This window comes from Lactuca sativa, chromosome 9, assembly GCF_002870075.4.
Source record: "Lactuca sativa cultivar Salinas chromosome 9, Lsat_Salinas_v11, whole genome shotgun sequence".
Taxonomy (NCBI): Eukaryota; Viridiplantae; Streptophyta; class Magnoliopsida; order Asterales; family Asteraceae; genus Lactuca; species Lactuca sativa.
Window position 1 is genome coordinate 1,079,460 of NC_056631.2, and position 144,179 is coordinate 1,223,638.

At 37.0% G+C, this 144,179-nt stretch overlaps 1 protein-coding gene, 1 long non-coding RNA gene and 1 pseudogene across 5 annotated transcripts; 2 read left to right on the top strand and 1 right to left on the bottom strand.

Moving 5' to 3' along the window:
• Positions 1-17,735: 17,735 nt before the first annotated feature.
• On the bottom strand, positions 17,736-20,079 carry LOC111908780 (uncharacterized). The gene has a single exon (XM_023904587.3). The coding sequence runs from the start codon at positions 19,882-19,884 to the stop codon at positions 17,947-17,949; it is 1,938 nt and encodes a 645-aa protein (XP_023760355.1). The 5' UTR covers positions 19,885-20,079; the 3' UTR covers positions 17,736-17,946.
• A 29,505-nt stretch (positions 20,080-49,584) lies between these two features.
• On the top strand, positions 49,585-86,928 carry LOC111908760 (14-3-3 protein 10-like; annotated as a pseudogene).
• A 19,139-nt stretch (positions 86,929-106,067) lies between these two features.
• On the top strand, positions 106,068-109,362 carry LOC122195905 (uncharacterized). Of its 4 annotated transcripts, XR_006186954.2 has the most exons (7): positions 106,076-106,730; positions 106,813-107,474; positions 107,599-107,656; positions 108,579-108,686; positions 108,771-108,865; positions 108,972-109,055; positions 109,145-109,361. It is a non-coding gene; the product is annotated as an uncharacterized LOC122195905 (long non-coding RNA). The 4 variants fall into 4 exon arrangements; XR_006186955.2 differs by having other exon boundaries at positions 106,070-106,730; positions 106,813-106,980; positions 107,348-108,686; positions 109,145-109,362; XR_006186953.2 differs by having other exon boundaries at positions 106,075-106,730; positions 106,813-107,656.
• The last annotated feature ends 34,817 nt before the right edge of the window (positions 109,363-144,179 follow it).

A 144,179-nucleotide genomic window follows, 5' to 3' on the forward strand; every position in this document is an offset into this window, starting at 1 on the left:
GCAATGTCTTCACCTTCAAAGGTTCAAAATACACACCAACTCACACTCTAACACAAAACTAGGGTTTGGAGCGCTTTCTGGGATATGGAGGCAAAGGATAATCAGAGGAAATAAGTTATAAGGGTGTTTATATAGTCGCCAATCCTAAATATTAGGGTTTTCACCTGATGTGAGTACGCCCAGCGTACATGAGTGTACGCCTAACATATTAGGGTGTGCCTACACGCTCAACGTACCCTTATGTACGCTCAACATACTCCTTCCTGACCCAAAGTTGCAACTTTAGCCCTTATACTACTCATGGCCCAACTCAACCAACTCTGGGGACAACAAATGGAAAATAATAAAAAGTGGAGAGATTCGAAATAGACTTGCAAAGTTCGGGATGTTACAACTCTCCCCCACTTGACCTAGACTTCGTCCCTGAAGTCTGCTGTAGCGAATAGATCCGGGTAGTGCTCCCGCATTTCGGACTCTAGCTCCCAAGTCCACTCAGATCCCTTCCGATGCCGCCACTGCACCTTTACCAGAGGTATTTCCTTGTTACGTAGAATCTTTACCTTTCTTTCCAAAATAGTCACTGGCTGCTCCACATAGTTCAGGCGCTCGTCAAAGTACTCAACCATGGCGGTCTTAATAGACCCAAAAAATCTCCGGTAACTGCGCCCAAAACAGAGTAGCAACCTCATCATGCAGGATCTCACGAATCCTGGCATCCAACTAATCCATCCCAATCTGACCAATGACCTCGGGCGGTATTGATCCATCCTGACCACTAGCTCTTGATCCTGATCCCGATTCGGATCTATCCCCAAAGCGTCTCGTAACCACCATACTGAAAATATGCGAAGAAAAATATCAGATAATCCACATAATACTAGGAACCAACTCCCAACTAACCCTAGGGATTATGACTTCCTTGACACACGTATGGGTCCAGTGATTTCAGTAGTACGGACCCATACTACCTTCCACACCTACCCATATTTGACTCAAGTATCATCATAACACCCTGAAATACACATGCATGGTGATCGCTCAACCCTCGCTTCTAGAGAAAGGCTAACTATTTCATAACTGGCCTACCGACCTCATACAACTCACCCATGAAACTTCCACCAACCCTGCAAAACTCGTGTATGCTAACCATACATAACGCTGAACCCTATAGACTTTTGAATACTTGATCCTACCTAAGCCCTTCATCAGACAAGAACCGAAAATAAGGCCAAACCAAACATTCTCAAGCTATAAGATCTTTATTATGTACAACTAGGATGAATACACTAAGTAACTATAGTAAAGATGTCAATTTCATATAAGGAACACCATAGGCTATCAGGCATCATAAATTAGGCAGTTTTACCATGTAATTCCTGAAGATCACTAGCCTTGTACTAACATGATGTTCTAACATATCAAGATATCAAATAACTGTATGGTATTTTGGGGTTTACTTACTGGCTCTGGCTAACAGTACACATCATATCCACTTTACTTATTTTGAAATTCATTTGAAAATCATTTTGAAAATCTTTTCCTTGATTTGAGACTGGATTCACATGAGTGTTCCTCCAATTCACTCAAACCAAGGCTCTAATACCAACTTGTAACAACCATAAAAAATTTTAACAAAAATTTAAACTTTTCAAAACCAATCTGGGTAAATAAAATTATTCACACACCAACATAGTTCACAAATTATTTTCAAAACAATTTCATATCAGAGTTCCCAGAAATCCCAAGTCATAAAATATAAGGATGTGTACGTCACACCTTCGCCTTTCCATGGTTACATGAAGTACTTGAAACAATGATCAATAAATGTAAGCTCAAAGGCTTAGTGAGTTACCCCCAAATTACCAACATATACAACCTAAGAAAAATAATAACAAACAATATGCATAATGAGCCTACATCATGACTGGACCGCCATGCAGGGCCTACAGCCTATCTAGACTGTTCCCGAGCCTTTGACATGATTGGACCACCTCGCAGGGCCTACAACATATTCGGACCACTCGCTTGGCCTTTGACATGACTGGACTGCCTCACAGGGCCTACAACCTATCCGTACCATCGCGAGTATGTTGGCCTAATGCACAAAGCAGTACCGCCTCAACCCAACCACCAGACAAACAATCATGTGCACGTAAATAACATATGCTAGGATATAAATATATCAATCGACCACTCTAATAAATCAATTAGCATAGCAACATCCTATAACCAGGATACCAACATAACATGCCACTAAGCATACCATTAACCTAACTACCAGAGTGCTAATCAATAAGCATAACATGTAATAAACCCAGATACAATCCGAAGGGCTGACATTGGTGCCTTAGACCCTGTTGATATAGTGAGAATAACTCATATAGCAAGTAGTGCATAACTGAAATGAGAGTCTCTAACCGCTACCTCATCGACAACCTTGACGGTCTAAAATGACTAATACTAAATTAATAAGTGGGATCTCAAATTTGCTAAAGGGTCCATATTGTCCATTTCTCTAATTTGGGCCTAAGGCCCTATATCAATCCACCACCCAAAGTCCATATACATAAGCCCATTAATGGCCTAATTTTCCCAAGTGGGCCTAACTTCTTAATTGGGCCTCACCATAGGACCCCTTATCAAAACTGACCCAACTTTAAATATTCAGGGCCCAACAATGCCCAAGTCTAAATAGTTTAAAAGTGGCCCAAACCCGAAGCCCAAATGTCAAAAAAGCCCAACAGAGGACGTACGCGGGGCGTACCCCTCCGGTACGCTCGGCGTACTCCTGCTCTATGTTGACCGCCATCAGGGTGGTTGACCCTGTATGCTGGGCATACATGAATTATGTTGGGCATATGTAGGGTTTCACCAAAAACCTAATAAGTGCTTAATGGATTAAGCATTGTTGGGTGTTAAAGTTGCGTCGTTGGGCTTGTAATAGTTAGTCCATTTTGTATACGGTATTGGGCCTGTCCAGCCATCACATTAATTAGGGTTTAAGTATTAATAGTGCATGCATGCACCATAGGCAGTTAACGTTTTTTTTGCTACTAAAATGGGGGAACCACCTAAAAAAACGACCCAAACGGTTATGTAGCTTCAGGTTCAAAAGGAAAGATCCAATGGTTATTGATGATGAAGAAGATGAAAGTGAAGAAGATCAGCTAAAGCGAAAAACACATGAACACGAGATAAACGAAAGTGCTCGTATTGCGAGAGAAGCCGAGGAAAAGGAAAGACAAGAAAAAGAAGCTCACAATACTTTGGAGAGCAGAAAAATGCTCTTTCCATTGTGGACATTGGAGCGATTGATGCATTAGGCAGTTGAATTTCCTAGTGTTCACTAGTTGGAGCCAATTGTCTCTTTTGACCTAGAAAACACGAAGGATTCTCAGTTCGATATGCCAATAACATGAAGAGCCTTCATTTTTCACTGTTTTGATTCCATTGCCATAGTTCCCTCACCAAACGCAAAAGTGGATAAACCCTTAATTGACTTTTATCTCACTCATGGCAAACCTCAGTATTTTACTTGGAGTGCCCAGAAGCTAAAAATAGTTAAGGTCACATGGCCAATTGCTACAGGAGGCTTTGTAAATGTGAAGTTTAAGGCGACAAGAGGTTCAGAAAATATTATGCATGAGATCATGCTTGCTGATCTGGCCAATCTTAATCCTCATGATTGGATTTTGTTGCTTAACCTAATGATGATTGAAGAGCAAAAATACAAACCCATTCTGGCTCACTTAAAGTGAATGTTGGTTTCATATATATATATATATATATATATATATATATATATATATATATATATATATATATATATATATATATATATATGAAGTGGTGAAGCTTGACATTGAAATAGCTAAAGTTCCGAAGCAAAAGTACACTGTTAATCCGATTGAAAAAGCTAGCGATATGATTATGGTTAAGATTGATACAGTCCACTTGACTATGATGTTTCAGCGTGGGACTGATGTTCCTGGAACTTTCCAAAAGTGCCTCTTCGCTTTACCTGACAAACACTTGTTCTCCACAACCTGCGTAGAACATATTTTGTAGATTGTCAACAAGTGTAGCTTGACTGATGCTGGTGCGAAAAAGAACTTCAATGACATGATTCAGTGGTATATCTTGTTTCTCAGTACTCTTCTCGATGTGATACCCAAACTCTTCAAGACAATTAAGAAGACTCAGCAATGAAGCATCTCTCTCCTCAATTGATGCAAAGGGGGAGATTGTTGGGTGTTAAAGTTGCGTCATTAGGCTTATAATAGTTAGTCCATTTGGTATACGGTATTGGGCCTGTCCAGCCGTCACATTAATTAGGGCTTAAGTATTAATAGTGCATGCATGAACCATAGGCAGTTAACGTTTTTTTGCTGAGATATCTTTTGTAAACCCTAGCACGTCTCTACAGTTGAAATTCTTCATCAAGTTCATCTGAGGCGTGACTTTTAATCATTCAGTATTTGTTTGATCATCTTTGTGTTCTTTACTTACCTGTTTGAATCTAATCTATCATCAAGGATTTTCATCCCAACAAGCACTTAAGCCCAAACTCCAGATCCATTGACCAAATGTGCCATAGAACTATAAAGTCTCGAACTTTATCACTTTGGACGTCTAGAAAGTTCTTAACACATGGTATTAATCCATTAAGACCTTCCTACTTCATGCATGAGACAAATCTAGTTATTGGGACACCATTTTTATCACCTAGGACCTCTTATAAGGTCTAAAAGGACAACTCATTTCGTCCAAATCATAACATGCACCATTTTGGGACTTTTGGGACAAGAATGCTTCTATAAAGCTAAAATGACTAGATGTATATCATATAAGTATAAAGTTCCAAGCTTTTTACCTTTTGGAGCTTCTAGGGTACAACAAAACTTCAGATCTATAGTCTTGTTCTCCTTCTCCAACTACTTTACGCAATGTCTTCACCTTCAAAGGTTAAAAATACAAACCAACTCACACTCACACACAAAACTAGGGTTTGAAACGCTTTCTTGGATATGGAGGCTAAGGATAATCAGAGGAAATGAGCTATAAGGGTGTTTATATAATCGCCAACCCTACATATTAGGGTTTTCACCTGACATGAGTACGCCCAGCGTACTAGGGTGCGCCTAGTACGCTCAACGTACTCCTTCTTGACCCAAAGTTGCAACTTTATCCCTTATACTTCTCATGGCCCAACTCAACCAACTCCAGGGACTACAAATGGAAAATAATAAAAAAGAGGAGAGATTCGAAATAGACCTGAAAAGTTCGGGATGTTACACTTTGTGATGCGACTAAGGGTCCGTGCTCTTTGGATATAGGCAAGTCAGGTACTTGATTGGCAGTTGAAATTGCAGGCAAGGAGTGTATGTTTTGAATCATAAGTCGGTATTGGTTTATGCTCTTTTAAGGGATCATTAATGTTAAGTGGTCATGACTAGGAAATTTCAGATGACTTCAACTAAAATTTAGGATTCTCTTAGGATTTGTTTGATCCTTATATGAAAGATCATCCTGTGTGTTATGCTTTCTAGGGCCAGGGATAGTTGTACCTGGTTGAGTTATTATTTGGTTTCAACACCAGTGGGTGGTAGTTAGAACCCTAAGTGAAGGAAAATTGGGTATTCAGATTGGAGGAGCATCGATCTGTTCAATTTTGTAGTATTGGAAGGATGACTCATAAGGATTTATGGTGCAAGTATGTGGGATCTCGATTCGGGATTTGATTAAGGCAATGACATATAGTAAGTGGCAATCGAATGTATCTGTTAAGAGGTTCATGGGTTGTCTCTCAACATAAATTAGTTGGTAAAGGAGCTCGTATTGTATTAGTGTCTAAGCCCGTAACTATATTTGGTATGTACTTGACCCGGTTGTGCATGGTCATTTTGGGTTGCCTTCACCAAACCAACTTGACAATGTAATTTATGGAGAGAGAGAGAGAGGATATTATGATTTATTAATATATTATAAGATTAATATATTAAAGGGGAAATAATATTATTTAATTAATATTAGTCATAAATTAATTAGGAATTAATTTGGTGGCTAAAAGAGATTAATTAAATAAAGGGGCTTAAACTCTCAAATGTGTGATAGTTAGATTTTGGGCTGGGAAACATAATGGATAAAGGGGAGAACAAAATTATGATGAGAGTCCATCAAAATTTCTTCCATAGGCCCTATTTCAGAAGGTTCCATGGGCTGCTTAGTGATTAAGCTGTTAATTAGGGTTTTGACTGAAACCATAGCAACCTACAGTATAAATAGAACCCCTGGGTTTCAGTTTTCAGTACTTGTTGATCTGGAAACCATAGGGCCGGAATTTAGAGCCTCCTCTCTATCTCATAATATCATTCTTACTTCTTGGTGTTTGTAAGTCATTAGAGGAGTTACACTTATGACTCTAAGCTCAACGAAGAGGAAAGATCAGGCATTCTTGAAGAGGTAATTATCTAGATTTGATATTTTATGTTAATTTTGATTTATGTATGCTAGATCCAGGGTTTCAAATATTGGATGAATTGCATGTTCAATAGAGAAACCTAGATCCAAGTATTAGGGTTTGCATGAGCACACATGAAAGTTCTTATGTGTTAAACTCATCAGTGGTATCAGAGCCTTGATTGGTTTCTGTTGTATATGATGCAATGCTTGTTTGGTTATTGAAAAATTGTTTTTTCTGCCTTCTGTCTGATGAACTTGACGAGTTACATGATGAACTTGACGAGTTTCATGAACTCAACGAGTCCAGGAGCAACTCGACGAGTCGGGACGTCAGGCAGAGGGAAAATTGGGATTTCTTGCTGTTTTGCTGAACGATAATTACCTTCTCTTTTTTTGACTAATAAAATCCAATTTTTATTGTTATTATGAGATTATCCTTACCAAAAAACAAGATAATTACCAATTAGTTAAATAATAAATTCCTTATATGATAAAATTTGATTATTTGAATTAATTAATCAATTATCTTGCATGAAATTGGATTAGGTCAAAATATAGATAATCATTAAATTAATTGTTTAATTTAAATTATTTGATATTTGATCCTATGTGTTTCGAAAAAGTTCAAAACTTGCCCTGAAGTTTTGAAATTTAAATTATTGATTAAAAGTTTAATTTTTGAATAATTTAAATTTCGACCCCTAGAGTTTTACAAGTTTAAAATTCAACCTTATACTTTATTTATTATAAGATATATATATATATATATATATATATATATATATATATATATATATATATATGTATGTATGTATTTATAAGAATAAGCTAGTCTTATCGCTAGTAGGCCTCATTCACGAAGCCAGTCTATATGGGGGGTATAAGGTTGCTGCCTATAAAATAACGCTTAATGGGTGTCCACTCTCACCCACCGCTTCGTTGATTGGTGGAGGGTCGTTAGCCTAACGGATAGGATAGGGCATTTAATTCCTCATGATAAGTATAATGAATATTACAAGTAACTAAATGTTTTTCAAATTCCCAATCTTAGTTACTTTAGGGTAAAATGTGAAAATGATGCTATTCCATGGAATTACACTTTGTACCCTTGTCGAACGTTAGTGGAGCGCGTGTGGTTAAATGGCACACTAATTTGGGGTTGACATTGGTGGAAAAGGGTGGCTCGATGTTTATCATAGATCAATGGAGCATGCGTGGCTGACCGACACATTGATTAGGTGATAGTGACATTGAGTGCACCATGTTGATTCGCATGGTTATTCATACCTTGTTTGTGATCCTTGGTATCCCAGTCACAAACTTGAAGGGCATATCGAGATTTAAACATGCCATTGAAAAGTTCAATGAATCTTAAAGATCTAGGAGTTTTCAAAACATTTAAAACTTAAGCTTTTTTTGTTTTTCATGGTGGAAAATTAGTGAATCGTCATTCACTTACCTTCAAATTATTTGCTTTTAGATTACAACACCCCTTTTCTAAGTTGTAAATAATATTGTTGGATCCTAGCCCTAATTTCTCATTTGGGTGATTAATTAGGGATTCATTCTATTCAAACTTATCCTTTTCTATTTTCAGATGTCTAACGCAAACAACAACAACGCTCCTGCAGCTACTGGTGGATTCTCACTCATGAATTTGTGTGGGAGAGTGATCTTTAATGGCAACAACTTCAACGAGTGGATCCAAAACATTCAAATGATCACTCGCTACGAGGACAAGGAGTATGTCCTCGACGAGAAGCTTGAAAAGATTGATCCAAAAACTGCCACTACTAAAGAGATCGTTGCCTATGAGGCACATGAACGTGATGCTACGAAGGTTCATTGCATCATGCTTGCAACTATGAATGCAGAACTCCAAAAGTACTATGAGGACATGTATCCATTCGAGATGCATCAAGATTTAATGGATAGGTACCACCAAAGCGCGAGGCAAGAGCGCTATGAAATCATCACTAACATGATCACTACTAGGATAGGGAGTGGAGAATCCCTAACCTCACATCTGCAGAAGATGCAGAGGTATGTTGATCGTCTTCTAAAGTTAAATGTTAACTTTGATGAGGATTTGGCTATTGACATCATCCTCTACTCCTTGCCTCCATGCTACAACCAGTTCAGAAAGACCTGAGCTGAAATGCAAGCTTTTCCATTTAGGGACCAATTCTGCCAACAACTTCGAAGCACTATAACTTCTTCATTCTAAATCCGTTTCTGACGAACTTTATATCCACGAAAAGGTGGCATGAAGCCCTACTCTCTTAGCTACACCCCAAGCCTGAAAACCTTTCAAATAAAACTCGAGAGCCATAAAAGACCGAATCGTCAGATTACGCTTATACCCTTGGCCTCCGAAGACACAATCGAACACTTTCAAAAACGGGTGTTACAATCATAAAGACAATCATCTCTACTATAATTAGCTACTAGTGTGCCGACATACCTTCGATCCACTTCTACTAGAAGGTAACTCACCTCAAATGCTGTAAAGTAGTTGAACAGTCTCCGGCTTTGAAATCAACCCAAATCAAGCTCCTATACTTAAAAGATTTCCTTAATTACCCTTTCATACTCATAACCCCCTTAAGGGTTAACTTGGTCCAAGTCCAAGTCCAAGTCCAAGTCAAAGTCAAATTTAACGCTCCGACTTGACTCAACTCGTCGAGTTCACTCATCAACTCGCCGAGTTCCCATAAATCATAGAATCGTGAAATTACGATCCAAATCGTCGAGTTTTGCTTCAACTCGTCGAGTTCCTCCTACTTAATAGAATCAAGACCTTCCAGTACAACTCGTCGAGTCCCCTTGTGGACCCGTTGGGTTCCTTCTATCCTCAGAAATCCAAGAAAACCCTGGCCAACTCACCGAGTCATCTTTTCAACTCGCTAAGTTTACTCAGTAATAAAAAAGGCCGGGGGACCATGATCTTGTTGGGTTTTGAGCATTCTAACACTTCCTAATTGTACATGCAACCCTAATAAACCTTGGATCTATGTTTATCTAAACACATGCAATTTTTTTTCCAAGGTTTATAACTTATCTAGCATGGCATGGGGAACTTTTAAACATAAAAGGAACTAGATGATTTACATACCTTTTGATGAGTGTTGATTCCTTGGAGTTTGAGAAACAAGCACCAATAATGTGAATGCATCAAATGGAAATCACAAATCACCACAAACTTGGAAAAACTTAATGAGTGAGTATACACACTCTAGAAATCGGCCACACCTTGCACACGCACACTAGGGTGCTATTTCATGCAACATAAGCTTGTTTATATAGTGTGCATGGTTAGGGTGAACCCCTAATAACCCATGTCTTTTCCTTTCCAAGGATCCATGGGTTAAAAGCTCCATGGATCATCCATGGACTTCCATATAAGCTTAGCCCATTAACAAATGAGTATTAGCCCACACCATATAAATATAATAGCCCATGATTTAATTAGTCTTCCTTTTAATCACTAAATTAATTCATAATTAATTCAAGATTAAAACTAATTAAATAACATGACTTTATATCAATATATTATAACTTATAATATATTAATAAATCATAAGTATTCAATTCTCATAAAATTATCCATAAATCGTTTGGGTGAAGTGCAACCCAAATGGACCATATCGGGTCGGGTCAAGTATATATCAAATCAGTTATGGAGTTAGACACCTTATCCAATAGACTCTCACTTGGATAAGTCTAATAACTATATTTGCGTATATTACTTCAGGAACCAACCAACAATCGTAGCTCTCGAAAACTCTGTTGAACAATGAAGCGCCATTTTAGATAAGTGATCATATAACCCTCTGTTCTCATGATATCAGCCGGAAAAATACATGGAACAACGTCGTACTTATTGTCCAGTAGTTTGTTTCCCGATTTCCAATTTGTTTGACAAAGAACTTAATTGAACACATCAACTTAGTTCTAACCGGGCTCGGTACATAGGTCAAAAAAAAATCATCGAGGGGCCCAGATATCACTTCTATTTCTAGAAGGAACATATAAACTTCGACTCATATGCTTGTTCTACCACTTGTTGAATTATACACAAAGGCACGTTTTATAACATCAAGTTACTGATGCGTTTACGTGCAATCAATGCACAACCAACTCATAGGTAACAACTCATATCTCTAGGTTTGAAGACTTATATGATATTATCGTCTCACGATCACTCGAGATAAATTCCATGAAGTGATACAAGTGAGCGTGGGTTAATTCCAATACTCATAACTTATGAGCACTCATGAATGTTGTAGCAACCATTGCTATGTCTAAACACATTTAGCCATCTACAAACTCGATTCATGACAGTCTTAATTCATACCTACTTCCAACATATGAACGACTGTGGAGTGTTTAAATAACTTAGTTATTCGAAAGAATAACCTAGCTATTCTGGAAGTCAAAACATGCAAAGTGAAACACAATAATAATCGAATCCAATATGGTCTCAGAACCCTTTTGAATATAAATAGAACCACCTTTTATTTATCACCATATTGATTACACATTATTCATTGTATAATGTTTCAAATAATCAACTTAATACTTGAATAAAACAACAGTTGTCCCATGCTCCTGGCATGCACACTTTGTTTTCTAAACAATAGTTATGCCATACTCCATGTATGCAAACTATGTTTGTCGATGATCCTAAGTTTGTGAAATAGATCGATTGAACATGATTCTAATGATGCTCATTTCACAATCCCAAATCCTTATTGTAAATGTAAGAATTCCTAATTCCTATCATTTACCAAAAAATCTGTTAGATTTTAAACTTATATGCACTGATCCTCTCATAATGATTATGCACAAGGTCACCAAAACCTTGTCATCAATCATTATAGAGGATTCCAAAGGAGATCAACTCTATGGAAACGAAGTCTCATATTCAAAGTACATTTCTTTGAACATCCTTCTTGCAATAAGGTTTTCTAATCTTACACATATTGAATAACTTCCACCTATGGAGACATTTCCATAGTCTCATTTTGACTATCACTTCTAAACAAGAGTTTCCTCTTTTCAGAAAATGTCAATATGGACCTGCTAAAATTAACACTATACTTCCAAATGTCCCTGAGCAACCAATCTTTGGCAAACCTCAGATTGTCCTCGAAAATTGCTTAATCACTTTAGTCATATCCAATTCTAGACTTTTCCCTTCTAGATGCCCTGAGAATTTGGAAAATTTAGAAAGGATGAATATTATAGCACATGAAATCGATCCTATATCCGAAGCATATGGGACACGATTCATGATGTCTCACATAAAGACATGATACTAGACCAGTCTTTTGCTACAATATTTTTTATTTGCTATGTTTTCAAAATTTAACTATGAAGAGGGATGTCGTAATCATAATCGAATTTTGATAACGCAATATATATATATATATATATATATATATATATATATATATCCTTGACTAAAGATGATTAAAATCTCAATCTAAGCTTTTAGAATTGAATTGAAGTATAATTTCCTCTCCCTTAATTATAGCAAAACATTTTTTTAACCCCTGCAACTTCACGAATTGAAACTTTTGTTTTTCTATAATTAACATTGCTAGCTTTCAATAATAATAATCATAGTTATCATGCTCCCACTAACATGATGATTATTAGCATAACACTTATGCTCCCACTAGCTTTGACACGTATTCAGAAATCGGCTGGGCTTCTAAAATTTAGATTCATACACCCTTCCATAGATAGCTCACATGTGTGTCTAAACAATTTCAAGAACTATGAAAAGGGATGCCGTAATCATAGTCTCAATTGTTTAGACCTTTGTCATTTCTCACAAGTCCATGTTAGTGTGCCGGTTAACCACACATGCTCCACTAATGACTTTTGAACATGCAAATAACACAATTGCTATCTACTTAATCTACTTAGTGAAAGCGTTTCCTCACCATCATTCTCATGAATCGGAGAGAAACCTTATGACACTTAGATTTTATGGTGTATGAGTTCCTATCCATGTGAATTTGTCAAAACCATAATCACAAGACAAGGTTAGTGACAAATTCAGCCTTACATGGATTGAACTTGTTAAATCTTTATTTCTTGTAACCTGGTACCACAAGGCTCACCAATGCTTCCAAGCTGTTATGCACACAGTTTAGAACTAACAGAACTCACATGCATAGTCAACTTAATAGGAACAGACACAGAAACAAGAATTATGTCAACTTAATAGGTTGCAAACCTTAAGTCGTGTGCTAGTGATAAAACTCAGGTTTTACTCTTGATTAAATCTTGAAATCCTTTCAGGATCTTTAAGACTCCCACTGTCCTCTTGACATATAAGTTTCCCTAGTCAAGAACCATTCCCCGACATAACAAATATTCAAGGGGTAGTGCGGATTCTTATCAAGACTAACACTTCATACAATTGCTCTTAGTTGGTCTTTATCTCATCCAAGACATCACAACTTACCAATTTCAAATGTACAGGAGTAGAAAACATTTTACACTATATTTGATAAGTGTTTTAAACCTTACTTAATGTCACTCAATGTTACAATCTTGGAGTATGACTCTAAGAGTTGTTTTGGAATGAAGTATGATTCATCTTCTTGATTTTAACCAATCCAAGAATTTATGACTCATCTTCTTAGCCATAAGAATGCACTAAGATGTCCTTAGAGAATCATTTGTGATATGGTATCTTAATCATTAACATGATCATAAAACATGATACTATAGTATTCTCCCATTTTTTCATATTTGAGAAACTTTTATCTTTCTGCCTAATTTGATTCTGTCTCATTCGTTCTGCCACACATTGAAAACTTTCCAATGCTTCAGGATTATACTTAAACTTGTAAGTATAACCATATTTACTAATCTTTAGTAAATCATGACGAATCGATCTTATCAATCTTTGTGGTGGACTTGACCAGTGCACAAGCATGTGTACTCGATCCCTTTAGTCCTATCCTTGTTCACATAAGGAATTAGTCTTAATTTTTTCCAAAGATGAAAATTCTCATCCATCATACAATACAACTTGTATGATTCCAAGTTTCGGTCCAATTGAAACTTGGGTGATGAGAACCTTTCCTCATTTGGTAAATTCAGACACTACCACAAATGAAAGAATCAAATCCACTTTCCAATATTGCTATTACTGGAAACATATAAGCAATAATTTTTCACAAATGCATTGTAAGGATATTTTTAAAATAAATAAAATTAAAACCCCCTTTTTTTATTTTAAAAACTTTGCGGAAAAACTTATCCTTACAATCCATATGAAAACCTTGTTGTTATCTATTCCTAAGTAATATATCATAACTCTCAAGCAACAACTCAAAATTCTGATCACCGAACCATGCGATCGAAACCCATCTTCGCAATCAGAATCAACATATACTTCCTTTAAGCTTCCTATCTTTTCTTTGATTCTTAAAAAACATCAACATGTGACCCATTCACATTATGTAATAAGAATCTCCAAATAGGAATTTAATAGAGTTAGATATTGGACTTTAACTGAAGTAGAGTCAAACTTCTTGACTTGATCAATCTTATGATCTTTCAGGTAAATATGGCAGCTTCGCAATCAGTGTCCCTCCCTTTGGCAATAAAACATATGGACCCTTTGGTAATGGCACATGATACTATCTCAGACTTAGCCTTTCTCTTTACCATTTGGTCAGCCGAGTTGACTATATCTGATCCCTTTCCATTGTGAAGAGAAATCCTTTTCTAGATATCCAATGCTACCATTTTCAATGTCCATTTAAGGTTTGGGAAGTTGATCTTCTAACAAAATTTGCTTTACTAGTGTTCCAAATCATTGCTGATTCCGCAGCACCAAGCAAATAGATAAGATCACTAAGGGTCATGTCATAGTCTGTCTCATAGTAGTCCCAAAGGGACTCACTATGTTACCAAGAAAGTGATTGAACATCCAACTTTCACAAGACTTTGACACCCAACTCTCCTAGCTTGTCAATATGTGACTTTATCTCCAAGATGTGAGTACAAATAGACTATGCTTGTCAATAGGGCTTGAGTGACCTTAAACTTGTGGGTTAGGGAGAATAAATAGAGGAGGTGGAGGAAGAGAAGCATGATATTGAGGGACATCATCTTTAAGAGGAAAGCTTGTTCCAAGAGATTTGGGAAGATCATATTTGTCTGAACCAAACATCTATAATGGGAGATAATCAAGTTAGTTGATTCAAAATCCTTAATATAACACCCAATATGAAATATTAAGGCTAGGACCCAACATAATATTTTATAACTTGGAAGAGGGATGCCGTAATCCAAGCTATAAAATATTTGAAGGTAGGCGAATGACGATTCACCAATTTCCACCATGAAAAACGAAATAATTTATTAGGTTTTATTGGATTTGAAATTCCTAGATTCTTTTGAGATTCATTGAACTTTTCAATGGCATGTTTCAATCTCAATTGTTCCCTTCAAGTTTTGTGACTGGGATGCCGAGGATCACAAAACAAGGTGTGAATAACCATACTAATTCACTTGGTACCCTTAATATTATCACCTAATCAATGTGCTGGTTAACCACACACGCTCCATTGATCTATGAAAAACATTAAGTCACCCTTCGTGATCCTTATTAGTCCAAGTTAGTGTGCCGGTTAACCACACACGCTCCACCAACGACTTGGTAAGGTACAAAGTGTGAATTCCATGGACTAGCACCATGTTCACATTTTTCCTAAAGTAACTAAGATTGGGAACTAAAAAAATATTTAGTTACTTTATAATAATCATTATACTTTTAATGAGAATTTAAAGTCATTGCCCCACTCGTTCGGCTAACGACCCTCCACTGATCAAGGAAGCGGTGGGTAAGAGTGGACACCCATTAAGCTGCCATTTTATAGGCAACAACCTTATACCCCCCTTATAGATCGGCTTCGTGAATGAGGCCTACTAACGGTAGAACGACTTATTCTTATACATATATATAATAATTAACCATTAATGTTATAAATAGTATAAGTGTTGAATTTTAACTATTAAAACTCTAAGGGTTGGAATTAAAGTTTATTAAAGTGTGTGAAACTTTACAAATTCCAAAACTTGAGGGCAAGTTTTGTAACTATTCAAAAAATTTCATTTCATAACTTATGAATTAAAGGTTCATAAAAATGAAGACTCTTCATTTTTATGTAATTTATGTGTTTAAATGTGTGTTTAAAAGAAGTGACCTTTGGATTTCCATAACTTGAGGACAAATTATGGTCTCAATTAAAACACATAAATGATCAAGAATTAATCCTAAACAATTCAGCAAATAATTCCTATCATCTTCAAAATTCATAAGAACATGAACATGATCATCAAAGTTTCAAGGATTATATGAACACATACAAAGCATGAAATTTTGATATAAGCTATTGTAAATGGATTAGAACAACCATTACACCAACTAAAACAAGTTTTCAAGTACCAAAACAGTTTAGGGTAATGTTTCTAGTCCATTTCCAGTAGCAAAAGTCGAAAATCTGCATTCCGAGGCTCCTACTCGTCGAGTGCACGAACCTACTCGGCGAGTAGGATGAGTTTACACATGAACTCGGCGAGTCCCCCCATGGACTCAGCGATTTCATCAGGCAGACAACAAAAAATTCGACTTTTTTCACTATTTTGCATCAAGTATCAAACAAACAAGCCTAGGCTCTGATACCACTGTTGGGTTTTGAGCATTCTAACACTTCCTAAGTGTACATGTAACCCTAATAAACCTTGGATCTATGTTTGTCTAAATACATGCAAAATTTATTTTCCAAGGTTTATAACTTATCTAGCATGGCATGGGGAACTTTTAAACTTAAAAGGAACTAGATGAATTACATACCTTTTGATAAGTGTTGATTCCTTGGAGTTTGAGAGCCAAACACCAATAATGTGAATGCCTCAAATGGAAATCACAAATCACCACAAACTTGGAAAAAATTAATGAGTGAGTATACACACTCTAGAAATCGACCACACATTGCACACACACACTAGGGTGCTATTTCATACAACATAAGCTTGTTTATATAGTGTGCATGGTTAAGGTGAAACCCTAATAGCCCATGTCTTTTCCTTTCCAAGGATCCATGGGTTAAAAGCTCCATGGATCATCCATGGACTTCCATATAAGCTTAGCCCATTAACAAATGAGTATTAGCCCACACCATATAAATATAATAGCCCATGATTTAATTAGTCTTCCTTTTAATCACTAAATTAATTCATAATTAATTCAAGATTAAAACTAATTAAATAACATGACTTTATATCAATATATTATAACTTATAATATATTAATAAATCGTAAGTATACAATTCTCATAAAATTATCTATAAATCGTTTGGGTGAAGTGCAACTCAAATGGACCATGTCGGGTCGGTTCAAGTATATACCAAATAAGTTATGGACTTAGACACCTTATCCAACAGATCCAACTCACCGAGTTAGGTAAACAACTCGTCAAGTTTCCTTAGTCTTAACTCATTCAGTCTCTTCCAAGCGAGTCTAATGTCTCCAAACCATAGATCTGGTCCCCTTGGGCTGAGATACCACGTAAAGTTGCTAAGTTTACGTCCATGCATGGTAAAACCCTAAAACTAAGCTTTATAAGGGACCTAGGGCATGGAGGAGGACCAAGACTTGATAAAGTTGGCAACTTTAAGTCTCAATAGGCCATGAAATGACTAGATCTGAGGTCACAACTTCATAACGTGTTCAACTCCATAAATGACAACAAAACAAGCTACTAAGACCATAAACTTTTCAAAGAAGAGATCTAGCAAATAAACAGTCTAGGTATCGACTTTATACCTCCAAATGGTTGCCAAAACACTAAAGATCCTGGATCTAAAGTTCCTCCCTTCGACCTTGCACCACTAACTTCATACTCCTTCAAGAAAAACACTCTTAAGGCTCACTCACACTCAAAATGGGGAAAGAGGCACGATTAGGGTTTGTTCTAGATTGAGGGGACGATGATGGTGGCCACAATGAAACATTAAGGCCTTAAAATAGGGTTCAAAACCTTGACAATCAGGGTTTCATTTCTGCCAGCCTACTCGTCGAGTTGAGGCCTCTTAACTCGTCGAGTAGGTTTCTTAACCCAACCCGCATCCCAAATAATTCCTACTCGACGAGTTCGAGGGCTCCCAACTCGCCGAGTTCCTCTATAAAAGTGCATAAATTATGATTTTAAATACGTACCAGAAACCAGACACAATAATAATAATAATAATAATAATAATAATAATAATAATAATAAAAAAGAATTAAAAAAATCAAAAAAACACAAAAAAATCAAATCAGCGTAAAATTGGAAAAGAAAAGTACTTGTAGAAACCCTATTACAAATCCGATGCCACCAAACAGATCTAGTTTCCATCGGAATTTTATTTATTGTTTATTGTTGTCTTGTTGAGTCGAGAGTGGTGCGATTAGAAATCACATTTGATCCATAGTGGCTCATCAAATCGACCCAACAACTTATCCCCGGAATTCACCAACTCAGGAACAGGAACATGATGCCACATGGGAGTCCCGTTTTCGTATCCATTCCAAGTGAGCCTCTGCAGGCCACAGTTACCATCCAAATGGGTGACATAAAGGTCTCCGTAAGGCTGGAACTGGTTAGGTAGGGAGACCGGGTCCGACGTGACTCCGCCTATATTGGAGGTGAACAACAACCACTCCCCATCAGCACTAAAGCACACATGGTTTATCCTTTCCCTATCCACCTCTTCAGACCCTTCAGCTCCAGCCACGTAGATCCTACGTGTATTGCTCCCGTCTGGACTCATGATGTATATGCTGAAAGCTTCTGCATTGTCCGGATTGTGTCTGTTGGAAGAAAAAGCAATGAGCTTCCCGTCAGGCGACCAGCTCGGCATTGTGTCAATCCATGGTCCCTCCGTTACCTGTCGGATGCCGCCGTTAAACTTAAATTCTCCTTCCACGGCGTCCATTACATAGAGGTTTTTGTGGCCCGACCGCCCTGATCGGAATACCACACTTTTCCCGTCCGGTGAACACGAAGGAAAAGCGTTGTTGCCTGTCTCCTCCTTCGTCAGAATCTTGATTTCAACTTCAACATCATCTTCTCCTTTTAAATCAAAGGATATCCGTGCAATTTGCACCGTCGATTTCACAGAATCAAATATAGGCCCTATCGACGTGAAGAACACGTTTTTCTCCTTGGGGCTCCATGAGTTGTAGAATGATGCTCGTCCCTTCAACAGACTCCACCTCTTTGATCCATCTGATTTCACAATGTCAACACCTCCATTTGAGTCCAAGTCAGGATTGAAGGCGATCAGATCTCCGGCTGGAGACACTGAAGGGAACGCCCCATTTACCCTCACCATTCCAAGACCCTTAATCGGAGATGAAATCAGGTTTAAGTGTGGAATTATAGACTCACCCTCCCCTGATTCGCCTCTAAACCGGTGATAACCGAGGAACCCCGATTGCGAAGAAACAAATGGGTTGTAGTGATTAATATTAGGATTCAGAAACTTGGTTACAGGATAAAACTTGCCAGATTCCACATCCAAGATTTCGATATGGCGGTAAATATCGCCCTTTCGGCGAGTCGCGACAGCAACTTGTGGTCGGTTATGCATAGCAGCCGGCGTAAAGCAGTGAACACCTGGAGGAGTGACACGTTGAGGAGCAGGAGGTGGAGAAAGATCAAACTTGGAGGGTAAGTCGAGTCTGAAAATGCTCCACCAGCCATCGTGGGCTTGTCGGTGGAAGTAAATCACAGAGTCGCCCGACCATGTAGGCCACCCACCTTGTGAACATACGAGCCAGCGATTTGTGGGGTCTGAAAGACGGAAAACAACGATATCCGTTTCGAGGTGGTGAAATTCGCCGGCCCAAGGGCGAAAACCATAAGAGGCAACGGCGACGAGATCTCCGGATTGAGAAAGGGATGGACTATAGTCGACACATCCGTAAGGAGTCAAGCGAGACAGTGTTTTAGCATCAGCAGCGTCTAATTCTAATCGGAGGGTGTAAAGGGCGGACCAGCTTTTGAAGGGTGCATCAGAGGGTTCGTGAGCGGATATGAAGTAAAGACGTCCGTCTCTAACGATGGGGCGGTCATGGAAGAGACTTATTTCAGGTGCAGAATAGGGTAAGGGGTCTGAATCTAGATAGATTTGGGACGATCCACTTCTCTCGGAAACATAAACCAGGCGGTGTTGTTCATCAGGGCCAGTGAACTGAGCATTGAAATTGACAGAAACACCGTCTGTGAGGCGGTGCTCTGAAAACTCTTGGAGATTAAGTGGCAGTGGAGTGGAGAAAACATCGAACCCATAGTGGGGTCGGCCGACGGTGGTGAAGACGATGGTTCCTTTAGGTATATCCATGTCCTTATATGAATTTCGTATTTTTTATATATAGTAAACAAATGGGGTGGAAGATGAAAGATGATGAGCAGCAGATCAACTATTAGCACAAATACAGATACACATAACATGGCATTACAGCCGCAGGAGAATTCAAATTCCACTTCCCCACCTTTTATATTTTTGTTTTTTTCCTTTCCTTGTTTATTTTCGATGGTCAAAAGCATCCATCTTGCTTTTACATTGATAGCCTTTCCCTCATAATCAAGTTTTTAAGTTCATTGAAAATCGGAACACAAAAATGAATTATTTGAAAATCCGAGTCATTAATATTTGACGGTAAAAGCCTCCTTTGGGTATTTAGAAACTATAAAATTTCACAATATTTGTCTTTGATTCCCAAACAATAAATATTTAAATTTATAAAAAAAATTAGAAACATAATAAAATATTATAATGAAAACGTGCTTTTATCTTTTAAATTTAAAAAAATAATTTAAATAAATAAAAAACTATTGATTTTTAATTTTGAGAATTTTGAAATTAAAAGATAATTTTATTAATGAAATTGATATCAATTGATTAATACACTTATTGTAATTATATCATTAAAATATTATGTGAAATTTAATAAAATAAAAAAACTCATAAAATGACATGTAATTTTTTTTTAAATAATTATAAAATGAAATTTGACAAATTGAATTAGAGTATGACAAATGACAAAAAATGTTCATTTATTAGAGAGGATTGCATATAGATGTGATCACATTTTTTTTTTCAACCGGCCCAAAGAACCGAGTTTAACCAATTAGACTATTCAAAGAAAGCCCATATCGAATTGATCCGACCTAAGGCTATGTTTGGCGGACTAGCTGAAAAGCTAGCTGTTAAATAAAAAGCTAACTGATAGCTGAAAAACTAGCTGATAAAAAATAATGTTTGGTAAAACTAGCTGAAAAGTTAGCTGAAATATATAAAATTACATGAAAGGACATGTAAAAATATGTGTTTCTATAATTAATTAAGGGGCGTATTTGGAAAATTTTAAAAAAGCTCCTAAAAAGCTAGTCTAAGTAGCTTTTCAAAAAACTAGCTTATCAGCTACTTTTTGGCTTACCAAACACAACAACATAAAAAAGCTCGAAAAATAAGCTAGCTTATCAGCTAACTGTGGCGCGCCAAACACAACCTAAGAATTAAAACTTTATAAGAAATGGTCCGTCAAGGCTTTTTTGTGCCCATAATAATCCCCCCTTTTGTTTTTTATGCTTGCCAATTATAATGAATAAATGGATGTTATAATTTTACAAATCAACAAATCTGTTCAATCTCTCGGAAGCCAAAGACTTTCTTAAATTAAATATAGCTTCATTAAAAGTGGGAACATTAACAGCAACTTCTTTAATCTTTTTTAACATATTCCAATTATATGTTTAAAAAACCATACTACGAGGGGCAAGAGTGGAAATTCGGGAAAGACAAATTAGCAGATTATTGGCAAAGGGTAATTTTGGTATTTACTTCTTTGAGTATGTTTCTGGGAAGTTGCTATTTAGTAGTGGGAGGAATAAGATTAATTATCCATTTGTTACTAGCATCTCAAAATATCTAATAATTAGAACTTTGAGTATTTTTCAACTTTAATTATAGACTATCGTTTCCATGATCAATTTCTTATTTGTTTGAATTTACTTTTAGCATTTAAAACAATCCACAAAACAAAGATTTTTAAACAGTTAATACTTAAGTATTCAAAGAAAGGGATAGGTTTAAATATAAATGACATATATGGTGTAAATATATAACTCATTCTGTACCGATTATTTTTAAAGTATTTAACTATATTTTTGGAAACTTAGTCAAATTCTGGATTTTAAGAGATTTCTTATCAAAATTAAATGATTTAATTAGTTAATTTACCAAAATTCCGTTAAAATGATTGGTCAACAACGAGTTATACATTTACACAATACTTAGTGATTTACATTTGATCATAACTCTTCAAAATAAAACATGATATACGATTGCTTTCTGATTCCTTTCTCTTGGTTAATAGAAACATAAAGAGCTAGGCATGTTTGGCAGCGAGCGTTTGAAAGTTTCTTGCTTTTAACAGAAAACTTGATTTAGTATGTGTTTGATATGGAACTTTTGTGAGTGTTTAGGAGCTTCTAACTTTTGACAAAACGCTATAGTTTAAACAAAAAGTTTCGTTTGGCAATACAAAATTCCGTTAAAATGACAACAACGAGTTATACATTTACACAATACTTAGTGATTTACATTTGATCATAACTCTTCAAAATAAACCATGATATAAGATTGCTTTCTGATTCCTTTCTCTTGGTTAATAGAAACATAAAGAGCTAAACGTGTTTGGCAATGAACGTTTGAAAGTTTCTTGCTTTTAACAGAAAACTTGATTTAGGGCGTGTTTGGTATGGAACGTTTGTGAGCGTTTAGGAGCTTCTAACTTTTGACAAAACGCTATAGTTTAAAGAAAAAGTTTCGTTTGGCAATACAAAATTCCGTTAAAATGACAACGAGTTATACATTTACACAATACTTAGTGATTTACATTTGATCATAACTCTTCAAAATAAAACATGATATAAGATTGCTTTCTGATTCCTTTCTCTTGGTTAATAGAAACATAAAGAGCTAAGCATGTTTGGCAGCGAGCATTTGAAAGTTTCTAGCTTTTAACAGAAAACTTAATTTAGGGCGTGTTTGACATGGAACGTTTGTGAGCGTTTATGAGCTTCTAGTTTATGACAAAACACTCTAGTTTAAACAAAAAACTTCGTTTAACAGTATGAGCCTTTAGCTTTTAATAAAATGCTACTGAGCTTTTAAATCAATTTTCAGAATTACCCTTACACTGTGTTCTTGAGTTTAAATCTTAAAGAAAGTGGAGGAAAATGAGGGGAGGGGGAAGAAAGGGAAGAAGATGGAAGGAGAAAAAGAATTAAGTTGTTGCGTTCTACAGTTGCAATGGAATTATTGTCAAATTACATTTTTACCCGTACTTAAATATAGCTGAAGTGTTAATAAAATGAAAAAGGGTAAGATCATGGTATTTTTTGCTTTTCGTTCCCAATTAGCCTAAATATGAGCAGAAAGAGAGATGGTTATTTTCTTCTTCCTTCCGCCTCTCAATCATCTCCTCCCCTTTCATTTCTCTCCTTAAAAAAACTTAAAACATCTCCTTCCCTCTCAATCTCAATCGTCTCCTTTCCTCCCCTTCCCTCTTAAAAAAACTCAAAAACACAGCGTTAATATATATATATATATATATATATATATATATATATATATATATATATATATATATATATATTTATATATATATATATATATATATATTTAGAGAGAGAGAGAGAGGTAAGTTTTTAATTGAGAAAAATAAAAAAGGTTGAGAATGGCAGAATCATTCTAACCAATTCATTTATATTTGCCGCAAAACCCTTCATCGTACCGACAGAAAGAGGAAATGAACACATGTGTGTTTTGAAACAAAACTTGTTTTCTTATACCATGCTAATCATTGCCTTAATATATACAAAAAAACATAGTTTTTTTGTTTCTTTAAATTTTAAATAGTTATTTTTGTCGGAAAACGATTTTAAATATATCAAAATTTATAAATTTTTATTCTTTAAAAATAGACATCTATATTGATATAGTTTTAAAATAAAATAATTTTTTTAATAATTTCAGCTCTCGGTACTCTTAAGTGAATAAAAGTGTATCAGATGTTTATTACTGTACATTCGTTATTCACTTTTTATTAAAATATGATCATTATTTTTTTTTTAACAATTTAAGTATCATTCATATATGAATATAACATGTAATAAACTTTTTTATAGTTGACATCAACTCTGGTCAAATGTTATATTTATATATGAATAAAACATGTGTTAGCTCTCCTCACAAATTATATATTCATATATGAATAACACGTTTATCATAATTTTGTTACACTTCACTTGTTATTCATATATAAATAAGTAGTTTGAATTTTCAAAACACTTCGTCTTTTATTAACATACTACTTATCATATTATCATATATGAATAACAAATGAATTGTAACAGAAATCTGATACATGTTTTATTCATATATGAATATAATATACGACGCGAGTTAATACATGTTTTATTCATATATGAATATAAAATGTGACAAAACATGATGTAAAAAAATATACAATGTAGGTAAGAAAACTTTATTACAGGTTATATATTCATATATGAATGATACTTAAACTGTAAAAAAATAAACATGCGTTATATTTATAAGTGAATAATGAATGTCCTGTAATAAAAATTTGATACACTTTTATTCACTTATGAATAACAAGAGCTGAATCTATAAAAAAATTATTTTATTAAAACTATATCAATATTGATATCTATTCATAGAGAATAAACAATTATGAATTTTGATATATTTAAAATAATTTTTTGATATAAATAGCTTTTTAAAAATAAAAAACACAAAAAAAATTATGTTTTTGTATATATTAAGGTAATGATTAACATGATTTAAGGAAACAAGTTTGGTTTGAACACACACGTGTATCTGTTGCCTATTTTCACCGGTATACCAAGTGCTTTGCGGCAAAATAAATGTGTCTGAGATTGATTCCTCTATTCTCAACATTTTTTTCGCAATTGAACCATCATCTTTCTCTCTCTCTCTCGCTCTCTTTATATATATATATATATATATATATATATATATATATATATATATATATATATATATATATATATATATATATATATATATTAAAATAATCATCATTTTATGTAATTTTACATATTTCAAAAGCTTTCAGTTTTTTTACTAAACTATCATATAACAAATAAAAGTTATAACTTCCAGCTATCAGCTACTTATTACCTGCTACCATCCAACAACTACTTTTGCTAAACACACCCTTAAACAAAAAAACTTCGTTTGAGAGTACGAGCATTTAGCTTTTAGTTTGAATGTAACGTCCTAAAAATACTAGTAAAGCTTTTCATTTTCAAAACACCATAACGATACAACTATTTGTTTCCAAAACCAATTAACATATAAAATATCCTCAAACATCGGAGTGAATCAAATAAATAATGCGAAATAGACTTTAGGGGATGTTGTGTGATAATGTCAGGCCATTTCCTGTGGAACCAGAAGTACCTGAAACATTTGAACCACAAAAGTGTAAGCATAAAGCTTAGTGAGTTCTCCAAAATACCACATAACCATACGGGCCCCGCCCATATAAATAACTAGCCCCGACCAAAGAGTATATCGGGCCCCACCCTAACTCATATAACGGGCCATGCCCAAAAAGTATAACATGCTAGACCGTAACTCATATAACCGAACCTACCCAAAGAGTATAACGAGCCCCGTCCTAACTAATATAGCAGGCATCGCTTAAACATACATGCAAGAGTCACAAAGAAAATCTAGCACTCTACATAGTATAGTGAGAAGACTCACCTCACCAAGACAATCAATAGATAATAGGCTCACACAGTCGACAAATGGATGCCATAGACTTCCAAATGAATCATACATGCTAAACTCTTAGTCTACCTTCTATAACTATCCATTTAACTAAAAATCAACCTAGGTCAAAAGTGAACGGTAAAAGCAAATTTAACTGCCTTCTATGTCATGACCAACCAATGGCCACGTCATGGTTATCCAACTTAATCCTAATCAAACTAAGCTTACCACACCTTGGCAACCTTACTACCATGTCATGGAAAAATCTAGATATAGTCATGAAAACCCCAGTCTCCACGTCATGGCAAGCAAGTGGTCACTCCATGAAAAATGTACAGGGACAACTTAATGAGTTAAGCTCTTAACTCCAACCCTAAGAGCTACAACGCTCAAATTTGAATCTCTACAAGGTCTTGATGGATAAAGTTTCCAACTTTATACATCAGGATGGTCCAAACAACCAAGATCTAGATGTTAAGTCTCAAAGTGACCAAGAATGCATATTTCTCAACTTAATTTATTAAGTCTAAGTCCCCAATACTCAAATGTATACTTGAATTTTGATAAGTCCTCACTTATCCACCACTCGAAATGCAGCACCCGGTTCCATGTTGTTATATTTATCAGTAATTCCATGTTGTTATACTAATCAATCTACTTACGGGGGTGATGTCTAGGCTAGATTTAATGAGGTGTTTAAAGTGGGATTTCCAAACAGTATACCAAATGGACCCTACCTTCAATATGATCTTACCTGCTTGCACCTTACATGAAAAATCTTGATGTAGACATTAAGATTAGTGATGAATCTAGACTATCATTAGTCATCGAGGAATATAAGATTAATACTTAGTGATAATCATCAATAGGTCACATCAAAGGAAAAGAAAAAAATACTAGGCGAAGCACTGCCTAAATTTTGAGTCATCAAATTAACAAGTAAGTGCATAGTTACATTCATCTTACACACACACACACACACACACACACATATATATATATATATATATATGAAGTTTTAAGATAATTAAATGATATAATATAAGATGATTTGTGATTAAGATTTTCTGTGTTAGATGAAATAGTATAAGATGATCTTTATATGATTTCTATCGTATATGTATTTTATATAGTTAAAATATGATTGGTTAGTGAATGGCTATGTGAAATAATAAATGGGAGGCTATGATAATTTAGTAAAGGGCTGTGTGAAATATAAAATGAGAGGCTGAGAGAAGTTAGTAAAGGGTTGTGTGAAATAATAAATGAGAGGATGAGATAAGTTAGTAAAGGGTTAGGTGAAATAATAAGCTATGACCTGCTGTACTATGACCAAAGTACTATCATACTACTGTGTTTACCCAAAGTACTATTGTATTGTTGTGTTTATCCAAAGTACTATCATAATGTTGTGTTGTGCCTAAAGTACTATTGTAATATGGTGCCTAAATATTTAAGGAAGAATAGATGACGACTACTACTAAGAAAGATCCTTTAGGATAGATCCCTTGAGATCATTGTTTAAGGATTAGGAAGTGAGGATAACGGAAATAGGTAATTGGGCTATTTGATTGCTGAAAAATATATAATTAAAGATTATAATATTATGGGATGAAAAACCTAAGTACTCACCAGGTTTCCCAGCATGACCCACTCAGTTTCTTTGTATCATAGGTAGCGGTACGAATGTATATGATGTTTGGATATGATGATAGATTCTTGGAAATGTAGGCCATTAGATGTCGTTAGGCCGGTAATAACTATGTTTATGCGTATGTTTTTTTTTGTACAAGTTATAGTTTTTAATAATCAATGAAAAACATTTCTTCAAAAGTACTTTGTATAGGACAAATTCTAAAATATAAAAAATACTTTGTTTCTAAACTAAGCATAAATGAAAAGGTCTTTTCTGACCATGAAAATGGGAACGTCACAGTTAGTATCATTAGTTTAAGTGAACTAGGAATATTTGAGGATATCTAGACTTAAAATTAGAATCCTAAGCGATTATCGTTAGATATGTGTCTATTATAAGTTAGGTAGTATACCTGAATTGACACAATCACTAGCTTACTTTAGGATAAGATACCTAAATTTCTATAATATGCTAAATCATTTGTATTATACCATGTGTTAACTACCTGGATTGCTATTATTTGAAAGAATGTAAGGTTTGTTTCCGACCTTGATTTAGAAACTTTATGTGTTCAGGATTCTAGAAGTATAAATTAATGTATTAGAACTGACAAATAACTTTTTGGAGTGATAATGAGGATTATGCGTCTAAACATAACTAAAACCTTCCCGATCATAATATACTCGTGATTTTTGTACCCTGAACAATTGTTCCGGTATACAGAGTATCGTGGTGAGGACTTGTAGCAGACTAGGAAATGGTAATAGAAGTCGACAACCTAAACTTGAGCATGTGATTGGTCATGCACCGATCGTCTCACCTGCACCCAAACCCATCACGATGGTAGGAGTTCAAGTATTGATGCAAGGCATGTTAGACCAAAAAATGGATGAGACAAGGAGACTACTTTGGGAGAATAGGGATTAGCCTACTACACCATTTTTGCACCATCAACTCAATGAGGAACAATCCGAAGAGGGAAGCTATAGTAGGACTGTTGACGACACTGAACGACAAAGGGTTAGAACGAATAACCCTGAGGAGGAGATTGAAAGAGATGGATGAAAATATAAGGAATTCAGGGCTTCCAAACGAACAAGTATTTATGGGAGCCCACCACCAGTGGAAGTTATGGAATATATCTATGGAATGGAGATGGTATTTGAAAGATGTGACTACAACAACTACAAAAGACCATCTTAGCGGTTAGACAACTAAATACTTTAGTATTGAGCTGGTGGAAATTGTTGGTTAATTCCATGAAAAATGGAGAAACAAGGAAGATCTCTTGTGAGAACTTCCTTGAGGAGTTAAAGAAGCAATATTACTCTGAACAAGATCTTTTGGAGATCAACAATGAATTCCAAAATTTGAAGAAAGGAAAGGTGAGTGTCAACGAGTATGCTACAACTTTCACTAAGAAGATGATGTTAGTTCCTAACTTGGTTCCTATCAATCTTTCCAAGGTGAATAAGTTTGATATGGGACTACCCACGGATTTTGGTCCAATGTTGAAGTTAGAAAGCACTTTGAAAGCATCCATCTGGATGACTAAGAATGTAGAGACCCATATAAGGTAGAAGGTTCTTGAAAGAGTAGAGACAGGCGAGAAAAGGAAGCTTGAAGGATCTTCAAGATCTGATAAGATCAGTAGATGCTCAAAGTCTGACCCCAACAGAAAAGGTATGGGATAACAATGATGCTAAATGGTGTGAAAATTTTAAAAGGAAGCATTTTGGGAAATGCAAAGAAGAAGTTACATGCTACAAATGTAGAAGACCTCGTCACTATTCTGATGAATGTAGGTACACTGGTAGGGAGTGTTTTGAATGTAGAGAATATGGAACATAATGAAGGAATAGCCAAAGAAGAAAGAAGTTGCAAATCTAAATCTGCCACCAAAACCAAAGGCACAGACAATTCAATTGACCCTGGAGGCAGCAGAAGATGAAGCAAACTAAGAGGATGAAGCTGCCAGGATCTGAAGTAGTCATATAAATAATTTTATATTATGTAGCCTAATGTAAGGGGTATAGAGTGTGAAGAACTTGAATAACATTGTAATTGCTATCAAGAAGTAATACAATCCCTAATTATGTTATACTATTCGATGTGTTAAACTGCTATATGATCTTCTGGTATTGTGACTTGGAGAATTGCGAGGAAATTCTTGGAACGAATATGAGTAGGTGTGAAAGGTAGTAGAGGCCTATACAACCCGAAGCATAGAACTTGCACTTGGATCAGGAAAAGTCACAAGGTTACTAAGACACTAGTAGTTGAGAAATTTTTTTATTTCCGTCATTACCTTTGTTTCGGTGATCACTATGAAGATAAATGTTATTCCGACCCTAGTGGTAATATCAAATCAATTCTAATTCAGATAATTCTGCAAAGTAATTTACTCGGCTAAGAAAACCATGTTCGATATAATACCCAAATTCACTCCAAAAAGATGGAAGGAAAATCGAAGTGATCGACATAATTATCGCAACCTCGTTAAGGCTAAGTAGCTCGTAGCCAGAAATGCTACCTGCTATGATGTGATTATAACACATTAGAATATGAAGGATGGTGTCCTTCATGATAGAGTTTGACTAATAAAGACATGAGTCTAGCCAATTGCATCATGCAATGAAAGTTCATTAGGTTATGACCATTTGACTTGTTACTATAACCAAAGTAAAGACCTTATCTTGGGTTAAGTCCGCTCTAGAAGGAGCAACAGTCTTTGAAAAAGATCGATCTTGTAACTCGAACGTGTTGGGTTTTTATTCAAAAATTATTTTCAAAAACAAGATTTTAGCAATGGAAGAGTTTAGTATATTTGAGCAGTTATAAACTAGTTATAACCAACTATGGATCTTCTTGAAAAGTATGGAAAGAAAACAAGAACCAAAGAAGAAGAAGAGTTTAACAACCTTTGTAGACTTTGGATCCTCTAAGGGGGCTGGAGAATGTGGAACCTTTGTGACAACAACATTAATCCAACTTGATTTAAGATTCTAGTCTTGTAAAAATCTTATAACTCTTAAGCTTAAAGTTCATAACCAAAGTATGAACTTTAAGAGAATATAAATGCAAGTATTCTTCAAGTCTTTAAAGCAAAACTAGAAAGAATAAGCAAGAGGAGAGGGGATATAATTTTTTCTTACTAAAACAACTAGTGAAAATGAAAGCCTTTAAAGCGGTCTTAAACTTGAATCAATATCCACGAGTCCTTAGTGTTGGGTTTTATAGAAAAAAATATATAATGCGGAACACAATTAATAATTAATATGGTACATGCATCCTATAAAAGAACTATGTAATACACCTTGATAGGAACATGCAATGAACAACTAAATTACCTTAACCCTAGTGTAATTCGAAAATTGCAAGGTTAAGATTACATACCTTTTGATTTGTTATTGCAAACAAATCACACCAATCCTTATAGTCATGAAGCTTGGAAAGACTAGCACCAAAGAGATGATGCCTATAATGGTTTTTACCTAAAACCTAGCAACAAGAACACAAGAGGAACGAGGATGGGATAGAACAATTTCGGATATGGGAGAAGTGGAAGAATTCGACGAAAATATGAACCCAAGGGGTCCTATTTATAGCTGATAAAGAATCCTTGGATAACTCTAATTTGAATACAATAATAATAATATCTCAAATATGGTAACTATCCAACTTCTTAATTATCAATAAGGAGCATTCAATAAACCCTAATGCACAAGCCAAAATTGAGCATGCAAGGAGGATTCTAGAATCCATCTCTTGTGCAACTATTGAACAAATACAACCCAGTCCTTGTAATTCTAGTTAATTCTAATTAACCCCAAAATTAATTCCAATTAATTTCTGATGAATTCTAAACTAATAACTACTATTTCTAATTAATATAATAATCATATAATATATTAATAAATCATTTATTTTAATTGCCAATAATATATTATTCATAAAATAAACTAAAAAATTATCCACTCTGTCTCTCTCTCTCTAAATGCAATTCTTCTCAGTTACTTGTTCGGAGGGCAACCCAAAAAGCACTTTGCTTTCATTTCAAGAATATATGCATTTAGTTATTGGCTTAGACACCTTAATCCAACAGTCTAGCACTTGGATACGTCTGTAGCTAAAATTACAAGTATATACCTTGAAGTAAATAACAAAGTGTGATTTCCTCCGCCACTGCCAAACTCTGATTCAAATAAGCCGTTAGCCCTAAGATAAGTGATCAACTATTCATTCGTTCACAAGATATCATATGGACACGATACATGGATCATAATCAATCTCATTGTCTATGATTCTGTTTCTCATTCCCGGTTTGTAAGGACTTTACTAGGCTTCAATTGAACATATAAATTAGTAATGGCTGGGCCCAACACTACAGAGTCAACATCAAATCATCAAGGGGCCTAAATATATCACTTTTCTTATTAGGGAAAAAGGAAAAATAAACTTTGACTACATAATTGTAAAATTCACTCACGAAATCATATATGATATGATGTTTTATAACTAGTTACTAATGTGTTTATGTAATAGTAATACACAACCAATTCAAAAATTACAGCTTATATATCTCTGTTTGAAGAATATAGGATATTAGCGTCTTACAATTACTCGTGACAACATCAATGAAGTAATCTCTAAGCATGGGTCTATCCAACACTTAAAATATCTATTTTCAAAGTACTCATGAATATTGTTACAATTCCAATTGCATTGTATTAACCTCAATCAATAATATACAATCAGTTCATGATAGTTGTGATTCACTAATTACCTCTAAAAGTTTGAATGACTATGAAAGTTTAAATAATTCAAATTACTCAAGAAGTATAAACATGAAAAAAGACACACATGAATAAATAATTGAATAAAGTAGTAGGATACTCATAGATAATTCTCTATTATTCATTAACAAAATGAATTATATTTATTTTGTTACAAGTTTGAAATATCACATAACTACTAAAACTAATATCATCTCTTAAACATATGCTCCTAGCATACTGGTAATATTTGACTATGCTTAAAGCCTTTGTGAAAGGATCTGCAACATTATCCTCGATTGATACTCTCTTCACCAGAAGGTATCTTTCTCTACCTGATGTCGAATATAATAGTACTTTCTATCGATATGCTTGGATCATCCATGATCCTTTGGTTCCTTTGTCAAAGCAACTACACCATCATTATCACAGAAGAGTTCCATTGGTTCCTGAATAGTTGGAAAAACTCCAAGATCTCTGATAAAATTCTTCAACCAATCCACTTGAAGGTTTGTATCGATCAGATACACTTCAAGTATAAAGAACGAAAATTAGAAAAACAATTAACATAAAGTAACTAACACAGAGAGTTCTCCAAATTGTTCTTTGACCAAGAAGGAGTTTTTGTCTTCACCAAGAAGACGGGTTGTCACAAAGGCAATGACACAAATCTGAACTCTCTACATTAGGGTTTACCCTAATGTAGATTATATACTAATCTATACATATGAATCCCATGATTTAAGAGATTGTATCTTATCTATACTAAGAACCGATCTTCAAAGAAAAGATACTAGATATGATATTTATTCTATACTTATCTATATATTTACCTAATATACAAAAGATTACATAGAAAAACTATACTATGTGCTGAAGCTGATAAGCTTGATAAGCTGTGCTGATAATGAAGAAGACGCTGATGTTGACAGAAAGCTTGTACGAGTGTTTGAATCAGCATATCATAAGTTGTGACTTTACAATCTCCCCTATTTGGTGATGTCAAAACTATTCTTTAGTGAATTCTTTAGCTTAAGCTCTCCATATGCTCCCCTTTAGAATATGATTAAAAGTTATAGAAAATTTACAATCTTTAGTTTTTAACGAGTGCCCCCCCCCTGAGAAGGTGAATGACATTAAATTGCAAGCAGTTGAAGCAATATGTATGAGCTATCAACAAACAAATCGTGAAGAGATGAGAGTTTTGATGTCCACGTGTTCATCCGCTTGACTCCCCCTTTGATTGATAACATGTAAGAGTTACTTCATTTGTATCTAGGTTTCCCCAATTTTGAAATCAGCATAAAATAAAACTAGAGGAGAAAACCTTAGAATCGGAGTTGTAGCTTACAATATAGATAGATTGTGAGGTCTCATGATAGTGTGGGCTTAAACTACCATTTATCGACATAGTATTGCAAGATCTTATCAGCATGTGGTTTAATACAATAATTTACTAATTACTTTTATTAGAATATGTGGTGTTTTAACTTAACCATCGGCATAGATTTGTCGAGCTCTCATCAGCGTATCATACATTACGTTGAATCATAAATCTTTAAAGAAGAATTATAAGGGAAATAATGGGTTGGTGTGTGTGTGTGATAGCCTATGGTATATATACTAACCATCGACACAAATTTTCAAACATTCATTAGTGTGTGGTATAATACAGTGAATCGTCAAGTTTTATTAAGAAGAAAAAGGAAGGAATGGATTGTTTCAGACACGCTGAGGTGGAATCAGTGTGGATAATAAACAGTTTTACTCATCAACAAGAAGTGGTTTAAACTTCCATATCATAGAGTAAGTTTCAACCTAGAATCGAAGAATTACTGTTAACTCATAATGGTACCATGTCATACCTCGGACTAGGAGATCATGGACATGAACAACCTTTGTCATTAAAGGAAAAGATAAATAACTCTTATGTTGATGACTGTGAAATCAGTGTAAGCCATTGGGTTATGCTCAATCTTTCAACAAAACATGAGACTTGATGCATACGGCAAGCATGCTTCCAGGGACAGGGCCGGGTAAGATAGTTAAATAAAGAAAACCACCCAATCCTTCTTATCAATTTTTTATTTGGACCAAGAAATCTCACTTATAAATTTTAGATAATATTAGACAGTTAGTGTGAGGGGGTGGCTCAATATTCTCAGTAAATGGTCTCGCTAATGAGAAACTTAGAGAGATCTAGTCACATACAACAACATGCTTGTATGGACGATGATGTGTCAAAAGATGCATACTAGGATTAGAATAGCCTCCATCAGATTCCCTTAGAAAATAATATACAAATACAAACAAAAGAGTTAACCAAAAAAGAAAGTATTCTAAACAATGAAATATGTGCAACTTTTTTAGAAAGGTGATAAAGACTTGTTCCATCAAATCTTTAGAATTAAATGGTTATAAATGCACTTTTATTTTCCGAGATATCTACCTCATGGATTTTGGATATAAAAAAGAGCACAAGAAAAGGTAAGCACATCAATATACAATACAACTCACAATAAGCTATGAGTAATGAAGCCATTCATCATTGAAGCATTAAAGATTGATTCTAAGATTCATACTCGTTAGGAAGGACAGAGGAGTATAGATCAGTCTTTGTAACCAATGAGTTAACTGGATCAAAGCCATGAAACCAATATGACTTCAAGATTAACACGATGGAATTTGTGGTTTTATCGGATTATGAGTAACTAGATGAAAACAAGACTTACTGTATTGATGGTTTCTCCTTACATCCACAATAGTGAGTGAAGGAGAAGGAGGGTATTCGCAAGAATAAAAGGACATCATGCCAATCTTTCTCTCAACATGAGAGCATTGGGATCTTTCAAGAAGGCTCTCGTACTTACAAATTTAAGGTCTGCAATCAATTCATTCAAACTCTTTTCATCCAATGCTTTGGTGAAAATTTCAAATGGGAGATCAGTAGATGAAATTAAAATATCTCAACTTTTCCCTTTTGAATGATGTCCATGATGACCTGATGATGGATATCGATGTACTTGGTCTTGGAATGTTGCACTGGATTCTATATCATCTGAATGGAACTGGTTTTGTCACATCGAATGAGAGTCTTTGAGAAGTTTAGACCATAATCCAAGAGCTAATTTGGAATCCCTAGAATCTGAGCACAACACCTTTTAGTGACTACATATTCAACTTTAGTGGTGGAGCAAGCCACAAATGTTTGCTTTTTGCTGGACTAGCTTACCAATATATTTCCAATCATTTGAGGTTATCCTTAAGTGCTTTTACGATCAATGCCACATCCACCATGATCGAAGTTAGTTTATCCCACCAATTTCAACTCAGAATCATGAGGATACCATAACCCAAGATTGGGTGTATGCTTTAAGTAATGAAAGATTCCTTTCACAACAAGTAGATGAGATTCCTTAACACTTTCTTGATAATGAGCACACAATATAGTAGCAAACATAATGTTAAGGCGACTAGTAGTAAGATAGAGTAGAGAGCCAATCATTCCTTGATACAGAGTTGCATTCACATTAGTCCCATTTGGATAAGCTCCAGTAGATTCTGATGGGGACATTGGAGTCTTAACCGACTTGCAATCAGACAAACCATACTTCTCTAGCATATCTACAATGTATTTAACTTGACAAATAAAAATACAATCAGTTGGTTATTTGATTTGCAATCCCAAAAAGAAAGTTAATTCAACCATCATGGTTATTTCGAACTTCCTTTCCATGATCTCAACAAATTCGGAACTTAGTATCTCATTGGTGGATCCAAAGATGATATCATCAACATACACTTGTTCCAAAATTATGTGAGATCCTGAATGTTTGATAAGCAAGGTGTTGTCAATATTTCTTCGATTGTATCCACTTGTAAGAAGATAGCTTGCCAGCGTGTCATACCAAGATTTAGGTGCCTGATTTAAACTATAGACAACTTTATCAAGATGATACACATGATTTGGAAACTCTTCACTTTCAAACCCTGACGGTTGTCTTAGAAATACTTCTTCTTGAAGATCTCCATGAAAGAATGCAGTCTTGAAGTCCATTTGATAGACTTTGAAGTTCTTAAAGGAACCAAAAGCATGAAACAAGTGAATTGCTTCGAGTCTAGCAACGTAAGAAAATTTTTCACTATAGTCTAACCCTTCCAGCTGACAGAAACCTTGAGCCACAAGTCTGGCTTTGTTTCTAATAACAATCCCATCTTCATCCATTTTGTTCCTACGAACCCAATGAGTGCCAATGATAGTTTTTCCTTGAGGCTTGGGAACAAGATTCCACACACGATGACATTCAAATTCATTCAACTCATCCTGTATAGCCTTGATCCAATTGGCTTCTTTCAAGGCATCATTAACATTCTTTGGTTCGATCATTGAAAAGAAGTTTACAAACATGTAGAAGTTATTGTTGACTCTACAACGAGTGAGAATGAGAATCCCAAAGTTTACATCTCCAATGATTTGAGATTCGGGATGATCTCGAAGAATTCTTCGATTATAACTTTCATTCGTAATACTTTGTGCAGAGTCTTCCTGAATGGATGGTTCAAATTCTTTACAGATAACATGCTGATCTTTAGAGATAGGTTGTGAGCTGATAAATTGATCAACATTTGGAACAACAGGCTCAACAACATTTGGTAAGAAATCAAGAACAGGGTCTGAAGGACTGTAAGTAAGTTCATTACAAATTGATGAAGGATGATCAACTTGATCAAGAATGAACGAGTCTTCATCGAAGGTGACATGAGTTGTTTCCTCAATAGTTTGCCTTGAAGGATTGAATACCGTGAAAGCCTTGGATACACTGAAATAACCAAGAAAACTCCTTCATCAGATTTAGCTTCAAACTTTAAGCATTGAACTCTTTGATTAAGGATGTAACAAACATATCCAAACACATGAAAGTAGGAGATATCTGGCTTTCTTCCCTTTAGTAGCTCATAAGCATTTTTCCCATGATGCTTAACAATAATGGACCAGTTTTGAGTATAACACGTTGTGTTAACAACTTCAGCCCGAAATGACAGTGGAAGAACAACTTCAACAACCATTGTTCTCTCAGCTTCAATGAGATTTCTATTCCTTCTTTCTGCAATATCATTTTTCTAGGGAGTTCTAACACCGAAGAAGTTTTGAGAGATTCTTGAGTTGGAGCAAATGCATTCTAGAGAGAAGTTCCTGAAGTTATTTCCGTGATCACTACATAATTGCCTTACTTTGTGATCATAGATAACTTCCCACTGCTTGATGAGAGTAATGATTTCATCAGCGGCATAGCTCTTCTTTCTTAAAAAGACTACCCATGTAAATCTTGAAAATTCATCCACAATGAATAGAGTTTATTTCTTCCTAGTTCTTGACTTAACAGGATTTGGACCAAAAAGATCCATGTGAAGAAGAGGAAGAGGTTTGATAATGGAAGAGTAGGACTTAGGTTTGAAAGAAGACTTGGTCTTCTTTCCCTTTACACACACCGAGCACAACTTATCCTTGACAAACTACATTTTTGGAACTCCCCTTACAACCTGATTCCTATAGATCTTCGATATGTTCTTAAATTTCAAATGCGATAGTCTCTTGTGCGACAACCATATTAGATGAGACTGAGCACGAGAGATAAAGCAGTGATGAAAAGATTTGTCAGCAAGAAACATATCCAAAACATAAATGTCATTCTGTTTGTTTGCAGTCAGAACAATGACATTCTTTTGATCAATGACCTTTCCTTTTCTTTTGTTATAGAAAGACTTCATATCCAGCGTCATACAGTTGACTGATTGAAATGAGATTATTTTGAAGACCCTTCACATAAGATACATTCTTGAACACTACTAAGTTGCACTTGATAGATCTATAACCCTTTGTAGCTACCTTACCATTATCTCCATATGTAACAATAGAACCATCCTTCTTCATGAAATATTCCAGAAGAGACTTAAATCTAGTCATATGTTTTGAGCATCCATTGTCTAAATACCAAATATGTTTCTTATGTTGAAACTAAAATATACAGTAATCCCTGAAACAAAATAATAAAAAAATACACACAATATACACTGAATCATTTTGCAATGAGTCACTTAAGAGAAAACATTATAACAATCATCAGGGAGACAAATCAACGAGTTTCCCCTTTTTTATCCACTTGTGATTACAAGTCAAGATGTTATCAACGCAAATGGTGTTCTTTTCAAATTTTGATTAAAAAATTATTACCTTTAACAACATATTTTGATTTCTTTTCAACTATTGAACCCAACGAACATTGATAGTTTGAATTAAGAGTTCTTGTTTTAGTTCTGGAACAAGGGATGTCATTAATGTTATGCTCAGTTGATACCTTGTCATGAGACTCATGAATCGTTGAGTTATCAAAAGTAGAGAACCTTGATTGATCTTTAGGTTTAGAATTGTAATGAAGCACTGAGGAAAGATGCTAAGAATTTCGTTTATTGAATGAACTTTACCATTGGAGATAGGAAATTTTAGCAAAATCATAGTGGAAGGAAGAACATACTCACAATGAGGAGGTTGATGAGATGGATGAAGAGCAGATAATCGAATCACACATTTGGTGATACAATTAGAATCAATAGAGCAATGGGTGTCAATTAAAGTTTGATTATTAAAATTGGAGCTCATCAAAATTTATTCTTAAAATCATCTATTAAACAGTCAATTTTATAGAAGGTTTTCTTAGTCTCAACAACTTTGGTTAAGGATGCAACACCTTCTATATCACCTTTATGAAATTTCTCACGTTGATGTGGAATATGAGCATGTATAACTCTTGTGACATTTAAATGAGTGGAGGCTGATGTGTGTAAAACGAACTAGTTTTAATCCTAACAAACTCAAATTTAAACAAACACACGCAAGCAGTGTACCTATCGATAGTAGTTTAGTTCAAGCAAGTAAGGTATCGAACACAGGGAACGGTAACAGCTAAAACTAATACTAATATTATCTAAATAAAACAATTAATAAAAGAGGGGGGGGGTTTCTCTAGTTTTGCAAGACTAGAAACTTAAACAAGAACTTTAGAACTCAAACAAGGACAATTAACAACTTAGAAGAACAAGAAAGGACAACTATCAATGATAAAAGAGACCTCTGTTCAGATTCGATTCACTTATTCCTATGGTTGATTTCATGGAAAGTTCAATGAATTAATATGTCAATGGTTACCGATTCCTAATTTGATTGGGTTCATGTTCATTATTACCAATCCTTTAGTAGACAAGTTAATTCAAACAGTGATCAAGTGATTAAATTAACAAGTTTCGTAGTGTTCAGTTTGTATCAAGCAAGACTTATAACAATAATTAATCAAATTTGTTCAATTCAATCAACTCATGTATGGTTGTTCATATCACATGCTCACACATTGATTTACACATTTTCTAGTTAACCCTAGTTTCATATTCACTATTCCTAGGCATACAATCTTATATTCATAAAACTATATGAATCAAGTAATCAAGAAGATATTCATGCAACTCAATCACTTATTCGTTAACTGAAAACATTTATCATCAATATATAAGGATCTTTAATAAGCTTAACAATATGAATAACCAAATTAATATCAATTCAACCACTCAATCAAACCATGTTCATAAGATTATTTCATCCAAACAGAAGTAAAAAGCTTTTAGCTCATAACTTCAACAAAAACAATCATAAACTCAAAATCTAATGTTATCAACATGATTAAAAACAAAGATTAAGAAAAAAGTGATACTTTAATGTTGAACTCTGCAAACTTGAGTTCCTAGTTGAAAAACGAAAACCAGAACTTCTTAGAACCTTTTTAGCCTCCAAAAATCGACCAAAGCCTCCAGCATAAGTTAGGGTTCGAATGAGAAGTGTTTCTATATATAAATTCTGAAAACAGGGCCAACTCGACGAGTTTTTAAGAATAACTCGTCGAGTTTTTCCGATAATCCGCGTATACAGCGTGTACGGCAAGGCATCTTCGAATTTGGAATATTCTGACCAACTCATCGAGTTTAGGCCCAACTCGTTGAGTTTTTTCGGAATCAACATTTTCTCAAAACACGAAAGACGTCCGAAATTGTGTCTAGTTTTCCGAACATTTTGAATCTCGTCAATCGGAGTTACGGTTCATGAGATATGGCCAAAATACTGACGAGGGGCCAAGCTGTCCAACAACATCCTTCTTTCTTCAAAATTCAAGATCCAAGCTTTCAATCGCCAATTCCACTTCCTTTTCCTTCCGAGCATGTCTTTATTTCTGAAAATGAAATATTTAAGATAATTAAGCACCTTTTTTTCATTAAATGAGATAAAAACAACATAAAGTATTAAGATAATGCATGAATTTTATAACTAAATATGCCCGTATCAGAGGCCCAGTTTTTCAAAATGAGTTGAATATAGTCAACGTGAACATATTTTTCCTTTTTATAGTGAAGAAAATTATTGGTCAGTGAGATTCATGTGTTTTCCTTTTTTAATGCAGAAAGAGATTTTTCAGCAAAAATAAGTTTTTCTTTTAGTTTCTTTAACTCAAAGCTGAGAGAAGATTTTTCTTTATCAGAGACTAATAGATCGAAACATAAGTGATCACCCATATCATCTTTTTCAATGTTTTCAACAGGAGAGTAGTTAACAAGATTTTTTACCTGATACGCTGATGTAGCGTCCCATTCTGTCTTAATGTTTGCAACAGCTTGACAAGGATCAGCGTCAAGAATCCAACGTTGTGAATTGAGGTGTCAACGTGAGGTTCGATGATCTGAGCCATTAGAGACTTGCCTTCATCGTCTGAGGATTTTTATTTTTCAAAGGAAGATGATAGTGTAATCATCATCTCTTGAGTATTTGAACAGTTTTGAACCAAACGATAAACAAAATAAAGGAGAGATTTTCCAATTGAAGTTCTCGCCTTTACATCAAGATTCAACATTCTTTTGTCTTCCTTTTTATATATAGGCACATATTTCCCTTTCAGCTTACTTCCTGATGAATCATCATTAATGATTTATGTATAGCGGCGACATGACCTTTGTTAATGATATACAACATATAAAAGTCTATAAATTTGAGAGCTTCCATGGCCATTGATTTCCAAGCAGAGAAGTTATGCTTATAAAATGGAGGAATCTTGTTGCATACACATGAATTTGGAATAAGAGAGGTCGACATGAGTTGCTTGAGTGTATCATAAACCTGCTCTGATACCAATTGAAGGTTTTTATCGATCGGATACGCTTTAATTATAAAGAATGAAAATAAGAAAAACAGATAATAGAAAGTAAATAACATAGAGAGTTCTCCAAATTGTTCTTTCACCAAGAAAGAGTTTTTGTCTTCACCAAGAAGACGGGTTGTCACAAAGACGATTGACACAAAGCCGAACTCTCTACATTAGGGTTTACCCTAATGTAGATTATAAACTAATCTATACATATGAATCCCATGATTTAAGGAATTGTATCTTATCTATACTAAGAACCGATCTTCATAACAAAGATATCGGATCTTCTATCTATTCTATACTTATCTATATCTTTACCTAATATACACATGACCACATAGAATAACTATAATATATGATGACGCTGATAAGATTGATACATTGGTGCTAATAATAGAGAAGACGCTGACACTGACCAAATAGCTTGTACGAGTGTTTGTATCATCAGATCATAAGGTGCGACCTTACCCCCACTTCCTTCGATGCTTCAATTGTTGCAATGTACTCTGACTCAGAGGTGGAATCAGCCATCATTTCTTGCTTGGAACCTTTCCAAGTAACTTCTCTTCTATATAACAAGAACACCCAACCAGATTATGAACAAATGTTGTCTCGGTCTATTAGAAAGCTGAAATTACTGTAACATGTTACTCTTAGCGTCTCACCGCCGCTAAGAACTAGGAACATGTCTTTTTTTTTTTTCGCAGATACTTAAGAATATTATTTACCAGAATCCAATAGGTTATGCTAAGATTTCCTTAAAATCGACTAACCATGCTCAAAGGATAAGATACATCAAGTCGAGTACATGTCATTGCATATATGATCGATCCTACAACCGAAATATATGGGAATCGACTCATGTCAGCTATATCTTCATTAGTACTGGGATTTTGAGTCTTACTCAACTTGACAGTGCTATGAATAGGTAATTCTCCTTTACTTAAATTCTCCATATTGAAATGCTTCAGTATTTTATCCAAATATGTACTCTGGCTAAGACGAATAATACAATTCTTTATATCCCAATGAATCCTTAATCCTAGAATATAGACCACTTCCCCTAGATCCTTCTTTACAAAACACTTTCCAAGCGAAGACTTAACTTGTTGCAAAGTTGGAACATTGTTTCCTATAAGGAGTATGTTGTCAACATACAACACTAGGAAAGTTACTATACTCCCACTAGCTTTGACATATACACACGACTCATCGTCACTTCTGGAGAACCCGAATTCTTTGACTTTCTCATAGATACAATGATTCCAGCTGCAAGATGCTTGTTTCAATTCACAAATGGATTTCTCAAGCTTACACTCTATCAAGAAACTTGGCATGTATAAAATTCTCTGGATGACTCATTTAGTCGTCTTCAGATAACTTCCTGTTAAGGAAAGCGTTTGTTGAAAAATGTTTTTGTATGTGACCATCATTGAAATAAGACGAACTATTCTTATTTTATCTGACAAATATTATCAGTTATTTCATGTTGCACGGATTCGTGATCGAATGGAAAATACAAAAATACGTAAAAGGCGGAATACGTAAAGACGAAAAAATAGCCGCTTATTTGGTCGTTTGAGGACAAAAGAAAACAAGGGATAAAAAAGTGTCAAGACTTCAAAAACTCAAGGGTCAAATATGGAAATTCAATTCAGAATATAATACACATATTTGATTTCTCAGTCAGTGAAGTGGAGAATTAAAAACGAAACCCAAAAAATTGTCTAAGACATAAAAACCTTAAGGGTCAAAAATAAAAATTCAATTCACTAATAGAATGTAATAGATATAATTCATTTGGCAGTGAAGTGGAAATGGGAATTAATGCCAAAGCCACGTTACCTCATGCAAAACAAAGAAGAAGCTAGTCAAACATCAACATTTTCCTCCTCCTCCTACTACCACTTGACAAACTTGAGAGCTATAAGCTACACCCATACATACTCAAGTATGCTTAAGATATTTTTTCATTCACAACCATGTATATATAAGTGTGTATGTAAAGAGTTGTGTGTGTGTTCATTTGTTGTTTGTAATACTTGCTACAACATCTCCAAATACTCCCCAAGAACATCACCATATTCTTCAAGAACAAGCTTCATCCCTGGAGATAACCAAGAACATGAAGATCAACAACAACAAAAAATGAAGAACATCATCAACCATCTTCATCTTCTTCATTCAAACTCAAGGTGTTCATCTTCAACCCATCAAACATCACCATCTTTATAAACTTTCACCACCATCACAACCTTATATCAAGCTCCTCCCAACCTCCTTCCAACCTCAAAATACTCTCCTAACACCCTCCAAATATCCTCCTTAAACCTCCTCCAAAATCCCTTTCAAATCACCCCAACTATCACCACCTTGCTGTTTTTCGACATCAGAATCTTCAAGTCAGAAACGAAGAAAACCGGGCTCAGTAAAAGCACAAAAAGGCTAGGGAGATTTTCACCATCAATTCTTCAGAACCTTACTTACATCTAGAAATTTTCGTGGACGATTTTGACCACGGGAAACCCCAAAGAGACGCGAGAGAACATTGCCTATCCAGAGAGATTTCTGTTTTCGAGTTCAGAATCTTCATGTCAGAAAACAAAAAACTGGGCACAACACAGACAAAATACTACTAGGGAGATTTTTACCATCAATTCTTCAGAACCTTACCTACATCTAGAAATTTTCCTGGACGATTTTGACTACGGGAAACCCCAAAGAGACGCGAGAGAGAATTGGCTATCCAGAGAGATTTACTCCGAAAATCTACATCCATCACCACCCAAAGCTCCTTCAACTTCACCATCTTTGCTTCCTTACACCACCAAAATTACAACCTTATTCCACCTCCTAACATCCTCCAAATACCCACTCCAACCTCATCAAATCTCCTCAAAACACCCTATACCCATATACAAATACATGACTCGTGTACTTTGCACTGTTTTGTAAACAACCCATTTTACATGAAAATGAACTTTTTATTACTTATCAAATACCGGATTGATCTTTGAACAAATATCAACCAATCGTTTCAAGAGTCTCAATATTGACCATTCGTTCCAAGAGTCCCAATATCGACCAGTCGTTCCAAGAGTCTAAATATCGACCAGTCGTTCCACGAGTCCAGTTCAGTCAATTTATTGACGAACCTACTTGATATATATTTATATATTTATATATATTTTATTATAGCTTTATGTCATTTAAATACAGTCATTTATATTATTTCTAGCTTTACATCATTTAAATACAGTTATTTATATTATTATAGCTTTCAGTCATTTATAGCTTTCATATTTATACTTATTCCGCAATTATTATTCTCTCTCTCTCTCTCTCTCTATATATATATATATATATATATATATATATATATATATATATATATACATCTTATATCTTAAACTTATATATCTATCACACAGTAACAGGTAATCGAGCCTTTTGTTGTAATGATCAGATTTTTATATTTCCAACAATTGGTCTCTGAGCTGATAAAAAAGAATATTTTCCAACAATTAGTATCAGAGCTTGTGTGATTTACCTTGAAATTCTTGTCGAAAAACTTTTGGTTATAGTGTTTATAAACCTTCCATAAGCTTTTTTTTTATTATTATTATTTTAAATTTCATTTTAATATCACTTGTTCAAAATCCTTTCAAAGATTTCAAAAAAAAATGTCTTTGGCTAATTACTCCAACATGAACTCTGTCTCCATTGCAAATAGCTTAGGATCTGGTTCACGGGCACCCATACTTATTCCTGAAGAGTATAATTCGTGGGTTGGCCGTATAAATCTTCATCTTAACGCTATAAATGAAGATATCTGGAAGTGTGTAGAAGGAACATATATTACTCTAGAAAATATGGCTACTCTTGCTACAAATCAAGCCACTCAAACCGAAATCATAAGAAAGTTGGAACTCCAAGCCAAAAAGGAACTTGTGTCTGAAATACCTCACAGTATTCTAAGTCAAATGGATGACATTATACTGTTAACCGCAAATCAAATTTGGGAAAATTTGAAAAATCGTTTTGTGGAAATAAAAGAATTATCGGAAACAAAAGAACATATGTTTTGAATGAATTCGATAATTTCAAAATGCTTTCATCAGAAAGCATCCATGATGCTCATGATAGGTTCAATCTTATTATGGTCAAAATGAACAATTTGGGTATCAAAAAGACACAACACGAGATAAATCTCAAGTTTTTAAACAATCTTTTTGAAAGCTGGAAAATGGTTAAACTCATTATTCAGGGAAATCCAACTATTCATACAGAAACTTTGTATAATTTGTATGGAGAACTTCAATCGTATGAATCCTTGATTGACCTACCAACCACTACAACTTTTGGAGGACCACTTGCTCTTGTGTCCACAACTTCACAAAACCAAACACCTTTCAATGATCAAAACTTTAATCATTTTAATCAGGCTACATCTTTTCAAAACCAAAGCTTCCAGTCTGATTCGAATGATGAAGCAAACTATCAACAATTGTGTGTGTTGGTTGCAAACACAAATCTCCAGAGATTTATCCTAAATCATGGTCAATCAAATTTTAGACCAAACTTTCAAAACAGACCATCTTTAGGACAAAATAACTCAGGTTTTCAACCAAGACCATCCTTTGGACAAAACAACTCAGGTTTTCAACCAAGACCCTACTTTGGACAAAATTCTCAAAGACCTTCTTTCCATAATAACTCAAACCAAAGTTTTCAAAACCAAGGATTTCAAACGATCCCAACTCAGGTCATAATCACAATCCAAACAAAAGTTTTCAAAATCAAAACAGAGGTTTCCAAAATCAAGGTTACAACAATCAAAACAATGGCTTTCAAAACAACCAAAATTTTGGATTCCAACAAAACCATTCTCATCCTTCCCAACAAACCCAAACTCAAGCACCTGAAAGACTTCCGGTTAAGAGTCAAAAGGATGAAAGTGATGAAGAAGTGATCATTTGTCACAACTACAAAGGAACAAATCACTATGCCAGAGAATGCCGAGCCAAAAACAAAACCAAAATCAAAGACTCGACATACTATGATCAAAGAGCCGATCAACTGAAGAAACTGGAAAACCAAGAAAAACAAAGAGCATTGATGGCAATCCATGAACCAAACGTGGAATACTGGCCAACTTCTGATGACGAAGCTGACAATGAACCAGCACAATCAAACTTTTGCTTCATAGCTAGTGTTGACATACCTTCAAGAGCTCCCAACGTCATAGAACAGGTATGGTCTATGATCTCTGAACTTGGTTTTTCCAAAACAATTTTTGAGTCCCACATAACCAAAGATTGAGAAACGTCTGGAAGCTGATCTCAAAACATATCATGACACAATGTTCAATTATGATATCTGCAAATTTGAGTTACAAACCTTGCAACTCAAATTTGGAGAATCAACAAGAACAAAAAGCAAATTGGAAAGAGATGTTGAAAGAAAATTGGAAGATTATAATCACGTCTTGGAACAATTAAATCAAACCCTAATTCAGAAAAGGGCTTTGGAACAAAAAAATCAGTAAGTCATTTCTTCTGAAATAAAATATGTTTTAGAAATGGAAATCCTTCAATTGAAACAAGACTTTTAAGAATCAGCTGACAAATACAATATTTTAAATGAAAAACTGATTGATTCTTTAAAACAAATCAATTCTCTTGAAACTAAGAATAAAAGACTGAGAATATGGATTCTATCAAAGTTGCTAGAAAACTAAGTGATGTTATTTTCACCAAGGCAAACACCTTAGGAACTGGCAAAATTGATACGAATTAGAGACCAGGAATTGGAAGAGAATCCTTTGAAATTGAACAAGCAAAACAGGAAAACATGACGAATTATGAAAACTCTAAATCCACTCTTCCAGATCTTTTCACATCTGTTAATGAGGAAGATTTAGACGACGAAACAGTTATCAACTATAGCCCAGATGATACTGCTTTCACTGTTTCCAAAAAGTCCTTCAAAGGACTTGTAAATTTTGAAACAGACTCTGCTAGTTCTTTAACTTACCGAATCAAACATACCAACGAAACCACCAAACACAAAAACCTTTTGAACGGAGAGAATTCCTCTTATGAGGATGGTAGTACTTCTGTACCAACTACTTTTCCTACAATGAGTTCATCAGTTGTTGGAAAAACTAGTCTGGTAAAAAATACTCCAAGAAACAACAAACAAGCAAAAAACCATTCAAGTCAACAAAACCCCACTTATCAAGCCAAACATTTTTGACAACCAACCAAAGAAACCAGTTCAACCCTATGTCATACCTCAAAAACAGGTTTCCAAACAAAAACCTTTTGAAAACCATTTTCAAGATATTACTTTTAATCATTCAAGGAACTTTCAAAAACCATCACATCAGAAAGCTTGAAACCATCATCATCAAAAAGCTTTTTAAAACCGCCCATTACATCCCAGATATGAAGAAAACTTTTCAAACAAACCTTCACATCTAGGATATCTTTCACCAAATCACATATCTTATCTAGCCACAGATTTTCAAAAACAAATCACATTTTGGGTAAACTTGATAAATCAAATCAAACCTCAACCATTCCATCCTCATAAACCAAACTCTTACTACAACGCGAGGTTAAATGCTAGAAATTCATTAGGCAAAGAACGCAAAATAACAACTGACAAACCAGGACCCATTCAGATTTGGGTACCTAAACTTTCTGTCTAATTGCAAGTACTTAATGCTGGAGAACCCAATGATGATACATGGTATATTGATAGTGGCTGCTCCAAGCCTATGACAGGAAACCGAAACTACTTACGTGACTTCAAACCTACACAAACCAATCAAGATGTTACCTTCGGCAACAACATGACAACAAAAATCAAAGGTTATGGAAACATAACAAATGGTAATTTCACCATAAAGAAAGTTGCATTCGTCGATGACCTGAAACACAACCTCATCAGTGTCTCTCAACTGTGTGATAACAATCTTGAAGTTCTGATCACCAAACAACGAAGCTTGATCATGGAAGCCAAAACCAAAGATGTTATAGTTGATTCTGACCGTGCCGGAAATATGTATCCACTTGACATGGATCTTATCTATGGTAAACCCGATATATGTCTACTATCTAAAGCCCTAACAGATATTAGTTGGTTATGGCACCGCTGCCTTTCCCATCTAAACTTTGGTTACATCAACAAATTAATCGGCAATGATCTTGTTCGAGGGCTACCACTTCTGAAGCTTGATAATGAAACTCTTTGTGCCGCATGTGAAAAAGGAAAACTTTCCAGATCCACTCACAAAAGCATCTCAAAATCTAGTGTATCCGAATCACTAGATTTGTTGCACGTAGACCTTTGTGGCCCTGCAAAAACCCAAACCATACAAGGGAAGAAGTACATTCTTGTTGTCGTTGATGGTTTCTCGCGCTTTACTTGTGTCTTTTTCTTAATACTAAAATCAGAAGCACCTGAAGAGATGATCAACTTCATCAAACATATCGAGCTCAAACTCAAACGACCTGTTCGAAGTATCCGAAGTGATAATGGTTTAGAGTTCAAAAACAAGACTCTAGACTCTTTTCTCAAAGACAAAGGAATTGAACATAACTTCTCAGCCCCATGCACTCCACAACAAAACGGTGTTTTCGAAAGAAGGAACCAGACTCTATGTGAAGCTGCAAGATCAATGCTTATCTTCGCAGATCTGCCACAATACTTATGGGCAGAAGCAATAGCCACAACTTGCTACACTCAAAATCGTTCCTTAATCCATAAACATCTTCATAAAACAACATATGAAGTCATTAACAACCGAAAACCAAACATCAAATTTTTCCATATTTTTGGTTGTCGATGCTTCGTAAAGAACAATAAAGATCACCTTTCAAAATTTGAATCAAGGTTGGACGAAAGAATTTTCCTTGGTTACTCGTTTTCCTTAGCTTCTTATCGAGTACTGAACAAACTTACTAGAGTAATTGAAGAAAGTACCGATGTTCATTTTGATGAATTTTATATCAGGAAATTGGATCATGAACATTTTGGTTCTAAAATGTTTGAAAATATTTTTCAAAATCTAATTCAACAAACACCTTCTCCTGACATAGACATTGAAATCGATCTTGATTTACTTTTTGAGCAACCAAAAACCGCTTACAATTCTGAACTTCTAACTACTTCAATTGACCCTACAGGAACACCCAGTGAAGTTATTCTACAAACAAACCAAAATGATGTAGATAAATTCGAGGGGGAATCACCAACACATACTTCCTCTTTGGAACAAATACCAAATTCTCCTTTGAACACCCCATCCGCAAATAGCCAAAACAATCCCGATGCATCATTTATGGGGGAACCTTCAAACCTATTCCAAGATGAAACACCCGGAGAAGAACAATGGGATAATAAAACTCCAATTATTATAGCGGAAGAGAATCGCTTAATAAAGTGGACCAAAAATCATCCAACTGACCAAATCATCGGAGATCCCAACTCAGGCATTTAGACTAGAGCCGCATCCACAAATGAATGTTTATTTGGAGCCTTCTTATCCATGACTGAACCCAAAACCATACATTCTGCTATAAAAGATCCAGACTGGGTAAAAGCTATGCAAGAAGAGCTAGCAAAATTTGAAAGAAACGAAGTATGGAATCTTGTTCCTACTCCACCTGATGTTACTGTTATAGGTTCAAGATGGGTATACAGAAACAAGATTGACGATCAAGGAATCATTTGTCGAAACAAGGCATGTCTTGTAGTCAAAGGATATTCACAACAAGAGGGAATCGACTACGATGAAACGTATGCTCCGGTTGCCCGAATTGAAGCAATTCACATCTTTCTTGCATATGTTGCGCATAAGAACTTCAAAGTATTCCACATGGACGTTAAATGTGCATTCCTACACGAAGAGATAGATCACGAAGTATACATCCAACAACCACCAGGTTTCGAAGATCCCAAATTTCCAGATCACAGCTTTAAATTGCAGAAAGCTGTTTATGGCTTGAAACAAGCAGCCCGAGCTTGGTATGCCACATTGTCAACCTTTCTCGAAGAATTAGGCTTTAAAAGAGGTTCAATCGATCAAACCCTCTTTCGTAAAATCTTTAATAAACATCTATTAATTGTACAAATATATGTTGATGACATTATTTTCGGTTCTACTAATGAATCTTTAAGTGTTAAGTGTGCAGACCTTATGAAGAGAAAATTTGAAATGAGCATGATTGGGGAGATGACTACTTTTCTTGGACTTCAAATCAAACAGTCAACTGATGGCATTTTCATCAACCAAGAGAATTATGTCAAAACCTACTCACTCGATTTTCAATGGACAAATCTAATACCGCAAAAACCCCAATGGCTTTTGGATACAAAATCGATGCAGACTTAAATGGCAAACCCGTTGACCAGAAAAGATATCGTGGAATGATTGGATCACTCTTATACCTTATTGCCAGCAGACCTGACATCATGTTTTCTACATGTGTATGTGCCAGATACTAGGCAAATCCTATGGAATCCCATGTAGTTTTTGTGAAACGCATCTTCAAATACCTTAAAAACATTCCCAAACTTGGCCTTTGGTATCCAGCTAAATCCGATTTTCAGCTGAACGCTTTCACCGACTCAGACTACGGAGGATGCAAGCTAGATAGAAAGAGTACATCTGGTAGTTGTCAATTCCTAGGAGGTAGACTAGTGAGTTAGACTTCAAATAAATAGACTTGTGTATCCGCATCAACAGTAAAAGCTGAATATGTTGCTGCCGCCAACTGTTGTTCACAAGTCATATACATGCAAACTCAATTGCGTGACTATGGCTTAAAAATCTCATAAATTCCCATATTTTGTGACTCAACCAGTGCAATTGCCATTTCTCACAACCCCGTTCACCATTCCATGACAAAGCACATCGACATTCGATATCACTTTATCAAAGACAACATTCAAAAGGGTTATATCGAATTGCACTTCATCAACTCTGAAGATCAAATTGTTGATGTCTTCACTAAGGCTCTTGATGAAACAAAGTTTCAATACTTCCTAGGCCGTCTAGGAATGTTAAATCTAGATAACATCCATCCTTAAACTTTTACTTTTTGTTTGTACAAAAGTGTGTTTACTTTCATTCAAAAAGAAAATTCAAAAACACTTGAAAATTGCTTTCTTTTCAAAAATACCAAAAACATTCAAAAAACCAATATTTCCAAAAACATTCAAAAAAACAAATCTTAAAAAATATAATAAAAGACTTGCTTTAATAAGCTTTTATAGAACCTTGTGATTAATCGTCTCTTGACTTAATTTTCAGATGCTTATGCTCGATGAAGATTTTAAGTCATATTGATTCTCAATTGGAGTGAAGGTTCTAATCTCCTACTTTTCATTATGTATATATCTTTATTTCCTTCAATTTTATTTCATTATTGATGATTTTAAAAAGGGACATAAGGTTAGGAGGTTCAGATGAAAACAAAAACCCATGTGAGAATTTGTGCCTCATCAATCTGTATCACTGTGGAATTCATTTCTTGTGAGCTTAGGTGTGTCACTATTGCTTAAAAGGTATACCCAATTATACCTTGTCACGGTCTCATTTTTGCTTAGATATCAAAATGACCAGGGACGATACATTTATTTCTTACATACTAGACAAAATGTCTTTTATACCACTTATCCCTACCTAGATAAAAGCCAACCAAAAATGAAGACTTGCAATCCCATGATCCATCAATAAGAAAAGAAGAAACGAAAAGCATTTCAAGAATCATCGATCAAAGAAAGCCCCAAAACAGAAAGACTCAAAACAACGACATATCCTTACGAGAAAACCAAAGGAGAAGCAAAGATCTATCAACATCCAATCCTCAAAGACGAATCTAGAGAAAGACGAATCAACAAGAAAGCCAAATCATTCACCGAAGAAATACCAAACAAAGCAAAAATATTCTACATTTGGTATTTTCAAACAAACTTTTAACCATTTTTTTTCACAAACGAAGATATCTCAATCACTTAAGACAAATACTCTCAAAAACCCAATTTTCTCAAATATAGCAAATTCTCGATGCTAAAACAAAATATATTTTTACAATAAATCGATATTGATCAACAAACGGAATACCATCAAAGAACAAGCTGCAACAACATTGGATTTCCCGGGATACTGTAGCCTTCATCATTGAAGATTCTTAGTTGCAAAATTGCACTATGAAAATTTCTATACCCCTCTACATGTATTTCCCGACGGAGAGAGAGTGAAAGTTAATGGCATGAATAAAGAAACACGCTGAGTAATGCCGAAACCAGTCTTTTGTGATTGATTATCTAATAATGAGATTAAGTGACCTTTCAGGAAAAGCATAGCTGAACACCTCCAATATGAGTGTGAGTCGTCAGAGAGAGATATCACTCATTTTTAGTGATCATTAACTTGTTCTGCTGCCAGAACAACCAAACACCCAAGTGATGTGTGAGCTATACCTAAGAGCGTTCATCTGAATCGACCTGTTAGACCACTTGTCGTCGTTAATAATGCTATATATAAAATCTTAGGAAATTTCTTTAGATACATATATGACTACCCTTTAATAACCGAACCTGAGACTTTGATTCGGAAACAAATTTCTGAAAATCTTTTACATAAGATATGATAAACCAAGTCACAAACTTATCATTGACAAAACTTTTATCCCGAATCTTCAAAATTAAAACTATCAATATGATTAAGTGATAACTGTCCTTATTTCAACAATGATCAAATAGGGGGAAATTGTTGAAAAATGTTTTTGTATGTGACCATCATTGAAATAAGACGAACTATTCTTATTTTATCTGACAAATATTATCAGTTATTTCAGGTTGCGCGGATTCGTGATCGAATGGAAAATACAAAAATACGTGAAAGGCGGAATACGCAAAGAGGAAAAATAGCCGCTTATTTGGTCGTTTGAAGACAAAAGAAAACAAGGGATAAAAAAAGTGTCAAGACTTCAAAAACTCAAGGGTTAAATATGGAAATTCAATTCATTAATTGAATATAATACACATATTTGATTTCTCCATGAAGTGGAGAATTAAAAGCCAAACTCAAAAAATTGTCAAGACATAAAACCCTCAAGGGTCAAAAATGGAAATTGTTGGGTCGTGTTTTGTGTTATCTATTGCGTCTATTGGGCTCGTTAGCTAGTCCATTATGTATCTCCGGTATGGGCCTGTCCGTCCGTGAGTTTAGTAGGGTTTAGTTTATATATAGGTGCTTGCATGCTCCTAGAAGGTAACGATAGAATAGAACGATCAGAGAGTTATTATTCAGCAAGTTTATTGTTATCGTTCTTGTAACCCTAGAATCCTCTATAGTGGAAGTTCTTAGTAGAGCTCTGCTGAGGATTGTTTGATCTAATCATTCGACACATCTTGATCTATACTTGTGTTATTTACTGTTTTTACTTCATCGCATTACCTGTTAAGAAGATCTAATCGATCATCAAGTTAATTAATAACTTATCATTTGGTATCAGAGCAGGAGGCTGTGTAATTCATATACATCTTTTCTGTGAAAAAGGTTGCGACTAGGGTTATTCCGCATTAACTAATATTTATTGAGCCGTCATCCCATAATTGACGTAACTCAGCATTTATTTGTTTTGCCCTAATCTTATATATTACAAGTCTGATCTTTCAAACAGGTTATACGATCAAGCATGGACGAGTCACAATCAAATCCAATAAACATCTCAAACAACATTGGATCAACGACGAAGATTCCCATCCTTTACACCCAGGATTATGAAGTCTGGGCACATCACTTTGAAGATTATGTCATTGGATCTGAAGACTATGGATATCTTATTTGGGAAGCAATCGTGTCTGGACCATTCGCTCATTCAGCAATGTCTAAAATCATTAAAACTCAGAAAGAGTATAATGATATGTTGAAGGACGTAAAAGATATTGCTCAAGCCGGAAAGGATAAGTTTCAGTGCCACATTAAAGCATTGAGACTAATCAGATTCGCTCTTCAATTGGATACTTTCAGGCTAGTAAGTTCATGCAACACTGCCAAAGAAATATGGGATAGGCTACGAGAGTTATATTCCACAGACGAAGATCTGGAGCATTCCATTCAGACCTTACTTTTATCTGAGTTTGGCGAATTTAAGTAGAATCCCGAGGAAACTGTTACTCAGACATTCGATCGTTTCAATCATCTTCTCAGTAAGATGATTAAACACGATATTGAAAGGAAGTTGATTGAACAAAAAGTTACATTTTTGAATGGTCTTAGATCTGAGTGGAGAGCGGTTGTGTCCACTGTTAAAGCTCATGAGCAATTCAAATCATATTCATTGGCTAAACTGGTAGGGATTTTGAAATCCCAAGAAAAGATTGTCTTGCAGGAGAAAAATGTGGTTTCAAGCTTGGGTTCCTTGGCCCTTCTATCTAAAAGCAAAAGTGTGGTAGAAGATGAAGATCTTAAATTAGAAGACTATAACCTTACCTCTGAAGATTATGCAATGATGGCATCAAATCCAAAGAGGTTTATTAAGAAAAGGTTTCCTACCAATAAGAACAGAAATTGGCAGGGAAGCTATAGTTCTGAAAAAGTGAGGGAGGAACCGAAGGCAGAAGAACCAACGAAAGAGCTGAAAGCTGAAGGAGATTCAGGTGAGAACTGCTACTACTGTGGCAGAAAGAACCACTATGCCAAAGACTGTGTCCTAAAGAAAATGGCAGAAAAGGATGAAGAAAAAGATGAAGAAGCTGTGTTGATGAAAAAGCTGGAAGATCAAGAGAAAGAAAACTACTGCTAACCCTTCTATGAATGCTTTAATTGTGCAGGGTTCGGTAGCAGATGATGAGTTCGGTGGCGTGGAGGTCTGGTCAACCGACTCTGAGGATGATGAAGTCAGAAAGCCATCTCATGGAAAGGCTTACGTTGCGAAAGGTGAAGGAAGCGGTGGAAAGTGTTTGATGGTGTCGGATGTATCTCAAATGTGGGGATACAACACAGACGGTGGGAATGAAGACACAAAGGAGTGAGAGGACTTGTGCTTCACATCAAAACCTCTCAGCGTGTAGTTTAATGAGCTTGATGAATTAATCAAGAAGGTACAATCCAAGCTTCCAATGGAATTTTACACCTTAGGAGAGTCTCATTCTTGCAAAAGCTCGAAACTTTATCGACTTAGAGACCCATGGGAGTTCAGATCCGAAGTTGCAACTTCAGATCTTAGCTCAAACACAAGAAAGGCTTCCTATTATGCTAGAAAAGCCCTACAATCCACCCAAATGAGATGTAGAATGAAATGAGGTCAACGAAATTATTGAGTAGACCTTGAAATCAAGAAAGTATTATAACCTAAAATCAATACATGAGAATCGGGGCGTTACATTTCTCCCTAGTTTGAACTAGACTTCATCCTCGAAGTTTACTGCGATGAACAACTCTGGATAGTGCTCCGGCGACTCTGCCTTTGGCTCCCACGTCCACTCGGACCCTCTTCGGTGCTCCCACTGTACCTTTACCAAAGGTATCTCTTTGTTCTGTAGAACCTTTACTTTCCTCTCCAGAATGGCCCCGGGCATCTCAACATAATTCTGGTGCTCATTGAACTGAATGTCATCCAATGGTACCACCACCTCCTAATCCATAATGCACTTTCGTAATTGTGAAACGTGAAAGGTGATATGGATCCGACTCAGCTCATCTGGTAGCTCTAACCTGTATACCACCTTGCCAACCCTGGAAACGATCCTGAACGGCCCAATGTATCAGGGACCCAATTTCCCCCTCTTCCTGAAGCGGATCACCCCCTTCTAGGGCGAGACCTTCAGGAGTATGTATCCAACCTGGAACTCTAATTCAGATTGTCGTTTGTCAGCGTAACTCTTTTGATGACTCTGAGCGGTTTGCAGTCACTCCCTAATTTGCTAAATCTTCTCGGTAGTCTGCAAGACTACCTCCGTCCGTCCCATCATCCTATGTTCGACTTCACCCCAACAAACCGGGGTGCGACATCTCCTCCCATACAACAGCTCGAAAGTCGGGGCGCTCTGACATCTCCTCCCACGAAAGTCAATAACACACGCCCTCAACATATCCTCGATGGTATGAATGGTCCACTCGCTCTGACCGTCGGCGTGCGGATGGAATGTTGTGCTAAAGTGCAATTGCGTGCCTAGTTCCTCGTGGAACTTCTGCTAGAAATGGGAGGTAAATCTAACATCCCGGTCGGAGAAAATGGATATTGGAACCCCATGGCGAGCAACGATCTCACGAACGTACATGTCGGCCAAATTTTCGGCCGACTAACTCTCCTGTGTCGCCAACATATGGGCACTCCTGGTAAATCGATCTACGATGACCCACATAACATCTAGTCACATCGTCATCGTCGGTAGCTTGGTAATGAAGTCCATCATGATATGTTCCCATTTCCATATGGGAATCTCTAGGGGCTGCAACATACCATGCGGCCTTTAATGCTCGGCCTTGACCATACTACATGTTAAGCACCTCTCGACATACCAAGCGATTTCTCACTTCATGCATGGACACCCGTAACTCAAACACATGTATCGATACATCATGGTGACCCCCGAGTGAATAGAGAAGTGAGACTTATGAGCCTCCTCCATGACTGTCTGTCTAACCCCGCCAAACCTCGGAACCTATACCCGAATGCATCGAGTCAATAATTCCCGACTATGTTGCAGAAACCGGGTGTTCTCGTGCTTGATCCTCTCCATCTTCCAGTTATTCGATCGCATGCCCACAACCTGAGCATCCTTGATCAATCTCTCCAATGGAGAATCCACCGCTATCCTCATACATATCGTTGGGGTGGAAAACCCAATTGACTTGCGGCTCAAAGCATCCGCCACCATATTCGCTTTACCGGGGTGGTAAAGGATCTCACAATCGTAGTCCTTGACTACATCCAGCCACCTGCGTTGCCTCATGTTTAGGTTTCGCTGATCCATGATGTGTCTCAAGCTCTTGTGATCCATGTATATGGTTCAATGGACCCCGTATAGGTAATGTCTCCATATCTTGAGAGTGAACACCACCGCTCCCAACTCTAAATCATGAGTAGGATATCTCGTCTCATGCAGCTTCAGCTGCCGCGATGCATAAGCTATCACCCGTCCTCTTTGCATGAGGAGCGCCCCTAAACCTGTGATGGATGCATCATAGATCACAAAAAAATCCTCCACTCCACCGGGAGTGTCAAGAATGGAGCCTCGTACAACCGCTGGCGAAGGGTCTCAAATGCCCTCTACTGCTCAGGGCCCCACCAGAAATCCATGCCCTTCCTCTTCAGACGAGTGAGGGGTACTAAAATCATAGAGAAATCCTGAATGAATCTCCGATAGTACCCTACAAATCCCAGAAAACTCCTGATGTATGAAGGAGACCTCGGCACCTCCTACTGCATGACTGCCTCGATTTTGGCCGGATCGACCAAAATCCCCTCCTGGTTAACGAGATGTCCGAGGAACTGGATCCCTCATAACCAAAACTCACACTTCAAGAACTTGGCATACAGTCGTTCTCGTCTCAGAACTACTGATAACTCACTGAGGTGCCCCTCGTGCTGTTCTCGGGTCTTGGAATACACCAAGATATCATCTATGAACACGATGACCAAGCGATCAAGCATCGGTCTGCAGACCTGATTCATCAGGTCCATGAATACTACTAGCGTGTTGGTGAGCCCAAATGGCATCACCACGAACTCGTAATCACCATAACGATTCCGAAACGCGGTCTTCTCCATGTCCTTCTCTCTGACATGGATCTGATGATACCCCGACCTGAATATAATCTTGGAGAACCAAGATGCACCATACAACTGATCAAAGAGATCGCCTATCCTCGGGAGTGGATAACGGTTCTTCACCGTCAACTTGTTCAACTCCCTATAATCAATGCATATCCGGTGCGAATCGTCCTTCTTCTTGAGGAAGAGGATCACTGCTCCCCATGGAGAACTACTAGGTCGAATGAACTGTTTACCCAACAGTTCCTATAGCTGTGAAGACAACTCCTGCATCTCGGGCAACGCCAACCAGTACGACGCCTTGGCGATCGGAGCTTCACCCGGCACCAGGTCGATTTGGAACTCGACCCGCCTCTCTGGAGGTATCCCTGGAAACTCCTTCGGGATCACGTCGGCAAACTCCCTAACCATTGGAACCTCTAAAATTGAAGTCTGATCTCTAACCCGAGTATCCACCACATACACTAGATAACCCGCACACCCGTGCTGGATATACTGCCGAGCCCTAGCAACTGAACAAAAGCCTGATCCCACTCTAGTGCCCTCGCCATATACAATCTATTCTCCCCCACTTGGGGTTCGAACTACCCGCTGGCCCTCACAATCTATCATGGCACCAAATCAACTAAGCTAATGCATCCCCACGATCATGCACACCTCCCCCATGGGAATCGATATCAAATCTATCGGAAAGGACACTCTGAAGATCTCCAACTCGCATCCTCGGTAGACCGAAGAAGGAGAAACACTGTGTTCGTTGGCGATAGAGACTCGTAACGGACACTCTAGCTTGCCTACTGGCACACCGAACTCCCTACTAAATGTCTGAGATACGAAACACCGAATCGCTCCCGAGTCAAATAAAACCAATGCAGGCAAGGAGTTCACTAAAAATGTACATAATCATATGTAGAACGGATAAGCATAAAACATATATAATAAATGAGATAAAGGATAGAAACATACGAGTAACCACATCCGTTGCTGCCCTGGCCTCCTCTGTTGTAAGCTGGAAGGCATGCCCCTGAGTCTTCAGAGGCTTTACCTTAACTGGCTTCCCATTACAAATCCTCAAAGTAGCCAGTGCAGGAACCTGTGCCGGCTTAGCGGCAAGCAACGGGCAGTTGGCCTTCAAGTGGCCAACCTGATCACAGTGATAATATAACCTCAAACTCGGAACCGGGGCAGCCTGACGACAATCCTTCGCATAATGCCCCTCCTTACCACACCTGTGGCACGAACTACCAACTCGAGAAACCCTAGAATGACCCTTGCCGCACTTTCCACAAGTGTGGCTCTGCTGACCACCGGTCCTAGAATCAGCGCTCTTACACCGCTTAGGCACTGGCTGCGACTGTGTCGGGGCCTACCGTAGCTCCCTTAACTGCAACATAATCTCTAACTCACGCCGCCTAGCGGCCTCCTGCAACTCCGAAAGAGTATCACATCGCTGGGTAGACACAAACTGATGGATGTCAGTCTTGAGCATGCTCATATAATGGGTCATCTGAGCCTGCTTGGAAGCAAACTCTGGGCATAACATCACCCTCTCTATGAACATGCAGGTGATCTCCGTCACCGACTCCCCATCCTGTCTCAAACTCAAAAACTCCTGTGACAAACATTCTCGCTCAACCCGTGGAATGTATCGAGTGTTGAACATATCCCTGAACTACTCCCAAGTAACATCAGCTCTCAGATCATCAGTGTACGACCCAATCGTCAATCTCCACCAGTCCGTAACCCCAGACCTTAACAGGTTCAGAGCACACCAGACCTTCTGGTCAGTAGGACACAAGCAAGTAAAGAAACACCCTTCTACATCTGAAACCCACCTCAAAACCTTGATGGGGTCCTATGTCCATTCAAAAGCAGGGGGCTTCGTGTTATCGAAGTTCATGTACTGGAAGCCCCGATTGGCTCCTACTCCTCCCCCTGCTGCTGTTACAGATGATGTAGCTGCAGCGGCAGCCGTCTCTGCAAGGGTTGCATATCGCTCGTCCAAGTACTCGACCGCGGCGGTCTTAATAGACCTAAGCATCTCCGGTAGCTGTGCCCAGAACAAAGTGGCAACCTCATCATGCAGGATCTCTTGAATCCTGCCATCCAACTAATCTGTCCCCATCGGCACTACATGCTCAGGTGCTGCTAGCCTGTCCTGCCCTTCGTCTCCTGATCTTGATCCTGAACCAGATCTAGTCACAAAGCATCTCGTCATCACCATTCTGAAACATACCAAAAGATATCAGATAATCCACATTAATAACTAGGAACCAACTCCTGATTCCCGAAGAAACCCTTAGGGTTGTGACCTCCTTGCTACGCGTATGGGTCGTGTGATTTTAGTAATAAGGGTCCATACTACCTTCCACACCTACCCATATTTGTCTCAAGTATCACCACAACACACTAACAATACACATGCACCTGGTGGTCGCTCAACCTCACCCCTAGAGGAAGGCTAACTGTCTGACAACCGACCTATTGGCCTCATACAAGCCACTCATCCACTAAAATTCTATTGGATTAGTGTCTAAGCGCGTAACTATATTTGGTAAGTACTTGACCTAGATGTGCATGGTCCTTTTGGGTTGCCTTCAGTAGAGCAACTTGACAGGGTGATTTATGAAGAAAGAGGTTATTATGGTTTATTAATATATTATATGAATAATATATTAAAAGAGAAATCATATTATTTAATTAATATTAGTCATGATCTAATTAAGAATTAATTTGGTGGCTAAAAGAGATTAATTAAAATAGGGGACTGAAATGCAATTATAAGATAATTGAGAATTGGGCTGGGAATCCTTATGAATAAAGGCTTGGACGAAATCGAGATGGATTCCATCTTTAATTCGTTCAAGGAGGCCTTATTCCAAAAGGCTCCTTGGACTGCTTAAGGCCTAAGCTGTCCATTAGGGTTTTGACTGAAACCCTAGCAGCACAAGTATACATATACCCCTTATGCATCAGATTTTCGGCCACTTGAAACCCTGGAAGACTTCATAGCTAAAATTGTGCCTCTCCCCTCTCTCCAATATCATCCTCTTTCTTGTGTGGTGTTTGTAAGCCAGTAGAGGAGTGACATTTGTGACTCTAAGCTCCAAGGCAAGAAGATTCAAGCCATTGTTGAAGAGGTAATCATCTAGATCTGTTTTCTTATGATTATTTCGAAATATGTATGCTAGATCTAGGGCTCATAAGTCTTGGATGAATTGCATGTTCAATAGAGAAACCTAGATTCAACCTTTAGGGTTTGCATGAGCACATAGGATGTTATTTTGTGTTAAACCCATTAGTGGTATCAGAGCTTTGATTGGTTTCTATTGTATTGATGCCTTGTATGTTCATTCATGCTTTAAAATTTTGTTTTTTGGCCCTCTGACTGACGAACTCGTCGAGTCCCAATGAGGAACTCGATGAGTCCACATTGGGAACTCGACGAGTTTGGCTTTCAGATAGAGGATATCTCGAAATTTCTTACTGTTTTGCTGAAGGATAATTACCAAAATTGTTTTTGACTAATAAAATCCAAATTTTATTATTATTATGTGATTATCCTTTCCAAAACAAAAGATAATTACCAATTAGTTGAATAATAAATTCCTTATATGATAAGATTTGATTATTTGAATTATTTGATGAATTATCTTGTGAATAAAATGGAATAGGTCAAATTTTGATAATCATTAAATTAATTGTATGATTTAAGTTATTTGCTATTTGATCGTATATGTTTTGAAAAGTTCAAAACTTGCCCTCAAGTTTTGGAATTTAAATTTTTTATTAAAGGTTTAATTTGAATTATTTAAATTTCAAACCCTAGAATTTTACAAGTTTAAAATTCAACCTTATACTTTATTTATTATAAGATTAATATATATATATATATATATATATATATATATATATATATATAACTTAAACGGCTAGTCTTACCGTTTGTAGGCCTCATTCACGAAACCGATCTATAAGGGGGGGGGGGGGGGGGAGGGATAAGGTTATGGCCTATAAAATGGTCGTTTAATGGGTGTCCACTCTCACCCACCACTTCCTTGATTGGTGGAGGGTCATTAGCCGAACGGGTAGGATAGGGCAAACGCTTTGCTCATTAAAAGTATAATGAATTATAAAGTAACTAAATGTTTTTACAAAATTTTGAATCTTAGTTACTTTAGGCAAAAGTGAATTTGATGCAATTCCATGAAATTACACTTTGTACCCTTGCTAAGACGTTAATGGAGCGTGTGTGGTTAACCGACACACTAATTGGGTTCTAAGCAAAGGTGGCAAAGGGTGACTTGTTGTTTCTCATAGTTTAATGGAGCGTGTGTGGTTAACTGGAATGTCGAATAGGTGACGGTAACATTGGGGTCACCATGTATATTTTCATGGTTATTCACACCCGCTTTGTGATCCTCGGCATCCCAGTCACACACTTATGGGGCATATCGAGATTTAAACATGCCATTGAAAAGTTCAATGAATTTGAAAAGTTCTAGGAGTTTTAAGTACCTTTAAAACTTAATCTCTTTTTCGTTTTCATGGTGGAAAGTTCGTGAATCGTCATTCACTTACCTTCAAATTATTTGCATGTTAGTTTACGACATCCCTCTTCTAATTTTTCAATAATGTTGTTGGATCCTAGCCTTATTTCTCATTTGGGTGTTTAATTGTGAATTCATTTCTAATCAAACTTGTCGAACGTGAAAACCAATGTGTTCGGCTCAAATTCCTCCGGCTCATTCTCACTCATGAATTTGTGTGGGAGGGTGATATTTGACGGGTCTAATTTCAATGATTGGATCTATAACATATGAATGGTCACTAGTTATGAAGAAAAATGGTATGTCCTCGATGAAAAGCTGAAGGAAATCAATCTCAACACTGCCACTGCGGATGAGATCGCCCCCTTTGAGGCCCATGAGCTGATGCTACTAAAGTCCATTGCATCATGCTGGTGACCATGACTGCAGAACTCCAAAAGTCCTATGAGGACATGTATCCCTATGAGATGCATCAAGATCTGCTAGACCGGTACCACCAAAGCGCAAGGCAAGAAAGGTACGAGATCATCACTTCGATGATCACTGCCAAAATGGGTAATGGAGAGTCCCTTACCGCTCATCTGCAAAATCTGCAAAGATATGTTGATCGCTTGCTAAAGTTAAATGTTAACATTGATGAAGAGCTGGTAATTAACATCTTCCTTCACTCCTTGCCACCATACTACAACCAGTTCCGCATGACCTACCACATGAATAAGGAAGAGGTCACTTTGAACAAGCTTCAACTCTTTCAAAGGACTACTAAGAATAATCTAAAAGATAAATCTGTTGCATCAACCCCTACTCGTGTTGTTTCCCCAGTCTTGGAAATTGGGCATGGAAAGGGTAAGAAGAGGAAGGCTCCATCAAAGATAAACCCTAAGGGAAAGTCCCAAGAAGGTACCTATTCTAGTAGAACCAAGGTTGGTTCTGCTAAACCCAACTCCAACCCCAAGGAGGCAGAGTGCCACTACTGCCACGAAATAGGGAGTTGGAAACGAAGTTGCCCGAAGTATCTGCAAGATATCAAAGATGGAAAGATCAAGTTGTCCTTCTCATGTATTTACACTATTAAATCTAATGATTTCTCGCATGATATTTATTGGGTTCTGGAAATAGGGTGTGATTTTCACATTTGTTCTGATTTGCAAGGCCTAAGAAGAAACGGGGATGTGGAGCATGGGAAGATAAAATTGATCATGGGGAACATAAGTTCATCGCCTGTCACCAAGATTGAAGTTTATTCTTTAGTGCTTAGTAATGGATTAGGATTAGATTCAAATAATGGTTGCTATTCGCCAGATATGGAAAGAAACATCATTTCTTTTCATGGTTTATATAGCTAAGGATTTAGATATTCATTTGATAATGAAAAGGGTTCTATTAATGTTTATCATAATGGTGTTTTCTATTTTGAAGCATTGCCTTGTAATGGAATATATGAAACTGTGATGATTGTAGATAATTTACGAAAATGATGATTCTTCCAATAGTTTGGATAAATCATGCTTGTGGCATTGTCTTCTTGGACATTTTAATAAGAAACATATAGCCCAACTCCAAAAGGATAGAGTGTTGGAGTCATTCGACCTTAGGGACAATGACGTGTGTGAGTCTTGTTTACTTGGAAAGATGACTAAGTCACCCTTCACTAGCACTTGTGAAAGGGGTGAGGGTTTATTGGATCTCATAGACACCGATGTGTGTGGGCCTCTTAGATCCACCACAAGGGATGTGAAACGCTTCTATGTGACTTTCACTGATGATTATAGCAGATATGGGTATATCTACTTAATCAAGCACAAGTCAGAAACCTTTTGAAAAGTTCAAAGAGTTTAAACAAGAAGTGGAGAATCAGTTGGGAAGGAAAATCAAGATGCTTCGATCCGATCGAGGTGGAGAGTACCTAAGTCTTGAATTCAACGACTACCTCAAGGGATGCATAATCCCTTTGCAATTGACACCACCTAGGAAACCACAATTGAATGGTGTGGCTGAGAGGCATAATCGAACCTTGCTAGACATGGTTCGTTCCATGATAAGACTTGCTTCACTACCTATCTCATTTTGGCGGTATGCCGTAGAGACTGCCACCCATATCCTTAACCTAGTCATTACCAAGAAGGTTGCCAAAACACCTCACGAGAAGCGGACATGGAAAGCTCCCCGCAGAAGTCCTTTGGATATCTCTTCTATAGACCGAGTGACAATGTTGTCTTCGTCATGAGGAGAGGGTTTTCCGAGAACGAGAACTCATACGCCAAGGGGACAGTGGGAGGAAAATAGATCTTGAAGAGATTCAAGAGTTGAGCGATGAAGGAACCTCTAACGCTGGCGCTCAACCCGACGAGGAAACTCCGGTTGAACCAATTGACGAGTCCTTACCTCTTAGATGTTCTGAAAGAGTTAGGCTTCAACCCCAGTTTTATGGTTTTCATATTACTACAGAAAGGGATACGTCCATTACGGATAGTACACTAGTGAATTTGGACGAACCTAATAGCTACAAGGAAGCCATGGCAGGCCCGGAGTCTGCAAAGTGGAAAAAGGCGATGGAAAGTGAGATTCAGTGCATGTACGATAACCAAGTTTGGAGCTTGGTTGATAATGTTCCATTTCATGAGACGGAAGGATGCAAGTGGATCTTCAAGAAGAAGACCAACATGGATGGGAATGTGCACACTTATAAGGCACGATTGGTTGCAAAAGGATTTACTCAAACTCCCGGAGCTGACTATGATGAGACCTTCTCACCATTTGCAAAGATAAATTCTATTAGGGTGATGTTGGGCATTGCTGCATTTCATGACTATGAGATATGGCAGATGAATGTCAAAACCGGTTTCCTTAACAGAAAGTTGGTTGAGGATGTTAACATAAATTAGCCAGAGGGTTGTGTCAATGTGAAGCATCCCAAAAGAGTGTGTAAGCTTGAGAAGTCCATTTACAGGCTTAAATAAGTGTCTCGCAGATGGAATCTTTGTTTCGATGAGAAAGTCAAAGAGTTTGGTTTTCTGCGAAGCGACGATGAATCATGTGTATATGTCAAAGCCAGTGGGAGTATATAGTAATTTTCCTCGTATTGTATGTCGATGACATACTATTCATAGGAAACGAGAACCTGACCTTGCAGGAGGTTAATTCTTGGCTTAGGAAGTGTTTCGCTATGAAGGACCTCGGAGAGGATGCCTATATCTTGGGAATAAGCATAGTGAGAAACATGAGTAAAATACTAATAAGACTTAGTCAAAATACTTACTTGGACAAGGTACTAAAACATTTTAGTATGGAGAATTCCATGAAGGGGGAGTTACCAATCCAAAGTAATGCCAATTGAGTAAGACTCAAAGCTCGAGTACCAAAGTCGAGATAGCAGAGATGAGCCGAGGACCATGCGCTTCCGCATTTGGCTCGATCATATATGCGATGACTTGTACTTGCCCTAATGTGGCATTCTCTTTGAGCATGGTTAGCAGATATCAAGGGAACACTGGCAATGCACATTGGACCGCAGTCAAGAATATTCTTAAGTACCTTCGAAGGACCAATGAATGGTTTCTAGTCCTCGGTGGGAGTGATGACTTAAAGGTGCGAGGGTATAGTGACACCAATTTTCAGATCGACAGGGACAACTACCGTTCACAGTCGGGCTGGGTCTTTACCCTTAATGGAGGAGCATTGACTTGGAAAAGTTCCAAGCAGGAGACTGTAGCTGATTCAACATGCGAATCAGAGTACATTGCAGCTAGCGAAGCATCAAAGGAGGCAATATGGTTGAAGAACTTCATTGGAGACCTTGGATTTGTGCCATCCATGTAGGAGCCTATGGAAATTTTCTATGATAACAAAGGTGCGGTTGCCTTGACCAAGGGACCGAGGGATCATGGCAAATCCAGGCATATCGACAGGAAATACCATTTCATTAGACATCAGGTACAAGAAGGACTCCTCATAGTGAAGAGGGTATTGTCAGAGGATAACCCAATAGATCCCCTTACGAAGGGATTGAGTAGGGTTAAGCACTTGCAGCACGCTAGGAGCATTGGGCTGAAGGACGATATTAGTTTAGATTAGATAGTTTGAAACGTGTAATAGATAAATGTAATTACATTTGATGATTAAATAAATGAGTATTATTTATAAGTAAAGTTATTGTCTTGTGTTGATTATTTATCTGTTGTTTCCTTTTTGCATGTTTTGACTTCCTAAATAATAGGATTATTCGAACAGTCCACAGTCGTTCATATGTTGGAAGTAGGTATGAAAGAAGACTGTCATGAATTGGTGTGTAGATTTTCTAAAGTGTATTAGACATAATAAAAGTTTGCTACAACTTTCATGAGTGCTTATGAATTTGATTTGAGCATTGGAATAAACCCACGCTTGCTGGAATGACTTCATGGAATTTATCACGAGTGATCGCAAGACGATAATATTATATGGTCTTAAAACCTAGATATATGGTTTATTATTTGCTAATTGGTTGTGCATTGATAATGCGTAAACGCATCAGTAACTTGATGTTATAAAACGCATTGTTGTGTATGATTTGATTAGTGAATAATAAATGCCTATAAGTTGAAGTTTATTTGTTCATTTTATCCCGAGAGGGTAAAAGCGATATCTGGGCCCCACGATGATTTGGTTTGACTTATGTGTTGGGCCTGGTAAGGACAAAGTTGATGTGTTCAACCTAGTTCTATGTCGAATAAATTAGAGATCGAGAAACAAACTGTTGGACAATAAGTATGACTAGCTTCCATGTAATTGTTCTCACGATATCTAGAACAGAGGACTTTAAGATCTCTTATCTAAAGGACAGGTTATTGATAATATCAGAGTTCGACAGTGTCTTCGAGAGCTACGATTGCTAACCAGACTGTACTTGCACTATAGTTACTAGACTTATCTAAGTGGAAGACTGTTGGATTAGTGTCTATGCCCGTAACTATATTTGGTAAGTACTTGACCCGGTTGTGCATGGTCCTTTTGGGTTGCCTTCACTAGAGCAACTTGACAGGGTGATTTATGAAGAGAGAGGTTATTATGGTTAATTAATATATTATATGAATAATATATTAAAAGAGAAATCATATTATTTAATTAATATTAGTCATGAATGAATTAAAAATTAATTTTGTGGCTAAAAGAGATTAATTAAAATAGGGGACTGAACTGCAAATTATAAGATAATTGAGAATTGGGCTGGGAATCCTTATGAATTAAGGCTTGGACGAAATCTAGATGGATTCCATCATGAATTCGTCCAAGGAGGCCTTATTCCAGAAGGTTCCTTGGACTGCTTAAGGCCTAAGCTGTCCATTAGGGTTTTGACTGAAACCCTAGCAACATAAGTATAAATAGACCCCTTATGCATCAGATTTTCGGCCGCTTGACACCCTAGAAGAGTTCATAGCTGAAATTGTGCCTCTCCCCTCTCTTCGATATCATCCTCTTGCTTGTGTGGTGTTTGTAAGTCATTAGAGGAGTGACATTTGTGACTCTAAGCTCCAAGACAAGAAGATTCAAGCCATTGTTGAAGAGGTAATCATCTAGATCTGTTTTCTTATGATAATTTCGAAATATGTATGCTAGATCTAGGGTTCATAAGTCTTGGATGAATTGCATGTACAATAGAGAAACCTAGATCCAAGCTTTAGGGTTTGCATGAGCACATATGATGTTATTTTGTGTTAAACCCATTAACTTCCACCAACCCTGCAGCGCTTGCGTATGCTATCCATACATAACGCTGGATCCTATAGTCTTTTGAATATATGATCCTACCCGAAGTCCCTAATCGACGAGAACAGAACATAAAGTCGAATCAAGCATTCTCAGGCTATAAGATCTTAATTATGTACAGCCTTGGTACATACACAAGTAACTATAATAATGATGTCAATCTCATATAAGGAAACCCTAGGCTAGCAGACATCATGAAATCATGCAATTCTATCATGCAATTCCTAAAGATCCCTAGCCTAGTACTAGCATGTTGTTCTAACATATCAGAATATCAAATAATTGTACGATATTTTGGGGTTTACTTACTGGCTCTGACTGATCGTACACCCTGCATCCTCCTTTACTTATTTTCAAAACCATTTGAAAATCATTTTAAAAATCTTTTCCTCGATTTGAGATTGGAGTCACACGAGTGCTCCTCCAATTCACTTAAACCTGGCTCTGATACCAACTTGTAACACCTATAAAATTCAAGCCAATTTAAAGCTTTTCAAAACATTAAAAACCAACAGTTATTACAGATTTGTTTTCAAAATAGTCTATATCAGAGTTTTCCCAGAAACATAAACAAAACATGAGGAGTTGTATGATCATGTCTTCGCCTTGTCGCGATCCCCTGATGTACCTGAAATAATAAACTGAAACTGTAAGCTTGATAGCTTAGTGATTTCCCCCAAAATACTGATACACTACACATAACACATATAAAAATAACATCATATACTGGGTCCACAACTTTACAGACTAGATTACCCCCTGGGCCCACAGTGTGAGTCCGGATTGGCTTTCAGGCCCACATCTCACATCTGGATTGCCACCGAGCCCACAATACTAGTCTCCCTCAGCTCGTATCTGGAATGCTCCCAGATTTGTTGGTTACCACACAGAGCAGTATCACCTCAACCCATCTCACATAATATATGGACATATAACACAACTAATGCACATATAGATAATTACATGATACTATACATAGTCCTACAGATCTACCTAACTGACATAGAAACTAACATGAAACACTAATTCATACTCAACATACTACCAACTACTAGAAAATCATATCCAATGGGCCGGCCTTGGTGCGTTAGACCCCTTAGCATAGTGAGGATAACTCACGTCGCAACTTTCGACTCGAAAGATAAGCTTAAACTCTCGGATCACCGCCACAAACTCCACCATCTATATTCGCCACACAAACATTTTCATAAATTCCCAAAATGCCCCAGAAGTCCAATAGTCAACCCTTAGTCAAAGTCAAAGTCAACTGCCAAGGTCAACAATCCATGTTGAACTGAACTCGTCGAGTACAACCAGGCACTCACCGAGTTCCTGTATAACTGGTCAACTCGCCGAGTCACTTGAGTTACTCGTCAAGTTCCTAGTGTTTGTGGCCATGAACTCCGTGGCCAACTCGTTGAGTTTCGCTTGCAACTTGCCATGTTCACGCGTGTCCAAAGGTTGGGAAAACCCTAGCTGACTCGCCGAGTCACTCTACTGATTCACCGAGTCTACGACAATCTTCAACATACTCACAGAGTCCCTTCAGTCCTTCATTAAAACAGATGCTTTTTAATCCATTCTAAGGTTCCATATTGCATATCCAAATCCACAAGACATGTTTATCACGTAAAGTTGCAAACTATACATGCATGCAAGGCTCTAGAGACCCTAAATGACAAATCCAAGCTTGCAATGGAGTTTGACACCTTAGGAGAGTCTCATTCTTGCAAAACCTGGAAACTTTATGGACTTAGAGACCCAAGGGAGTTCAGATCTGAAGTTACAACTTCATATATTAGCTCAAACACAAGAAAGGCTTCTTAATATGCTAGAAAAGCCCTAAAACCCACCCAAATGAGATCTAGAATGAAATGAGGTCAAGATAACGGATTAATACCTTCGAAAGGATGCCAACTGAGGTAGATATCTGATTCCCACACGTTCCTTGCTTCTTGTCACTTGTTCTCCAAGCTTTTTTCACCAAAAATCCTCTTCCAAAGCTTGAACACACAAATGGAGCACACTCGCATGAATTAGAGTTTATGGAATATCAAGAGGCTGTAAGGGGAGGCTAAGGAGGCCAATGATCCTTTAAATAGGGTGCAAAACCCCAGAAATTAGGGTTTCATCCTACAACTCCTACTCGTCGATTCCCTTCTTGGAATCATCGAGTAGGTCACTTAAACACATGGACCAACCCGCTACTACTCGACGAGTAAAGGAAACCAACTTGTCGAGTAGACCTTGAATCAAGAAAATCTTATAACTAAAAATCAATACTTGAGAATCGTGGCATTACACATTGATCAACTGATACATTGGAACACTCATTCATTGAAGCTGACTCTAAAGCTGAAGTTGAAGCTGATCTCTAGAAGCTGAAGGTGAAGCTGGTCTCTATATGATTACGCTAATACCTTCATTAGTGTGAGACTCTGAAGTTGATGTTCTGATCAGCGTTTGATGTGTTGGTGCTGATATCCAAATCTGGAGAAAATCTAATTTGATAAATTCCTTTTATACCAGATTAGCTTATATGTAGATTAGATACAATCCCTTTTATTAAATGGATTCTCTAGATTAGATTAGTATATATATATATATATATATATATATATATATATATATATATATATATATATATATATATATAACATTAGGATGAAACCCTAATGTGTGGCTTGTTTGCTTCATTGTCTTTGTGACCGTCATTGTGACAACCGTTTTCTTGGTGAAAGAAAAATTTGTGATACTTATGTGTTCTTCATTATTCTTTATTGTTTATATTCTATCTACAAATCTACTAAGGGTTTGGGACTTTCAATTGGTTTCAGAGCAGGCTAGAGCATTCATTCTAGAATCTGTTAAAGAATCAGGAGTTCATTCATTATCCAGAAACTCAAAAATTAGAAGGAGAAGAAGAAGAAATCATCTAGATATGAAGAATATTTCAGAATCAGAGATGAGAGAGTATGGTATTTTTCCCGTACCTTCTGATTAATTCATGTACATTTGGTCCTTATATTGTTTCTCAGATGAGAGAACAATTCTTAAGTGGAAGAATCAACAAAGATACAAATGTTCTTAATGCAGAAGAAAAACATAATAGTTTGAAAAATAAAAGAGCAATCGTTGCAAGCCCTTTATTATGTTTTCCAGATCTGATGTATGATCCAAAGGCTTTTCTATCTATGTTCTTCATTGTTGAACTTGTTCTGAAAGACAAAATCATCAATCAGAATCAAGAAGATATTGAATAGTTGAAGAAGGAACTGAATGAAAGTAAGAAATAAATATCAGATTTGAAAGAAAGATTAAATAAAATGGTGTGAAGAATAAGTACCTGAAGAATGTTCATCTTTAAGAAGCCCTATTTTCCATCCTGAAGAACATTACATCAGCTCTTGCACCAACAAACCTCATGCTGACAAGCTTCAAGCTCAGAAAATTTGCACTGTCACTTCAACTCATATTTTAAAGACATTAGATGCTAACAAATCAGTTCACCCTAAGAAGGTTCACGCTGACAAGTCATTTCATGCTGACAAGTTAAGTATCACTGCAAATATCTCTCACAGTGTGAAACGATTCAAGTTGTGAAGACTCCATCTTACCTTGTCAAGACTCATGCTCTAACTTCATCTTCAAACATCAAAATATTTCTTTCTGGTATGTTTTCTAATGTATGTTCTTGTTTCAATAACTCTATTTATATGGCATCATTCGAAAATAAAACAAAGTCGAATCATACTAATCCAAAGAAGGTGTCGATTCCAAAGAATTCATCTCCAGATCCAAGGAAGTTGAAACAAGTGAGGGTTCCCAAAAATTTGTCTTCACAATCTGAAACATAGCGATGAAGAGAGGTTAGAAGAAAGAAATGAAATCTAAAGTGTCTTGGGAATTTTTTTGAAGATGGTTACAAAAAGAAAAAAAGGGAGTCCGGAGTTGTGGAAATGACATTTTTCATTCAGTAAAAGGCATTCAAAAAAATGGAGGTATGTTTCAAAACCCATTTTCAAATGGGTTCCTAGGTTTTTTTTGTTGATTCTGAAGGAATGAGAGAGACTACAAAATCCTCGAAAATCATATTTAGCTATCTCTTTCATTAAAATAAAATAAAAATGAAAAAGTGTGTATTTTGTATTCATTGTTTCTAATCTAAAAAAATTATGGTGGATTTTTTTAAAGCTTTGTCAGGAGAAGATATGACAATTTATCTTGTCATGGATTTTCTTGTTTGTACATGGATGGTTATTTAAAGTATTCAAATAAGAGGATTGGGTGTGACTCTTCTAGTGTTAGCTTGTATAAAGTCAAATGAGAATGTTGCATTATACACCTTTTCTTACATGGTATCAAACAAATTTTTCTTTGATATCTATGGAGCTACTACCTATTTCGTCAAGTAATAAAAGCTATATATGTCAACAAGTTTAAAAATGTGGACTAAAGGATTGTAACAAGAGCTATTTAGTTTATCTTAAAAGTTGTGAAGTCGTGCTTGGTTTTCCAAAGCTACAAGGGTTGTTTAGTCTTTTTCCAAAGAAATTTAGAAAAGAAAAACTTGGGCATTTTGGTCTTTAAGGCTACCCGGTATGGGAGGTTTTTCACGCATCTTGGGCTAAGGTGGCAGCCTCTCCCATGCGTGAACACCGCCCCTACAGCCGGTGGGTTGCGCATGACGTGGCTCCGGAGACGCGAGAAAACGGAGCTTCCTATTGGTTTGCTTCTTTTTTGACCGTTTCCCCTTAATTTTGTTGGTTTTTCCTTTTAATCATGGAAGTAGAAAAAAAAGGGATATACCCGTTTTCTAGAAATTGGGTGAAGAAGACAACCAAATTGTAAACGAGTTTTAATGGAAGTTACAAATTTGGTCCCTAAGATTATGTCATTTAATCATATTATACCCTTTCACTTTTATTTGAATTAAGTTAATCCCTTAACTACATATAATTATGTTTATTTAATTTTAAAAATAAATAATATATTTATTTGATTTTTTAATTAGTAAAATGATTACTTAAGTTTATAATAATATTTTTTATATAATCTAATGTTTTAAAACTAAAAAAATAAAAATATAAATAATGTGGAGTGGTAACCATTTCCAATGTTTAGTGAGTTGGTGGTGGGTTGGGTGTGAAGTTGACATGGCGTGCATGTGACAACACTTTTCCGGTAGGGTGGGTGTGACCACTCCCCATAGCCTAATGATTCCAACGGATTTAATAAAGCAAAAAATGATTTTAAGCTGGGGTATTACTGTCGTTTGGTGTCATGCAAAATGAAAGGACGCAAAATGCTCCATTATGCATTAGCCTTTGTACTCTTTTTGTCAAACGAACACAACCCTCCATGTGTTTGTCAGTTGTTCACATGCTATTGTTCCTTTTTTTTACAAATTTCGTGGTTTCTCTTCAGCTTTCAAAAGACAAACATAAAGCTACTAATTTGACTAATGTCCCGCCCTTCGTTTAAGATCCAAAGCAATGGTTTGTGTGTTTTTCATCATGCACGGATTATGCCTACAAAAAGTCGAATCCTTGCCCTGATCGATGAGTAAAATGTAGATATGTGTTTGTTCTTTTTATGACAAAAAAAAGGGTTTGTGTGTTCCAAAAGCATTTCCTCACTTCCTCTTTTCCAAAAGCCGAACTTTATGAAGCGATGGTTAAATTAATGAAAAGCTTGTAGTTGGACTAACACCGACATCTGAGCTCACATTGGAGGAGCGTTACCTTCTCTCTGCCCGCGTACAAGAACATCAAAGAGTGACAATCATGTTGTACTCATTAAGGAATACATATCTAAGGTCGAGAAGGAGCCTACAGATCATTGAACGGGAATTTTGAAGATTTTGGAGTCAAATCTCGTGCCATGGATTTCACTGGTGAATCTTGAAGATGAAGGGGATTATGCCACACCTCCAAACCAGAATGACGGAAACGTTCGGGGGCGGAGGACGTCATTTTCAGTATCATAATAGTTCATAGTAAGGAAAGTACACACCACCATACATATAGAAGGTTTCAAAATGTTTACATAATTGTATTGGTTACATGTTCAAAAGATAAATACATAAACATCTTTCAAAAGAAGTAATTAACGTCAGAGCGTTAATCCCCAAAAGTTGGTTTCCAAACCTGCTTAGTGGTTCCCTGAGAATACAAGTTATTTCAAAGAAAAAGTGTCAACAATTAAGTTGGTGATTTCATAAGTGGTTTTGAGAAAAATGTATGTCATTCCAAAGTTCGTGCGTTTTCCAAGAAAATCCCTTATTTCCTTATAAAAGTATGAAATGCGTATGAATGTTCGTGTTGTGAAATGTAAATAGTTGCACCAGGAAAATCCCTTATTTTCCTATTAGTTGATTGTTTTGGATACAAGAAAATACCTTATTTTCCTAAAGTAACAGGCAGTCTCTAATGTCCAAGACTGAAAATCGCAAGCAACTGACATGCTTAAAGTTTGAGGCATAGTTTTATATAGTAAAGCTATAAGAAGATCGCACTCATTAGATGAAGAATTCTTTTAATAGGTACTCATTCATAAAATCAGACTACCATAATAATTGTCTATCCGGTGAGTTTTATAACCATACTAAACATAATATGCCTGTGGTGACGGTCTTCAGGCGTCGAAACGTTATGACAAACTGTCACCCAAAGGACTGTAGCTAACAGTCAGGGCGCGGGATCATGACTTCCCGTATAGATCTATACACATTTGACATGCTCTCCCAATGGGAGACTCTGGTTATAATAGACAATACTTTAAGTAGTACCTTTTAACAAAAAGGTAGCATTGAAGATGTAATCGTCTCACGGATTCTCAACTAAGTCTGTATTTAAAGTGACAGTTTTGTATGCAATGTTTATCCTCTTTCACAATGTTTGACAAAGCATAAAATCATAAGTTCTTTGAGTGCATAAAATGGTTTAACAAAGATGGCTACTCTGGATACTATGCATTTTGTATAAATCTAATGCATGCAAGGTATAACAAGAGTTTTCACGTTTTCACTCGGGATTAACCGGGTGTTTACTTGTATTCTCCCCCGAAATGTATTAAAGAAAATTATAAAGTATTTAAAGATGTATAAAAGGGGTACGAACTCACTTGATTGAAGTGGTTGGTTTGAGTAGTCGAGAGAAGAATCGAGCAGAACTTCGACTAGAGAGAGTTGAAATCTCGGGATTCTCGGGGATCTCGGGAATGTAGAACTTCCTTCGAAACTCGAGTATGAAAAACCAGGGCTTCGGGAGTTGATGTGTCTGACACTCTGGAACCCATCAATCACGTGCTCACGTCGTGAGGCTAAGTCAGCCTCGGGTTTTGTGTCCCGAACTTGTAAAATCCATAACTTTTGCGTACGAGCTCCGATTTCAACGTTCTTTATATGCACACGTAGGTGTAAAAAGGCTCTACAACTCTCGTTTAGACTCCGTCGGCTAATTTTGAATTTATTTTTATTATATTATTTTTAACAGGTCGGGCCTAGAAAAGTCCGTTTAAATCGCATAAGTCCTTCATATGTTGTCTAATTTCGTCAGAATTTTTATTGTTGTACTCCTATTGTCGGGGTATTCAAATTTCGTTTAGGTTATGTCGGCTAAAGACCACTCGATATCTATTTTGAGTTTTTAGCTGTCTACTGCTAGGTCAGAAATTTCGAAAATTCATAACTTTCTCATACGAAGTCATATTTGGGCGTTCTTTTTATGTATGTTCACATTTTAATGATATCTACGAGTTTCATTTAGATACCTAAGGCTAAAAATCATTTTATTGAAATTTCTCGTTTTATGTTTAGCAACGCTTTACCGGTAGTGTTACGAATCTTTGATTGGTCATAACTCCTACGTTATAACTCGGATTTTAGTGTTCTTTATATTTTTGGAAACCTTATCACGATATTTACCACATAGTGTACTCAAACATAGCTTTTAGAATATTTTAATTTTCGATGATATTCTTATTACTTCATAAAGAGATTAGAAGACTTGATTTTTAGACATTACATTGACTTGAAATAACGGGTTGTTACATCATCCCCCCGTTAGAGGGAATTTCGTCCCGAAATTAATTACAAAATAAGTACCAATGGACTAGGGAAGATATGCGGGTACTTTTGTTGCATCTGATCTTCTCGCTCCCAAGTGAATTCAGGTCCTCGCTTAGCGTTCCAGCGAACCTTCACTATTGGTATGCGAGTCTGTTTAGTTCGTTTGATTTACCTATCCATGATCTCGACGGGTTCTTCCACAATGCTAAGATTTTTGTTAAGTTCGATTTCGTCGTGTGGAATCACAAGATTTTCATCGGACAAACACTTTTTCAGGTTCGAAACGTGGAACACTGGATGTACGTTGTTAAGCTCGATTGGAAGTTGAAGTCTGTAAGCCACTGGACCAATCCTTGAAGTAATTTCGAAGGGTCCAATGTACCTTGGATTTAGTTTTCCACGCTTCCCAAAGCGTATCATGCCCTTCCAGGGTGAGACCTTCAGTAGAACGTGGTCACCAACCTGGAATTCCAAGGGTTTTCGTCTTTTGTCGACATAGCTCTTTTGCCTATCCCTAAAGGTTTTCAGACGTTCTCTAATCTGGACGATCTTTTCAATTGTTTCCCTAATGATCTCCGGACCGGTGAGAGTGCTATCAGGGACTAGATCTTTTGCCAACTGCGTGTCGCCCACTTCCGTCCAACATAAAGGTGATCTGCACTTACGGTCATAAAGGGCTTCAAATGGAGCAGTCTTGATACTAGTATGATAACTGTTGTTGTAAGAGAACTCGACTAATGGTAAGTGAACATCCCATACTTTACCAAAGTCGACCACACATGCTCGCAACATGTCTTCTAGAGTTTGGATCGTTCTCTCACTCTGTCCGTCAGTTCGTGAGTGGTAGTTGTACTCATATCCAACCTTGTTCCCATGGATTTTTGCAACGATTGCCAGAATCTGGAAGTGAATCTATAGTCCCTGTCCAAGATGATAGACATCGACACTCCATGAATTCACACGATCTCTCGGATGTAGGTTCTCGTTAGCCTTTCCATCTTATCAGTTTCCTTGATCGGTAAGAAATGAGTAGACTTGGTTAGTCTGTCGACGATCACCCAAATGGTATCGTGTCCACCCTGAGTCTTGGGTAGTTTTGTTATGAAGTCCATGGAAATCTATTCCCATTTCCACTCAGGTATTTCAGTTTGATGGAGTAGACCTGAGGGCTTCTGGTGTTCTACTTTAATCTTGGCGCAAGTCAAGCACTTGCTCACATAGGTAGCAACTTCTGCTTTCATGTTTGGCTACCATTATAGTTGCTTAAGATCCAGATACGTCTTATCTGAACCTGGCTGTACGGAGTATGGATTCTTGTGTGCTTCGTTCATAACTATATGTCACACCCCAAAACCGAAGGCGGAATCGTTTTGGGGCGGATGTGATGTCATGTTAAGTATCACAACCAATGTACATAGTAAGTAAGTAAACAACCATTACATTACATAGGAAAATTTTACATTTGTTTTGAAAGTAGAGTGTTACTAGTGTTATACATATGTATATATGAACAAAAGTAAAGACGTGTTTTCTACGCGCTCCGTCTTCTCCAAAAGATCTCGAGGTACCTGTCTAATGTGGACCTGAGAATACAAGCAGTTTGAAAATCAGCATAAAGCTGGTGAGTTCATAAGCGGTTTGTTTTCTGAAAATAAACAAGTTTCCTTTGGTTTACTGAAAGAGTTGTTATCCAAGAAAATCCCATATTTTCTTAGAAGTAGTGTTTAGTTATATGTTTGTTACACAAGTTTGGTTATGAACAGTTCAGTTATCCCAGGAAAACCCTTTATTTTCCTAAAAGCTGGTTACCAATCCGGAATGAAATGTACAAGTATCTACCATACTTGCTTTATTAAGAGATGGGATCCGAAAACCTGGTTATCCTTGTAAAGTGCATTAGTTTTAACACGTATATAAAACTAATAAGTAAGTAGGAAAGTTTTCATAATCTAGATTACGAGTTCTATAACCATACTAAAGACTAGATAAGGCTCGGAACGGGGCCCATATCATTTTATGACTTTTGTCACCCTTGAACCTTTCGGTTCGGCTGTAGCTAGCAGCCAGGTGTGGGATAGTCAATCCCGTATAGATCTATACACTCAAGTCACGTTCTCCCTCTAGGAGATTCTGGTTACAGGGGTAGTCCTACACCCTCGTAACTAGGGGGAGTGTTGCCAAGGACATGACTCCAATCGTTATGATTAATGAATTTCGAAAGTAGTATTACGGAGAACTCTGTTTATTAGTCCTTCACTCTCGTATCCAGGGGAGTGTTATCCAGGACGTGTCCTTCACTCTCGTATCTCGGGGGAGTGTTACCAAGGACGTATCAAAGTTCTAAGGTTAATGCTTTTAACAGAAATAATGTGGAAAATCATTTGTGAAATATAAAATACAACATTTTATAAAGAGTTTCACAAACAGTATGATGATTGGATCTGCAAGTTAAACGGTTGTTTGATACGATTTCCGGTGTTAAAACCATACAGAATATGAAACATAACACATGAAATAATAAGTTTTGGTAGTACAAGAATTCCTTGTACTTTTGCTTGTATTCCCCCATGAAAACATTGAAAACACAGAAAAAGTGTAGGGGTATGAACTCACCTATCGAGGAATGTGTCGGTTTGGATGCTAAACTTCAGTTCGGGGCCTGAGAACGCATGAGGTTCCTATGTAATATGAAGAGATACAAAATTGTATCTAATTAGACTTTGAACCACTAATTAGATAAGATTATACACTCCGAAGCGTGAAAACACTTTAATTCAAGTGTTCGGAGTGACCCGGGTGGCATCTACGGATGTATAAGGGATATATATGGAGTTTGCTCTTCAAGAGTAAACTCCTAAGGGATTTTTCGGCCCTAAGACCATGTCCCCATGAGTTCACGGTCGTAAACTAATGGGTGATGTGTTCTAGGGTGTTCAAAGGTCACACATCACTTGAAGAAATTGGCTAGGATCAAATCTAGGGTATAAGGAAGGATTAAACCACCAAAGGGACCATCTAATGGAGTTTACAGTTTTAAACTAGGAGTTTACGTCCGTAAGCTCCTATGTACCCTTTCGTTTTATGTTTTGGTGGTCCTAAATTAATCACATGTGATTCTAAGTCATTATACAAGCCATGGAATGAAATTAGGGCATCATTTGACCAAGTTATAGGAGTTTACGGCCCAGGAACCTTTCCTTGGGGGGTTTACAGCCGTGAACTCCTAAGGGAGTGGTTTTTATCAAGTTTAAGGCCCCTAACTCATTTGTGGTTGCTTCTAGACTTTATTCCAAGGCTTATGAGGTGTTTAAGGGGGCATCTTAACACCTAAAAAGGTGTTTACAGCCTATGAAAGGGGGTTTACGGTCCAAGCATGTTCTTGGGCCATAAACTCATGTTTACCCCTTAAATGATGAGTTCATGTTGTTCTTATTCCATTCAAAGAAACCCTTAAGTCATTTCCAAGCTCCAAAAGTGATTTGGGAGGGTTTTTGGGCTCCAAAACCCTTTTTATGTGTGTTTGCGGCCTAGGGGTGTTCCAGGGCTGTAAACACATGTTTATGGTCCTAATACATGATTTAATCACTAATTTGAAAGCCAAAGAGGTTATACTATGAGCTAGGATAGTTACCTTATCGATTTGGAGCTTAAATCGGATGATTTTGGACCAAGGATTGAGTTTGTAGAGAGAGAGTAGTGAGAGAGGGTGAAAAGCTTCAAAATGAGGTCGATTGAACTTTAAATACGGATTAAGTTTGAGACATGGTGGAATTATACCCGATACTGACGTTAAACGAGGCTTTTGGTTGCACCCGATAAAGTTGTCGTAACCCGACATGGTCGAAACTAAAAAATTTCCAATTACTAAATTGGGGTGTTTTCATGTGTTTCAAACGTGTTTGGACAACCATTAAGTCATAATAGAAGTCTCAAAATTTAATGACTTTATTTAAAAACGTAAATGGAAACAATTCGAAAAAGCCGAATTTTATTGACGGAACGGGTTACAATGATGGAATAACTTCAGGTTGTCACACTATCTCTCTGAACCCACCAAACTTTGGTGTCCAGATTCGGTTCATGAGGTAGCTCACTCCGTCACTCTTGATATCTAGATTCTTGTCCATCCCTCTAAGGGTTTCACCTGTCACGTTTTCGGGTTTCAAGGCTTCTATTTGAGCTTCCTTGATTTGTGTTGACAGGTGCAAATGGATCGATATGGTTAATGACTTCACTCTTCGACCAGAGTACTCCTTACGACTAAGGGCATCAGCCACTACATTCTCCTTTCCCGTATGGTAACGAATCTCACATTCGTAGTCGTTGAGCAATTCGACCTAACGTCATTGTCTCATGTTTAACTCCTTCTGGTCGAATATGTGTTGAAGTCTCTTGTGTTCTGTGAACATGATGCACTTGGTACCGTATAGGTAGTGCCTCCAGATTTATAGAGCGAAGACCACAACTCCAAGTTCTAAGTCATGAGTGGTGTAGTTGACTTCATGTGTTTTCAGTTGTCGTGAGGCATACTCAATAACCTTTCCTCGCTGCATTAGTACACATCCCAACCCTTGATTCGAGGCATCACAATACACCATGAAATCTTCGATAATAACCAGCAAGGCCTAGAAATTGGTGAATTTCAGTTGTTGTAGTTGGTGCCGACCAATTTTTGATAGCCTAGATTTTTTATGGGTCCACGTGGATTCCTTCTTTGCTGACCACGTGACCTAGGAAGTCCACCTTCCTAGTCCAAAACTCACATTTTGAGAACTTCTCATAAAGTCTCTCAGCTCGTAATGTCTCTAAGACTTGTCTCAGGTGTTGACCATGCTCTTCTTTACTCTTTGAATAAATGAGTATGTCATCTATGAACACTATCACAAATTTATCCAAGAATGGACGACATACCCTATTCATTAAGTCCATGAACACGACAGGGTCATTGGTTAGTATGAACGACATCACTACAAACTCATAACGCCCGTATCTTGTTCGGAAGGCCATCTTGGGAATATCACTCTCCAGGACTCGCAGCTGGTGATATCCTGATCTCAGATTGATCTTGGAGAAGTAGTTGGCTCCTTGGAGTTGGCTGAATAAGTTGTCGATTCGTGGTAAGGGATATCGGTTCTTGATAGTAAGTTTGTTGAGCTCTCGGTAGTCGATGCACATCCTAAATGATCTATTCTTCTTTTTCACAAACAACACTGGTGCTCCCCAAGGCGAGAAACTCGGCCTGATGAATCCTTTGCTGAGTAGCTCATTCAGTTGGCTGGATAGCTCCTGCATCTCCGTTGGGGCTAATAGATAGGGCGCTTTGGCTACCAGGGTAGCTCCGGGAATAATATCGATTTTGAATTCGACTTGTCTCGCAGGTGGTATTCCTAGAAGATCTTCGGGAAAAACACCGGGAAACTCGCATACGTCAGGCACGCTCTTGATGTCATGGACTTCGCGTTTCACATCCACGACATGTGCTAAAAATGCGTGGCATTCCTTGCGTAGGTACTTCCGAGTTTGGATACACGAGATAATACGAAGAGTGGTACTGGGTTTTTCGCCATAGATAATGAGGGTTTCGCCGGTTGGCAAATTAAGGCGAACGGCCTTATCGTAACATAAAATGTCCGCATGATGAGAACTCAGCCAGTCCATGCCTATGATGACATCGAAACTCTTAATCGAGACTGGCATGAGGTTGATTGGAAATGGGTTATCTTTTAGAGTTAGGTTACAGTTTAAGTATATCTCCTTAGTGCCTTCTGTTTTACCGTTGGCCATTTCTACTATAAACGATTCATTTAACGACTGGGGTGTTTGTTTCAGCAGGCCTTTAAAATTCTAACTCACAAAACTCCTCTCTACTCCACTATCAAACAAAATGCATGCATACAAGTTATTGAGAAGAAACGTACCCGTAACAACAATGGGGTCTGCAACGGCTTCATCTTGTCCCATTGCGAACACTCGGCCCCTCCCGCCGGTATCCCTGTTGTTTGCCTTTGGGCAGTCCTTGCGGTAGTTCCCCATGGCTCCACACTAAAAGCAGGCGCGGCTTACTCCGACATTAGCAGTGGGGGCGGCTTGTTGGGCTGGCTCCTTGCAGAAGCAGGTCGTATAACCCTTCCTATTGCACATTGTGCATTGGAGTTCACGGCAAAGACCGTGGTGGTGGTAGTTGCATTGGTTGCACTTCGGAAGTTTCCCACTGTATGAACTTGTGGGTGTAGTTGTGTCAGGAACAATAACAGCGTGAGCCGCTACCACTTGTTTTTTCTTGGGGTTCCCCTGTAGGGTTTGTCCCCTTCTCTTGTTCCAAGGCCTTCCCTGGCCTTGTACCTCCTTTGATGGATCGGTAGTAGCTGCAACATCCCTTATTTGACCCCGTGGTCGATGAGTCACTGAGCCAGGCGGCTAGCGCTGTTGAAAGCGATAGGGTTGGAGGCCAAAACATGACCTTGAATCTGGGGTGATAACCCCCAAATGTACCTCTCAACCTTTTTCGGTTCTGGGTTGACCATGGAAGGGCACAAGGCAGCAAATTTGCTAAACCTGGCCATGTAGGCGACTAGGTTAAACCCAGTCATCTTCAGGTTCCAGAGCTCATGCTCTAGATTTTGTATCTCGCCCCTTAGGCAGTATTCCTCCAGTAGTAGGACCTTCAAATCCTCCCAAATCATGGCGTTGGCGACGGTGAGAGTCACGGACTTCACATGGATTTTCCACCAGGTGAGGGCTCGATCAGTGTGGGTGCAAGCAACGAACTTGACTTTGCTCGCTTCTTGGCAAGAGCAGATCTCAAAGACCGTTTTGGTCTTTTCGAACCATTGCATCAGTGCATTGACTCCCCCAGTGCCATTAAAAGTTTTTGGCTTTGAGTTGGAGAACTCCTTGTAAGTACACTCCCTTACGTGACCATGACCAGTGCCATGGTTGGAATGGTTCGTGTTGCTCCCCGCCCCTCCATTTCCATTGGACTTTATTTGTGAGAGGGCGGCGGTCACTGCTGTCGTGATAGCAGCATGGACCATGGCCGGATCATAAGCTGGTGGTGGAGGTGGTGTTGGTACCGTGACCGGTCTGGGTCTTAGGTTTGGACGAGGAGGCATCGCGTTGCCAAGAAATAAAAATAAAAGATTATAAGTTTTGGTGGTTGAGAGTTGAATGATAATGAGTTAACTATCTTTAATAGTTCAAGAATTTGGTTTGACCAACACAAGGCTTTGAGTTTGATTCACAAATGGAGTTTGAATAACAATAAATAAACTCATGAACTCGAATGAAATGCACATAATTAACACATGGAAGAGGTATGCCCTATATATATTAAACATATGGTTGCGTTACATCCGAAGTTAGAAAATTTTAACCTTTCTAAAGGTCTCTGATTACAGAAAGTTAAAGAAAGTAAGACTTTTAGCCGATGGTCCTATTCTATATCAAAATTTGGGAGTTAGGCGAGCTCTACTTGCTGCGCAGATTACGCTTGGAGCTTGACTCCGCATCAGAGTGCTTGGCTCCCATGAGACGCCTGTCAAATGCAACTTGTTGCTCCCTCAAATGCCTCATTTCGGAGAGAGACGCAGTCATTTGCTCCTGGAGGGAGTTGGTGTGGATTTGAGCATTCCCTTGTAGCATGTCTAGGCGATAGATATCAGCTGCGTTTTCTTCCATCCTTATGTCAACCTCGCAAATCCGGTTTTCTTGGACTCCGGATTGATAAGCCTGGTTGGCAAGAGTGCCTACCACAATTGGGAGTGCTCGATCAGCTGAACTTCCTCCGCTAACATTGTAGAAGTCCCGACACATACCGTAAGGAAGACGCAATCCTTGCTGCTGGCTCCGATGGTGGATGTGGCTTCCCCAGACAAGAGTTGGTGCTTGAAATCCCATCCTGAATGGAGGTCGGACAGATGGAGGTCGGACGGCTGGCGGATTGATTATCTTAGGCTCTGAGGCTGAGCTATCTAAACTTTCCTCCTCCTCGTCTTCCATGGGTTCCTCCTCGGGGTCATCTTCAATCCATCCCCTATTACCTTGGTTGGGGTAGTAGGGGTCACTGGGGTGATGGAATCCAGCCATGGAGTCTATACGAGAATAGGGTTAAGAATTGACTATAAGCTAAAGTACGTAAAACTTACCCTTAAGTTTGACGGTTGAAGGTACCCAAATACTCCCATAGTATTCTTAATGATATGCTCTTAGTAAGTTTTTAAATTTTTTGTCCACTGCAGACACTCCTTGGCATGCGTTAGTCGACTCTCGGACAAATATAGTTGATCAGGCTATATTCATCCCAGTTCCGATTACATGTCCCAAGGCACGCCTGCACTGCACAATTTATTTATAATACTTCTATATTGATCTATTTATGACACTGTTATTAATATGAAATGAATGCATGCCTACTTTACAAAAATTAAATAAATTATATTTTAAAAGTATGACTCTTACTCAGTAGTGTTTTTGCCCAGTTGTGTTTATAGTTGTATACCAAAAATGGTTTTGATATACTTAATTAACTATAAACAATGCTCTGATACCAATCTGTCACACCCCGAAACCAGAACGGCGGAAACATCCGGGGGTGGAGGACGTCATATTCAGTATCATAACAGATCATAGTAAGGAAAGTACACACCACCATACATATAAAGGTTTCAAAATGTTTACATAATTTTATTGGTTACATGTTCAAAAGATAAATACATAAACATCTTTCAAAAGAAGTAATTAACGTCAGAGCGTTAATCCCCAAAAGTTGGTTTCCAAACCTGCTTAGCGGTTCCCTGAGAATACAAGTTATTTCAAAGAAAAAGTGTCAACAATTAAGTTGGTGAGTTCATAAGCGGTTTTGAGAAAAATGTATGCCATTCCAAAGTTCGTGCGTTTTCCAAGAAAATCCCTTATTTCCTTATAAAAGTATGAAATGCGTATGAATGTTCCTGCTGTGAATTGTAAACAGTTGCACCGGGAAAATCCCTTATTTTCCTATTAGTTGATTGTTTTGGATTCAGGAAAATCCTTTATTTTCCAAAAGTAACAGGCAATCTCTAATGTCCAAGACCGAAAATCGCAAGCAATTGACATGCTTAAAGGTTGACGCATAGTTTTATATAGTAAAGCTATAAGAAGATCGCACTCATTAGATGAAGAATTCTTTTAATAGGTACTCATTCATAAAATTAGACTACCATAATAATTGTCTATCCGGTGAGTTTTATAACCATACTAAACATAATATGCCTGTGGCGACGGTCTTCAGGCGTCGAAACGTTATGACAAACTATCACCCAAAGGACTGTAGCTAACAGTCAGGGCGCGGGATCATGACTTCCCGTATAGATCTATACACATTTGACACGCTCTCCCAATGGGAGACTCTGGTTATAATAGACAGGACTTTAAGTATTACCTTTTAACAAAAAGGTAGCATTGAAGATGTAATCGTCTCACGGATGGAAAGAGATGAGCACAAAACCCGACACCCTTAAGCTTCTATTTATAGGGGTTGATTTGGGGTCTCACGTTGTGAGTTTCGGATTGCTCACGTCGTGAGGCTTAGTCAGCATTATCCTCTTCGACGAATTGACGTGTCTAACACTCTGGAACCCATCAATCACGAGCTCACGTCGTGAGCATGGTTCCCTCACGTCGTGAGGCTGAGCCAGCTTCGGGTTTTGTGTTCGGAACTTGTAAAATCCGTAACTTTTGCGTACGAGCTCCGATTTCGACGTTCTTTATATGCACACGTAGGTGTGAAAAGGCTCTACAACTCTCGTTTAGACTCCGTCAGCTCATTTTGACTTTATTTTTATTATATTAATTTTAACAGGCCGGGCCTGGAAAAGTCCGTTTAAATCCCATAACTCCTTCATCTGTTGTCTATTTTCGTCAGACTTTTTACTGTTGTACTCCTATTGTCGGCGTATTCAACTTTTGTTTAGGTTGTGTCGGCTATAGACCACTCGATCTCTATTTCGAGTTTTTAGCTGTCTACTGCTAGGTCAGAAACTTCGAAAATTCATAACTTCCTGATACGAAGTCAAATTTTGGCTTTCTTTTTTCTTATGTTCGCATTTTAATGATATCTACGACTTTCATTTAGAAACCCAAGGCTAAAAAGCATTTTATTGAAATTTCTCGTTTTATGTTTAGCAACGCTTTACCGGTAGTGTTACGAATCTTTGATTGGTCATAACTCCTTCGTTATAACTCGGAGTTTAGTGTTCTTTATATTTTTGGAAACCTTATCATGATATTTACCACATAGTGTACTCAAATAGAGCTTTTTGAACATTTTAGTTTTTGATGATATTCTTATTACTTCATAAAGAGATTACAAGACTTGTTTTTTAGACATTACATTGACCTGAAATAATGGGTTGTTACAGATTACCATAGTTGTTTTTGCATGAGTTTGAAGTTGGAGATGAGCGAAAGGAACCAGCTATGGATGTTATGAACTCATATAAAGCTGCACAGGATATTGCAACAACAAATATGGTTCCAACACATCCGCTAAGACTGGGATTAGCATTAAATTTTCCAGTGTTCTACTATGAGATTCTCAATTCACCAGACAAGGCTTGCAACATGGCTAAACAGGAATCTGAAGAAGCCATTGCTCTAAGCTAGACACCTTTGGTGAAGAATCTTACAAGGACAACACTTTGATTATGCAATTGCTAAGGAACAAGCCAACTCTTTAGATCTCAGATGCACAGGACTAGTTAGATGAGCCATATATGTGGATGTTGTAACAGGGGACGTGAGTTTGGCTTATATTGGTCAAAACGGTCAAAATATAAGATAGATGTTGCCAAGGTATCGAGGGGAATATGATGCTGGGATTTTAGGATGTCCTAGCCCGCAAAAGCTTGAAGTGAAAGGGTGCAAAAGGTGATTCCTTTGAGTTCGAGAAGAGTATTTAGCCAGGGTTTTTCTTAGAGCATCTCTATAGCTTAAATATAGCTTAAAGTTATTGCCACATCACCATTTTAATAATTTTAACCTCTAAATAAATGGTCTTGCAATGATTAAACTCTTCAAACAACTTTTGTCTTTTTAAATTTAATTAATATATCATTATCTATTTAAAATTTTCTATATAAACCCTTTCATTTAGTTAATCATTTTTAAACACATATCATATTTTAATATAAATTATTCTAATTAATATTATCATTATATTTATATTTCTTAAGTCAAATGTCACTAAATATTTGGTAGAATTAAGTAACTAGTAAACAAATAAATAAATTGAAAGCTAAAATAAAAATAAGGGTTAAATTAAAGTATGATTAGAAGAGTAAGGGATAAAATGTACGAATGGTTAAACTATATTGATCACTCAATATATATTGAATGGTCAATAAAAATAAGCAAAAAAATAATTTGCTCCGGTATCATACCAATGGACAATAGTAAAAATGTATGAGTCTCCCGGCAGATGAAATCAAGTCATGTTATCTAAGCAAGAATAGGGGTGTAAGAGACATATAATAGATGTATTCCTAAAGATATTTATAGGATGATCCTTACCAGTTACTTCAATACTTACGTAGTGTATACCAGCTATATATAACCAAGATTGAACAGACATTTGAATAAGTGATCCAACTCTAAGACCACAACCAAACAAGGAACAAAAAATAAAAAGAAGATCACAGCTTCTAAGTCTATAGCATCTTAGTCACATATAACCTTAGCGTATCCACTCAACAACTATCGACCTACTAGTAAGGGTCTTTTTCGTTTTCACATAAGTAATTATAGTACAACAAAATACTCCTATAGTATTTTAAGTTTATGCTATGTTATAGTGTTTCATTGTAGTAGAGTTGGTAAGTTTTAGACTTGTTGTAACACCAGAACCATTCCTACGCACATGTTACTCACTTCTTGGATATATATAGTTGATCAGTTTATATCAATCCAGACCTGATTATATATCCCCCAAGCCTACTTGTGATGTTCAACAATCATAATACTTTTGTTATGTTCTAGTATTACACTATTCTGGTTTGTATGTATGTATGTATACTTTAGTAAAATATTTTATATTTAAAAAGTATAATATCTTGGTCAGAGTATTTTTATCCCATTGTGTTTATAGTTGTATATCTTTTATGGGTTGATATATTTAGTTCGCTATAAATAATGTTCTGATACCAATCTGTCACACCCCCCAAACCGAGATGGCGGAAACATTCAGGGGCGGACAATGTCGTGTACAGTATCATAACAATGCACAATAGGAAAACAAGCAACAACATCCATTGCATTAATAAAATAGTTAATAGATGTGTGTTCTTTGTATAGTTGTATGACACCAAAATGTATAGCAAAAATAAAAGACGAGTCTTGAACATGCTCCGTCTTCTCAAAAACCTGTGCCCGTGTACCTGTCTACTGGTTCTCTGAGAATACAATTTATTTTGAAAGAGGGTATCAACAATTAAGTTGGTGAGTTCATAAGTATTTAGTGTCAAAATGTTTGTTTTTGTTTCATGAAAATGTTAGTGTACTTCCCATAAAATCCTATATTTTCTGCTTAAATGAAAAGTAGTCTTTTACCCAAGACCTGACTGTCTTGTAGGTTTGTTCTCTTGTAATAGTGTAAAATGTATGTTTGTACTTGAAATAGTATAAAATGTATGTTTTCCATATTTGTAAACTATCTTTACTGAAAAAATAGTATGCATTGCTCATATGAGAATATCACTGTATGTATGTAATGCATATTGAAGATTTACAGTAGTATTGTTTTAAAATACACTACTGATGAATTAACTACCTTGTAACCAAGTTGGCTAATTAAGGTATTAATGTGATTAAGGTTATAACCATGTTTGATTGACTAGTATAAAACAAGACGTTCTTCAGGCGTCGAAAATGATATGACATTTGTCACCCGTAGACCTGCAGGTCCCATTGTAGCTAGCAGCAAGGTGTGGGATGGTCAATCCTATATAGATCTATACACAAATGCACACTCTCCCTCCAGGAGACTCCGGTTACAAAACATGACTTAGCAAGTATATTGCTATGCCAAGAAATTGTGTTTCACATTCTAGTTAACTTGTTTACATATAGTATGTAAGTTCCTTCTTGTTCTTGTAAATGAATAGTATACTTTGTAATGAAATGTAGTAGTATGTATGTATTGATTCATGTATTGTTTCTCTGATCTAGAAAATAGTATGAATTGATTCTCTAGACTATACCTATTATAGTTTACTAGTATGATTGTTTGAGCTGTAAATGGTTCAGAGAAAAGACTCAATTGCCCAACATATGAAACTGAGTTAAGTATGTCTTTGAAAATGAGATTTAATTTTCATGTATATATTTAGCATGTATAATTATGATTTAGCCGATAGTCAGACTAGAGATCCAACCCTAAGCCCACAAGCAAACTAGGAACAGGAGTTACGGTATTTTGCAATAGTCCTAAGTTCGTTAAAGCATGATTATACATAAATATACAAACAAGTATGATTTTGATATAACATAAAACTAAAATAGTTTAAACAAGTTTTGAAATGATTTTAACAATATTTATAAGTATAAGAAATCCTTCGTTTGTTTGTTTTCACATGTAAGAGTTAACACAATTAAATTGTGTTCTACTTGTATTCCCCATTCCTAAAAACATTGAAAAAGGTAAACTGCAGGGGTATGAACTCACCTTATGTGAGTGGTTCGTTTGAAGTTTCGATATAGGATGTTTGTTTCCCTAAGTTAGATTCCGAGGTAAAAACGAGTTCTTAAAGCATTTCACGTAATATATGTGTATATAATTAGTGAATACAATCGCAAGTACGTTAAGGAAGTAGACTAATTTGTAAGTTTCACTTAGAAATAAGAGTGTTAGAAGCTATTTTGGAAGGCTTTAAGGAGTTTTTCGCCAGTCCTTTGGGTTTTCGGCCCAATGAAGATCTTTGTGTTCTTAGTGAAACCAAGGAGATTCAAGGGTTTTCGGCTGAGGATCTTAATGAAATGAAGAACACTTGATGTTCTAAGAAAAATACAAAGGGGATACAAAGGATTTTAGATGATAGTTGAGAGAGAATGAGGGGGTTTTTGGTTAGTGTTCTTGAGAGTAAAAAGTGCGTTTTCAGCTAGAATAGTAGAAGTGATGAGGTGTTTTCGGTCCCCCGATATGTATAGGGCCGAAATCAATGATGGAACGCATGTATTGGTTCTTGCACCGAGTGGATAAGACTGAAGTTTGTGGTCAAAAGGAGTTCTCGGCTACGAACTGAGGGTTTGCGATCCGAAGTATGTTCTCGGCTGTGAACTGAGGGTTTTCGGTCTGAAGGTTTACAGCTCATGCGATACTTCTATGATTAAGCACTACACTTCTAAATAAAAGCTTTTAAAAACTTAAAGGTTATCAACCTAACCTTAAATAAATAAATCAAAACAACAATTTTGACTTAGTTTGACTTTATTTGACATGTTTGACTTTAGTTGACTTTTACAATATTGAAAATAACAGGTTGTCACATCATCCCCCCGTCAGATGGAATTTCGTCCCTAAATTAAGTCTAAGAGATACACATAGACTAAGGGAAAAGATGCAGATAATTATGTTTCATTTGATCCTTTCGCTCCTAAGTGAATTCAGGTCCCCGTTTTGCATTCCAGCGAACATTCACTATTGGGATATGACTTTGTTTTATTTGCTTGACTTCCCTATCCATGATTTCTACTGGTTCTTCCACGAATTTGAGGCTCTCATTGATCCCGATTTCATTGAGTGGGATTACTAGAGTCTCATTAGATAGAAACTTCTTCAGGTTGGATGCGTGGAAGGTAGGGTGTATGTTGCTAAGTTCTTGAGGTAGTCGGAGTTTGTAAGATACAAGTCCGATTCTAGCAAGAATCTCAAAAGGCCCAATGTACATTGGATTTAGTTTACCACACTTTCCGAAGCATATCATTCCCTTCTAGGGTGAGACCTTCAATAGAACAATGTCACCAACCTGAAATTCCAAGGGTTTCCGTCTTTTGTTAGCATAGATTTTCTGTCGATCTCTAGAGGCTTTCAATCGTTCACAAATTTTTACAATTTTTTTTGTTGTCTCTCTAATGATTTCTGGACAAGTGAGAGTGCTTTCAGGAACTTGTCCTTTAGCTAGTTGTGTGTCACCTACCTCAGCCCAACACAGAGGGGATTTGTACTTCCGACCATAGAGGGCCTCGAATGGAGAAACTTTGATACTAGTATGGTAGTTTTTGTTGTATGAAAACTCGACAAATGGTAAATGGATATCCCATGCTTTACCAAATTCGATCACACAAGCTCTCAACATGTCTTCTAATGTTTGTATAGTTCTCTCACTCTGTCCATCAGTTTGTGGGTGGTAGGCTGTACTCATGTCCAACCTAGTTCCCAGGGATTTTTGTAGCGACTGCTAGAATCTTGGGGTGAATCTACTGTCCCTATCGGAGATAATAGATATGGGAACACCATGCAGTCGTACTATTTCTCTAATGTATGTTCGGGTCAGTTTCTCTATTTTTCAGTTTCTTTGATTGGTAGGAAGTGCGCGGACTTAGTTAACCTGTCAACGATAACCCAAATGGTATCGAGACCACCCGTTGTCCTAGGAAACTTGGTTATGAAATCCATTGTAATCCGCTCCCACTTCCACTCAGGTATTTCCGGTTGTTGTAGTAAACCTGATGGCTTTTGGTATTCTACCTTAACCTTGGTGCAAGTAAGACACTTGCCCACAAATGTAGCAATATCTGCTCTCATGTTAGGCCACCGATATAACTTTTTGAGATCCAGATACATCTTGTATGAACCTGTATGAATGGAGTATCTAGTATTGTGTGCTTTGTTCATGACAACGTCTCTAAAACCACAGAGCTTCGGTGTCCAGATCCGATCCATGAGGTATAAGACTCCGTCACCCTTGACTTCTAAGTTCTTATCCATCCCTCTCAGGGTTTCACCTGCCACATTTTCAGGCTTTAAGGCTTCCTGTTGAGCCTCCTTAATTTGTGTGGACAGATGTGAATGGATTGCCATAGTCAATGCCTTGACTCTACTACCTGAGTACTCTTTCCAACTTAGGGTGTCAGCTACTACATAGGTTTTACCGGGATTATAACGAATTTCACATTCGTAGTCATTTAGTAGCTCGAACCATCGTCGTTGTCTCATGTTGATCTCCTTTTGGTCGAATATATGTTGGAGACTCTTGTGGTCTGTAAAGATAGTGGTCTTCGTACCATACAGGTAGAATCTCCAGATTTTCAGAGCAAATACTACTGCTCCTAACTCCAGATCATGAGTAGTGTAGTTGACTTCATGTGCCTTAAGTTGTCTTGAGACATAGGCGATGACCTTTCCCCGTGGCATAAGAACACAACCAAGCCCTTGGATGGATGCATCACAGTATACCACAAAATCTTCTATCCCCTCGGGAGGGGATAGTATCGATGCGCTGCACAAGCCTTGCTTAAGCGTTTGGAACGCCTTCTCTTATTTCTCTTCCTAGTCAAAGGTCACACCTTTCTGGGTCAATGTGGTAAGTGGTTTCGCGATCTTTGAGAAGTTCGGAATGAATCTGCGATAGTAGCCAGCGAGGTCTAAGAATAGACGGATTTTTGTAGGCGTCCTTGGTACTGACCAGTTCTCGATGGCTTTGATTTTGGAAGGGTCCACATGAATTCCCTCCTTGCAAACCATGTGAACCAATAATTCGACTCTTTGAATCCAAAATTCACATTTAGAGAACTTCGCATAAAGCTTCTTTGCTCGTAGTGTTTCCAAGATCTGTCGTAAGTGTTGACTATGTTCCTCCTCACTGTGAGATTAGATAAGTATATCATCGATGAATACAATCACAAACTTATCTAAGTAAGGACGGCACACCCGATTCATTAAATCCATGAACACTAGGGTGCATTGGTTAATCCGAAAGGCATCACTACGAACTCGTAGTGACCATAACGAGTTCGGAAGGCTGTTTTGGGAACATCTTCCTCTAAAACTCGTATTTGGTGATACTCGGATCTTAATTCAATCTTTGAAAAGTAGCTTGCTCCTTGAAGTTGGTCGAACAAGTCGTCTATACACGGTAGAGGGTAATGGTTCTTAATGGTCAGTTTGTTTAGCTCGCGATAATCGATGCACATACGGAACGATCCATCCTTCTTGTTTACGAACAAGACCGGTGTTCCCCAGGGTGAGAATTTTGGTCTTATAAATCCTTTGCTGAGCAGTTCGTTCAGATGATTGGATAGTTCCTGCATCTCAGCTAGTGCTAGTCGATAAGGGGATTTGGCTACATGGGTAGCTCCTGGAAATAAGTCGATTTTGAACTCGACTTGATGTTGTGGTGATAATCTTGGAAGATCTTTGGGAGAGATGTCGGGAAAGTCACGGATTTCTGGGATGTTCTTTATGTCATTCGCCTTTTTTGGCTCCCATCAACAACGTGAGCAAGGAACGAATGATATTCCTTTCGTAAGTACTTTTGGGCTTGAATACTCGAGATGATTCGAAGATTCGTGCCTGGTTTGTCACCATAGATTACTAGGGTTTCGCTATTCAGTAGATTAAGACGAACAACTTTCTCAAAACACAGGATATCAACACGATGAAGACTCAACCAATCCATGCTGATAATGTTGTCAAAACTTTTAATTAAGACGGGCATGAGGTCGATTTGAAATGAATAACTATCTAGAGAGAGGGTGCATCCTATGTATATATCGTTAGTGCTATCAGTCTTCCCGTTAGCCATTTCTACGGTGAACGTTTCTTTTAGTTCTTGTGGTTGTTGTTTAAGTAAGTGTTTATATTTTTGATTCAGGAAAATCCTCTCCACTCAATTATCAAATAGTATGCATGCATAAAAGTTATCGAGAAGAAACGTACCCGTAACCACCGTAGGTTCTGCAATGACTTCTTCATGGCCAATCGCCAAAACTCTCCCTACTCCACCAGTATTCCCCACCTTTGGACAAGACCGTTTGTAGTGCCCAACTACACCACACCTGTAGAAGGCCTGACCTACTCCAACACCAAGGACCTGGGTGATTGGTCTTGAGGGGCTTTACAAAATGGGCAGTGTGCCCCTTCCTATTGCAGTTGGAACATTACATCTCTCGGTAAGGTCCATTATGATGGAAGTTGAACTTGTTGCATTTCGGCAGACTTCCAGCATACTACTTTGATGGTGGAGGGACCACAGGGGTTGTGCGTCATGAACTGCCACAATCTCCTGTTTCTTGGCAGAGTTTTGCGCCGATTGGCTCTTCTTTTTGTCCCAAAACTTTCTCTTCTTGTCGTTCTCTTTGGTTGGTTCTAGGACAGGGATTGCTACTGGTTCACGGAGTCCATGGTCAATGAGTCTTTATGCCAATCGTTTGACACTATCGAATGTAGAGGGGTTTGAAGACAATACATTCCCCTGAAATGGAGGTAACACTCCCCAGATGTACCTCTCGATTTTCTTGCTTTCCGTGGGGACCATCCCCGGACATAGAGTCGGAAGATCACTAAATCTAGTAGTGTAAGCTACTATGTCTGAGCCTTTCATAGTAATTCCCCAAAGTTCCTGTTGTAACTTCTTTACCTCGCCCCTCAGACAATATTCTCCCCTTATTAGATCCTTCAGTGTCTCCCAACCCATCGCGTTAGCCACTATGAGTGTAAGTTACTTGACATGGCCATTCCACCATGTGAGGGCCGGTCGGAGAAGGTGCAAACAACAAATTTTACTTTTCTTCCTTCAAGATAGGAGCAGATATCGAAGATAGACTCTATTTTATCAAACCATTGCGATAGAGCAATGATTCCACCGTTACCATGAAAGGCTTTGGGTTTGCAGTTGGTGAAGTCCTTGTATGAACACTCCCTAGGGTGTCCATGACTATCACCTTGGTCAGAGTTAATTCTGGTTCCACCCCTACTAGTACCGCTAATGTTGATCTGAGTAAAGGCTGCTGTCACAACCGCGGTCAATGCAACTTGAAAAACTGCAGGATTGAATTGCGGTGGAGGTGGTGGTTGAGTTGTAGTTATTGGCGGATTGTGTTTGTTAGATTTACGAGGAGGCATCTTTCAACTATAAGTTTATAAAAATGAAGATAATGGTAAGATGTCAATAGTGAGTATAATGTGAGTGTTCCTTGAACCAAATCACCCTAGTTCAACATGTAATTGTTTAAGTGTTTACAATAGAGTTCTACCACTAGAAATATGAAAGAATTTGGATAGAGATTTTCCAAGAGAATTTAATGCCTGTCAATTCATTGGTATTATAGATGTATAGAGTTCAAAGAAAAATTGACCTTGTAATAGGTCTTCAACATACCAACATAGAGAAAAATTTGACAGCATAAAGACCTAACGAATCTAAGATTTCAAGGTCTAAACATTAACAGGAAAATAACACTAGAGTCTACAAGTAGACTTAATCTATATAAAAAGAGTGAGTAGAGTATGTTCTACTCGCGAGGAGTGTTGTTTTGGTTACTACTAGATTCTGCCCTGGATTCAGCCAACTGATGTTCTGTTTCCCATACACGCCTATCCAATGCAAATTGGCTCTGCCGAAGTTCTTTAACATCGGATCGGATGGCATTCAGTTCCCTCTGTAGTGCATCAATGTGAGTCCTTGTTAACTCCTCGTCATCGGTCAGATGGTGGAGACGAACTGTGTTGACTCCTGAGTTAGCCCTAATTTCCATGACTTGGTCGATGGTCGCTCTTCCTTATTCAACATTGCGAGCAACCCGACGAACCAAGACAGGGAGGATTTTGTTAGCTGAGCCTCCCTCGCTCAAGTTGTAGAAGCTTCGGTCTCCATTATAAGGAGGTGGTTGTCCCTGTTCGTGGCTCCACCTTCCCAAGTTTACTGCCCATAGAGGCATCGGGCCTTGAAAATCCAGTCGAGGGTTTGGATTTTGGGCAACTTGAGGTGGATTATAGACCTCCAGCTCTGAGTCAGAGTCTTCTTGAACTTCATCTTTGTTCTCTTTCTCATAACTCTCCTCGGGGTCTTCTTCTACTGGGACCATATGGTTATCTTCTTCTTGTTCAGCTTCAAGCCATCCACCGATCCCTTGATCGGGAAAGTACGGGTCTCCCGGCAGATGAAATACAACCACGTTATCTAAGAGAGAATAGGGGTGTAAAAGACATATAATAGATGTATTCCTAAATATATTTAAAGGTAGATCCTTACCAGTTACTTCACTACTTACGTAGTGCATACCAACTGTATATAACCAAGATAGAATAGACCTTCGAATAAGTGATCCAACTCTAAGACCACAACCAAACAAGGAACATGAAGTAAAGCGAAGATCACAGATTCTATGTCTATAGCATCTTAGTCACATATAACCTTAGCGTATCCAGTCAGCAACTACCGACCTACTAGTAAAGGTCTTTTTAGATTTCACATAAGTAATTATAGTACAACAAAATACTCCTATAATATTTTAAGCTTATGTTATGTTTTAATGTTTCATTGTAGTAGAGTTGGTAAGTTTTAGACTTGTTGCAACACAACAACCATTCCTAGGCACATGCTAATCACTTCTCGAATAGATATAGTTAATCAGGCTATATCAATCCCAGACCTGATTATATATCCCCAAGCAAACTTGTGTTGTTCAACAATCGCAATACTTTTGTTATGTTCTGTATGACATTGTTCTGGTTTGTATGTATGTATGTATACTTTAGTAAAATATTTTATATTTAAAAATTATAATCTCTTGGTCATAGTATTTTTATCCCATTGTATTTATAGTTGTATATCTTTTATGAGTTGATATACTTAGTTCACTATAAACAATGCTCTGATACCAATCTATCACACCCCTAAACCGAGATGGCAGAAACATTCGGGGGCGGAGGACGTCGTGTATAGTATTATAACAATGCAAGATAGTAAAATAAGCAATAAAATCCATTGCATTAATAAAAAAAGTTAATACATGTGTGTTGTTTGTATAGTTGTATGACACCAAATGTATAGCAAAAATAATAGATGAGTCTTCAACATGTTCCGTCTTCTCAAAAACCTGTACTCGTGTACCTATCTACTGGTTCCCTGAGAATACAAGTTATTTTGAAAGAGAATATCAACATTTAAATTGGTGAGTTCATATGTATTTAGTGTCAAAATGTTTGTTTTTGTTTCATGAAAATGTTGGTGTACTTCCTAGAAAATCCTATATTTTCTGCTTAAATGAAAAGTAATCTTTTACCCAAGACCCAACTGTTTTGTATGTGTGTTCTCTTGTAATAGTGTAAAATGTATGTTTGTACTTGAAATAGTATAAAATGTATGTTTTCCATATTTGTAAACTATCTTTACTAGAAAAAGTATGCATTGCTCATGTGAGAATATCATTGTATGTATGTAATGGACATTGAAGATTTACAGTAGTATTGTTTTAAAATACACTACTGATGAATTAACTGCCTTGTAACTGAGTTAGTTAATTAAGTCATTAATGTGATTAAGGTTATAACTATGCTTGATTGACTAGTATAAAACACGACGTTCTTCAGGCGTCGAAAATGATATGACATTTGTCACCCGTAGACCTGCAGGTCCCATTGTAGCTAGCAGCAAGGTGTGGGATGGTCAATCCTATATAGATCTATACACAAATGCACACTCTCCCTCAAGGAGACTCCGGTTACAAAACATGACTTAGCAAGTATATTGCTATGCCACGAAATTGTGTTTTCACATTCTAGTTAACTTGTTTACATATAGTATGTAAGTTCCTTCTTGTTCTTGTAAATGAATAGTATACTTTGTAATGAAATGTAGTAGTATGTATGTATTGATTCATGTATTGTTTCTCTGATCTAGAAAATAGTATGAATTGATTATCTAGACTATACCTATTATAGTCTACTAGTATGATTGTTTGAACTGTAAATGGTTCGGAGAAAAGACTCAATTGCCCAACATATGCAACTGAGTTAAGTATGTCTTTGAAAATGAGATTTAATTTTCATGTATATATTTAGCATGTATAATTATGATTTAGCCGATAGTCGAACTAGTGATCTTACCCTAAGCCCACAACCAAACAAGGAACAGGAGTTACGGTATTTAGCAATAGTCCTAAGTCCGTTAAAGCATGATTATACACATATATACAAACGAATATGATTTTGATATAACATAAATCTAAAATAGTTTAAACGAGTTTTGAAATGATTTTAACAATATTTATAAGCATAAGAAATCCTTTGTTTGTTTGTTTTCACATGTAAGAGTTAACACAATTAAATTGTGTTGTACTTGTATCCCCCCCCCCCCCCCAAAAAAAAAAAATTGGAAAAGGTAAATTTCAGGGGTATGAACTCACCTTATGTGAGTGGTTCGTTTGAAGGTTCGATATAGGATGTTTGTTTCCCCAAGTTAGATCCCAAGGCAAAAACGAGTCCTAAAAGCATTTCATGTAATATACGTGTATACAATTAGTGAATATAATCGCAAGTACGTTAAGGAAATTGACTAATTTGTAAGTTTCACTTACAAATAAGAGTGTTGGAAGCTATTTAGGAAGGTTGTAAGGAGTTTTTGGCCAGCCCTTTGGGTTTTCGGCCCATTGAAGATCTTGGTGTTCTTTGTGAAACCAAGGAGATTCAAGGGTTTTCGGCTGAGGATCTTAATGAAATGAAGAACACTTGATGTTCTAAGAAAAATCCGAAGGGGATACAAAGGATTTTAGATGATAGTTAAGAGAGAATGAGGGGGTTTCGGTTAGTGTTCTTGAGAGTAAAAAGTGTGTTTTCAGCTAGAATGGTAGAAGTGACGAGGTGTTTTCGGTCCCCCGATATGTATAGGCTCGAGGGTTTGCGGTCCTAAGGTTTACAGCCCATGCGAGACTTCTATGATTAAGCACTACACTTCTAATTAAAAGCTTTTAAACACATAAAGGTTATCAACCTATCCTTAAATAAATAAATCAAAACAACAAGTTTGACTTTATTTGACATGTTTGACTTTAGTTGAGTTTTACAATATTGAAAATAACTAGTTGTCACACTACAGCTAAGTCACGATGTGAGAAGGCTATCCTCACGTCATGACCTATCTCAGTTCCAAACTTTGTTAAGCTTTCTTACCTCAAAGATCTAGATGTTACAATAAGGGTTGGTGTCATACCCCATTAATGTTTGCAATCATTTCCTCTATGAAATCCTATTGAAAACAAAAGCATAATTCTTATCCTACATGAAACAACAAAAATGTTTCACTTCTCTTGGGAGTTAAAAATTTTATCCATGTATTGAGAACATTATCAATCAACATTGAAAAAGAAAAATGGAACGATGAATTACCTTCATTTAGGCATCCATGGGATTGATTATAACGAAAAGAAGAAAACCGTAAACACGAATAAAGACTTAAACACAAGGACGTTTGAAAAAAATGATCGGAACAAGAAGAAACTCAATAGGAATATAGTGGAGTGAAGTGAATAGAGTTAGGCTTATCTTAAATCATTGGAGAAGATGACCAGAAATTTGTGCAAAGAGTTGTAGAGAGAAACATAAAGACAAGAGAATGTCAAGAAAGAGAAATAGAATGACAACATTGATGGTGGAGGTGCTAGTATAATGATGCGATGTTTTAGGGAAACGATAGATACGATTGGAGAACAGTGTAGATGTAAGGACATGTTTTCTTTAACACGTACATCTCAAGTGATGTATGCACTTTGAGAAAAATAGGATATATATATATATATATATATATATATATATATATATATATATATATATATATATATATATATATATATATTAGAGTTAAAGGCAAGAAATAGAAATTTTTTTTTATTAATTTATTTATTATAGCATCCTACTTTAATTAAGATTTGGTGAATGGATTTGGGGGGTTTATAGGTAATTACGCCTCATGTAGTACTTGTGACCATTGATAAAGTTTAGAGTTAAAGGCAAGAAATAAATATTTGTTTTTATTAATTTATTTATTATAGCATCCACCTTTAATTAATGTTTGGTGAATGGATTTTTTTTTTTTTTTTTTTTTTTGGGGGGGGGGGGGGGGGGGGGTTATATGTAATTACACCTCATGTAGTATTTGTGACCATTGATACACTTGTAGCATGGAGAGAGAAAGAGAAAGAAATTTGAATATGAAAAAAAAGTCTTACATATATATGATTATCTATGCTGATGTGAGGATAGAAAATTGGGTTGGTAGATTTTAAGGAATCCTAATGTTTCATTAACTTCTATGGGGTTTCATTTAGAACCAAGTGCAAGATGAGAAACACAAGGCTGATTACCTCCTACCAAGAGTAGCAACCATGACATTGTTGGGTCAATTATCAAATTAGAAGTGAATGATGCTAACTTTAATTAGAATGGATGTATGTGTTGGTCCCACTGTTGTAATGTTAGATTTGATGATTACATTGGGATGACTAAATAAGTTGGTCAAGCATTTTCTCCGAAGTAACAAATCCTAAAACTTAACAAATCATAACTAATTATTAAATACTAACAAGTAACAATATGCAATATACAAGGAAATAACTAATCATATATGTATGATAATAACGTAAAGAAGGTAAACACTTGTGTTTACAATGTACTATCTAAGATCATAAGGAAATCAACATAAAGAAGGTTTACACTTTAGCTTTTATCATTATTGTTGTGAAAGAGGATGACGAAAAAATATGCAAACCCTAAATTGTAACAACCCCCCCCCCCCCCCCCCTCATCGCGAGGGCGTGAATAGTGATGAAATGGTGAGTTTTGCAGCAAATGGTAACGACAATGGCGTGATCGGTGTAGACAATGACAAGTCAATTTCTTGAGCATAACCGATCGTAATCCACTAAATCGAGAAGGCGTTAACATTAATGGAAATAGTGACGGGTGTGGGGGGTGGTGACGACAATGTTGTGACTAGTGGAGCAAATGACGAGTCAATTTCTCGAGCACAATACCCCTGGAGCTACCCAAATTTGTTTTTTGTCTATTTTTTTTTCCAATGGCTGAGTGTTGATAATTTTGTGATGAATACGTAGAAGGGGATCCATAGAAGACGACAAATTGCTTTAAGGAAATATGACATTTTATGACGGTCTACTTTTGTTGTCTGTCGTAGAATTATTGTGCGTCGCAATTGGTAAATTTCTATCGTTGAAAATGTGTTTTTAGTAATTGGGGGTGGCCGTAGGCCAAGGTAGGGGACTTAATAGTCACAAATAATAAATTAATAAAGTGATGTGTAGTCGGAATGACATTGCTATAAAACCCAAAAAATACATTTTACATAGAGCTGACAAAAATCGATTCAATTAACTAATTCAAACCGAACACAACCTACAATTAATGGATTGGGTCGAGATTTATAACCCATTCAAGTTAGATGGGTCAACCCATCTAACTCATTTAATTAAATATGTTGGGTCACGTAAAAATTATCAACCCATTTAACATTAATTTATATTTAATTCAATAATTATTTATATATTTTCATGTATTAATCTAGGTATTAATTTATAAATTATAATGTTCATATTATGATTTATATTTAAAAAAAATGGAATCCTAATTCCTATCTTTTTTTCTTGGCACCAACAACATTAGTTACTCTCCAAAATACGTAAAAATTATATATCTTTAATGTTATTTGAACAAGTTCTTTTTATATGTGAATTGTGATTGTGTTTTTGTCATATTTTGAATTTTTTTAAAAGTCTATAACTAATTTAAATGGTTTAATTTTTTGTTATTTATTTATTTATTTCTAATTTAAATGGGTCAACCAAAGTTTAACCGATTTATTTAAAAGATTTGGTTGGAAACTGTATAAACACGTCAACCTGGTAACAACTCATTTATCTAAAAGGTTGAGTTTGATTGAAAATATGAACTAATTTAAATAAACAGTTTGGGTTTGGTTGAAATTTTCAACCTAATAATAAATTAATTAAACCCAAACCAACGCTCTAATTCTAATTTTGAACCTAATAATAAATTGATTAAACCTAAACCCATTACCGACTCTAATGACTAATTTTACCAATCAATCATCGATAAAAGTTGTACTAAGACTACCCCTATTGGGGTGATTTTGGTGAATGGCTCATCATATATAAATTAAAAGAAAATCAAAACTAAAATATATTTGGTGACCTAGGCCACATGTACAATCCAAGATCACCAAAGCTCGCTTCTTTTTAATAATATTACTAGTTTATAACCCGTGAGAATCACGATTATAAAATTAATTAAACTTTCATATTAAAAAACAAAATTTATATTCAATTATTTTAAATAAAGTATTACTTTAAGAGATATTTTATTTAGTTATATAAAATTATAATCGTTGATTTAAATAAATACGTGAAATTATATTACATTATAATTTGTATTTATTTTATTTTATTTTTTAATCTAATGTTATTAATTTTAATATAATTAAAGTGAAAAAATTTTAATTTTTGAAATTTAAAATTAAATGTAAATGTGAGAAATTTAAAATTTGAAATTTGAAATGAATTATTAATATGTTGGCAAATGGTATGATAAGGGACATATAATATTAATGAGAAGTTCTAATATAATGACACTTGTCAAAAGGAAAATAAACTTATTCATTTATTAGAATAGAGATTTAGTGGTGGAGTTAAATTACTTTTGTAGTTAAAATTAATTTTGTTAGTAACTATTTTTTTCATTTTGAGTAAATAAATAAATAAAATATATATGAAAAAACGTGATTAATTTTTCTCTACGATATGATACCAATATTGATATATTTTTTAAATATACAATTGGATTAGGTTGGATTGCCAATGAAAGTAAAAGATTGAGATTAATTGAGTTGAAGACGTGGAAGAGAAAGAAATTAATTTTTTAATATATGATTGGGTTGGATTGGGTTGTGAATGGGATAGTCTAAACTAGAGATACACAAACCGGTTTTTTTCTTGAACCGGACTGGTTCAAAAAACCGGTTCGGTTCTGATCAACGAAGTCAAAACAGGTTCACCCCTAAATCGGTTCACCACCAAAATAATTCGAACCTATACAAACCGGTTCGGTTCAGTACTAACCGATTCACCATAAACCGGTTCGGTGAACCATTTCAAAAAAAATCGGATGTAATTGCTTCTTTTTTACAATGTTTGCTTTGTATCTTTGGATATCATGGCTAATATATGCATGGTTAATTTGTAAGACCGGTTCATAACCGGTTCTCTAGACCGGTTCAAAATCAGTTCAAAACCGGTTCAGCATAAACCGGTTCGAATGGCTAGAAGTCCTAATTACTACAAACCGGCGGTTCGGTTCGACATCGGATCGGTTCAAGGGCGAACCGGTTTCGGTTCGGCCACCGGTTCTGATCGTAAACCGTTTTTTTTGTGCAAGCCTAGTCTAAACGCTATAATGTGCTCTATATACAATCACATGGGCGGCCCATGGAAGTCAGGAGATAAAATCCTCGGTGACGTAGGCCAAGGTTACGTACTTGAATGACGTAGGGCGGAGTCTGTCATGTTAAAAACGATAGAGTCAACATAGCTGATTGATTCCACGATCATCCTTGTATAAAATCAAGTCTTCCAAACTCCAAACCATATTTTATTTGACCCATGGAAAATCGTCACAACATCATATCATCCGGACAACAACACCATTTGGAGGAGGATGATGATGATGATAGGAAGATGGAGATTTTTTTTACTCTCATCAGAAGCTTCAGAGAAGCACGGGATCGGAGAAGGCAAGAATTATTGTCAGACATGGAGAAAACTAACAAGACCAGAAAATTACACCATCTGCAATCACCATCTTCTCCCGTATTTGAATGGCAAGATTTCACGGTCGGTTGCCACACAAGTCCTGTACCTGTCCACCAGAAACCTAAGCAACCCAGGAAAGAAGAAGAAGAAGAAGAAGCTAACTTGAACCTCAAACTCTCTTTATAGGAGCAAAAGTTTTCCATATATTAATTAATAATTATATATGTGCTTTGTAGCAGTAATCCGTTTGGTCCAGATTCACAACCATCAACAGTCTCATTTAATGTTTGTCATTCGCTGTCCAGGACATCAATAGTGATACACCGATCGCTGATATTTTCTTAGTTATTTAACCAAAGATTGGAAACCTCCACCAAGTATAGAATTAACACACGCCCTTTAAGTTGCCATAAAAAAGTATTATCACCCATCACGTAAACATATCGCCTTAATTTGTAATATGTTGCTGAGATTTTCCTTACATCTGTTCCTAGCAACGATACGTGTGTGGTGATATCTATCAAACATCTTAGATATTGCCCAATAATGAATGGTTACAAAAAAAAGTTGTATATAGTCGTTGTGGAACAAACCTAGAGCTAACTTTTATAAGCTCGTTAGCAATTAAGATATTGACATCATTACTACGTTAACATTCTGTTTTTGTTTTTGTTTATTAAAAAGGAATTTCTAAGTTATTGGGTAAATGATCAAAGACTTACATGTGTTCGTAAGACAAAAGTAGGAGGCGAGAAAGAACGGAAGTGTGTCGGTGTGGATGACGATAGGAAACAACGTATTATTCTAGAACTAGAATAAAGTAAGTAGGTATACAAATTGGGTTGGACCTTATGATTTGACCCCTTGGGTCCTTGCTCCGTGTTTACTCACCAGGTAGGCAGAATAGATTGGGTCGATGTGTTGGGTTTGGCAACCCATTATAAATTCTCATATCGGCCATGTAACTCAAAATAATTAAGAGCTAATCTCATTAATGATAACTTCTAATAATATTTTTAATTTTTTGGACAACAAATCTCTATTCTATTTCTAATTCTAATAAAAGAATAGTTTTAATTTCATTTTGACATGTGTCATCCTATTAGGCCTTCTAATTAATACATATTTTATTTTATTTTTGCCATGTGTCACCCTTTTAGTCTATTAATTAATACATGCCATTTGTCAACCTATTAATTCTCTATTTCAAATTTCAAAATTTAACTTTACCACTCTAATTACATTAAATTAATAACATTATAAATAAAATAAAATTAAAACAAATTGTAAGGTGATATAATTTCACGTGTTTATTTAAATTAACACTTATAATTTTTATAATTAAAAATATATCTATTAATTAATAATTTATTTAAAATAATTGATTAACAATTTTGAGTTTTCACTATGAAAATTTAATTAATTTTGTAACTGTGGTTCCCACGGGTTATAAACTAGTATAAATATATACTAAACTATTCCTAAATTATTTCATCAATATTCACAGTGGGACTTGAACCCTCTTCCTCAAGGAGGGAGGGCAACACCGAATACCGCTGTCGGAAGCCATTTAAAAAAATAACTAATTTAGCATTTATCAATCTAAAATCTCTATTCTAATAAATAAATAGTTTTAATCTTCATTTGTCAAATATCACCGTAATACAAATCTTCATTAATATTATGTCGTGTGTAACTTAGATATATTATGCAACTTATTTCAAAATTTAAATTTACATTTTCTTATTATATGTTAAATTTGAATTTAAAATAACTTTAAAAGTTTGATATATCTCCTAATTAATAAATTATTTAAAATGATTTATTTAAAATAATTGATTAATAATTATAAATTTTTATTATGAAAATTTAATTAATTTTATAACCGTGGCCCTTACGGGTTATAAACTAATGTTTTATAGAATCTTGTCATTTGGTTAGTCAATTTTTTAAACATAAATAAGATCTAAATTGTCACAAGCAAACGAAAGTATAAACACAATAAATTCCGGTAGTTATTTTTATTTTTATTTATTTATTTATTTTATATAAATTATATATACATACTAATTTAGAAGGACCAGTTGAACAGTTTTTGCTTCCTATTGGGCCACTTTTATATATTTTTTTTGTTTTTTTTTTCTTCTAACAACATTCTTCAATAATATAGTGGATATTCTTCATTAATATAATGGATAGTGGATTTCACGTGTCTTTCGCATGTTCCTGACGAATAGGATACGTGGCTTTCTCCATTTGTTTCTTCTGCATCTCTTTGATTACTCAACTGACTTTCATTAATCTTCACCTGTATATGCGTATACCACCGCCAATATTTCTCTATGCCTCCCACGGCTATCTCTCCTTTGTCTATCTCAAATGATCGACCAATTTTTTCTCTCAGCGATTCTTCAATTTTCTCCGCCTTTTCCCTGTTCTCTTCTACACCATCGACATTAATCGAATCCGCCATCACCACCGCTCCACCAAATCGCCACTCTGACATCAATTGATGGGCTGCATCAATTTTTATTGAAGATGAGTCTCTTGATACCCGGTCTTTCTCTACCCCTACCCCTCTGCTTTCCTCCAACATCGCTAATCCCCTACCAAAAACCCTAAAAAGACCAATCTTTTGGATCATCACTCCATCAAGTACGTATTCGATGAATCTGTTCCGAGATACAACACAACTTCGTGCGTTTTGCTACAATTCTTCTTGCCATTTCAGGTAAAAAAAACTTGGAAGGATTAATATTTGAAAAAAATTTGTGTTGCTTTTTTGGATGATGATTTCGTTTTCTGCTGAACAGAATCATCAATTTTGGGTTAAAGGGCTTTCTTCATTCCATTTTCAGAAGTATTAACAGTAGCATGAACTGGGTTTCTATCCTCCTCTCCGACTTTGGTTACTCCTGTATGATATCGATGAACATGCTGGGTATTTTAAGATGAGGGAAGAACATGACTTGGCTTTATAGGTATATTGGTTTTCCCTTTGACAAGTCCCTTTATGCTTTAGATGTGTGTATAAACCAACAAAAATAACTTTACAATGAATCCAACGTCATATTCTGCCATAGATTCTTTTTTCAAGACCTTCTTAAAAATTAGTCAAACCTTTAAAAGTGAAAAATTATCAAAAAAATTGGATGAAACATTGATGGTTAAGTGGATTTTGTGTTGGTTGTGAACAAATAAAAAAAAGGGTAATATTGTAAAATGGATAAATGCTTCTCCTTCCATACAAACTGGTGACCTTGCGGGGGAGGGATTCCCATCTGAAGACTGAAGGACGAATCCAATCATTCAGAACTCTATTTAATAGAAAGATTACCATAAGTGCAGGCAATGATTTAAGATTTTGAACTCTGTTCACCTCCATCTACTTCGCTACTGCTTGGGCTCTTCTTCATCTGATTGCACACATAATTCTTTTCCCTCACAAATCAGAACTGCTGCACCCAAACACAAGGTCCGGTCTCTTCAGTCTTGATTATTACTCGATTAATAAATTTGGTAGGAAATTAGTGAAAATTCTGGGAGCTCGCGAAGATTCTATATGTTTGATTGTATTTGGCTACTAATATTCTTATTAGGGATGAGCACATAGGATCATATACCGGTTCCATGATTTTGGAGAAAATGGTCCTGAATGTAAGTATCTTTTGATTGGGTATTGTTTCCCATCCATGTTTGATTTTCATTCCATTAATATACATGAACTTCGCCTATCAATTTATCTTAAAATCTTGATCTCCAAGTTCAATTAAAATACCATATAAGCCATAAACACAAATTAACTACCAACAGTAATATATAATCTATTTACATTCACGTTTCCTCCATGTTTGATTTATAATTAATTATACCATCTTGATTATAATTATAGTTGATTCTTTTGCCTTCAAAAGGTATCACATAGTCACGTCTTAAGACCTTTCATTGCCTTTTTCTTTTGGATTTGTATCTTTAAGAATAGAGTGAAATTGTTTTTTTCTATGTATGCTTGGCTATGTGAGGTTCTACTCTTGGCTAAGTTGCTGAACAAAACTAAGTGATGCTACAAAGGAACTTGGTCTTGGAACCAAATCACCGGGACCACTCCCATACCTGAACCGGTCCTGAATTGCTACGTATGGGTTCGGTTTTCTCTGAATTATAGTCGAAATGCCTAATTAATGAAGGGTTTTTTTTTTTTTTTTAGTTGTTGTACAATTTTGGAATGAACAAACGTTTTAAGTGTCTAACGGGTTTGGTGTCGTTGGAGACCGGATGTGGTGGTGTTTTTTTTGTGATTTATTGAATTTATTGGTGTGTTTTAATTATGTTCAATCTGGGTGCTTAATTTAGGATAGATAGCCATAGAGACATAATTGCTCCCTTTAGACCACACTGCTATTTCTAACAGATTTTACAGGGAGAAAGTCATGGAAGGGGACAATATAAATGGGCTTAAACATGTAATCAGCACTGTATATATTTAAAGAACCCAAAAAAGACCTAAGCTGTTGTTTGATTCTATGTGTTGTATTTCTATTTTTTTGTTTAAATTAAGAAAAAAGAAACTTAATGTCAGGGAAAACAAAGTATATCTCTGGAACCTACTGGTCAGTTTGAACTTAGTGATGCTCCTCTTGAATCTCTCCATCAAAGTTGTGCAGAAGTGAATTCACACCTTTACCAGGTTTGTAATCATAAATTGTAATGATCAGTTTGTGATTATATAGTACACATGCATGATCCATGTGGATGTTACTTTACTTTACAGGAGAAAGTTGTTGCTGAAGAGATGGGAATTTGATTTATAGTGGAATTGGTTTCCAGCCAAAGTTGGAAAGAAAAGATATACCTATAATTCCTAAGGTAAAAATAATTAATTTATTTTAATTTCATCCTTGAAGAAAAGAAATAGATATGAGATATGGTGGTGAGTGGTGACAATGGCATTGCATGAATGTTGTTGGCTCAGGGAAGATATGAGATAATGAGGAATTACATGCCTAAAGTTGGTTCTCTTAGACTTGACATGATGTTCCGGACATGTACTGTTCAGGTACATTACATATAACTAATTCTTGATTTGATTTGATTATTTTTTTTTATTTGAATTAAAAATTAAAATTACACATATGACCTTGGCAGGTTAACCTGGATTTACTTTTCATAAGATATGTCTACATGGAATTTGCACTTATGATTGATGTTGTATGTGTAAAAATTAACTCAGAAAAGGACGTTAACATTTGAAATTGATGTACACATGGTAGTATTTAGATATGATGAAAAATTAAGAGTGAAGTTGAATAAGAATTGGTAGGTTGGGTTTTTCTATCTAAAGTTGCATCTATCTCAGTTTCATTGCCACTTATATGGTCCTTGAAACATTAAAGAAGTAGAAATTTTGAGAGGATTTACAATGCGGGTAAATTCAGTGAAAATGATCCAAGTTTCTTTACAAAACATTCCTGTTTTTTTCAATTCTTTGGCGTTTCCGACCCCGCAAAGCGGGGTTCTTCCCTAGTTTTAACTAAGTTATATTCATCAATCTAAAATGTTTTATTTAACCCTCACATTTAATTAGTGATTTTTTAAACATACATCAAATGTAAATTATCACAAACAAACGAAAGTATAATTATATCCGGTTTTTATTTTATATACATGAAATATGAAAATATATATATATATTATCTCATAGTTACAAAAATAAAAATATTGAAAATATTATACAATCGTAATAAAATCCAAATCTCATTAAATATTTAATATAAATAATTAATTAGCAAAAGAATAACAAATATTCATAACTTCAATATGATGGGCAAAATGACACATGATTAAAGAACCACAGATTACATATGTGTGCACAACATAAAAATATATTGACAACTTAATATATTTGAGGCGTTCACTCAAAAATATCTTATATGCCTTAATTGTATTGAATGATTTATATAAAAAAATTAATTAACTATGAAAACACTTCTCTTTAGAGATTTTTTTTTTGTTTTTCTTTCATAATAAATAAGAATAATTGCTTGATGTTTAAGTGGGGAGTTTTTTTTGTAAGTTGAATGAACACAGTAGCAGAATCTGATCTTGAATTTTACTCTGTTTTTTCATTGTTATGTTCTTATTTTTCGTGTGTTTATATCAACATACAAAGTGCTTGCGTTGATACTTGATAGGGTTCAAACTCGTAAATTTCGCCATGAGAGGTTGATGTTATGACGCTTCTTGCACTTAATATTAGAACCAATTTTATGCCAAATATAAAACCCCGACTAGAAACAATGGAAGCACAAAGAAACAACAAAGGCGATCTAGTTTCTCTTTACTACCCAATGTTATACATAAGCAATTAGGCTATTTGGGATATCAAGATGAGTGTGTTTATGAAAGCTTAAGGCATATAGGGCGTCATCGAACCCATAACTTAAAACCTCGTTGATTCCAGGAGAGATATGATGACACTCACTTCTATCTATAAGTTAAGTCCATATGATATGTTGTCGATTGCAACTATGCAAACAACAAAAGAAGCGTGCGAGACTCTAAAAAATTTTGTACTTGGGTGGTGACAAGGTCAAAACTATAATGGCATAAGGTTTAAAAGCGGAATTTAAAAGTCTAAACATGAAAGAATCAGACACAATTGTAACATTCCAAATCACGATACAAGTTTTCATTTTTAACTTAAAAGAAACCATTGCCTTCAACCAAAACCCTATCAAATCAAGTGTCAAATATAAATATCCCTAAGATCAATGTATCATAAAATCTCCTAAAACATATCATCGACGAATGTGTATGATCATGCCATTGCCTTGCTCGGGTCATCCGAAGTACCTGAAACACAAAGTAAAACTGTAAGCCAAAGCTTAGTGAGTTTCCCCCAAAGTACCACCACACAACATATAACAACATACATATTGGGTCCACAACTAATATACTGGATTACCCCCCCCCCCCCCACACACACACACAGTCTACATCATGAATCTAGCTTGCCTTCAGGTCCACAACTTATGTTTGGTTTACTCTCGAGCCCACACCATAAGTCTGGCTTGCCCCTTGGGCCCACAACTTATGTTTGGCTTGCTCCCAGGCTTATTGGCTTTCGCACAAATAAGTAACGCCTCAACCCAACCATACTATTTCAAAATATACATAAAATATAACATATAACAGTTACAGTTAATTATATAAGCAACCAACACACTAACAGGTAGGTCTATAGATCACTATCGCATAACAACATCCTCTATACTAGAACTCATTACTAACAGATCAATACATCACAACAACATCCTCTAAACCAGGATACATAACCTAGTGGTTCGACATTGGTGCCTTCAACCCATAATTACTGTAGGGCTGAAGTTTTAATTGATGTTGCGTCTTTTGGGCTCGTTAGATTAGCCTTGTATTCTCCGGTTTGGGCCTGTCCAACCGTGAGCCTTTTATGTATAGTATTTAAGTTAATGCTTGCATGCATATTAGGTTAAGATTGCAGAGATTGTCGTAATAGCGATTGATACAGCGTACAACATTTTTCTTTCATCATACTTGTAATCTTCTAATCCTCTACAGTTGATGTTCTTAATCGAGCTCTTCTGAGGATTTTATTTAATCATTCGACACGTTTGATTCAAGCTGTTTTGTTCATATTATAATGTTTTTGCTGTTTCATATTTATATACTTGTTCAAGATCTAATCGATCTTCATAGATTAAAAGTTGTTTTAATCCCATCAATTACAATGAGGAAAAACTCACATCTCAGTCTGAAAGATCGTTGAACAGGTTACAACTCTAAATATCAGCTCAATCGGTTACAGATTCATTAGAACATGACCAATCTTAACTTATAATCAAAATACCCTTAGGTCAAACTTAGTCAAACCCTGGTCAAACTCAAAAGTTAAAAAGTCAATTGAATCTACTCAGCTGGGTATGCTGGGCGTACTCAGTCTGTACGCAGAGCATACTCGAGCATTGACCAAAAATGGGTGTTTGACTGCGTACGTGCCTGACCCCTTTCCCTTCTTATTAAGAGCTTAATGCTTAAGCCCTTACGTCCAAATTATAGATCTAGACATTAAATGTTGTCCCTAACCACAAAGTTTCCAACTTTATTGTCTTGTATGGCCATTAAGTGCTAAATAGCAAAAGTCCTAACCTCTTAACCCATTAAGACATATAAACTCATGCATGGAAGGGAAAATAATGACCAAGACCACATTTTTATGCATATAAACACTCCACAACGTCTGAAATGACATCTTAAATGGATTGGAGTAGGTCATACTCATATTACCAAACTAATGGGACCAAAAGAACACACACTTCATGGGCAAACTAGATTTAAGCATAACTTCATCAAGTTCATAGCTTTTTACCTTTAAAGCGTGTCTAAAGATGATGTGATTATGGATCCAAGATGCTCCAAACTTCTAGGGTGATCTCCTCTTCTTTCTTCCTCTTTCAAGTTCACCAAAACATACACACTAAGCACAAAATGGCCTCAAAAGGATTAGGGTTTGCAAAGGGGATGAAATGGAGCTAGAGGCTGATGAAAGGGACGAGACTTAGGAGTTAAGGATGTTTAAATAGGGTCCAAACCCTACAAATTAGGGTTTGGGATCCTGCCACGTACACCATGCGTATGCTATGTATGCCCAACGTACTTGCCCCTCGCTCAAATATTACAAAAATGCCACTATGAGTCATTTTGCAACAATCTTCACACATAAGGGTTGGAAATATAATTAACTTCAATGTGAATGTTAAAATTCTCCCCACTTAAATCAGACTTCGTCCTCAAAGTCCACTGATGTGAACAACTCAGGGTAATGCTCCCGCATCTATGACTCGATTTCCCAAGTCCACTCGGAACCCTTCCAATGTTGTCACTGAACCTTTACTAGGGACACCACCTTGTTTCGCAAGGCCTTTGTATTCTGATCCAATATCGCCACTGGTCTCTCAATATAATTTAGGCGATCATGAACTTGAACATCATCCAAAGGAACAACCGTTGATTTATCAGCCACACACTTTCACAGCTACGAAACATGGAAGGTGTTGTGGATCTGACAGAGCTCCTTAGGAAAATCCAGTCTTGAAGCTACCTTGCCAACCCTGGAAATGACTCGAAATGGCCCAATATACAGGGGACCCAACTTGCCCCTCTTTTGGAGCATATTACACCCTTTCATGGTGATAACTTCAACAAAACCATGTCACCAACTTGGAATTCCAACACAGACCGATGTTTGTCGGCATAAATCTTCTGTCAAGTATGAGTTGTATGAAGTGTCTGTATAATCTGATAAATAAGCTCTGTTATCTGAAGGACTACCTTAGTCCTTCCCTTGACTCTATGAACAATCTCTCCCCAACAAACTAGGGTACGACACTTCCTCCCATAAAGGAGCACAAATGGTGGTGCACCAATACTGGAGTCATAGTTTTTATTGTAATAAAACTCAGCTAAAGGAAGGTTGGAATCCCAACTCCCACCAAAATTTATAACATATGCTCTCAACATATCCTCAAGTGTCAGAATGTTCCTCTCACTCCAGCCTTCAATCTAAGGATGATAAGCAGTGCTAAGATGCAATATCATACCTAGTTCCTCGTGGAACATCTACCAAAAACGCAATGTGAACCGAACATCTTGATCATATACAATGTAGACTGGAATACCATGTCAGAAAACAATCTCACGCACATACAAAGTGGCCAATTTATCGACCGAAGAACTCTCTCGGATGGCTAGAAAGTGGGCGCCCTTGGTCAGGCGGTCCACTATAAACCATATCATGTTGAATCCCTTAGTCGTCCAAGTAACTTGGTGATGAAATCCATAGTAACATGTTCTCATTTCCACATGGGAACCTCCAATGGTTGTAGCTTTCCAAGCGGCCTCTGGTGATCAGCATTAACCATCTGACAGGTCAAGCATCTCTCTGCATACCAGGCTATCTCCCTCTTCATACACTGCCACCAGTAACTAAGTCTAAAGTCTTGATACATCTTCGTGGCTCCAGGGTGTGTCAAAAATCTAGGCATATCTTCCTCCTCTAATACAATCTGCCTAACCCCACCAAATCCTGGCACCCAAACCCGTCCATATCAGGTTAATAATCCACGACTGTCAGTAGCAATCCTGTCAATCTCACCCCTAAGTCTCTCTTATTTCTAGTTTTCCTTCTTGAATCCTTCGCATTGAGCCTCCCTAATCAGATCAAGAAACAAGGAATAAATCGACATCCTCATACACATGCTCCCGAAAGAAGAACTAGCCAACTTACTGCTCAAGGCATCAGCGACCAAGTTTACTTTCCCATGGTGATACATAATCTCACAGTCATAATCCTTGACCACGTCAACCCACATACGATGCCTCATATTCAGATTCGGCTGATCGATGAGATATCTCAAACTCTTATGGTTCGTGTAGATGGTACATCAGACCCTATACAGATAATGCCTCCAAATAATGAGGGCAAACACCACTGCCCCCAACTCTAGATCATGTGTCGAATAAATAACCTCATGTAGCTTCAATTTTCGAGAAGCATACATAATGAATCTCCCTCGTTGCATAAGCACTACTCCAAAACTAGTTATGGAAGCATTATAGTAGACTACAAAATCCTCAACACCCTCACAGAGGGTCAACATTGGGGCCGCACATAGCTTCTGTCTCAATGTTTCGAATGCAACCTGACGCTCAGGCACCCAAAGAAAACCCCCACCCTTCCTCGCCAGACGAGTGAGGGGTATGCCAACCTTATAGAAATCCTGAATGAATCTTCGTTAATACCCTACTAGTCCCAAGAAACTCTTTATCTCAAATGGGGACTTCTGAACTTCTCACTGCATAACCGCATCTATCTTGGCCGGATCGACCAAAATCCCATTCTGGTTGACGAGGTGTCCCAAGAACTGGACCTCTCGTAACTAAAACTCACACTTTGAGAACTTAGCATACGGTCGTTCTTACCTCAAAACTCCCAGAATCTTTCAAAGGTTCTCCTCACGCTGCTCCCTGGTCTTGGAATAGACCAGGATATCATCAATGAAAACAATGACTAAACGATGAAGCATTAGCCTTCACACTTGATTCATCAAATCCAAGAATGTTGCCAACGTATTGGGGAGCCTAAACGGCATCACCACAAACTCATAATGACCATAACGAGTCTGAAATGTGGTCTTCTACACATCCTACTCTCCCACCCTCATATGATGATACCCCAACCTCAAATCGACCTTGGAAAACCAAGATGTACCTTGAAACTGATCAAAGAGGCCATCGATCCACATAAGTGGCTAACGGTTCTTTACCGTCAACTTGTTCAACTCTCGGTAATCAATGCACATTCGGTGTGAACCATTCTTCTTCTTGACAAAAAAGATTAGTGCTCCCCATGGCAAACTGCTCAGTCTAATAAATCGTTTGCCCAATAGCTCCTGAAGCTGAGAGGATAACTCTTGCATCGTAGGTGGTGCCAATCGGTACAATGCATTGGCAATCAAAGCCACAATTAGAACCAAATCAATGTTGCAATCAACCTGCCTCTCTGGAGGAACACTAGGTAGCTCCTCCGAGAACACATTTGCAAACTCTCTAGCGACAGGCACATCCGAAACTGAAACCTCCTTCTCGACTCAGGTGTCAACCACATACGTGATATAACCCATACACCCATGATGTAGATACTAGTGAGCCCTATCAACAGAACAAAAGCCTGATCCAACCCTGGTATGCTCTCCAAAAATAACAATTTCTCCCTTACTTGGGGTTCGAACTATCACTTGTTGCCTCTCGCAGTCAATCATCGCCCCAAACTTACTCATCTAGTCCATCCCCACAATCACACACACATCTCCCATGGGAATAAGGATCAGATCAATTAGATAAGACACCCCAAAGATCTCCAAAACACAACCCTGATAAACACTCGACACATAAATCGCATGTTCGTTGACAATAGAAACCCTCAATGGACACTGCAACTCTCCAAGTGTCATATCAAAACTTCTACCGAAGGACTGAGATACAAAAGACTGGCTCACACTCGAGTTAAAAAGCATAAGAGCAGGCATAGAGTTCACTAAGAAGATACCTAATATAGTCATAGAAAGTAGGGGTGAGCATAATAACTGAAAAACCGAACCATAACCAAATTAACCGATATAACCGAACCATAATAACCGAACCGTTTTAAAAACCGTTGGTTCGGTTTCTAATTTTTGTTAACCGATAGCAAACGGTTCGGTTATGGTTTTATAGGTTTACCGAACCTTTATTAACCGAACCACTAACTTTGTATTTTAATACATAAAATTATGGATTATATATAAAATAATATAGTCAGATTTATTTAAGACCCATTAAAATTCAAAATATAATTCATTAATCCTCATTTATCAGGAGACAAACGTGCAATCAAACAATCAAAGGATGATCACGTAGATCATGCATACACACAAATTTTCCAATCATGCATTGAGTTAGATTATTGATTAATGTTGTAATTCTTAATCGACTAATTCTATAATTTGTAAACATTATTCACAATTAGTTTAATCTTCAGACTCATAATCCTTATCGGAGGCTTCTCACACCGTTAATCCTAATCAAAGATTGTTTTGACTTTATAGTTCTATTCGAAGGATTTTTTTTTAATTTATAATCAAAACTTCTAGGTAAATTAAGTTTTTGGTTCTTCTTCATTTTGTGATATATTAAGAATATATATTTTTTTAAATTTCTTTTTTTTATTTACTGTTTTTGACTTAATCACATTGAATTTATATGAGTGATTGGTTTTTTATTATCTAGAGAACACGTAATATAAATGTTTAGCTATTTTATTTTATAGTTTTTGATTTAATCGCATTGAACATGTGTGAATTTTGGCTTTATTTTAATGTTAATATCAATTATCGATATATGAAGTTATTAATGTCAATTTTTTTAATGTTTTATACTTTTTATTAAATGTTTTTGATTTTGAATGTGACTATGTGTTATCTCACTCTCAGTATCAAAGATACACATTTTATTATATTACTATAAGCTAGGTTACAAACATTGGTGTCGATGACTTTTTGTATTCTCTTTTCATTTTTTATGCTACTATACTTTCGCCATTTATATTATTTTGAACATTATGGTTAACCAATATTAACCATTAACCAAAACCGTTAACCGACAAAAACCATTAACCATAACCAATATTAACCATACCCAATGATTACCAAAATGCATTAACCAATCATAATGGTTATGGTTCGGTTTTGACCAATAACCGAACCAAACCGCCCCATACACACCCCTAATAGAAATAAGCAAACCATAAAATAATGGACATAAATAATCAATGAACCATATTGGTAACAATGTCCGGCGTGGCCCTGTCCTCCTCTGTAGTGAGCTGGAAATCACGACCACTAGCCCTCAGGGGATCTTCCCTACCGTGGCGTCCATCTGTGATCCTTAAGGTGGTCGGTGATAGAGCCTGCCTCGGCCTCACATCGAGTAAGGGATAGTTGGCCTTCATATGACCCACCTGATCATAATAGTAGCATATCCTGGTACTCGGTACCAGCGCCTGCTGATGACAATCCTTCACATAATATCCCATCTTACCACAATTATGGCACCCATAAGAAGTAGATCGAAAAACATTCTCATGCACCTTGCTGCACTTCCCACAAGTGTGTCCCCTCTGTCCCCCAGAACGTGAATCAGCGGGCTTAAACCACTTCACCGTCAACTATGACTGAATAGGAGCCTACAACTGCTTTCTCATCTGAAGCTCTGTGTCGATCTCTTGCCTCCTTGTGGCATCCTGAAGCTCGGTGAGGGTAATATCATTGCGTGGATACAAATTTCCATATATCGGTCTTGAGCATACTCAAGTACCACATCACCGGAGCTTGTTCTGAAGCTGGGAACTTAGAACAAAGCAAAGCCTCTCTCTAAACATATTTTTGATCTTCATTACCATCTCAGTCGTCTGTCTCAGATCTAGGAACTCCTGAGCTAATCTCTCCCTCTCCACCAATGGAACATATCTCAAAAGGAACATCTCCGAGAACTTCTCCCATGTAACAACAACCCTCTACTCAGGAGTGTACGAACCAACTAATCTCCACCAATACTTTATCCCTAATCTAAGAAGTTTATGGGCGCACTTGACCTTCTAGTCATCCGAGTATGAGCATGTGAAGAAACAACCCTCCACAACATACATCCACCTTATAGCCACAATCAGGTCCTTGCCCCAATCAAACCGCATGGGCTTCATGTTTTCGAAATCTTAACACTGAAATGATATCTCCCCTCGAATCCCCGTGGCAAAAATTGTTGTTGTGGCTACAACAACAGTAGCCTCAGTCAATGCAGCATAACGCTCATCGAATAGATCAATCATGATAGTCTTGATATACCCAAATAGTCTCGCGATAGAACTCCAAATCATAGTAGCCACCTTAGCAGCAATCATCTCACGAATTTGATCCTCGGTCAACCAAGACCTATCTTGGCTACTCACCATAGATTTGGATCCAGATCCTCTCGTGAACACCATACTGAAAAAGAACCAACAAATACATTAGAAAATGCCACCATTGATACTATAAAATCATCACAGAGAGGTTAACCCTTGGGTTTTTTAAATTCCTTGTTACACATATGGGTCCTGTGCTTCCAGTAGTACGGTCCCATACTACCTTCCACACCTATCCGTAATTCCAAATATCATAAAAAACTACTTGATAACAAATTCACAACTAGGATACTCATAGATCCTTTCCTCACTATCTCGAGAGTAGTTAATCATTCTTTAATAGACCTGCTACCTACACATACTCACTCATGAAACTTCCACCAAACATGTAGCCACTCGTGCATGCTAATCATACATAACGCTGGATCCTATAAATAGTCAAATACTTGGCCCTACCCTAAACCCTTCATCATACAGGAACATGAAATAAGGATAAATCAAACATTCTCTAGTTATAGAATCTTAGTTATGTACAACTATCATGCACACACTACACAACTACAGTAATGATGTCAATTTCATCTAACATACAAGTTCTCCTAGGCTATCAGACATCATACATTATGAAATTCTATCATGCAATCCCTGAATACCCCTAGCTTATTACTAGCATGCAGTTCTATCATAATTATCAATAACAAATAATAGTGTTGTAGCTTGGGGTATACTTCTTGCTCCGAATGATCGTACACATTGCATCCTTCCTTGGTTACGTTGGACAACAATTTTTGAAAACCATTTAAAAACCTTTTTCAGTTCCTTAGTTTATGTTTGGATTCACACGAACATCCATTCAATTCTCTTAAAACAGGGCTCTGATACCAACTAGTAACATTCCAAACATCACCATAAAACTTTTCAATTTTAACTTCAAAGAAACCATTGTGTTAAACAAAAACCATATCAAATCAAGTGTCAAATACAAATATCGCCAAGATCAATGTATCATAAAATCTACCAAAACATATCATCGACGGATGTGTACAATCATGCCTTCGTGTTGCCCTGGTCATCCAAAGTACCTGAAACACAAACTTAAACTGTAAGCCAAAGCTTACTGAGTTCCCACCAAAGTACCACCACACAACATATAACAACATTCATATTGGGTCCACATATAAAAGGTTGGATTACCTCCCGAGTCCATAACATGCGTACGGCTTGCCTTTAGGCCCATAACTCATGTCTCGCGTACTCCCGAGCCTACAATATAGTTTTGGTTTGCCCATTGGGCCTACAAATTATGTCTGGCTTGCTCCCAGATTTATTGGATTCCACACAAAGCAGTAACGCATCAACCCCACCATACTATGTTGACATATACATAATAGATAACATATAAAAGTAACAGTTAATCATATAAGCAGTCGACGGACTAAGAGGAAGGTTTACAAATAACTATCAAATAACAAGATCCTATATACCAAAACTCATTACTAACATATCAATACATTATAGCAACATCCTATAAACTAGGATACATAAAACAGTGGGCCAGTCTTGGTGCCTTTGACCCATAAGTACAGTGAGGAAAAGCTCGCCTCTCAGTCTAAAAATCGATGAATAGGTCACCGCTTCGAATATCAGCTCAGTCGGTCACCTATTCATTGGAACATGACCAATATTAACTTATAATCAAAATACACAAAATACCCTTAGTTCAAACATGGTCAACCCTGATCAAAGTCTAAAGTCAAAAAATTCAACTGAGTCCACTCAGTTGAGTACGCTGGGCGTACCGAGCCTGTATGTTGGGCATACTCGAGCATTTACCAAAAACGGGTGTTTGACTACATACGCGCAACGTACCGCTTGGTACGCCCAACATACACGCTTTGCCCTTTTCCTTTCTTTTTAAGAGCTTAATGCTTAAGTCCTTACGTCCAAATTATAAATCTAGACCTCAAATGTTGTCCTTACCCATAAAGTTTCAAACATTATGTTCTTGCATGGCTATTAAGTGCTAAATACCAAAAATCCTAACCTCTTAACCCATTAAGACATCCAAACTCATGCCTAGAATGGAAAATAAAGACCAAGACCACATATTTATGTATTTAAACCCTCGACAACATCTGAAAGGACGACTTAAATGGATTCGAGTAGCTCATACCCACAATACCAAACTAATGGAACCGAAAGAACAAAAATTTCATGGCCAAACATGATCTAAGCATAACTTCATCAAGTTTAAAGCTTTTTACCTTCAAAGGGTTTCTAAAGATGATATGATTTTGGATCCAAGATGCTCTACACTTCTAGGATGATCTCCTCTTCTTTCTTCCTCCTTCATGCTCACCAAAACACACACATGAAATTAAAAATGGCCTCAAAAGGATTAGGGTTAGCAAAGAGGGTTGAAATGAGGTTGGAGGCTGATGAAAGGGAGGAGACTTGGGGCTTAAGGATGTTTAAAAAGGGTCTAAACCCTAAAAATGAGGTCTTGGGATCCTGCCATGTACATTATGCGTATGCTATTCACGCCCAACATATGTACCCCTCGCCCAAATATTACAAAAATTCCACTATGGGCTATTTTGCAACAATATTCACACATAAGGGTTGGAAATATAATTTACCTCCAATATGAATGTTACAACAATATATGTCTATAACATGAATCTAATACCCCTTGCATGGACCTATTTGAAATAACATTCAATAAAATATTTTAAAAATATTCTCAGAGTTTTAGTTAACAGAAAAAGGTCCTAAAGTTAAACTTCCAAACATTTAGGGTTATCTCAAAAAAAACATTTCATGTGACAGTGCTACAAAAAAAATCAAAATAAAGGTTTAAGAAGTAATTATAAACCTACAGTCTTCTAAATTTCCAATGCTTATAATCCTTCTTAGCTTCTTATAAAATCCACTAACTTGCAAAATTTATCATCGTAGTTGGTTACGCTATAAGGAGCCTAATAAGTACAATCTCAGGTTTAGACATTATACTGGTAGTATATGGGTGAACATTTAACTCATACATAATTATACAAACCCATATCTTCTCAAAAATACAACAAAAACATCAATAGTTAACTTGGGCTAAAATATAACAATACTCAATGTACATAGCTATATATATATATATATATATATATATATATATATATATATATATATATATCAAATCTCATACAAACTTCACAAATAAATAAACAATACAAAGTAGTTGTGCCTCAATTAGGAAATTCTAATCAATCAAAACCCATACAAAATCATATAAAGAGATAAATACTCACATGAGCTCTAAACATTTAGATTCGATAACAGATGAAAGCTAATATACAAAACTTTATACTTTTTAAAAAAAATAGATTTGTTTTAGGAAGGAACAACTAGAATATACAATGTAAAGCATGTAACTATCCCAACCCATGTCAATCTTGAAAATTCCAGTCTCACAATAATAAATGGAAGTGGAAACTTGAAGGTCGCTCCTCATGTTGCTAGAGAAGGTGGGTCTCCCATTTCTATATATCTCTAGGAAGAAGGGTCTCCCTTCTTGTATGTATGGTTAAGTGTGTCTCCCATTATTGATCTAGGAACTAGGTAGCCATAATCCTTAGCTTCATACAAGGGGTGGTGAGCCTCTACTTATGAACATGATATTTATATAGAAATTTACTCACAATAACTCCATGAAAGGTCTATTATGCTCAAGAGACATATTATAGTGATATTGCTAATGAACATATAATACTAATAGGTCACACTAACAACAACTTGATATAATTTACTATTTATTAGAAATTGATTTTAATAAATATTCAATAAAACTCTTATAATTAAATTGGATTTTTTTTCTTGGAAATTAATTTTCATTAGCAAGTGAAATAATATATAATATGGTATGATTTATTAAGTCATGTACAACATTTTGGACCATAAGGAATTTTTGTCTTTTACCAAAAAGTTAAGGTTTATATTTTATAAACTTGGTTTATGAAATATAAAACTTTTGTCTTCCTTTTATGGAGTATATGGCCAAAAATTGAGTTAAAGAGAGAGGGTATGGACTTTTGATTAATTTAATCAAAAGTAAAGTGTTTCTTTCAAGCATTGGGAACACCATGTCTTAGGGGCATGGGTTGTCTCAAAGGCTTAAGACCCTTTGTGTAATAAATACACTTTATGAGGCTTGCATTTGGCTAGCTTCACACCTCCTCCAAAACCGTAACATGTATATGTACATGCATTCTCTCTCTTTTGTTCATCATTTCTTGAAGAAAACTTGCTTTTACATTCCTCTTTAAGTTCATATTGGTTATGAACTTAAAGATTAAGGGATTAAGAGTTTATGGACTAGCATCTACATCAAGTTGAGTCATTGTTGGTGTCTCAAAGGTTCCATCTTCTTCATCAACTTCCAAGCTGTAACGCCTGTGTTTCCGGGCTTGCCATTTTTAGCAATTTAATAGTCTAGGTTAACCTTGGTAACCCGTTTTGAAATAATAAGAGTGTATTATTTGAGTATTATGTGTTTTGTGCTTAATTGCTTATTTATGTGGTTTGATTAATTAAGAATAAAAATAAGCGTCAAAATTTAAGTGTAAAATAAAGTTGATATCATTGGATAATGTTGTAGTGGTTGAAACGAGGTTTCCGAATATATATATAGAACGCTCAAATCTGACTTCGTATGAGGGAGTTATGATTGATTGAAGTTTCGGCTTAGCGATGTGCAGCCCGAAAGACTCGGTTTGAGATCGAGCAGTTTTTAGTCGAATCGATCTAAACGAGAATCGAAGATCCCGTTGTTGGTATCGAAACGATGAAAAGTTAGGCGAGAACGGACGTCAAACGAAGAAGTTATGAATTTATAACAAAGTTTTTCTGTCCCGGCCTACTAAAAATAAATAATAAAAATAAAGTGAAAATTAGCCGACGGAGTCTAAAGGAAAGTTGTAGAGCGTAGTCTCACCTACGCGTGGATATAAAGAACGTCGAAAACGGAGTTCGTATGAAGAAGATATGAATTTCCGAAGTTTATTAAATAATTTGTATTTAAATTAAATCTTTAATTCGGATGTATATCCGAAGGAGTCACCGATCTGATCCGAAGTATGCCCAGCGTACTGGCGTACGCCCCGCGTACCGCGAAGCAAGACGCACCTCGCACTCAAGTGACTTCGGATACGTAAGCGATGACGATTTCGGACCAGTACGCCGCGCGTAACGCAGTATGCCCCGCGTACTCCGAGGCTCCAGCCTCCTATAAATAGGATGCGAGGGCAGCCGACTCATTTGCTATTTTTCTCTCTTCTCTCTCCCGTTTTACCTCGATTTGCGTGCCAGAAGTACCCCGAAGCCCCGGTAATATTCTCGAGCCCCGAAGCAAGTCCCGAGATCCCGAAGATCCCGAGAAGTGCGATTCCCGAGCCGAAGCTCTGCCCGAGAGAAGTTCGATATTTGTGAAGATCTTCCAGATCTGCTGAGGATTACTACTTCTGCAAGCCGTAGTGCTGTCCGGTCATCTTCTGATCAAGTGAGTGTATACTACCTTTCATAAACACGATAATAATACAAGTATGGTTTGAGTGTATTAAGTGTATTGTTTTTTATATTCATGAGTGTGTGGTTACTTTCTTCTAACGCATAATTATAAAGTATTTTATATGAAATATTTATTATGTGTATAATTTTGTGGTTATGTGTGTGAATGTGTATTCACTCTCTTCTATCTCATGGATCTGAATTGTTTTCTATGAAATACGTGTTATGTGTGTGTGCCTCATCTGTTATGTGGAATATGTATTGATTAAAGCATGCTATACAGGTTTTTTAAACTATGTATAAAAATGTATATTTTTATCTTCTAATATGTTGGGTAGAACATGGGTAGATAAGTGGTGTGTAATAAACAGATGAGAGGCCTCGTTGTTGTTTGATTTAGTCATCTAGCGGAGTTTAGATGATGACCACGGACTTTTCTAGATAGTCTTGTGGAAACATTAGCAGGTTCGCCACCTGTAGGTGTTAATGAACTTGGGTGTTCATTCACTGTACTCCATCCCCCTCATGGTTGCCTTATTTGACTTATATTGCTGAGGAACCCCCGAAGCATGTGTTGTCGCCCCGATGAAATATTCTTAGACTAGGTCCCTTATGTTAGTTGTTTTAGGGACATAAAGTGAGAATAACGGGAATGGGTAATTGGGTTATTGTTGGTTGGTGGAAATTAAATATAATTATTTATTGTGGGTTGAAAACCCTATATGCTCACCAGGGTCCCAAGCCTGGCCCACTCAGTTTTATTTGTATTACAGGAAGTGGCGCGAGGGCATAAGATGGATGAACCATCAAGTTATTTTGTTTACAAGTCTATATATGTATATATTTGTTTAATGACTTGTAATGTTATCATTTATGCTTATTGGTCTGTATCGAAACATGACACCCCGAGTTTTGATTATATAATGAAAATACATTTCTTTTATGAAATGCTTTGGTAAACATTGTTTTATCATGTTTTGTTTTTGGGAACAAATTCCGCAACTCTTTCAAATCAAAAGGATTTATGCTGAAATTATTTAAAAGCATAAATGAAAATCGGTCTTTTCTGGCCGAGATTTTGGGGATGTCACACAAGCCTCCCAAGAGGATCGAAAGAACAACAAAGGTTGTTATTTCTTCATACTTTCTATGGTTGGTGTTTAATCTTTCTAGAACTAGCAAGATGATCTTTGGTGGTGATAAAATGTTTATGTTATTTAAAAAAATTAAAGTATTCAGTTTGCCATATTCTCTTACCCTATCATGAGGCTGGTCATTACATCAATTAGATGTGTTGGGATTGGGGAGTTGCGTCATATGGGCTTATTGTTATAGTTTTGATTATCCGGTTTGGACCTGTCCCATTGTGATTTATGCATTAGGGTTAGCGTATATAATATGCATGCATGTATAGTTTTGAGGTTAACATTTTCATTAATTTCAATTGCATTGTATGTAGCACCCGGTTTCTGGTATGTATCTCATTCAAGTATTTCTCGCATTTTGGAATGGAATCAGCGAGTTGAAGGCTCAACTCGTTGAGTCGAAGCGACTTGGAGCCAGGGGATAAGTGGCGGACTCATCGAGTCGGCAGCCAGACTCGACAAGTAGATCCTGTCTGGAAAAAACCCTAATCCAAGGGTTTGCACCCTATTTAAACATCTTATTCAGCCGCCCTTGTCCCATATGCTCTCAGAACACCTTACATTAAACCCTAATTGTCTTTGGTAAAGATCTAAGGCCTCTTTGGTGGATTTTGGTAGTTTGTGATCACAAGAAGGAAGGAAAAGCTTGAAGAGCCAAGAGGAAATCAGAATATCTCGAGTTTGTGCTGCATCTACAGTTCTTTGGAAGTATAAATTTTATACTTTGCTCATTCATGTTCTAGATCCCTTTTTGGAGTGAATTAGGGCTTTAAGGAGCCATTCTTGGTGACTAACTAAGAGTGCAAGCATGGTTGAGGCTAAGAATCCAGATCCAAGGTCCTTAGGGGACTACAAGACATAAAGTGGCTGACTTTAGGGCCTTAGAAAGCCCCATGCATCTTAAGAGTTTCTTTTAGAGCCTTTTGAGCTTATTCTCCCATGCATGCACGAAAAGTTTGTAACTTTACGTGCTAGATCGATCTTAGGAGCCTAGATCTATCTTTTGGACAAGTTTTGTACATCAGAAATCGAGAAATGAGACTTGAACAACCTCGACTAGACGAGTTGTTCTTGGGACTCGACGAGTTCGAGGCTTGACTCCCCTTTTCTGTTAGGGTTCATAGGATCCCAATTGAATTGAGTATTAGAAGCATTTAAGACGGTCCAAGGGAGTGACCCAACGTATTGGACTTAGCCATAGACCTGGAGTTCATAGGACTCGACGAGTGCATGAGCAGACTCGACGATTCTAAGGCAATCTCCTACCTTTTTATGATGAACTCGACGAGTTGTTCTTACAACTCGGCAAGTCAAGGTCAGGATTGTTTGAAGGACGAGGATGAACTCGACGAGTTGTTCATACAACTCGGCGAGTCGGATGAAGGTTCATTCGAGGTTGTTTTAGAAGGAGAACTCGTCGATTCATTGCTAAACTCGACGAGTAGAAGTGTGAAGAAGGACAGGTGAAGGGTAGGGACTCGACGAGTTGGAGACCCAACTCGGCGAGTTAGGTCAATTGGAAGTTGACTTTGACTTTGAATTTTGACTTTTGACTTTTCAGCAGTCAGCCTTACGAGGTGAGTTACCTTCCAGTAGGGGTGGGTCTACGGCACCAATTCCGTCCCACCAGTAGGAGATTATGGGTGAGATGGTTATCTTTGTGATAATTGTTTGGTTGCTATATATCTGTGCTGATTATGTGTTAGTAGTAGTAGGGCGCGCTAGCCCCTGGTTACCGGTTGAAAGATACCGAAGACGGTTACCGGTTGAAAGATACCGAAGGGGTGGACAAACCCACGCATGTATAGTTCTATGCTTATGATATGCCATTATGTGAATCAGTATGCCTATGTATGTTATCATGAAACCAATATGTTATGACATGTAAAATATGTGATAGGAGTAGGGGTGAAATAGTCCCCAGTTACCGGTTTAAAGATACCGAAGGGGAGGTTAGTTCCCAAATATCGGTTGAAAGATACCAAAGGGGAGAGTAGCTCCCGGTTACCGGTTGAAAGATACCAAAGGGGAGGATAGTTCCCAGCTATCGGTTGAAAGATACCGAGTGGGAGGGTAGCTCCCGGTTACCGATTGAAAGATTTCGAAGGGGAAGGAAGCTCCCGGTTATTGGTTGAAAGATACCGATGACTATGTGCTATGGGTATGGTGGGAGAACTCACTAAGATTTGTGCTAACAGTTTCAGTTTTGGTTTCAGGTACCTCTTCATCTAAGGGTAATGAGTCGGTGGTATAGCAGCGCATCACACACACACACATGTTTTCCGCATGGAGTTCCTGGGACTCTACTCTGAATTATTTTACTTTTGTACAAAATGGTTTTTATGATGACATGTTTTGGATTATTGACAGATTGATTGGGACATGAGATATCATTATGAATGTTTTTGTATCAATGGTTTTTATGTTATAATCTATTTAGAAGCGAATTTTTTTGGCCTTGCATTTTGGGATGTTACATTGTAACCCTAAGACCACACCTCTGCAATCGAAGTTCTTCATCGAGCTCTTCTGAGGTGTGAGACATCAATCATTCGACATCTTTTGATCTATTCTCTTATTCTTTGCTTAGTTATTCTCATTAATCTGTTTAGAATATATCGATCTAATAGCGCAATATATGCAACAATTGGTATTAGAGTAGGAGGCTGTGTAATCAATACACATCTCTTCTATTTGAAGAATCCTTTAGGGTTTCCGATTTTATCGAATATAGAGAAGCCGTAATCCTCTGATCCACAGTGTATCGTATGCTTGATAAAACCCTAAGTTCATCTTTACAAGTCTGATTCTAGAAGAGATAAGAAAATACTCATCATGTCTCACGATGAATCTCAATCCAATCCTATCAACATCTCCAACAACATTGGATCCACTACTAGGATTCCCATTCTCTACACTCAAGACTATGAAGTGTGGGCACACCACTTTGAAGACTATGTTGTTGGATACGAAGATAATGGCTACCTTATCTGGGAGGCAATAACAATCAACTCGTTTGTTCACTCTGGAATAAATAGAACAGTCAAGTCTCAAAAGGAGTACAATCAACTCTTGATTGACGTAGAAAAGATCCCTCAGGACGAAAAAAATAAGGTGATGTGTAACATTACATCCATGAGGATGATTAGATTCGACTAATGAAGATCTAGAGCACTTTCCATTTGGTGAGCTCATGCACTACATCTAAAGAAATATGGGATAGGTTGAAAGAATTATATTCAACTAATGAAGATCTAGAGCACTCGATTCAAACCTTATTGCACTCTGAGTTTGGTGCTTTCGAACAAAAAGATGAAGAGAAACTCATTCAGACATTCAATCGGTTTAGCCATCTTCTTAGCAAAATGAGGAAGCATGGAGTTGGAAGGGAAGTGATAGAACAAAAGGTTACCTTTATGAATGGGTTAAGGCTCGAATGGATGGCTGTGGTCTCGACTATAAAGGCACATGAGCAATTTAAGTCCTACTCACTGGCGAAACTAATGGGTATACTTAAATCTCATGAATGTGTGGTGACTAAGGAAGCGAAGTTAGTTTCGGGTGTGGGTTTTTTGGCCCTTGTTTCTAAAATCAAGAATGTAGTTGATGAAGAAGAAGAATTTGATATGTCAGAGTGTGATCTGACTAATGAAGAATATGCAATGATGGTTACAAACCCAAAGAAGTTTGCTCGTAAGAAGTTTCCTACTAACAAGAACCGAAATTGGAAAGGAAGCTATAGCTCTGAAAAGACGAAGGAGGAGAGCAAGAACACTACTCAGAAGGACGACGAGAAGAAGGGTAGTAAACTTATGGGAGACTCAGGTTATGACTGCAATTTCTGTCACGACAAGAACCACTTTGCTAAGGATTGCATGCTGAGAAAGATGTCTGAGAAAAGAGAGGGAGAAGATGACGAGGCATATCACATGCGAAAGTTGGAGGAGATAAAGAAGAATAAAGTGACTAATGTTTCTATTAATGCTTTAATTATGCAGGAACGTGTTGTTGATGATGAATTTGGTGGAGTAGAAGTCTGGTCTATAGACTCTGAGGATGAAGACGTACGTAGACCCTCGCATTGAAGAGCTTATGTTGCAAGAGAAGGAGTTTCTGATCCTACTGGGAGATGCTTAATGGTGACAGCAGGAGGGTCAACCAAAGGAAAGCATGAGGAAGCGAAGCTTAAGGAAGACAAATGTTTCGCTGCCAAGCCTGTGAGTCAAAAGATCAGCGATTGCGATCAGTTGATCAAAAAGGTATAATCCATCCTTGAATCACATAAGATACCTGCGTCAAACTATGAAACTAAATTAAATGAATTAAAATTCAAGTTTTCTAACTTAAGTGGTAGTTTATGAAAACTTGCTTAGCAAATTCTAACCTAACCGACCAATTCATCAGGGACTCTTCCAAGAGTGAGAAAAGAAGGATATGGATACAACAGAAGGAGTCAGAGTTAGTTAGGGCTATGGATCAACTTATTTATGTGCAACAAGACAATTTAAAGTTTTTAAAACAAAGAAATGTTTTCTGTTTGATTGTTAAACGTTTGTACACTAATATCACCCAGTTGCATGTAGATTGTGAGATAGGTAAAAAGATTCACAAAATGATTTTGCCCATCCTTGAATTTAAGGAGGACGAAGTCATTGCTGAATATGAATCTATAATGTCCTCAGATGAGATTTTTGTCACCTATAAATATGGACTGGACAAAATTGAATCTATCATTGAGTCCAAAGAACACAAATGTATGTTAAATAATTTGCTGGATGAAAATGATAAATTAAAAATAAAGACCGAGACCATACAAAAATTTGACTCATCACATGCCAAATTAAGTTCAGAACGTAAGATGAACGTAGAGAACAGTTCTGAATTTGATGATGATAGTGAGATGAGCGAAATATCAGTAGAAGATGAGGTTGATTGTTCTGAATTTCTTAAGAGCAAACCTGAGTCAGCGAAACCACTCATTTCAGAAAATTCTGTTGAGTTCGCTAGAACATCCAAGGACAAGTCCAACGTTTTCAAAGAAAAGGCGGTTGTCTATCAGAAAGTGCAAACAGTACCGAACCAAGTATATGTTGTTACAGGTGTAACTAAGAAACAAACACTAGAATTGACCTCCTTGGTGGATGAAGACAACACTGAAGGTTGTGATAACTACTTCTGGTCTGCACCCATCACCAATGTAGATGAAACTGTTGGCCTGTCATAGCAAACCTCATAGAGAGTCAAGGGTAGACACGTGGCTGAACCCATCAACAAACCTTCAAGTTTTAATAAGACAAGTACAAGTGGCACGGAAGATATAGCAAACGAACCAATGAAAGCATCTAGCTTGTCTTCAACCTCCACCAAAGCCACAGAAGAGAAATCAAAATCAAGAGTGAACATCCACAAATCTCAGGAACAACTTGCAGAACAGAAACTGTGACAACCCGAAATTTCCATTCTGAACAAACCATATCAAGCCAATAGAAGTTAGAACAGTTACAGTGAAATTCCAGACTTTGGGTATAAGTTTGAGTATTTCAGGATTAGCACTTAAGGAGATATCAGGAGAGTGGATGCACTAGGGTTTTGTGAAACATTGTTATTCCAATACTCTATGATATTAGAGTTCATTCCGGGAATAAAATATTTTCTGCCAAAAATCTCAGGACTATATATAGAAATCTGAACCATATTCATTCATTAGTTACATTTCCAACTACAGGAAAGCCGAATTCTCTCTCACGGATCTTCGGGTTTTCATCCCAAATCGTGAGTACTTCTATCTAGTTGTATTATATAGCTTGGATTGTGTTTTATAACATCAAAATCGGATCAAAACCCCAAGATTTTGGAGTTTACCGCCCAAGAACACTTGGAGAGTACTCTCCTTTATAAGGGCCAAAAGTTTGCCCAATGTCCCTCAAATCCTTGGAACTCAACCTAGGAACTACCATTACATGTTTTAGACCACAAAACAATTAAGAATCAAGGCTAGAAGTGAGTTCACGGCCAAGGAAGTTCTTGGGTCGTGAACTCCATTTTTAGGTGCCAAAACACCCAAAAAACATTCCTTAAGCCAAGAGACTAATTTAGACAAGTAACCTAATGTGTTTAGGACTAGAAAACACCTTTAGAACACCAAGAAAAAGGTGTTCATGGCAAAAGAAGTTCCAGGGCCGTGAACTCCAAGAAATAGTGCCAAATGGTGCTATAAATTCTCCTAAAGCCTTGGACAATTTCCTTGCTTCATTCTTAGATAAATTAGGGACTTGAAAACACCACAAACACCCTCCCAAGGGAGATTACGGCCGTAATCTCCATGGGATATGGTCCATGGGCCGTGAACTCCTCAAAGGAGTTAAAAGGAATCCTAAACACTTGTTTAAGCCTTGAAGCACTTCACCACTTAAGTTGTAATAATGTTAGGCTTCATTTAGTGACCCTATAGAGAGTTTACGGCCAGGAGTTTACTCCCCTGGGCCGTAAACTCCAACACATATGGTCTTTTGACCATAAACTCCCAAAAGAGGTCTTGCACTCCTTTGTTGCAACCCATTAGCCTCCTAGCACTTGACCAAAAGTGTTTTCCTCGCATTAGGATGTTTATACATGTTTAATTAGTATTATAATCACTAATTGTTTATATACATATGTCTTCATATGTAATTAGGACCATTGTGTGTGTCTAAAGTCTTCACTTGACACCTAGCAGTCCTACCTCTTCAGTTCATTCGTATCACCCACAACAGGTGAGTTCATACCCTTAATACTTGTTTTAACTGTTTTTAAATGTTTTATGGGGGGGGATACAAGTAGAATTATGCTAATTATTATATTAATCACATGTGATTAATAAGCAGCATTAAGATGATTGGCTACTCATTAGCCGTTTTACCAAACAGTTTCCTTCAAATGTTTTTCATAAACACTTTATGTGTTTAAAACTCCTTATTACACTGTACCTTTTATTCTGTATGTTTCAATTCAAACTTATTTACAATTGTGTTTCAAACAAATGTTTCTTTATACTAAACTGTTTTATCAAACCCATGCCTTCAAACCGTTTTATAGATTGACATAAAGTCGATCTTTTCTTAGATAATAATTATGTTTAACGGTTTTACAAAACTTATTTTATGCTTTTATATTATAAATGGCATGCCTCCATATGTATAGTTATATAAGAAATGTTTAAAAGACTTAGGAAGGCTATCCACCCTGTTTCCTTTTCCTCGATTTGGATGTGGTCTGGTGGGATATCGGGTACCCGTCTGAAGGTCTTTTAAATATTAGTTATATATCATGTGTACATATATAGTTATAAAGGTCCTTCCAGTTCATCCAATGCCCTTGGGTAGCAAGGGTATACATCCAGGTCCATACGTACCAGTTAGATTACTAGTAAACTACCATATGGGTAGTTTAGGAAGATACTAGAACTATTACTAGAACGCGATATCATACAATGAGTCAGTTCATTCATGAGTCAATACTTTCTAGAACATTACAGTACATTACTATACTTGCTAGATAGAGAGAGCATACATTACAGCTAGAACATTACAGTACATTACTATACTTGCTAGATAGAGAGAGCATACATTACAGCTAGAACATTACAGTACATTACTATACTATTACATAGATATGTTTACATGATCACACTTATATGAGTACGCTTACATATACATAGAACAGACGTCACCAGGTGCTATAGCATGGAACCAGTTCAGGATCTAACTATACCGATGAATCACAACGCAATTGTGATAGTTATATCGAGTATACATGATCATAGTAATGTGGATGTTCACGGCTTGCATACATGCAGGGGTCGTGGGTAGGTCCCAAAATCCCTTTGACAAGGGAGCGTATAGCCTGGGATCTAGACATCACATTATACCTTATCCCTCAAATAAGGCAGTTGAGTACCGATGTAGTTATTTATTACAAATGCTACAGTACTTAGAAGAATTACCCTAGACTTAAGGTAATTGGTACGGTTGTAGTTCGGCACTACACCATAGTACTATTTCATTTTCCCATTACATTCACTTCGTGAATATTCACAAGACGCACGGTAATGTAGAAAACTATATTTTTTGTTAATGATAGTCAGACTTGGGAAAATACACACTCTTACTAGAGACACACACAGACACTAGATGCCTTGGTAGAAGGCTACATAGAGATCAGTTAAGTCTTGGTAGAAGACTCCCTGTTATAATAGTAGGAATCATAGGGATTTCTAAGGTTTTTCAAACATTTACAATTGTTTTGCAAACATTTTCATACTTACAGTTCATATACATTTTAATACTTACAATCCATACTCATACAAATTCTTACATACAAATTAAGACACTAAAATACTTATGATCTCACCAGCTTCAAAGCTGATAGTCGCTTTCAAAATTACTTGTATCCTCAGGTCAAACATAGACAGGTACCGATGCAAGGTTTAGAGAGGATGGAGCTCGTTCAAGACTCATCTTTCATTTTGATATATGCTTTAGTGTTTATCAAAATTTGACAGAACACACTTGTATAATAATTATATTATTAATGCAATGGATGATGTTGTTGCTTGTTTACTACTTTTCATTGTTGTGATACTGTACATGACGTCCTCCGCGCCAGAACGTTTCCGCCGTTTTTGGTTTTGGGGTGTGACAGATTGGTATCAGAGCATTGTTTATAGTGAATTAGCTATATCAACCCATAAAAGATATACTAACTATAAATACATTGGGATTAAAATACTCTGACCAAGAGTTTATACTTTAAATAATAAAATATTTAATTAAGTATACGTGCTGCATTCATACTTAAATCAGTGTCACTAGGACAATACAAAAGAATTACGATTATTGGGCAACACAGTTGGGCTTAGAGACATATGGTCAAAACTGGGAAGATATAGCCTGATCACCTATATTATCCGAGGGTTGACTAGCATGTGCCTAAGTTTAATTGTGTGGTTGCAACAAGTCTAAAATCTTACCAACCCTACCACAATGAGAACAGTAGAACATAACATTAAACTTAAAATACTATAGGAGTATTTGGTGTTACTATAAGTACGTTATACTTGAGAACTAAAACGGGATCTTCATTACGAAGTTGATAGTTGCTAAGTGGATACACTAAGGCTATATGTAATTAGGATGTTATAGACTTAGAATCTGTGAAAATTTTACTTTACCCCTGTTCTGTGTGAATTTGGAGTTAAGGTCACTTATTCGAAGGCCTATCCTGTTTAGATTACATATAACTGGTATGCACCTCACAAATAGCGATGTAACTAATGAAGATTTTCTAAATACATATCTAGATAGTTCGTCTAATAATTATTTTCTTACCCTAATTCTCGCGTATATAACATGGATGGACTTCATCCCCACGACAACCCGTACCTCCCGAATGAGGTCATTGCTGGATGGTTTGAAGAAGAACCAGAGAATGATCATCCTATCCCTTTGAATGATCACCATGATGAAGACCTTTCGGACGATACTAACTCTGAACCCGAGGTTGAGAACCTACCCCAAGCATTTAATGGTAACCGAAGCTTCTATGACCTGAGTAATGGGGGCTCAGCAGACAGAATCTTGCCAATCTTGGTCTGCAGAGTGGCCCGAAATGAGATTCAGGGCATGACAGCCCTACATCAGATTACCGAAGTTGTCGCCGATGCGAGAATGCATACCCTCCGCACCATTCGTCTAGAAGATGCTCGCGAGAGATCTGAGAGAAACCATGAAACCCTGCTGCAAGCACTGGCTGAATCACGAGCTGAAGTCATAGAGCTCCAAGTACGCCAGAGGGTGTACGAAAGACACCTACTTGACGTGGAACGTCAACTGGCTGAACTGAGAGTTCACCAGAGGGATGACCGTCGCCAGTAGTAGACGCTTTAATTTATTTTCCTTATTAAAAGGAATCGTTTTCTTTCTATGCCCGATGTGGCATTTTCTATGAAATTATCTTGTACTGTAAGTACTGTTGGTTAGGTCTTTATGCTGTCAAGAACTATCTTCTCTGGATATGATGTAAGACCTTTTACAAGATCATTTTCCCGAATCTTTACGTCGTGAATATCAAAGACATTGACAGTCGGCTAACTTCTGTGTCCTTCCTTATTCAAGTACTCTCATCATACTTTCATTGGAGTCTATCTGAAACCTACTTTAGTCAAGTCATTGGACTATAGTAATTTAGCTCCGGAGACATTTCCAAGTCTCTTTTAGTGGTTGGATCCTGTTATTCATCAACCCACGATACCTCGGCTTGAACGAAAAACGTCTTGAGACCATTCTACAAACTCACTTCCATTCCGTACTAGGACTGCATCATAGGGATGTAGGTCAAACCTTCACGGTCATACCTCCAATCCATACTAGAACTGCATTATAGGGATGTAGGTCAACCTTTCGAGAACATACTCTTACTCTTTGATTGAGCAATCGAAGTACATCTAGGGTCAGCCAGAATCGCTCACAAAATCCTTATCTCTCGTGTTACAGAATCATGTTGTCATCAGGAAGCAATCAGTCGAACAACGAAACCTCCGCTTTTCCTATGGACGCAGCTACTTTTCAAGCCACCGTTACAACTTCCGTGATGGCTGTCGTGACCGCTGTCCTTGCAAATTGCAGCATTGTCAACGCAACCAAGACTGAAAAAGGAGTTAATAATCCTGATCGTGTTAAAGATCCGAGAAATCAACAAACAGTAACAGTCACAGGATCGCAAAGCTGAAAGACAGAGAACAAGAAACGAAGGCGTCAAGCTCAGAAAGAACACAAGAAATCCCAAAAACTTGCCATGCAACAACGGCAAGTGGAAACCTCTGCCATCCCCGTACCGAGCAGACCATATAAAGGAACACTCCCGAAGTGCGACCGGTGCAACAACCACCACAAGGGAATTTTCCGAGCCTGGCAATGCAATAGATGCAACAAGGTGGGGTACATTGCTCGTTTCTGTAGAACTACCTCCACCACTGGAGCAAGCCTAGTTTGCTATGGTTGTGGTGAGGCAGGGCACTATTACAGAAATTGTCCAAAAGAGAAGATCAACGAAAGCAACCGTGTCCCCATGACTCCCACTCAACACTTCACTTCCACCACCAATGTTGTTGTTGTCCAGATATGTCACCAATATGGTGAAATTGGACACCTCAAGAAGGATTGCCCGATAGTGAAGAACTCGGGTGCTGATGGGAAGGTTCTCAGGATTACAGCCGCAGGAGAAACTACGTCGAACCCTCGTTAATGTAATTTAGGTGTTTCGTTGTAACAGAATTATAAACTATCCAGAACTAGTGCAACTAGAGTCTTACCTTTTGCGAGATCCTGTCGGTATAAGGATGCTCGTGTTGCGTATACTTGTCTTTGGTAGTATACCTCATTCGCAGCAATGGTCTTGTTGTAAGTCTAAAGTACCGTAACTTTGTTCATGGTTGCACGGTTGTGTTTTGTCTGTAAAACGTCTTATGTTCAAATCTAATGTCTTTAAGTTTCAGTATGATTCCGACATTATCATACGACTCGATTCAATTTGATCCTCACAAGAACAGCTTCATACGTACGTCTCCTTATCAGTAAACGTCTTTTTAGCGAAACCGTAATTTCAGAACACCGAAGTACTCATGCGTGGTGTACCTCTTAGTTCTTTTCGTTCCAAAGAAATCCCTGAAGTACCACTCGTGAAGTACGTCAAGTTCAATCCAAGGATTCATACGGTTGATCTATCACTGAGGAATGTATACATAAGAGTGATATATAATCAAGGTTCTACAGGTTTAGAATTGATGATTCCACTTTAACTTCTTTTTCCTCGAAGGGATGTGAACTTAAAGAAGAATCAGTTATTCGACTACCTTTTCAATCTTAATTATATATGACTCGTATACATGAGATTGGGATTGTGAAACCATGTATGAATTCTAATATGAACTTTAGGACGGAGAACTGCCCAAGCCTACGATTAATTGCATCGTCATGTGAACAAACTTAGAACCCAATAAGACTTCTGTAAACAGATTTCCGTTCAGTCTAAACACCTACGGAGATACGAGAACAGCCCGGACAACTTAGCGAACTACACAGAAATAGAATTAGAAGACCAGGCTTCTCACCCTGGAGAGCTCCGGTCTTATTCTTCCAGAGATCGACGGATTGCATCATATGTGCCTCGGCTATCGAGGGCTCCGCCTAGTTTTTTCTGTTAGAAATCATTGTCTCTGGCTCGCATAGATGAATTCGTTGAGCAAACGCAAGGAAATAATTACTTTCAGAAATGGACCTGAGATCTGAATATCGCCAGTTTGAGTGTTAGGAAAGGATGTCCGAGAGACTACCTTCCGAACTCGATGCGGACACTTCGAGTCCGTAGTGATACCCCTCGGATAGGACCAATACGCCCATAGTATTCATGAGTTTAATGAATAGGTTCCGTCTTTCTTACTTGGATCAGTTCGTCATTTCTCCATGTGATGACTTACTTATCTACCCTCGTAGTAAGAAGGAAGCCATGGAAACATTACTCTCAGAGGAACTTTCACGAAGTTCTCTAAGCACGAGTTTTGAAATTGAAGAATCAAATTTCTATGACACACTATTAGTGATGTGGGGAAATTTTGAGTACCCTTTCAATTTGTCAAAACCATTGAGAATTTGTCGACGCCAGAAACACCGACAGACAGTCGCCAAATTCTAGGTCTTACAGACCTACTGTCATAGTTCATTCAGAACTCCTCGCAAATTATAGAAACCCTTTCGACTTTGACCCAGCAAGGGATGGCCCTTGACTGGGAAGTTTAGCAAGAGAAAGAACCTTTGGAATTCCAAGTGAAAGACCAAGTTCTTTAGGAAAACTCACTCTGGGAATGGCTTAATACGCTTCATAAAGCGTGGAAAGCTAAATCCAAGATAGATAGGACCTCCGAGATTCTTACTAGAATCGGTCCTATACCTCGCACAAACTAGACCTACTCCGCGAACTCAGTAACGTACATTTACTCTTCACGTCTTGATCGTTAAACCGTACCTTTCCGTTAGGACTCTTGTAAGTCCACTCGTCGAGATCCTCGCCTTCGTATTAGAACCGTAGTGACCCTTGACCGAGAGGTGAAGCAGACGAAGCAACGCCGTCGCCCATTAGTGAAGGTTCGTTGGGATACCAACCGAGAACCCGATTTCACTTAGGAGCGCTAGAACCAATCGATTAGGAAGTTTCCTCCTCATGACTCGATCATTCGTACCTACTTCCTTGCCTAAATTCTAATTTCGGGACGAAATTCCCTTCAACAAGGGGATGATGTGACAACCCGTAATTTCCATTCTGAACAAAACATATCAAGCCAATAAAAGTTAGAACAGTTACAGTGAAATTCCAGACTTTGGGTATAAGTTTGAGTATTTCAGGATTAGCACTTAAGGAGATATCAGGACAGTGGATGCACTAGGGTTTTGTGCAACACTATTATTCCAATACTCTATGATATTAGAGTTCATTCCGGGAATAAAATATTTTCTGCCAAAAATCTCAGGACTATATATAGAAATCTGAACCATATTCATTCATTAGTTACATTTCCAACTAGAGAAAAGCCAAATTCTCTCTCACGGATCTTCGAGTTTTCGTCCCAAATCGTGAATACTTCTATCTAGTTGTATTATATAGCTTGGATTGTGTTTTATAACATCAAAATCGGATCAAAACCCCAAGATTTGGGCGTTTACCGCCCAAAAACACTTGGAGAGTAAACTCCTTTATAAGGGCCAAAAGTGTGCCCAATGTCCCTCAAAGCCTTGGAACTCAACCTAGGAACTACCATTACATGTTTTAGACCACAAAACAATTAAGAATCAAGGCTAGAAGTGAGTTCACGGCCAAGGAAGTTCTTGGGCCGTGAACTCCATTTTTAGGTGCCAAAACACCCTAAAAACCTTCCTTAAGCCAAGAGACTAATTTAGACAAGTACCCTAATGTGTTTAGGACTAGCAAACACCTTTAGAACACCAAGAAAAGGTGTTAACGGCCCAAGAAGTTCCAGGGCCGTGAACTCCAAGAAATAGTGCCAAATGGTGCTATAAATTCTCCTAAATCCTTGGAAAATTTCCTTGCTTCATTCTTAGATAAATTAGGGACTTGAAAACACCACAAACACCCTCCCAAGGGAGATTACGGCCGTAATCTCCATGGGATATGGTCCATGGGCCGTGAACTCCTCAAAGGAGTTAAAAGGAAGCCCAAACACTTGTTTAAGCCTTGAAGCACTTCACCACTTAAGTTGTAATAATGTTAGGCTTCATTTTGTGACCCTATAGAGAGTTTACGGCCAGGAGTTTACTCCCTTGGGCCGTAAACTCCAACACATATGGTCTTTTGACCATAAAATCCCATAAGAGGTCTTGCACTCCTTTGTTGCAACCCATTAGCCTCCTAGCACTTGACCAAAAGTGTTTTCCTCACATTAGGATGTTTATACATGTTTAATTAGTATTATAATCACTAATTGTTTATATACATATGTCTTCATATGTAATTAGGACCATTGTGTGTGTCTAAAGTCTTCACTTGACACCTAGCAGTCCTACCTCTTCAGTTTATTCGTATCACCCACAACAGGTGAGTTCATACCCTTAATACTTGTTTTAACTGTTTTTAAATGTTTTATGGGGGGGATACAAGTAGAATTATGCTAATTATTATATTAATCACATGTGATTAATAAGCAGCATTCAGATGATTGGCTACTCATTAGCCGTTTTACCAAACAGTTTCCTTCAAATGTTTTTCATAAAAACTTTATGTGTTTAAAACTCCTTATTACACTATACCTTTTATTCTGTATGTTTCAATTCAAACTTATTTACAATTGTGCTTCAAACAAATGTTTCTTTATACTAAACTGTTTTATCAAACCCATGCCTTCAAACCGTTTTATAGATTGACATCAAGTCGATCTTTTCTTAGATAATAATTATGTTCAAAGGTTTTACAAAACTTATTTTATGCTTTTATATTACAAATGGCATGCCTCTATATGTATAGTTATATAAGAAATGTTTAAAAGACTTAGGAAGGCTATCCACCCTGTTTCCTTTTCCTCGATTTGGATGTGGTCTGGTGGGATATCGGGTACCCGTCCGAAGGTCTTTTAAATATTAGTTATATATCATGTGTACATATATAGTTATAAAGGTCCTTCCAGTTCATCCAATGCCCTTGGGTAGCAAGGGTATACACCCAGGTCCATACGTACCAGTTAGATTACTAGTAAACTACCATATGGGTAGTTTAGGAAGATACTAGAACTATTACTAGAACGCGATATCATACAATGAGTCAGTTCATTCATGAGTCAATACTTTCTAGAACATTACAATACATTACTATACTTGCTAGATAGAGAGAGCATACATTACAGCTAGAACATTACAGTACATTACTATACTATTACATAGATATGTTTACATGATCACACTTACATGAGTACGCTTACATATACATAGAACAGACGTCACCAGGTGCTATAGCATGGAACCAGTTCAGGATTTAACTATACCGATGAATCACAACGCAATTGTGATAGTTATATCGAGTATACATGATCATAGTAATGTGGATGCTCACGGCTTGCATACATGCAGGGGTCGTGGGTAGGTCCCAAAATCCCTTTGACAAGGGAGCGTATAGCCTGGGATCTAGACATCACATTATACCTTATCCCTCAAATAAGGCAGTTGAGTACCGATGTAGTTATTTATTACAAATGCTACAGTACTTAGAAGAATTACCCTAGACTTAAGGTAATTGGTACGGTTGTAGTTCGGCACTACACCATAGTACTATTTCATGTTCCCATTACATTCACTTCGTGAATATTCACAAGACGCACTGTAATGTAGAAAACTATATTTTTTGTTAATGATAGTCAGACTTGGGAAAATACACACTCTTACTAGAGACACACACAGACACTAGATGCCTTGGTAGAAGGCTACATAGAGATCAGTTAAGTCTTGGTAGAAGACTCCCTGTTATAATAGTAGGAATCATAGGGATTTCTAAGGTTTTTCAAACATTTACAATTGTTTTGCAAACATTTTCATACTTACAGTTCATATACATTTTAATACTTACAATCCATACTCATACAAATTCTTACATACAAATTAAGACACTAAAATACTTATGATCTCACCAGCTTCAAAGCTGATACTCATTTTCAAAATTACTTGTATCCTCAGGTTAAACATAGACAGGTACCGATGCAAGGTTTAGAGAAGATGGAGCTCGTTCAAGACTCATCTTTCATTTTGATTTATGCTTTAGTGTTTATCAAAATTTGATAGAACACACTTGTATAATAATTATATTATTAATGCAATGGATGATGTTGTTGCTTGTTTACTACTTTTCATTGTTGTGATACTGTACATGACGTCCTCTGCCCCAGAACGTTTCCGCCGTTCTTGGTTTTGGGGTGTGACAGAAACGCCAGAGGAACAAGAGATACATGAAGAATCTTAATGAGAGAAAACAGTTTTGGCAGCCGAAAACTCTAATTATGTTCACTCAAAAAAGGAGTCCAAAAACAATGCAAATAACAAATCAATGGACAAATCTCCTTGATGCAAGAATTGTCACCCATTTAGTCAGACAAACCGAAAGGGAAGTTTCGGTCCCAACTCTTACTACGCCAAGAACCGAAAGTCAAGGTTTGGTCCTGAACCTCATTATCCTAATTTGTAACCGAATTCAAACCCTGTAAAAGATATCAAGGGAAAGGGAAAGCTCGTCTCTAATCATAAAGCTAAAGTTGTGAAAAGGGCATCTAACCTTAGGAATCAAGAGAAAACATGAACTGAAAAACAAACTGACAATAATACACCCAAATGGAAACAAGATAAAAATAAAATCAAAGTTTTCACCATCAAACGAAAAGATGAAACCACATTGATAAAAAGAACATATTTGGTTGATCTCGTTATTGCAATTCCCTACTCTGTAAAAGATTCACCAGGCCCAAGAGACTTTGGGTTCCTAAATCTGCTTAATTTTTTTGCAGGTTATCAGTGACAAGCCGTTCAATGATGAATGGTATATTGACAGTGGCTGCTCTTGTCACGTGATAGGAAGGAGGGAAGAACTAAGGGAGTTTCGGTCCCTTAAGGATGGTGGTTGTGTATAATATGGAAACAATTCGTTTGGCACGATTAAAGGATATGGGATGCTTCCTCTGAATCTCAACCCAATAAGAGGAAATCCAGTTGTTTTCCTGCTAACAAAGGTGAACTCAGATGAAAGTTGGTTGTGGCACCGAAGACTTTCTCACGTGAACTTCAAAGACATTAATAAACTGGTGCTTAGGGATCACGTGTGTGGCCTTCCTGTTCTTAAATTTGACAAGGAACATCTACACGCAACATGCGAGATGGGCAATCAAAGCCGAAAGAGTCACCCTTCTCGTATCAATACAAAAATCATCGAACCTCTTGAACTACTGCACATCGATTTATGTGGACATTCGGCTATCGAAAGCATCGGTGGTAGTAAGTTTATTCTTGTAATTATAGATGACTTTTCACGCTTCACCTGGGTTTTCTTTCTTAAACAGAAACCAGAGGCGACTCCTAGGCTGAAGGCGTTCATCAAGCAAATTGAAATACAGCTGTGAAAGGTGGTGAGGAACATAAGGAGCGATAACGATCTGGAGTTCAAAAATAAAGACTTTGAAGAATTCCTAGCGGAAAAGGGAGTAACACACAATTTTTCTTCTCCGTACACTCCACAACAAAAAATGGAATTGTTGAAAGGAGAAACCATTCTCTATGTGAAGCAGCCAGAACCATGCTGACATTCATCTCGCTTCCACTCAATTTCTAGGCAGATGCAATAGCTGCTGCAGGCTACACTCAAAACCGATCCTTTCTCAACAAGAGGTTTTCCATCACACCATACGATATCTTAAATAAATGCAAGCCTAATGTGAAGTTCCACGTGTTCGGTTCACGATGCTTTATTTTTAACTCAAAAGAGAAGTGAAACAAGTTCGACGTAAAAGCTGACGAAGGGAACTTTCTTGTTTATTCGCTTACCTCAAAGGCATATAGGGTTCTTAATAAATGCTCAAAGAAGATTGAAGAAACCTACTATGTAACTTTCGATGATAACTACATGAAGAAGATTCAATCAAGCGAAAGTCCAAGGAAGGACATCTTTCAGGAATCAGGTCAAGTTTCGGTTCCTATTTCCAACTTGTTTGAGGAGTACATGCTACTTTTTGATGAACCAGAGAAGGCAGTTCACTCAGAAGAGAAAGCAGCAGATAACAAAATTGATCACTTAAAGAAGGTCATTGACGATGCTGCAAAGAATTTGGAAAGAGAACCTCAAGTCAACATGAAGACATCAGGCGAACCTAACAAATCAGGTGAAAGTTCAGCTTCAACCGATTTCCCAGCAGAAAGCTCTACATTCTAGGGGGGGTCCTCTGCACCAAAACCAACCGAATCGCCTTTCTAGGGGAGAAACTAATATCACACACTTCAGCCCATGAAAGTCCAACCGAGGAGGAGGATTTTGATCGAAATATGGGAGACTCTTTTTCATTTGAGGGGGAGAATGAAAATACAAATGACAAGGGAGATCAATCAGAACCTGAAGAAGGAATCAACGCTGAATTGGATCCCACCTATGATCCAAATTACCCTCCTCTCTTAAAATGGACAAAAGATCATCCTAAAACTCAAATCATTGGTGAATCATCTGAGGGTGTTCTCACACGCTATCAACAGAAGGCGAAACAAGCTGCTTTATTCTCTCAAGTAGAATTCTGCATGTTTAATTCGTTTGTCTCCAAAATTAAACTGAAAATGGTGAATGCTGCTCTTGATCATTCTGATTGGGTGCAAGCTATGCAAGACGA

Bases quoted from the DNA above. Each gene is read 5' to 3' on its own strand.
- LOC111908780 (XM_023904587.3), bottom strand. From the start codon at position 19,884: ATGGATATACCTAAAGGAACCATCGTCTTCACCACCGTCGGCCGACCC.